Source organism: Aulonocara stuartgranti, assembly GCF_965226115.1.
Source record: "Aulonocara stuartgranti genome assembly, chromosome: 19".
In the NCBI taxonomy this organism is placed as follows: Eukaryota; Metazoa; Chordata; class Actinopteri; order Cichliformes; family Cichlidae; genus Aulonocara; species Aulonocara stuartgranti.
In genome coordinates this window covers 5,175,999-5,283,338 of record NC_138955.1, presented here as the reverse complement: position 1 = coordinate 5,283,338, position 107,340 = coordinate 5,175,999, and the positions used below count along the sequence as shown (strand labels likewise).

The 107,340-nt window shown below is 40.5% G+C and overlaps 9 protein-coding genes across 16 annotated transcripts; 4 read left to right on the top strand and 5 right to left on the bottom strand.

Moving 5' to 3' along the window:
* Window positions 1-17,645: 17,645 nt before the first annotated feature.
* Window positions 17,646-21,695, bottom strand: LOC309694849 (uncharacterized protein). Its single transcript, XM_082515092.1, has 4 exons — window positions 21,539-21,695; window positions 20,689-20,845; window positions 20,451-20,527; window positions 17,646-19,973 (listed from the first exon to the last, which is right to left on the bottom strand). Exons 2-4 carry the CDS (start codon window positions 20,822-20,824, stop codon window positions 19,677-19,679), a joined length of 510 nt encoding a protein of 169 aa, XP_082371218.1. The 5' UTR covers window positions 20,825-20,845; window positions 21,539-21,695; the 3' UTR covers window positions 17,646-19,676.
* Window positions 21,696-23,181: 1,486 nt separating this feature from the next.
* On the top strand, window positions 23,182-26,400 carry LOC309696241 (cannabinoid receptor type 1B-like). The gene is made up of 2 exons (XM_082517391.1): window positions 23,182-23,479; window positions 24,008-26,400. Exon 2 carries the CDS (start codon window positions 24,076-24,078, stop codon window positions 25,504-25,506), a length of 1,431 nt encoding a protein of 476 aa, XP_082373517.1. The 5' UTR covers window positions 23,182-23,479; window positions 24,008-24,075; the 3' UTR covers window positions 25,507-26,400.
* A 2,340-nt stretch (window positions 26,401-28,740) lies between these two features.
* On the top strand, window positions 28,741-31,199 carry LOC309695124 (akirin-2-like). The gene is made up of 6 exons (XM_082515589.1): window positions 28,741-28,943; window positions 29,278-29,451; window positions 29,865-30,008; window positions 30,098-30,247; window positions 30,371-30,442; window positions 30,590-31,199. The coding sequence occupies exons 2-6, from the start codon at window positions 29,280-29,282 to the stop codon at window positions 30,598-30,600; spliced, it is 549 nt and encodes a 182-aa protein (XP_082371715.1). The 5' UTR covers window positions 28,741-28,943; window positions 29,278-29,279; the 3' UTR covers window positions 30,601-31,199.
* A 786-nt stretch (window positions 31,200-31,985) lies between these two features.
* Window positions 31,986-38,335, bottom strand: orc3 (origin recognition complex, subunit 3). Its single transcript, XM_082515588.1, has 20 exons — window positions 37,963-38,335; window positions 37,802-37,856; window positions 37,612-37,709; window positions 37,089-37,227; window positions 36,832-36,936; window positions 36,579-36,742; window positions 36,344-36,483; window positions 36,056-36,215; window positions 35,484-35,597; window positions 35,241-35,374; window positions 34,989-35,052; window positions 34,778-34,894; window positions 34,562-34,641; window positions 34,080-34,213; window positions 33,485-33,576; window positions 33,279-33,376; window positions 33,053-33,194; window positions 32,809-32,925; window positions 32,488-32,567; window positions 31,986-32,184 (listed from the first exon to the last, which is right to left on the bottom strand). The coding sequence occupies exons 1-20, from the start codon at window positions 37,984-37,986 to the stop codon at window positions 32,079-32,081; spliced, it is 2,163 nt and encodes a 720-aa protein (XP_082371714.1). The 5' UTR covers window positions 37,987-38,335; the 3' UTR covers window positions 31,986-32,078.
* Window positions 38,336-39,326: 991 nt separating this feature from the next.
* Window positions 39,327-53,103, bottom strand: znf292a (zinc finger protein 292a). Its single transcript, XM_082515431.1, has 8 exons — window positions 52,883-53,103; window positions 50,995-51,149; window positions 47,739-47,817; window positions 47,278-47,413; window positions 46,915-47,117; window positions 46,462-46,598; window positions 46,027-46,168; window positions 39,327-45,921 (listed from the first exon to the last, which is right to left on the bottom strand). The coding sequence occupies exons 1-8, from the start codon at window positions 53,030-53,032 to the stop codon at window positions 39,769-39,771; spliced, it is 7,155 nt and encodes a 2,384-aa protein (XP_082371557.1). The 5' UTR covers window positions 53,033-53,103; the 3' UTR covers window positions 39,327-39,768.
* A 2,343-nt stretch (window positions 53,104-55,446) lies between these two features.
* Window positions 55,447-56,571, bottom strand: cga (glycoprotein hormones, alpha polypeptide; the record flags this gene model as incomplete). Its single annotated transcript, XM_082516995.1, has 4 exons — window positions 56,568-56,571; window positions 56,367-56,478; window positions 55,948-56,132; window positions 55,447-55,521 (listed from the first exon to the last, which is right to left on the bottom strand). The coding sequence occupies exons 1-4, from the start codon at window positions 56,568-56,570 to the stop codon at window positions 55,447-55,449; spliced, it is 375 nt and encodes a 124-aa protein (XP_082373121.1). The 5' UTR covers window position 56,571.
* Window positions 56,572-67,293: 10,722 nt separating this feature from the next.
* LOC309695437 (heterogeneous nuclear ribonucleoprotein Q) lies at window positions 67,294-76,294 on the top strand. 3 transcript variants are annotated; one of them, XM_082516088.1, is made up of 12 exons: window positions 67,294-67,435; window positions 69,218-69,374; window positions 70,324-70,442; window positions 70,709-70,816; window positions 70,977-71,090; window positions 71,372-71,548; window positions 71,800-71,935; window positions 72,321-72,526; window positions 72,666-72,815; window positions 72,918-73,039; window positions 73,181-73,503; window positions 73,968-76,294. In XM_082516088.1, the coding sequence occupies exons 2-12, from the start codon at window positions 69,230-69,232 to the stop codon at window positions 73,991-73,993; spliced, it is 1,626 nt and encodes a 541-aa protein (XP_082372214.1). In that variant the 5' UTR covers window positions 67,294-67,435; window positions 69,218-69,229; the 3' UTR covers window positions 73,994-76,294. The 3 variants fall into 3 exon arrangements, with proteins under 3 accessions (XP_082372214.1, XP_082372213.1, XP_082372215.1); XM_082516087.1 differs by having other exon boundaries at window positions 67,295-67,435; window positions 73,965-76,294; XM_082516089.1 differs by lacking the exon at window positions 69,218-69,374 and having other exon boundaries at window positions 67,295-67,435; window positions 73,965-76,294.
* A 631-nt stretch (window positions 76,295-76,925) lies between these two features.
* Window positions 76,926-95,431, top strand: LOC309695921 (sorting nexin-14-like). 6 transcript variants are annotated; one of them, XM_082516930.1, is made up of 30 exons: window positions 76,926-77,481; window positions 77,664-77,834; window positions 77,940-78,060; window positions 78,256-78,329; window positions 78,699-78,777; window positions 78,876-78,919; window positions 79,005-79,092; window positions 79,175-79,259; window positions 79,338-79,494; window positions 79,634-79,709; window positions 79,928-79,972; window positions 80,825-80,905; window positions 81,131-81,245; window positions 81,436-81,591; window positions 81,711-81,835; window positions 82,446-82,504; window positions 83,723-83,869; window positions 84,539-84,671; window positions 85,616-85,802; window positions 85,936-86,019; window positions 86,299-86,399; window positions 88,018-88,129; window positions 88,343-88,383; window positions 88,535-88,654; window positions 90,687-90,810; window positions 92,443-92,607; window positions 93,335-93,430; window positions 93,559-93,650; window positions 93,976-94,032; window positions 95,167-95,431. In XM_082516930.1, the coding sequence occupies exons 2-30, from the start codon at window positions 77,698-77,700 to the stop codon at window positions 95,203-95,205; spliced, it is 2,940 nt and encodes a 979-aa protein (XP_082373056.1). In that variant the 5' UTR covers window positions 76,926-77,481; window positions 77,664-77,697; the 3' UTR covers window positions 95,206-95,431. The 6 variants fall into 6 exon arrangements, with proteins under 6 accessions (XP_082373056.1, XP_082373055.1, XP_082373060.1 ...); XM_082516929.1 differs by having other exon boundaries at window positions 95,164-95,431; XM_082516934.1 differs by lacking the exon at window positions 83,723-83,869 and adding an exon at window positions 82,931-82,957.
* Window positions 95,432-95,544: 113 nt separating this feature from the next.
* On the bottom strand, window positions 95,545-105,548 carry LOC309695922 (snake venom 5'-nucleotidase-like). The gene is made up of 9 exons (XM_082516935.1): window positions 105,110-105,548; window positions 104,706-104,925; window positions 104,236-104,424; window positions 103,858-104,055; window positions 102,079-102,233; window positions 101,779-101,887; window positions 101,522-101,677; window positions 100,647-100,847; window positions 95,545-97,005 (listed from the first exon to the last, which is right to left on the bottom strand). Exons 1-9 carry the CDS (start codon window positions 105,485-105,487, stop codon window positions 96,848-96,850), a joined length of 1,764 nt encoding a protein of 587 aa, XP_082373061.1. The 5' UTR covers window positions 105,488-105,548; the 3' UTR covers window positions 95,545-96,847.
* Window positions 105,549-107,340: the final 1,792 nt, after the last annotated feature.

Sequence of the window (107,340 nt, the reverse complement as noted above, 5' to 3'; positions counted from 1 at the left end):
AATATTCATATTTTACGTGATACAAGTGAACTGTAATTCCACAATGTTAAAAAATTCTCACAATATAATGTCAATAAACCAAACTGCCTTTTTTGCTTGTAATGGAAATTGCGATTACTCAGCGATACCAATCAGTTACGAGGTCTCAGTTCGGTTTGAACTGATTAGATGAGAGAAGACACTCCACAGGCTTTTCTACTCACTCTGTTGCCACACTAGAGGGACCCAGAGCGACGTTTGGTAGGAGACTCCTTTTGCTTCCGCTTAGTGAAAGTAAAAAATGAAATAAATCAATGTTCTGCTCTTCGTGGGTTAACTTGAATAATTTAGTGAACTGAACATTTATCGAAAAAGCAAACACGGCTGAGCCTCAGGGGGTCGATTTATTTGTTTGTTCATTTATTGCCCTGCAGTAATTTAGATGACTGTGCAGCAAGAAAACACTGCTTTTGTTTGCAGAGGATGAGCTGCGTATCTGCCCCTGAAAACAAGGTCAATTAGTGCCGTATGAATAAAGACGAAGCTCCACAGCTGACACACGCCTAGAGACTGCGCGCTACGTCGGTGTGTGTATGGATATGTGTGAGGCAGCGAGTGAATGAGAAGGAGAGCAGGTGTACATATATGTGGTTTCTGTCTGTATTTGAGTTGGAGGTTAATTGGGGGCAGTTGTCAGTCACAGGAGGAGACATGTTGAACAGCGCTCAGCGAGCTGACACCACGACTGCCTCCTGATGTGACCTGTCTGTCAGCTTACTTTACGCCCCGCCGGTGATGCTGACACTCTCCATTGTGCATCAGTTAAGTGAGGGACGGACCCATGTGTCAGTCCGCTGTCTTATTTAGGGATTTGCCCTACGAGCATGTGTTTGATTTCACATGATTACACATGTGTTTGGCCTCAAATCTTGCCCTGTGCATCCAGGAATTAAACATTTGGTTAAGATTTGCTTTTGGACTTATACCACCGATGATCCTCATCAGTTCAAACAAAGGAGCGCAGGCTGTAGATGACATAATCTGGCCTCAGATGAACAGAGGATGTGTTGCTTGAATCAAATTTCAAGCATGTTTCAGGTTGAGCTACCAAAACTGAAGCGATGCATGAGTTATGATATATCCATGCAGGCATCGCAACAGCGGGATGCCCCAAAGGAAGGCTGGCTACAGCTACAATTGAATGGATGTGCTCCTGATGACAGCATGCCTCTGAAACGAGACATGAAATAAACAATACTTGGGTGGGTCTTTGTTTTTACAGTCCACTGCATGAGTGCGGCACACATTAATATGGCAGTGCCTTCATTAGAAAACTCATATCTGCCAGTATAAAAAGTCATAATAAAGGAAAAATGTTTCACTTGATAGCACCTTCTTAGATTATTTCAGGTTCATGAAGTTCCTACAGTGAAGGTGCTTCATATTTTAATGGGATCCTACTGATGAGCAATAAACTTGCGACTAAAAAGGTCAGAAATTCTGTTGCTCCCTGTGTTTGCCCGTCATTTTAAATCCATGGTCTCTTCAGACTGGAATAAATGTGCACTCTCCCCAGATTGATCTGAACATTGATAAACACAAATCAATATCCGAGTGAGCTCTGGCCTGGCTCTGTTTGATACAAAGTAGCATTTTCTTCAAAATGTCTCATTTTTAGATGCTAGTATTTTAACTAATGAACTAACAGCAGACCAAAATATGTAAAGTTAATCAATAGATCATTATTTACATTACATATTAACAAAAAAAAGATACCCGGTTTTGCCAACAGTAAATCAGTACCATGTCTAAAACAAAACCTCAGCAGCTTGTCTTCTTTGTGCTTTTAGCAGACATCATTACCTCACCCATGTGCAAGTTTCTTTCCACTGGCGTCCTGAACTTTTTAGAATTGAAGATTTTAATCTCTTTTAAAGCTCGCCTGGGTCTGGCCCTAAGCTACATAACAGAACTATTGTCCCCATGTGAGTCTGCTCGCAGCCTTTAAAGTGGGGCCCTTTTGGCTGTTTCAAAGTTGAGATTTAAATAGAAAGGTGACCGTGCTTTTGCCACCAGGGCCCCTCAGCTTTGAAATGACCCGCCTGAGTAGTTCGGGCTTGCAGAGTCAGTGACATCCTCTAAATCACTTTTAAAAAGCTAACTCCTGTAGACTTGCTTTTGAATGTATTATGAGGCTTTTACCTTCTGGTTACCATCCCTTTGTTGCCCTGCTAGCTGCCCGCCCCAATCTTTGACTGATTTTATTTGTATTCCTTTTGCTTTTTATGTATCTGCATATTTGTGTCACTTTAATGTCTTTAACGTTTTTTTAGTTTTAAAATGACTTTTCTGTTTCAAAACCTATTTACTGTGGCATTTTGAATATTTTTAAAACTGACGTTATTTTCTCTCTTTTTTAAAATTGACATATAAACCCATTAACTTCATTTTGTCCCTCCAGTTTTCCAAGCACAAATCCTCACAAGCTGTTGATGCGTCTGATTATAAACATGAGGTTCCATCTGACTGAAGGAAACTGACAATATGTCAGTCGTGCTCGCTCTGCCCTGTCAGCATCACTTTCTAAACAAAATGAGCCCTTTGAGGGGTCCCTTGGAAATCCAGCCTGCAGCACTTTACTCACCACAGCAAGACACTCGGTAGTTACAAAATATCCCAGAGGGCCTCAGAAATGCGTGTGTGGGTGCAACTCGACAGTTCTGTTTCCGTCATTAATGTCACATCAGCGCACACAATGTGCCTGTGCGTGCTTCAAACTGGAATACATTAGCACCTCGGCTTGTCGAGTCGTCCTGGATCTTCAGAAGGTGGAGTGGGGGTGGGATTACACTGTGCGAACATTTGTTCGTGTTTTTGTTATGATGCTTGATAGTTTACGACTGAGCGACAACTTCATCCTGGTCTCCAAGGCATGCAAAGCAACAAAAACAATTAACTATGACTATTTTTCACTCCGTTTTGGATCCATGCGTGTAAATTCTATTAAACAGCGACTTCTTCAAAGGCGTAATCCACATTTTCATATAAATGAATGTTTGCTCTGTTATTCTGGATCACTGATTGAAATTACACAGTTATTTACCGTCTCAGCTCATTTCTAGTCGATAAACGCTTTAACATATAACGCGCTGGGAAAACTAATCAGTAGAGTTCCACATTTCTGACATCTCAAATTTCAGCAGACAAATAATTTGTTTGTAGGCAACAGACTAATTATTATAAGCAGTTTTTGATGTGCAAATCTTCAGAAAGACTGGAAAATTTATCTACCTGGAGCAGTGTATATATATTGCAAACAACTGCAAGCAAAGGAAAGCTACACTGCTATGTGAGCAAGTCTTTTATCTGTTGCTTGTCTTTGTCTTGGGGTGCAGTTTTATTTTGTAGTCTGCTTTTCCCCAGAAGTCCACGCAGCTGCCCTCGCTGCTTCAGAGGCAACCCCACAGTAGCGGTGCCCTTTCTTTGTTTGACAGCGCTGAAAAGGCTGCTGTCTGCTCCAATAACGTCACCCATTGTGAGCAGAGTGTTGAACAGTGGGAGTACAAGTAGTCCCTCAAACCACTGAGGAGCCACAATCACCAAGGTGAGTGACAAGTGGAGCTCAAGTGCAAAATCTTACTCAGTTGTTGTGCTGGGGGATCTTTTCTAGCAACAGCAAATAATCTTGTGTGTGATCGTAGAAATGCTTTGGAACAGTAATGAACCAGTTCTTTAATTCTCATATTTAATCTGATTGTTTAATAAACAGGGTTTCTTCAGTGAATAAAAAAAGCTGTATAAAATAGACCACGTCGCAGAGTTTCATGCAGCCCATGTCTATTACATTTGAAAGACTGATACTCTCCTCGGTACACAGCAAGCTTAATTTGCAGTCCTCCTAATTCAGTAAGTAAGCTCCTGAGGGGCAGGATTAATTTCAGTTTTCTGCTCCAAGGAGGGAACAAACACCTCTTCCCCTTTAGAGGAGCCTTCGCTGCTTAAATAAAATATAGACCACAGACATGCTAAGGAAGTCTAAATGTCTGCGGGGACAACAGAGAGATCAAGCTGGGATCAGTTTTCCTCTGTTATAATAAAAGGAGAAAAAACCCCGCCTGAGATAACACAAAAGAAATGCCAGCCTCCTGAACATTTCAAGGAGGCTGGAGGGAAACTGCTGCATCAGACTGGATCTGCCTATAGTTAGGTTTGACAGTCTTTGTGAAGCAAAACAGAAGCAGAGCTGCTGTTGACGAGATACAGGCAAATGAAGAAAAGACAATGGGCTGCTTTTCACTAGACAAACAAGACTAAACACTTTGATCAGCCCCTCTTTTTTCCTTATCAAACACATCAGTCGATGTTGCATACCAAATAATCAGCATTACTAGTAAAATAAAGATTTTTAGCTTTTGAATAGACTTGAATAGAATACTCTAATCTAAAATAATGTTGCAGTAATTGCGTGCATTTGCAGTTGTGACAGAGTAACAGATAGTGATGTATCACCTCCTCCACTTCTGGCTCGTTGCTTTAACACTCACAAGCTACAACTAATTAGATTTACTCATGTTCAGTATGAAAAACCTGCTTCTGGATGTCTTCAGCATACATTAGCCACACTATAACAAACCCGCATGTAGGTCCAGCATTGCTACAATGTTGATATTTGATTGGTAGGTACAACTATTGCGTTTAGCATTCTAGTTATGCTGACACTCACTGAGTTGTTGATGAGAGATTTCACTGGTGGCACAAAAGAGATGATCGCTGCGTCATCTGGGGACCGTGCATGTCTTCATCGATACCTGGATAGAAAATTGCACAGTGGACAGACCTCCACATTACTGAAGCAGCATGTGAACATCTTAAAAGGGAACAAAAGAAAAAGCAGCAAAAATCCAAAGTAGAGCTTCAAATGTCCTTCAAGAAGCCTGGAGAACTATTCCTGAAGACTATAAGAAATCCCAACAAAGCTTGCCTAAGAGAGTTCAGGCTGTATTGAAGAATAAAGATGGTCATATGAAATACTGGCTTTCAAACTCTTTAGAATTGTATAAACTTTGTGCCTTATATACTGTATTTCAATTTATACACAGCACATAAATTAGTGAAAAAGCAGCCAATGTCCCAAGAAAAAGTTTGCTCATGACTATTTTTTTTTAAATAATTACTTAATTAAGCCTGGCTCCTTAGAAGTAAAATATTAAAATGGAAGCTGACTGAAGACTTTTGCAGTACTGTTACAGTCTACGGTGCCCAACAAAGTTATTGTTATTCTAAAGAAAAGCCTCCATTCAGTGTCCTTGCTGCATTAATTTCCCTATTAGAAAATAATGCACATCCTTCTTGGATACATTTGAGTACACTCTCTCTCTCTTTCCCCGTCTTTCCATCGCTTCACATACTTGAACCAGCCGACACGTCGGGGAGAAAGCTCGCGTGTTAATTGGGAGCTCTCCCACGGGAACTTGTAGGCGTCTTTCTTGTCTTCAGTGTTTATGAACTAATGTGATTGCCACGGTTCTCCCAGATTCATAGCTACTCGCGATTAATGAAGATGCTTAATATTCCTTTCAGAGACGTGTGATCTGTTGTGCATAAATAACACTTAAGACTTCAAAAAAGAAACCCCAGCTGACACAGCTGGATTTATTGTACTATAAAAGATACGGTGGTATGTTTTTTTGTAATTGTTGCTGTGTTGCGGGACATGAAACCGCCTTTGTAATAAATTCCTCTGACACTTGCAGAGTGTTAATGATGTCAGGAAATCCTCAGGGATAATTTATGAGGCTAGCTAGCCTAGCCTAACACTTTGAGACATGCTGGCTAGCTGATAGCCCTCTTTGTCTCTCTAAGTCTGGTAAATTAAGCAGAGAGGCAGTCTCTTCATGTAGCTCTTGACAAGAAAGCCAATCTGGGTATCTCCCAAAATGTCAAACTACAGCTCCAAATTAGCTCATCACGGTGATCGTCTTAATAATGACAATGTAAAGGTCGGGATTGATGAGAATGAATCCATTGTAGCAGCAGACTTTCATCTAATGCTAATAAAGGCTGAAAAATTTGGCACATTTCACCCAGCAAAGGTTTTAGCTGAACTCATAACACAGTGTAACCTTCCCTGCTTCTACAGTGTTGCCTACAGGCTTCTTATTTTGAAAGTGAAATATGAAATCTCTGCATGCATAAATAACATAGCTGAAGTGAGTTAATGAGAGATATTATCATGTTTGGGGGAGATTATACACACCCTAGTGTGTCATGGTTTTTCAGCTGAGAAATTAATTGAATAATTATTTCTGGGAGCTTGTTATTCAGACTATTTAGATGATATGAGTCAAACATGTTTATTAGACTGATGGATGTCAGCTTAAATGCCTGCCGGCAGAATACAAAAGGTTAACAAAATATAATGATTTAAAATCCTGTAGCTACTGGGACAGCATGATTGTGTAAGTATAGGTTGTTAGATATGTTTAATTCAGTCAATTAATAAGAGATAAATAATAAAGAGGAATCAAATAACTAAATAACTACAAGTTTACAGTTTCCCAGAGGCTCACTCAATCATTTGAGTCTAAAGAGCCAGACAATCATCCTACAGGATGTGAAGAGATGATTATACACCACAGGACGTTGTTTACAGCCTTATTCAAATGGGAAGCAGCAGTTGTGGAGCCAATTGTAAAACATGTTTCCTGCCTTTTGGGTAATCATTGATTAGCCCTCTGGAAAAAAAAAAAAGCTAAATAATAGCTCGGTGCAAAGAGAAGAAGTGGAAGAAACGCCAGTATACAAAATGGGCCAAAATGTTTCTGCTTTGTTTCTGTTTTTCACCAACAGATGTGTGGCCATCTCTTTTTCACAAAACAGTATTTAAATTTTACCTCCTTTCCATCTGCATTTATAGCTACTTTGTTGTTATTACAGTGAGTATTTTTACTCTGGTAAGGATGAAAGTGTGTAACATTGGCAATAAATAAATATACACCTTTTTATATGATGCATGTGTTTGCGTGTGTGTGTGTGTGTGTAAAAAATTGGTATATAAACCATCATCATTTTTTGTTTAAAAATAATCGTTTTCTATTTGCAATCGAAGTGCATTTCATTCTATGTATTGCAAAGATGCACTGTTACATTTGGTAGTGTTTTCAACAGCTCATGTTCACATGAATCATGTTTGAGTCATGTGAATTAGACAACATGATTCATGTGAATTTGACATCATGTGAACATGATGTGTAGCGTTCAAAGAAAATCAAACAAGATATTTGACTAATTTCTCAAACTTACATGTCAGATTTCTCCTTAAACAAAGGTGGTTTGCTGTTGCTTGCATCTCTAAACATTTTTGGTTAGGCTTACATTTCCCACAAGAATTGTATGCACATTGTCAAATCCATTATGTTATCAACAACATTAAAATGTAATCTAGACAGTATTGAGTTTCCTTCCAAATGGTTGTCTAATGCAGACAGGTTGCATACAGATCAACAGGCCACTTGCTGAAAAAATGTACTGAATTTATTCAGTGGTTATCCAAGGCTGGCTTCAAAATAAAACCAGTCACTATAGGCCAGCGGCCCCCAGCCCCCGGGCCACGGACTGTGAGTCGTTTGAGTTGAGACTTGGGTGTGAAATTTGTGGTTTTCAGGTTTTTTATTGGGGTTTTTTTAATCGTTTTTATCATTAACTCAGTTTCCCCTTGTCTTTTCCCGTTTGTTATGAATACATCTTCTTTTTTTTTGTGCCAGTACTGTTTTCCTTTTGTTGTAATTATCAAAGGTAGGTCTGTGAAAATATTGTCGGACATAAAGCGGTCCATGTTGCAAAAAAGGTTGGGGACCGCTGCTATAGGAGCTCATGTTAAAAAGCCTCAGCTTTAAATCAGAGATAAACCTTATACTCATCCTGTATCTGCATCCACAACCTAGTAATCTCCCCCTAAGCAGTTGGGTCTTAAATTTTCTAGTACATGTTGTTGTAGGTTTGGGTTTTTGCTAGTGAATGTTAAAATATAGATGTGCATTGCTAAATGAGCTAGCTCGCTAGGACTAGCATTAGCTGACTACTCCCCCAGGTCCTCGGCAAATATAGTTGAGGCTTCAAAATGTAACTTTGAGTCATAATTTTGGTTATAAAACTTCTATTCTAGTGCAGTCATCAGGGAAAATGTTTCCATTTTTACCACAAAGGACATACCACATACACACTTTATTTGGTATATCCTTTCCAGCTGCTTGTTAATGCAAAAAAAAAATCTAATCAGCCAGGTACATGGCAGAAACTCAATCAGAATGAGGAAGAAAGCTGATTTAAATGGTATGGGTCTGAGTATTTCAGAAGCTGTTGATCGCGACCAAGATATGCAGAAGAGCATCTCTGAATGCCTAGTACTAAGAACCTTGAAAACAGATTGGCCACAGCAGCAGAAGACCACACAGAGTGCCACTCATCCTAAAAACAGGAACATGAGCACGTTGATGAATCTGTGAAGAATTCAGGCATTCTTAACAAAGTGAATGGTAAGTGTAGAATAAGAAGATTCCCATTTATCAAACACCTTCCACTGAATCAACATTTCTTTTTTAATTATTACATGTGCTATTTGCTTTACATTAACCTCAACCTCACAAAGGAGGAGAGTAATTCTTTTGATCTTAATGATGCAGTGATAAGCACCGTTGCCTCACATCTTCTCCCTCGCCCTGCATGTGTTTCCTCCAGGTGGTGTAGTTTCCTCCCACAGTGCAAAGACATGCTTGTTAGGTTAATTGGTGATTCAAAATAGGCTGTAGGTGTCACTGTGAGAGTGTGTGACTGTCTGTCTCTCTGTGTTAGCCCTGTGATGGACATGCAACCTGTCCAGAGTGCACCCTGTATTTATGTCAGCTGCCAAGTTAGATAAGCAGTTAAAAAAATGAATGGCTAGATGATGCAACAGTCTAGCCTCATTTGTTACAGCCTGCAGTCCTCCTTTATTTCTTCAACCTCAAGGTAAAATAATTAAAAAAATAAAAGAGACAAGAAAAAGAAAAATGTGAAGCTTTCAAATTCTGCCTTTCATCCAGCCCATACTCCCGCATATTTATCTTTTTTCAACACTGTGCCTGATTGGGTTGTATCTGTGTGCGTGCGTGTGTGGTTTCAGCACATACACATTTATTTATTACAAAGAAATATATCATTCTTGTTTGATCACGGCTGTGATCGTGTGGCTGACTGCACAGTCCTATCTCAGTCCAACCCCACGCACCAGAAAGCAGATGTATACCTCAGTGGCAGTATCCTTAAAAAAACAATAAAAAATTATTTCCATTGGCTCCAGCTGAAAATGAAGCCTATTTTACAGATTAAAGGATCATGCCTTTGATATTTTACGCAAATAAAAGAAGCAGATGGCTCAGAAGATGAAATGGAAAACAAATCGTTGCTAATATGTTTAAAGCACACGTACGATTTCACATAAATTCCATTTTCTAATGGCTGTGGTCAAGAACTGGCTTTGATAATGTAATATCAGGCTGTCTGCCTCAAGCTCCCAGAGCTCATACATCAAAGAAATAATTTCGACACCTTCTCTGATGCCAGAGACCTTCACACGCTGACTCTCTTACGCATTAACACATTAACAAACACTCTCACTCTTGGCAAAGCAAACTGAGATTTTCGTGGTGTAGTCAGGGGTAATGGTGACACCTCGTACTCAGCGTATCTGAAATGAAAATGATCAGGGAACGGAGCAGATAATATGTTGATTTCATTGTGGAAACAGGTGCCGCTGCGTGACACATCATCAATCAATCAGAACTTAACAATGATCTCCCAGCACTGCTGGTCATGACCTTTGACCTCAGCCACGAACCTGTATTTTTAGAATGATTTATGAGGGTCGAACCTGCGTTTAGCCAAAAATGGGTTAAACCAATGAGCCAAAACTGATATGATGTTTCTCCAATGAGACACATTGCTCAAATGACGAAAGGGCAAGCAAATGGGCGACGCTTTACATGTTTTTTATTATATTTATGCGACAAATTCAGTTAAAACCAGCATGAAAACAATAAATCCAACTAACTAGTGTCTGTTCATCCACAGTCTGATCCATATTCTGCTCCCTCATTGATTTATTCCTTTGTCATAATGAACATGGCTCTGTTATTTCATATTCAGTCCCAGATACACCAGTCAGCTTCCTTAAATCTCCAGCCCGGCTAATTGGACTGTTTACTCCAGCATCTGTCACCAGAAGCCACAGGGCTTATTTTTAGAAAATTATTTATCCTTCTTCAAACCTACATTGACAGATTTATCGGCGTGCTGAGTCCAAAGAAATAAGATACAAATAAAAAACACTGGCATATCATCGTTATATGTGTGCAAGCTTTACATGGTGAACGTGTGGTGTAAGCAGTGCGTATTTATGTCTAATATTAAGATTATTGGCAAAAAATAAAAGCTTGGGGATGAGTTTGCACATCCAAGCCAATAAATGCAATAATCACAGCATGTGGGCAATTAATTTGCTTTTTTTTCCAGCTCTCAGTGCATAACACTCACAGAAACAAAGAATTTGCAGTATTTGAACATTTTTTTTGTGAATTATTAAAGCAACGAGTCGCTGTGACCTTGGGTAAAGACCTTTTGAAGAACCCATAGTGTCTCATGAAATGACAAGCATGAATATGCCACTTTTATGTATCTTTCAGAATCTCCTGGAGATGGTTTAAAGCCACAAGAGCTCCAAAGATGAGCCGCTGACTGAAATACTACAACATATTACACACGAGTGATACAATGAAAAGTGTGAGCTTGTCAAAATTCACAGAAAAATGTAAAGCCAGGCATGTAAGGTAATTTCATTAGTAATGCTGCAAATCAGTGTTGGGTGGAGATATGAACATTACTTTATATAGCACAAACTGTGTCCAGGACAGGACAGGAATTATTGCACTACACTGCTAACATCTCCTCTTTGCAAGCATCTGCACAGACCTTGTGCTAATACACACAGCTTTAACAATAGCGATGCTAAAGCTGTGTGTATCCCAACCCCTGCACAGCAGCCACAGCCTGACCTTCAGCATGTAACAAAGGCAGCGATGGGCAGCCAGGCTTGCAGCACTGCGGCTTGCATTTCTACCTGTACATGTGACTTCTTTGAATTCTCCTTTGGTTGAGTTTTCATACTTAAATACCAAAAGAAAGATGTATTTGTGTCTTCATCAGGTTAGGGACATGTTTCAGTGTGTGAGAGTGTATCCTAAGGTTTACGTAGCTAACTGGTAAGCATGTGACAGTGCATTACAAAAGGAATACAACAAATCACTTGAAAACAAATCCCAAAATCTGGATCTGATTAAAGTCCCCAAGTAATAATGGAGCAAAACTTGGTTATCTGCAGTTTTTTTTTTTAAAATGAATCGCTCTGGTTGCATCACTGCAGAGATACAAACGTTCATACCAAAGAATCGCCCTTGCACAGACAGCACAAAAACACACACACACACAATACAACATTGCTGCAGGCCAGGTGACCTTGAGCGGTTGTGGTGAAGCAGAGTCTCCATGGTGATGCACCTGAAAATCTCACAAAGGTACAGTGCAGCTTTTAAAATCTTTTCTGTCAGATAATTGTCTTTGACTAAACACAAAACAAATTTCCTGTGGTCCTCGGCTGGTATTACTCCTGAATTTAATAAGAAATGAATAGCTGCGGCAATGAATGAGGAAAAACAGGTATAAACGGAGAGCAAACCGAGCTGAATATTCATTATCAGAACTATAAACATGAAAAAGCCAAAAGGTGCTAAAATAGGAAAACTCATCAGTGATCATTTCCTTTCCTTCATGTACTGCTACTGACTCTATAATACACTGCTGTCGCAGTGTGATAACTCACAGATGATTCAAAGTTTGGTCCACATACGTGTAAGCCTGAAGTCAATTAGGCCACAAGCTGTGAAGTGTTATAAAAGTAGTCGGGGGTGGATGGGTGGGGGGGCTCGGGTGATGTGAAGGAATCATCTGTGTTTGGCTGGTGGCTGTCTGCCAGCACGGTTGTTTATTCTCTGTAGCGGTCGATCTATTTTACAGCCCAGATGGCTGTGATTGCTTTAGGAGAGAGAGATATGAGCTACCTGACAAGGATTACAATGAAATCTGTCTTTATGCGCCATCGTTTTTCATAACGTGCTCCTCCACTTACATTTTGCTCATGCATTATTTGGTCAATATAATCTGTCAGATTTAATACATTTCCTTTTAGTGTTATAATAAATAAAACAGTTATAATAAACAGCAACCCAGCCGGGGATGACTGCATTTTCAAGTCCACACAGTCATCATTTATAAAGTGCTTAACAAACCTGAACATCACAGCTAACAGGTGGGTTTTCTCATTTCAGTGCAGCTAGCCAAACAATGAAGAACCACTTACTGCTTAAGAGACACAGAGTGGAAGTGGACAGCATATCCTTGGTTTCTCATTATTGCAGGCAGGGGCTGTACAAAAGTGACCCCCTTAGACTTGTGTATAGTTTTAGTCCCCCTGTTTTCCAGTGAGTTATCAGTGTTGCTAGTCTGTTAGCCTTATCAGCCAACCAACCAACCTGGTGACATCACATTCTGTACTGGCACAAGATGGCGCTGAACATGTTCTAACTTTAGCTTTAAGAGCTTATTTCTTATATTTAGCGTCACAGAGAGTGTTAAATCTATGTCTGTTTCTAAGAGCAGGGTAGTGAGGTAGTGTTTCATGTCCACTTTAAGTCTGGTATCAGCGGATCAGCAGCCGCAGACATACGTTTTCATGACATTGAGGCTACAGCTGTTGCGTTCTTACTATCAAGCCCTCCTGAACCTGAGAAATCATCAGGAGCATCTTACCTAGGATAAGGAGAAGAAGTAGTGGTCCAACGTAGTCTTTTTAAATGAAAGTAAGTTTTGCATTTTATTTGAAAATCAGGGTCCTGGACTCTGGAGGAAGGGCGGAGAGGCAGTAAATCCAAGGTGTTTGAAATCCAGTCTGAATTTTCCTCAGTCTGTGATGATTTGGGGTGCCATGTCATCTGCGGGTGTTGGTGGCAGTTGAGCCACTGTGTTTTTATCAAGTCCAAAGTCAACACAGTCGTCTAGAGGAGATTTTAGAGCACTTCATTCTTCCATCTGCTGACAAGCTCATATTGCCAGAATTGCTATCAAATGGTTTGCTGACCATGTTATTATTGTGCTTGACTGGTCAGCCCACTCTCCTGGTCTAATCTATGGAGTAAGAAACACTCCACTGAAGAATACAGACAAACTGTGACTAAGGTCACAATAAAAAAAACTCTGAGCTTCAATAACATCACAGCAGTGCCACAAACTCTCCTGTGGCTTGCTATACTGCCTATAGGACTGTGCTCGAGTGAAATATATTTATTGTCTCACAAATGATTGTACGTAAGAATCTCAAATTGCTTTCCAGACTCAGGTTCAAGGATACAAATGGAAACAAAGTAATAGAAAGTCAGTGTGAAGCTGAGGCTTGAATTCTCCTTTCGTTGAACATTTTGTTTTGATTTCACATGAAAATTACTTTTCACCAACTGTCAGTACTAATGCTTCATGTACAACTGATGTCACATGACTTTTTACTGCTTACTGCAAATGCATTTGTATTGATGGTGTGGTTTAGACTTGAAGGTTTCCATTTTTCCATACATATTCAAGCAGATGCACGAGCATGTTTTAATCCACATTTTAACCCTTTGTGCTGTAAACCAGCCTTGATGTCAAGACTGCAGTGTGGAATTTCAAAAAAGTTAAATAATCTCTTATATGGACTTGTTCCAGAAGTCCTGCCTCTCCCACAGCGCTGTCCAGGAACCAAATAAAAACAGATCCTGAACCAAATTTAAACTGCTTGTCCTTTAATGTCAGCTTATTCACTTGTGCTGTTGTCTTGTCTTTTGTGATGACGCTAAAAGCCATTACACAAAGTCTGTGTGTGATGAAAGAGCTCTTCCGGGATGTGAGAGCACTCTGAAATTGCTCGCTGGATGCGTTTGCCAGTAATGGGTGAATAAACAAGATGGAGTGAGCAGAATGAGAATAGATAAGTAGTGCGGTGGGTTAGAAATGTTTTCATGGAACAGCTGGAATCGAGCTCGCAGTGCGATTCCTTTAAGGACAACATATATTCCCTGAAGTGCTGCACTTAGTGCTAATTTATTGTTTATGTCTATACGCCTTATCATAATATTGCATTTTTCCAGCATTGGCAATACACGAAGTGCTTAAATCAGCTATACAGAATTCAGGTAGTTAACGTGGTATAAATTTAAAATAACATAAACATGTTATTTTATTTAGCAGCTTAAGGAACCATAAATTAGATCTAAAAATAAAGTGAAAATTGGACTCCATCCCACAAGCATGATGATTTCTAAAGCTGCTCTTTATCTGCTCAGTGACAAAAACGCAACTGCTTCCTAAACTTAACTTGTATTTGTGACTTGTGTTCGAAGCCCCCACACATCCACAAAATGAGCTTTAAATATCTTTTTTTTTCTCCCTGCACAAAATGACTCAAAAATCTGGATCAGAAATGGGGACTGGTGACGAGTTAAAAATAAAAATCCAATTTCACAACTCCTCTTCTTCTTGACAGAAAAGGGTCGTGTGATTGTAGGTAAACTGACTGCTGGTGTCATGGCAGTCAGGCCCATTTGTGTGGGGGTGTTTTTCGTCTTTGGGTGAAGCTCTGCAGCTGGGCCCATGGAAAATAAATGATTATCTGGCTGCGAATCACCCAGTTGCACTATGAGGATGCTCCAGATTAGGTTCTGTTATAGAGTTCAAAAGATTGTTGGGTGAGCGAGTCTCGCTCCAAAAACCTCTTTTGTTGCAGAAGAAGGACAATCTTGTATCGCTGTTGTTTTTCAAATCCATGAAGGATAACACCAAGAGCTTGACTGGGCTGTGAGTTGGAGCTTCGCACTGCTGACTGTGTAATTCATCTGTGCCTGTAGCATTCATTTGCATAGTGTTTGCGCAAGTGAGCATTCACTGAACCACCTGCTAAGTCTTCTGATTACCACTCTGCTCTGCAGAGATTAGAAAAAAAAGGTCTTTACATGACTAAATGGTGCATGAAGGAGATTCTACCCACTGACCATACGCTGCTTGCCTCTCCACTGCACCAAAAAAACCCTCCCATCTCTGCAGTGGTATGTGATGCAGTGTTAACAGTGACTGACTTAAACTTCTTCAGATAAATGAAAGAAAATAATATCTCTAATTTTATGTATTTATTCTTTATTAAACACATGCATCACACGTCCTCTTATTTTTGTGTCCTGGTCTCTATCCAAGAAGAGGAAACTGACTCACAGAAGGCATAAACTCACAACTTTTGGAGACTTTCTGTTGTGCTGTGTTGTTCCCTGCGAGAGTGAGCTCGCAGACTTTGATCCTGCCTGTTTATTTCTCTGATATTACTTTCAGAGTGTGGAGCTGGCTGTTCAATCACAAGTCTTTGGGAAACTGATCAACAAGCACCTTTGATTTGCCTAATGAAGTCAGGTTGCTACGTGTAATTGCTTGATGAAGTGAATAATGAGGATGCGCCTGACGCTGAGCTGGAAAAACAAGTAAAGAACTCCTCGAGTCGATTTAGTAAACATTAAATTTGGGATTTTTTTTTTTACTTCTTCTGCCAGTTGAACTAATTTGATGTAAATTCAATTTATTTTGCAGCGCTGCGTCGACTATGGCATGAAGTGTCTCCAGCTGGGGAGGAACAGAGTATAGAAGTGGCAGATTAGGAAACAGTTAAGAACCGTTAGTGCTGAGCGGGTCTCTATTTATGCATCTTTTCCTGCTCCCCCGCCCTTCCTCCCTGCTTTCTCGTGCCTCCTCGCACGCTCCCATCGAAACAAACACATCAGAGACAGACAGCCTGCTTTGGAGACTCGTCTGCTAACATGCTGTGTGTGTAATCACTATATTTTCAGTCTCCAAATCCGTCTTGCGCTCTCTGATTTCACAAAAATGGGAACGAGTCTCTTGATGTGCAATAAATGAAACAAATCTTACTTCGCATGTTATTCTGCGTCTGTTTTGAGAGACTTTTGCTCGGCGTGGACTGAAAACAATGACTCCAAAATGTAGGCAACTGCTCAGATGACAATTGGCTGTAACTGGAGAAGGATCAATATTGGCTGAGGGGGGGGTGCATTATGATGCTTTAACGCGGACTCCTTATAAAATCAATCGCTCTAAATCACTTTGCAATGTTCATCCACGAAGCCAGATGGATGTGACAATGGCAGCAGCCTTCCAGTGCAGAGGATTTAGAAAAAAATGAGCTTCTACAAGTTGATGATAGAGTCATAAAGAGGCCTTTTGTCTTCACAGACAAGTCTGTCTTTAAAATCCCGCCCTCGGTGACTGAAATAACCATGATAATTATTATGATTGATGTGTGTCGCAAGTGTCTGCCCACTGCTTTGGGAGTGGATTGACGCCACGTTAAAACTTTGTTCCAAACATGAACGAACAAGCAGTCTGAATGGAAGTCACAACTACAGATGAATTCCACAAACGCCATTTATTACTCGTTGATGTTTCGCTTACACTGTCTGTCTTGGATATACTGTCCCGCCGCGAGTGATCAGCGGCTGCTAGAATCTGAATCAATCTCAGCTTAGCAAGCGTTGAGCAATTACTTGGATGACTCCTCAGCCTCTTTTGTTCTGCCAAATCTGGAGGCACTGGCATCGCGCGCAGTGTCTTTTATTGTTCTCCCATAATGTTGAATCGCCAAATGTCATGTATTTTCCACAACAAGATACATGTAATTTGGGAGATGGCTCTACTGGGAGTGCATAGTGGAAATAATTGCGCAGCTGTGCAGGACAGGAAAAGGACTCCTAATGGTGTGAATGTGACTCCCGTCTACAGTAAATAAATAGATGAATAGTGTTCAGAATAGATTTAGTAGCTTGAACACTGCACTAAAAATACACATCATGGTCCATTTTTTAAAATTAGCTTGAGATGATTGTAATCACAAGCCACCACAAAGAAAAAAATGTTCACATGAAAGTGAACGTCAGCATAAAAACTTCAGCTAAAACACAACAATGAGAAGGTCGTGAAACTACATTTCACACATATCAGCAACAAGTACATAAAGAAAAGCATTAAAGTTTAAAAAGAACCACAAATACTTCTACTGCAGGCCATAAATCCCATAAATGCCCTCACTTACACACCATTAAAATCACATGCAACACTGTAATTGATTTCCAATTGTAAGATGAGAAGAAGTGTTGTCTTCACAGCTTTCCTTTTCATAAGAAAAGGAGAGGGGAAATGCTCATGCTCATGGAGAAGAGAACTTCCTAGAATGTCCTCCGGACTTCTCTCTTGATGTATTTGACACATTTGCTTGGCTAAGAGACGTCAGAAAGCAACATATTGCGTCATGATCTAAAGAAACAGCCGAGAGATCCTCTGAAAAGGGTTGCAAAAAATGTATTTTATGAGCTTTTGGGACACATACTGGGAAAGCAGCGGTGAACCTTCCCAGGAGCAGTCTATCAAAAATACTCCAAAAGCGCATGAATGGCTCATCCAGGGGGTCACAAAAGAACCCAGAACAACATCTAAAGAACTGCAGTCCTCACTTGTCTCATGATTAAAGAGGCATCCATGAGGAAAAATCACTGCTGACCTAAAAGAACACAGAGGCCCATCTCACATTTTAGATTCTGGTTCAGGTTACTTTATTAATCCCCCAAAATGGCAAACTGTTTGCTGCTTAACCACACATGCTACTCACAAACTGACACAACCTACAGCTTTTAAACAAGAATCACAATCAGTGTTGCATGTCAAGGCACAGAATAACAAGAAATAAGTTCAAGGAAGAAAACAGTGAATACAGCCAAAGTAATGATGGTATGAAGTATCTGTTTGTTCTACACTGCACTCTCAGAAATAGGGGTACCAAAGTGTACCAAAAAGGGTACAAATGCTTGTCGCTGGGGGTGTTCCTTTTTGAAGGACATTTCTGTACCCTTTAGGCTTGGTACATTTTTGTACCTTATGAAGTTGTACCATCTGAAGTACAATCATGTACTTTCCTAAGACATAAATGTACCTTGAAACTATAGTACAGAAATGTTCCCTTGAAAAGGGTACAATAGGGTACCTATGAGGGTACCCCCCCAGCGACAACCTATTTCGTACCTAAAGAGACAAAAATGTACCCCCAATAGTCCAAAATATTTGGTTATTTAACCATTTATTTTCGATAATAGAATCACATCAAAGCACTTAAACAACCACAGGAATACATCCTTGATTACATTCGTATATTGCCATAGGACATAGGTGTCAAACTCTGGCCCGCAGCCTAATTACATTTGGCCCGCGAAGCCATACCAGATTACCATTACAGCTGGCCTACTGGTATTATACAGCTAATATATACATTGTTTAGTATTAAGCTTTGCTTGTTCCACATTCAGTTTTTCACCAAAACTTGTTTGAGTCCATAAGAAGAGATTCATTCTTATATCTGGAGGAAGATATTTTTCAATAAATATTAATGTTAGCCCGCGACCTTGTTCTAGATTTGAATTTTGGCCCACTGTGTATTTGAGTTTGACACCCCTGCCATAGGACATGTCAAGAAAAATACATTCATTTAAAAAAAAAAAAAAAAAAAGAAGAAGAAGAAGAAGAAGAAGAAGAAGAAGAAGAAGAAGAAGAAGAAGAAGAAGAAGAAGAAGAAGAAGAAGAAGAAGAAGAAGAAGAAGAAGAAGAAGAAGAAGAAGAAGAAGAAGAAGAAGAAGAAAAAAAGTAAACAATCACATAAAGACATTAAACACCTGAACACAATGTTTTGACGGATCACAGAGATGGCATGTATTTAAAAAACTGTCCACACAAATGTTTTGCTCTACTTCAACAAGCACGCACATACATACGCACGCACGCACGCATACATACATACATAAAAATGTTCTTGCAATCACGTCACACAGAATACCTCAAGGACACAAACCGCCTATCATCAACTTAATAGGTGTCTAGAGCTTGAAAGTCTAATTCATTTCCTGGATTGAACAGGATCCAGTCATTGTCAACTGCCACTTGGTAAGCATGGAAATGACATTCACAAGTGCAAGGAAGTAACAGTTTCCCACACAATACCCAACAAGTATCAACATTCAAAATATACTTGATTTTAAAGAATTGAGGTATGGCTTCAGTGTGTACATGGCCAACTACAAAAACATCCTCAAGTTCATATTTGACACTGCTGACAGATATAGCAGACACACGCTGAAGCACTTTATCCTGAAAATGCACATCTGTAAAACTTTTGTTCATTTCCAGAGCATTCTGTAAGTCACCTGGCAGAGATGAAAATGGCACACTGACACTTGTGCTGAGTGAATGTTCAAAGTCAACAAGCAACTTATCTGAAGAAAACTCCCAGCACTGTTTCATTTGATGACGATTGCTAAGAGTTGCAGTGATGTTTACAAAGTTTTTGCATTTACTCGCTAGATTTTTGAAATATTGATGCTTGCTTTCATATCTCATACACCACAAAGGGCGAAGAGGACCATACATCAAAATCAGCATTGGGTAGTCAATAAGGTAGTGACACTTGGGTGGGGGCATATTTAATAGAGTTGGTTAAGTACCCTGGCGACACTTACTGGCAGGGGTTTGTCTCCCTGGTCTCCTATGTTGACAATGCAGTTCTGAAGAAAGACAAGCGTTTTCTTGAAGTATGCAGGGTAGGTCATGTTGAACACGAAGAAGGTGGAGAATGCTGAGATGTAGGCCTCATCCAGCGAGCGGCACGAGCAAACATCCACTCCTTCAACTGTCACAACACGGCGACACTGTCTTAAGAGGGCAGTTGTCCAACTCTTATCCTTCATTCGAATGGTTGGGTATGGACTCGTGGGAGTATTCTGCAGAAGAGGAAGAAAAACATTAGTATACAGTATGTTTAAGCAATATGTGCCAAGTGGATTTTCAACAGATTCCTCAAATTACCTTCTTTATTTGCTAGAAAACAAAACTGTCTATTCTGATAACCTGTAAACATGGCCCATACTCCAAACAAAAAGCTTCTTGACCAATGACTGTTGTGGTAGTGTTTGATAAGCTGCTAAAGTTTGACATAATATTCAAGGGCAAAAGCAATCACCCCTGACAGTGACAGTACCTGTGAAGAAGAATTTCCCTAAGGGGACAATAAAGGTCTATCTATCTATATAAACACCAGACAAAACCCAAGAGCACAGCAGCACTGTGGATTAACAGCAGTGTTTCCCCTACATTAGCTTAGCTGTGATGCTGAACCGCAGCTGAATTCAGCTCCATGCCAACAAAACACCAAGAATGAAACTTGTGGCCAAAGGCTATGCATTGCATCATGCATTTACCTCTCCAAGGATGATGAAATCTTCTATCTTCTCCTTGAAGATGGATGGCAAGAGAAGTGCCCCCTTGAAGTCAATTCCTAGGTCATACAGATGCAAATGCACTTCATTAGATTTTGATAGCATGCAAATTCCCATTAACATGCTCTTCACATGACACTATGGTACATCAATTATCTTTGGAAGAGAGAGCAAATGAATTGTCACAAAATTTACTATTTGTATGAGGTCAAATTAGCACCTGTAATGTCTTCAGCCAGTGCATTCTCTCTTGCCTCCATGTAGACCTTCTTCAGTGGCAAATCCTTGGTCATTTGAAGAACAGCAGTGAAGTTTTTGCTAAAGCGGCGACAGATGTTGTCTTGGCAGGGATGCATTAAATCAACCTCATCACACAACTGGAAATGAAAAGAGCAGAATAGACAAAAGAATGACATTTTACATTGAGGATTTAAACTTTTGACATGTTTAAAGACACAGACTGGAGATAAATGTAAAGTGCTTTAACCCTTGAACAAAAATTCTAAAGCTAATAAACAGATTGATTAATCAGTTAGTACAGAAAATAATAATAATCAGATTTAGAGACAAAAAAAATCATTAGCTGTTTCCCCAATCATCTTAACAATTCTTGGGTTGCAGACAGTGTCCCTGCGCAGAGCTTACAGTTTTCATATTCGAAAATCCCAAATCCCACTAAGTAGGTGGAATGGTACAAATGTGTACCTTCCATTGTTTAAAATCCCTTTGAGCGGGAAACACGTTAGATGGGATGAATTTTGCTTAGAGAACGATTTTGTTAATACCTATATTTACATACTATCATGTTTTGAGAAATTATTGATTTTTTTACATTGTTGTACACGGTTAGTGACTATTTATTGATAAAACACTGGAATACGGCGGGCAGACAGACGTTGAACATTCCACCAACAGTCTAAATAGTCCACATTTGTACCTTTCTTTGTTTAAAACTTAGCTAACTGCTAGCATTCACCCGTGTTAAAGCTAGCTCTTCGGACTTTTGCTAACTCTACTGTAAAATTACACGTTGTAATTTTTATAAAAACACAAAATCACACCCGACTTACCTCTAAACCTTTGCGCCTCGTCGTCTGACATCAATGCCTTCTTCCATCAACTTTTTAAGGAGCTCCTCCGTGTCGATAACCCCCGAGAGTCATTTTCTGCGTCAACGCTAGTCAGCGCGGAGGCGGAGCACTCATCGCTGCTGGCTTTTCAGCCTTTGGGATTAATGCGCGTTGCGAACTTGATACATGGACATTGTGGTATTAATGCGTTTGGAAACCGTTATGCTGTCTTGGCGAACTATATTTGTAACTTACAAAATGTAGTCACCGTAACATAAAAATCTGCTTGACATTTTAACTTCCAAAGAACCTCGGTTTAACTTGATGTTGCAAATTCCATAAAAACCTCCCAATTAATGAACAATTCTAGGATGTAGTAAAAGCGAAAAAGTAAATGGCCAAACATAACAGTAATATGATTTCACGTTTTTGAAGGCTACAACCAAGATTTAAAACATTAAAAATTATAACTGAAACTTAATAAAATGGAAATGGACCAGTTTTTTTTAACATCATTTGGTTGTGCCTGCATGTCATTGTGTGTGTTTTTAAAATATAATTTAACATAACTTACACAAAGGTAGGTTACAGATATTCTTTGCATCATAGGATAATTTATGTACAGAGGAGAGGACCAACAGATTTGATTATAACATGTAGCTTTTATGAGCACACTCACATCTCATATGAATTTTACAATTAACCAGGCCCATCCAGATTTTCCCATGCTGACCCATTACCACATTCTGCCACTGTCACTGCAGTACAGGTCAAAATGGTACAGATTTGTACTTTATTTCAAATTGTACCTTTAAAGGGGCATTTCTGGACTTTTAAAGACCAGTATTGTACTTTTAAGGGAACATTTTTTTTTAAATGTACCTATAGGTACAAAAATGTTCTTCTCTCGTACCTCTATTTCTGAGAGTGTGGGGTACAAGGTAACAGCTTGTGATGGCTTCGGGCTGCTTTGCTGCGTCGGGACCTGGACGACTTGCTGTATCGACTGAGCAATGAATTCTGCTCTCTACCAGAAAATCCTGAAGGAGAATATCCACCCATCATGTCCTGCCCCGAAACTCAAGAACACTTGGGGTTATGCAGCAGGACAATGATCCAAAACAAACCAACAAGTCTATCAATGAATGGAAAAGAAAAAGAGTCTGCCCTCCTCAAGTCTGGACTTTGATTTTGCCATTCATGCTCAAAATCCCTCCAATGTGACTGATTTAAAACAATCCTTAAAAGAACAGTGGGCAAAAATTTCTCCAGAGATGAGAAAAAGTTTTTTAGGTTCGGCGAACCCTTTTCTTTTAATAAATGACATCATCATTTAAGAACTGCGTCTTTTTGTTTGTAATATTTTATCTAATACTAAAATTTGATCTGAAACATGAAAAAGTGACAATAAAAGAGCTAAAACTGCGCATTTTTTTTAGTTGTTTTTGGTGTGTAGTTGAAATTCCTTGCTATGTGATGAAATAACTCAACAGTAACACAGCTGGGTTCCATCGCTGTGTAAATAACCAAGGTATTGGATGATGCTGGTCGTGGATGATGCGCTTCCCACTGCGCTCCAACACCTCAGATCACGTGACTAGCAGGCGCACAAAGCGCAGCCTTTATAACCGCCTGCTCCGGCAAACCCACACACCCCACCGGCTGCCTGCTTGGCTTTACTGTATGTTTGACACTAGCAGTATCCGAGGAGTCAGCTCGTGATTATTAAACCACCAAAGCAAGAACAACAACCAACAGATTTTTATTCTCGCTTCCAGTTTTTGGGTTTTCAGTTACTTTAAATGTTGGTCAGGAGTGAAGGCAGAAACAGCAGACCGGTTTACTCCCAGTGTAACTGAATTGTTTTTATTTCTATTTTTTATTTATTTATTTTTTTCGCGTAATGGATCCGTGCTGGGTATTTGTAGCGAGAAAATCAAGGTAAGCGTTTTTCGCAGTTTTGTTTTTCTTTATTTGTTCTTGTGAGTGCTGCTGGTAGCTTCCATACTACTATCGCGCTCTCGCCTTTTGAAAAACTGTTAATAATTAATACCATCATTACCGACATTACAATGTAAATGATCCATCGGACAGATACAGTCGCTCTTCATCGTGTCCCTCCCTTGATGTCTAATTAGTCCAGTGATTGCTGCAAAATATCGTAATGCTTAATGACCTTCTTTAATTAATAAGAAATCCCTCTATGTCCTACATTCTTAATGCAGTGATTTCCCCCGAGGCTGCACAGGTTTGTCATCAACTGTTCAGTTTCCCACTATTGTCTGGGATGCATCTGTTGTGGAGTCAGCTGGTCGATACACAGAATAACTCCTAGTAACAAATTCATCTTCCACTATATTAATCTTTAAATAAGAGCTGGCACTATCTCCTGTATTGAATATGTTTTAATGTGATGTAACAAGAGGTACTTTCTTGTGTTCTAATAAATAATTGCATTTTTCTTCATAGATGTGCTCTTCTACACTCCTAATACCTCACATACCTCTCCACTGAGCATCTCTACAGCCTCAAAAACCATGAAGCTGGCTTTGCACAGGATAGCAGGCACCACGGTGAGCACCTTAACAACAGGTGTCCAGTATTTCGGCTCCAATGATGCCATCTACGACGACCCCTCAGCAGACTCGAGGCTGATCAAGAATGGATTCCACTATGAGAAAACTCACTCTGCTCCCATCAGCAGCTCCTTTCCCGGGATTGTCTCTGGAAGCAAGGAGGTCATTTTCAGCGCCCTCTCTCCCATTTTTCCCACCAATGTCTCAGACTTGCTGCTGGGTAATGCTACCGCTGTGGAGAGTGGAGGAGCGCCACAGTGCGCTGAGAACTTAGCAGACAATATGGAGTGTTTTATGATCCTCACTCCCGGCCAGCAGCTCGCGGTTGCCATCTTGGCACTCACTCTGGGTACATTTACTGTGCTGGAGAACCTCGTGGTGCTGTGCGTGATCCTGCACTCCCAGACCCTTCGATCCCGCCCTTCATACCACTTCATTGGCAGCTTGGCTGTGGCTGATCTAATAGGAAGCATCATCTTTGTTTACAGCTTCTTGGACTTCCATGTCCTCCACCGAAAGGACAGCCCTAATATTTTCCTCTTCAAGCTGGCTGGGGTTATTGCCTCCTTCACTGCCTCTGTGGGCAGCTTGTTTCTCACTGCAATAGACCGCTACGTCTCCATCCACAGGCCTATGGCGTACAAGCGAATCATCACAAAGACTAAAGCTGTCATTGCATTCAGCATGATGTGGACCATCTCCATCATCATCTCACTGCTGCCGCTGCTGGGCTGGAACTGCAAGCGTCTCGGGTCAGTCTGCTCTGACATTTTCCCTCTAATTGACCAAAAGTACCTGATGTTTTGGATTGGGATGACGAGCATTTTGCTCTTATTCATCATCTACGCCTATATGTTCATCCTCTGGAAGTCTCATCACCACGCAGTCCGCATGCTAAGCCGCACCTCTCAGAGAAGCGTGATTGTCTACACCGCAGAGGGGGCTAAAGTGCAGACGGTAAGGCCTGACCAAGCCCGTATGGACCTCCGTCTGGCTAAAACCCTGGTCTTGATCCTGGTGGCCCTCATCATCTGCTGGGGTCCACTCCTAGCCATCATGGTTTACGACCTCTTTGGGAAGGTGAACGACTTCATCAAGACCATTTTTGCCTTTTGCAGCATGCTCTGCCTGCTCAACTCCACCGTGAACCCTGTGATCTACGCCATGAGGAGCAAGGACCTGCGCAGGGCCTTCCTCAACATTTGCCATATGTGCCGGGGAGCAACGCAGACTCTGGACAGCAGCGCTGAGAGTGACTGGAACATCAAGAGCGTGAGAGCCACAGCAGGCAGGGCGGGGATAGATGGAGGAAACTGTGCAAAGACTCGAATTAAAGTAGCCCAGGTTACAGTTTCTGGAGGGACTGACACTTCTGCTGCAGAGCCGGTCTAATAAAAGACGGTCCAATCTGCTCAAGACAACTGTGAAGTCAGGATAGTGTAGAATAGCCCCCATCCTCCTAGTGCACTCTTCTGTGACTGTGAAATGTGCCAAAATGACTGACAAACAGAACTGAAAGCAAGTTTTTGTTGTTGTTTTTTAATCTGTAATGTTATAAAACTGGATCCCTGTAGAGTGGAGTGTGATTAGTCTAATGAGGGCTGTACTTATTTCATTATGTTCTCATTTTTGCGAAAAATGAGTTGTCTGACTGACAATGGCAATTTTATGAAGAATAATTCAATAAATATTATAGGTGTATAAGAAAAAAGGGCATTTCTCTCCATTGTTACAAAGAAAATGCTATGCTTTGTTATCTTTGCTGTTGTCTGATTTTTTTTTACAGATTTAGCAGTAAAGACAAACTGCATTTGAAGATTTTCACATTACATTATACGGCAACATTGTGGCAGTCATGCAAGGTGAAAATGTGTCCATCCTCATACAAAATAGCAGTTTGGAATAACAGAACATTGCTGTAAGTAAAAGCATTTCATTAATAATTTTCAAGTGACTATTGATGATTTTGTAAGTCCATGATATTGTGAAGTTTGTCAGTACCTTATTTATTTATTTTGAAAAGCAAAGTGTTGAACTATGAATGGCCTTTTGATCAGATCAAAACTATAGCCTGTGGTGTTTTGGGAGTGTTGCTTAGCTGCTTTTTTTCACACCGGCTTACAAAAAAAAGAGCATCTTTTGTACAAATCTACACTGTCATATTCCTGTGAAGCATACTTTGTGCCACTGTGTCTCATTCCTGTGTGTAAATGGAAGAATGTGCTCGAAAATGTGAAATTTGTCTATTTTTATCATAACTTTGTCAACATGCCTGGTATCTTTTTCAATAAAATGGTGAAAATCAGCTTATCGGTACCTAAACTTACTGCGCACACACGCACAATACGGTTTTTTTTCTTTCCTTTTCAAAGTCAAAAATGTATGTCACTATCTGGGGTATTGGAGTGTCACATGTTCTACAAGTAAAGGTGAGTTTTGAGTGTGATTGGCCTTAAAGTACGATATTTTACTTTTTCAGAAACAAGACAAAAGCTATTAATGTAAATATTTCAGAGTCATGAAAGTGTCATCTTTCCTTTCTTTAACCTTTCGCCTTGTGACCCCTTGGTACTTTTTAGGAGTTAGTAGAAGAATAAACTCCTATGTGTCTTTTTGTGTAACACTGCCCTCATGTGGTGATAATTATCTTCACATTTGAACTATATTTGATGCTTTTTGACTGTTCTTCCTTTTAACATTCGTATTTATTTATCACTAGTTGAAATGTCCATTGATGTCAGTAACTTAAATTACTACTTTTTCAACTTTTGCTGTTTGACACCTAGTCAAACAAAAAATACTGATAGAAAAATGTCAGTTCAACTTAGACTTTTTCTAATTCCAAGTCGCCACATTCGTGATGCAATGCTGACAAGTTCCAGTTGTAAATAATGATATTTACAGCTCAGTTCATCAGAATTTGCTGACATCAACAGTTAAATTCTCACTAGTGGCAATCCCATATTACAGATGCAATTTGTAAATTTTAAAAAGTTGAGAAACAGCAACCAACAAATTCTTAAGTGCTGACGTTGCATAGTTTGTCCACCAGATGGTACTCTGCAACTTCCCTGTTGGGAACAAGTGTTTGGAACCTCACAAACACATGGTTGGTAATTCTGATTTTGTGTGTGTTTGAAAGAGTAAAAAAATAAGCTATGGAATATCAGATTTTTAGATCATCGGATAATGGTATCTGTCGCAATTACATATGGCAATAAAAAACAAATGCACATTAGTCAGACATTGTCAATCATTTAAGCAACACATATACACGTAATCACGTAATCTAAAAATTAGCTAATTAGGCAAACATGTCCCAAAATGATTTGCTGAGAAGTGTGAAATGCATTAGTTGATAGCTGAATTGGGAAATGACATTTCCACTACTGATAATCCCAAGTCAACATGCTGAAATCCAATTATAGATATCTGTATCAGCATTTTAAGAATGGAATTACTAATATCTGTTGCCTTTAGAGGCATGCTTAGAGCTGTACACATCAGCTGAGTGAAGCCATCTCTACACGCTGAAGAAGAAAGCTTTATGCGGAGCGCCACAAGGGCCAAAATGAATTGAAAAAAATTCAATAATAAGATCATTAAATAATCGTTTAGATGTGATTTTAATTGAAATTTCAAATAAATAATTGATTAAATAATTTAATGAAATGAACTTGTGTAATTAATTATTTATATGTTTGATTATTAATTCTTTCTCATTTTAATTTATTAATGACAAATGTAATTAATTATTTAATTATGTATTTCTTTAATTCATTTAGGCACTCATGTCCCCCTGTAATATCCTTCATGTTTTTATCCCATTTTTTTTAAAAAGGGCCTTTTATTGCTTTGTAATAATACCTGCTGTATTTTATTCCTTTTTTAAGCTAAAAAAAAATGTTCCATCCATTCTCTTCTGCTTGCGGGGGGCTGAAGCCTGTCCCACCTACCTCCGGGCAAGAGACAGGGTGCATACTGAACAGATCACCAGTCTGTCGCAGGGCTAACACAGAGAGAATCAGACAGACACAGAGAGACTCATTCGTATTCACATTCACACTGATGGCCAATTTAGAATCACCAGCTAACCTAACCCCACTAACAGCAAGTCTTCGGACTGTGGGAGAAAGCCGGTGAGAACGCACGCAGACACGAGGAGAACATGAAAAACTCCACACGGAAATTAGTAATATGATGTTAGAAGGAATGTCCATCATCCTCGGGCAAAGCACAGAGGCTCTGTATGTAATGGTTTGACATTTTGCCTTCAGCGTTGTCACTAAAACAGCTGCAGGTTTCATAATAGGCTATAATAGCTGAGCCTCTGCATTGTTTTCATCAGTTACTCCAATATTTACTCCAATATTAAAACAAACGAGTGTATTAAGAGTAGAAATACAGGATGCGGAGAGAAAAGAATCACAACAAACTGTCAAATGTGAAGTTTATTCCTCAAAGCTAAAATTAAACCAATTATCAATTAAATTAAACGGGGTTTATGACCCATACTTTTTGACTTTTGATGCGCTGTCATGTTTTGTCATTGGTTTACGCTTCATGGTTCACTACATAATCCAGAATTCAACGCGTTTTGAGATTGTTGGGGGGTTTTTTTTTAGACGTGACGTCACTAACCAGAGAAGCCGACAGCGACAACATCGCATCAAAAACAGGCAGCTAAGTTGTGCTAGCTAGCCCCCCTATCTAACAGCAGACAGTTGGCCTGCAGCTGGCTGATCGTCACTTCAACTTTTGAGAAACAACTTTAACAACACGAGCTGGTGAGCGCGGTGCTGCAGGCCAACTTCCCCCCTCCCCAGAAGGTAACATAAAAACAGCTTTATACAAACGTTAACCAGGACACACGCTCACGCCAGCGGCAGCCACAGCTAACGTTAGCTTTGTTTTTTTATTTTTATTATTGGCTAGCAGGAGTAGCTAACGCTAGTTCGCTAGCAGACATTTAAAGCCGGAGCTGCGCAGTATGCTCGTAGTTTTATCCATCGACAAAGGAAACGGATTTGAACCTAACAATTAGCTAGTTGTGTAAAAAATTAGGCTCGGTTAGCAGCTGTCCAAAATAGTTGATGTCATCTCCTCGTTATTGCCTTGTTTCGGTGTTTTTACGTGCAATCTCTCCCTTTTAACAAACTGAAGTCATGGCGTGTGGAGCCACTTTGAAGAGGACCATGGATTTCGATCCGCTCATGAGTCCTACATCCCCCAAAAGACGAAGATGCATCCCCGTGTCCCCGTCATCCTCATCCCCTAGGAAATATCTCAGCATGGAGCCTTCGCCATTCGGGGAGTCTTCATCAAGACTTAGTGCAGGTAATGCTGGCTAAGTTGGCCTGCTTGTTTACTATCTGGAGGGGGGCAACAACAACATGTTGAGTCACTCTGTGTCAAATAATGGATTGGATTTATATAGCGCTTTTCAAGGCACCCAAAGCGCTTTACAATGCTACTATTCATTCACTCTCACATTCACACACTGGTGGAGGCAAGCTACGGTTGTAGCCACAGCTGCCCTGGGGCAGACTGACAGAAGCGAGGCTGCCATATCGCGCCATCGGCCCCTCTGGCCAACACCAGTAGGCAAGTAGGGTAAAGTGTCTTGCCCAAGGACACAACGACCAGGACAGAGAGCCCGCTTCCCAACCCCCTGAGCCACGGTCGCCCCAAAGGTGAAAACATGACAGCTGTTACTAATGGACGCCCTGCTTGTCTGTTTACCCCACTAGAACAAATCCTCAACAGCATCAAACAGGAGTACAAACGCATTCAAAAGAGAAAGCATCTAGATGGAGGCTACCAACAGTCAGAGTGCTGCTATTCGCCAGAATCCCCATCCCAGTCGTCTACTATGAATGCTTCCAGCATGGCAGGTGGGCAAAGGCGCAAGGTTAAGCTCAAATAATCATAAAGCCCATTCTACAGTGCGGTTTTAAGGTTTGATTGTTATTTATTTATACAGGAACATCCTCTGGAGGAGTCTCTCCATCTAGAAAAGAACAGCCATTATTCACCCTCAGACAAGTTGGAATGATCTGCGAACGCCTGCTGAAAGAAAGGGAAGAGAAGGTTCGGGAGGAATACGAGGAGACCATGACTTCGAAGTTGGCCGGTTGGTACCCAATGCTAATGTGTTTAAAAAAACTGAACCAGCAAATGTTAGCCACATATTTTCCCCAACTAGCAAACAATAGTTGTGAAGTAAAATGTTTTAACTGGTTGACTTTGATTTCAGAACAATATGACACCTTTGTGAAGTTCACACATGATCAGTTAATGCGACGATTTGGGGAGCAACCTGCAAGCTGTGAGTTCCTTTTTATTTTTAATCCCACCTTATTTCCACATTCGATGTAAAGGACAAAGCCTCGGCTTTCACTTCGAACTCTACGATTTTAAATTTAAACTGGCACTTCTGGTTACTTTATTTATATTTCACCTCCCTTCTCTCCAGATGTTTCCTGAGTGTGGCACAGAATTTTTGCAAGACGGCCTTCCCACGCTGCAAGCTATCACGTGATATCTCGAGGAAGAGAAGCGAAAAAAAACTCATCATTGTAAGAGATTAAGTTTAGCTAGTTTAAAGGAAACTTTTCTTACTGTGCCATATATCTGTCTTTGGGCAAAGGTTTATATGAAGCTGTTGTCAGTTGTTACCACTCTGTTGTAAGCAACTAGGTGCTTCCTCATGTAAATGGACCCTATTTCTACCAGTGGCCTACGTTCCTCCAGCTGTACGTGCATCTACAGTTATCTCACTTTTGTATTGATTCCCAGCATTCCAGGCTTTGTCACTTGTTTCTGTTTTGTTACATGTAAATACAATAAAGCAGGCATTGAGTTTTACACAAGGTTGGCAGGTCGGTCTGAAAGAATGTGGAAGAAACGCAAGTTTAAACAGAAAGAGTATGTTTGCTGTTTGTTCACTGCTTTTTAAACTGAGCATAAAGTGGGCTAATTTGCTCCCACCACCAGTGTTTTATTTATTGAGTTTTGTTCTGCTGGTATCACTTTGAAACCAATGTACTTATTAAAAACAATAAACATCTTTTAAGAGTTGAAAACTGGTTTGATGCGTCAAACTATATCAGGAATAGCTTAATAAATACAAGTAAACTTATGTGATCGAGTGCTGTGATAAACAGCATTGGGACTGCTGTCAATTTAGTGCTTAAATTACTCTCAAACTGTAAGTGAAAGATGGAATATGGAAGTGCCTTAAACCTGCAATCTTTCTCACGTCCAGTAAGGGGTGACTGCTTTGATTACAGTAGTAAGTTGGATTATATAGAACTGCATAGGAATAGCATCCCTCAGCTCACTCTATCTGTAAAACTATAATGCTGCTTTCAAGACTTTATTTAGTACATCATTTTCATTTGAATGAAAATGGTCCAGATCAGAGTTAAACATGAAGATAAAGGATGATTTTCAGGGCTAGCCTGCCTTCTCCACCGTGAGTTTTTTTTTTTACCGCTGCTCGTTAGCAGGTGTTTGCAGACAAACAAAACCTCCACAGGCAACCGTAACTGTTTGAAAAGAAAAAAAAAATCACTTGGAGGTTTTTGGTACAACTTTACAAGACATTTCTCTCAGCGAGAGTCAGCAGCCTCCATGAACCACTGCCAACTAAATGGACAATGCATATTTTTCCCTAGCAACAAGCTGTTGTATCATGCCTGACATCATGGTCAAATTTCAAGTAATGTGTGAGAAACCTCAGTATATTATAATGTCTTAATTAGTTTGAGTTGTGCTTCAGTGTAACAGCATATTGGCCCAGGTGTACCAGTCATTGCAGAAAAGACCTACAGCACCTGACATCGGTCTATTATTTAAAGAAGCAGGTGTAATTTGCACGTCTTTTATTAGAGTGAAAAATACAAATGTGAAATTAATTTCTACAGATGTTAAAAAAAAAATGTTTCTCATCACAATTGTGGTTAGCAGCCTCCCCAGGTGAGTCGAGCCACATGGTCGGTCTTCTGCTTGGTAGACTTGATGAAGCCCAGAAATTCGAGCTCTGATACAGCGCGGATGAAACGAGCGCTAAAGGACGAGTTAAGGAACAAAAAGTCTTTACTCAAGTTAAAAGTAAATGGCATATTTCAGCAGTCGTGTTTGTGTTCTTCAGCTCTTAACTTTCATTATAACTCCCCAAGTATTTGGGTTGCTTACAAAACTAGAATTACCTCAACTGTCTTATCCAATCATGACACTCAAACAAAGACATAACTGAGGAGTAGCTGCTTTACTGTTGTCTCATTACTCATTTTCACTCACTGAGCAAAACACAAACAGCAGCAGCACAAAATGATCTGTGAGAAATACTTTTTTTTCCTGGAAGGATACTGTTTGACTTCATCCACTTTCCCAAAATGTTCAGAATCCGGATCGTTACCCTCAGCAGCCAAAACCACGGTGGAGTACGCCTGAAAATAAATGTTTTCATTCATGTCACCGTCCGAGTCATTCTGGGCCAATAATTAATCCTCAGACTGATAATGTGACACGTGGGCCCCTCGGGATCAATAAAGCCTCTCTTACACTGAGAAAAACAAAAGCTTCCAGCTAAAGAAAGTTTATGAAGCAAAGTGGGAAGCTGTGGAAGTTTAACCTTGGTCCATTACAGGTAATGAGTTCACTATTAAATGTCTTAGTTTATAAACTCACTTCCAGCCAGTCGTAGAGGTTGATCAGCCTTCCGCACTCCAAGTGGAGCTTGTAAGCGATACAGATGTCGGGAGCAGCGTTGGACACCGTCCCATCCTCGCTCTTCAGGCTGTCGTTCTAAAAGAAAGTCGAAGCTGTTTTTAGAACGTCGCTGCACATTAGTGGTTGTACACCAAAAGAAGAACTTTCTTCACTTTCACTTCCTCCTGCTTATAAGGGAGGTAACAAGCTGAAGCAGGTGTACCTGAAGATAGTGGTAAGGATTGCTGAGCGCAGCCTGAATGGAGGTACGAGGTGTGGCATTGAGGTGGCGTCTCACTGTGGCAGATGAACTGTAGTAGCAGACCTCATAAAGAGGCTGTGACTCTGGGGGGGACAGATGGCTCCTGGGTGGAATAAAATCATTAGCTGCAGAGTGTTTGCAGTGATGCGAGTTGTATTTGGGGGAACCAGAGTCTCATTTGTCTTACTTTACTAAATTGTCGATAAACTCGAGCGCTTCGTTCCTGAGGTTTTCAAATGGACTCAGTCGCTTGGCTCTCCGAGACTCGTTCATCTCCAGCAGCGTCTGTGAAAACGATAGAGTTTAAGCAACAGCAAAACAGCAGTTTTAAAGAGGCGGAGAACCCCTCTGGAGAAACAAAAGACAAAAACTACAATTTAAGTGGTCAGTTACCTTCTGCAGCTGGAACAGATCTGTTTTCTTCCGAAGATTTTTTATTGGAGAGGCGATAGAGGCTTCCACAGTTGTAGTCATTTCAGTAGCAGCTGAAATACAAGATAAAAACTTGTACATTTGGAAAGAAGGGACTGGACTCATTTTCTTGCTCCTTTTATGGGGTCACCACAGTGGATCATGAGCCTAGCATCCTCCTCTGTCACACCAGCCCTCTGCTTGTCCGCCTTCACTGCATTCACGAACCTCCTTTTCTCAATACTTTTCCATCAACACTCAATTCCATCTGTAGTGCTCTTTCTTGGCATCCAGCCACACTGCTGCTCTGCTGATCATCACCTCTAACCCTAGCCTAGTTTCAAAAACTCTTTCCTCTAGCTTCACGGAATGACTCATCAAGTTTATCCCTCTGCTCATCACCCTTGTTATTGAAAGTTGCTACCAGTACATTTCTCCTCCATTCCTGAGGCTTCCTCTCAATCGCCGAGATTATGTTAAACAGTCTGGTTTAAAACTCCACCGCCTTCTCTGTTATACCATCTGCTAGCGATCTCTTCTTGAATCGAGATCACACAAAATCATATCTTCAACTTACTGTCCAGCTGCTTGAATCTGGCAAGTAGTTCCTCCAGCTGGACGAGAGCATTCTTCATCTTCTTTGACTTGCTGAGCTGCAGTATCTCCACACACTTCTGTAGCAAAGAAACCAACTCGCCTTTTGCCAGCATCCTAAAAGGAAAACACGTTAGCACCTCAAGTGGTTATTTTAGGGTCAAAGAGAAAAAAAACAAAACAAAAAAAAAGACATCCAACAAAGGCACAGCATTCGTTTGTTGTCTATGAATAGTAATTTGGCCACCAGGAGGCACAATAACCTTCTGATCAACCATGAATATGCTGCCATCTGGTGGTGAAATATTCCAATCTCATCTGCTCAAGTAGTTTTTTTAATTATTTACTGTCGATTAGTACAAATAATCCATCTTAAAATACTAGGTGTGCCTAAAATTTAAGTCAGTTTTTAGCAGACTGTTCATGTTACCAACTTTTTACTATGTGCCAGCAAATCACGCTTACTTTACAAGCTTCATGGCTGACTGGTAGTCCTCATTCTCCCATACATTGTTCGCCAGACATATTAAATGGAGCTCCCTGATCTGTAATGCAAATTAATCCACTGTTATGTCATGGCAGATTAAACAGCAGTACTTTGGTAATAAAGAAGATATAGCTTAGACCTACAGGAGGTCAGAAATAGTGGGATGCTTAGGCATTAAAACTGTGAACTCTTGCCTGTTTTCCGAGAGGATATCGAGGTAACGATGAGGTCAGAGTGTGGAGACACCTCAGGATGGGATAATAGTTCTTGTGGTATTTGTGGAGATCCTTTATCAGTTGTTGACACACCTCCTAAAAACCGACCAAGCAGGTCTTGTTCAAAAACCTCAGACATTGCAGGATCTGAAAACGTGCGCGTTCAGCATTTCAGATGATGAGAATGTACCTTTAAGTGAGAGTCATCGGTCATCAGATTGACCTGTTCCTGTGCTTCCTGCTTCTCTACATATCTAGCGAAACACACACATTAAAACAATTCAAAGTCTTGCTTTCACATTTGAAAAAAGGTAAACACAAATACACAAATTAATAACATGCCAAGTCACCTACCATCACTTTTTGCAGCTAAATAAGTGCTGCATTTGCATTTTTGACTCACACGGGTGGGATGATTGGAGAAAGAAACAAGTTTGAGTACCTTTTGAACGACGGCAGCTGTCTTATCCTGTCCAAGTTGGGTTTGCTGAGCTGTGTGACGTTGAACAGAGCCTTCTTTTTCTTGCAACACAGAACACTGAGAGGCTGAGAGTGAAAATGCTCGAGCAGAGCCAGCTGCACAAAGACCAAACAGAAACTTTAAACTCACATATTTCTGTATTTGAATTACACAGAAAAGAGGAGGATGACAGACTTGAGGAGACTGTTAGAGGATGCTCCATACCTGCAGTCCCTTAATGAAGTTTCTCACTGAGAAATCATGGTAGAGGAAGACGCCGATGAGGACCTGCATCACTTTCCCGTTGAGTTTAAAAGCAATGTGTGATGTCAGGATCAACTGAAATAATAAAAGAAAGAACATTTAACTACTTTTATTTAATTTCTTTACATCCTCCAGGCCACTGATCATCTGCAGTTAGGGTTAGTGTGACAGCTATGGCTCGCTCAAAAACAAATGCATCCTTTTTGAGGCACTGAAATGGAAAACAGAAACTAATGTTATAAATGTAGGACAATTTATAATAAATGTACCATCTAATTCCTGGAAAACATGCCTCTAACCAGAGCCTGCTCGTCTGCAACCTGGTGGTGTCAGGAGGTTTAAAATGTAACTTACACTCAGGAAATCGCTTTCAAAAAGAAGATGTTAGATATGTTTAAGCATGCAACAGTCTTCAGATTGGAAAGCTAAATGTACACATGGACTCATAGATATCAGGAAGGTTTTCCCATCTGGAGGCTTGCACAGATCAGTGTTTTTATGTTTTTTTTATTCTTTGGTCAGGTTGAACTTACCTTGTCAATGACTGTAGCCAGGTGTTGCGTGCATGACAGCGACTGGAAGAGCTCGATACAGAGCAGGGAGGACACAGAGTGGGGAAGCATGTGCTGGATGGTACTGGGTGATGTAGCGATCCCAAAGATGAATGTCAGTGGAAGGCGGTCAATGTACTGACTGTGGAGCAGAGTTTGTTTAGCAGAGACTTGCCCAGCTTGCAAATCCAAAATGCATTAGCAATTATTTGTGTATTATGTGCAGCCGTAAAAATAAGAAAGCGATTCAACTCAAGAGTCTTCATTTACCTGCAGATGAGGATGAAGTCCTGAAGGACTCTTGGGTTAAAAGCCTCCAAATCTTTGAAAATGATTACAACAGGAGGCTGCTGCTGCTCATCTCTGACTTGGGAGCTACGTTTTTTCCCTGGAGTACCAGTGGCAGATTTCTGAAAAACACAAAAACAAAATAAAAACATATATGATACATATCACTTACAATCCAAGTCTCTGTATGCACGCCAACAGTGGTTTGTGCACCCACCTTTGTTCTTGCAGCGTACCAATCACAAAGTATCCCGAGAGAGCAGTGCACGCTCCTGTGGACCCGAGGGCTCGTCTCCACATTCTCCTCCTCATCTTCATCATCCACAACCACAACTGTATCCATCAACCGCTCGAGCACCTTCTTCATCAAATGCTTCAGTGCTGAAATCATAAACGAAACACATACCATTTAAAGCAAAGCCTATGAGGGGAACACAAAAGGATTTCTGACTGATGTCTTAACCCCTTACCTCCACACTCTTTGGCCTGCACAGAGGCCACGTGAGGGCTGACAGACTGCTTTAGCATGTCAGACAGACTCTGAAAGGTCATGTCGTGATCTGGGATGTTCACACCTAGAGTGGACATCAAAGGAAGTTGAGATTAGGTAGAGATGACAGTATGTAATGTAAATTGATTATTTCTACTAGATTATACATAGCTGTGAGAGCCACATATGTTTTTTTTAACTCAAACATCAGATATTACTGCCTTATAACCAACATACCGAGCATTAGAGCTGCTGTGGGGATTTCACTGGCCCTCATCTGTGATGCCCAGTCGCTGTTTTGACGTGTGGAGGAGCATTTCCTCGTAAAGTCCAGCAAACTGTCCAAGATTTTCCTGTTGAGTTCATCTTGTAAAACCTAAGAAGCAAAAAGTACATATGTATGTAAAATGTATTTGTATTATTGTATTGTATTATGTAGAAGAAAAAAAAAGGGGTCTGCTCAGTAAAAATCAAACTAACATGGCTAAATTAACGACTTTAAAAAAAAAATCACATTAATACAGTACTCCTGAAGCATCTCCTGTTTTTGTCACTATATATTCAAATTTAAAACACAATAAAAGCATGCTTGCATTATACAACAATAAAGCCATGTATGGTATATTTTTAATGTATGCATGTATATGTTTGCATACATTACAAATTAGAGGCAATTAACTGTTTTCTCAGTTCAATCAACTATGAGCACATATTTTCTACAGTCTACTGTCTGGTCTTCCTGCTGAACATCTGTCCTCACCTCTGTGTCTGTTTTGATTTTGTCCCACAGTTCCTGACATAACCTGAATCGTGTTTCACTGCTCTCAGCATCCTCGCAGCCCTGAACGAAGTAACTCTCTGTGGCGAAAAATGACATCAGCAACTTAATACCACTAAATCCACCGACAGCTCGGGAAGACAAATGTTGTATAAACACTCGCGTATCTCACCCAGACTGAGCGTCTTCTTCTTTTTCTTAGCGCTGGGCTTGAAAACAAAGCAGCCCTAAAAACGTTGACAAATAGTCTCATTTCACATTGTATGACGACTGCCAGTAAATTAATAAGTTTTAATCAAATATGCATGAAGCGCAACATATATAAGACTTTACCTTTGACACGGATGAAGTAGCCATCTTTCGCTACACGGGTCCGCAGTGAACAGCCCGGCCTGTACCCTGAGCTGGAGGTTCTATGTGCATTTAAAATGACGGATGCCTGTAGCCTTGCTGGGTATCTACTTCCCGCCAAAGTTACGTATACGGAAAAGGTTGTGTTCAGCTGATAAACAGCTTCAAGCGTGAGTGCGTTCATACTTTTGTCAAGTTGTTTTAAGTTATCCAACCACAACCCATTTTTCTAAACTAACATAAAATACACCAGATAAATAATTTAAAAGAAGGAACTAAAGTTTTTTTTCCCGTTAGATCACTGCTGTGAACGCTTTCTAACATTGCTGATCTTGAACGTTCCCCAACAGCATCTCCGGTGTCCCGTTAGTCCTTCAGGTCCATTTTGCGTTACAGCTGGCAACTCTTAAAATAATGACGCAATAACCATCATAAAGCTCTATAAAAGCCATTAAAGTCTCAAATCAGTGCATATATACACCTACTTCTTCATATATATATATATATATATATATATATATATATATATATATATATATATATATATATATATATATATATATATATATATATATATACATATACATATATATATATATATATATACATATACATATATATATATATATATATATATATAGTTTTTCTTTAGCCGAGTTAATTCCCATTGTGTATTGTGTGGAGGAAATATGTTGCAATAAATTAAAGTTTTACATAACCTTAAGATAAAATATGTAAAAACAAGCCAAAAATGTATGCACAAAAAAAAGTGAACAGTATGTTTAATTGTAGAAATAAGCTCAATATATATTTTTGTTGATGTTAAAAGTACTTTTCCATGAACTATGGAGGCTTATTTCTGCAATTAAAAAAGGAGAAAAAAAGCAGGCTAAGTTAATTTTCATCGTATCGTTTCAAAATTTGGAGTTTCTGAGCAAGTTGGAATTTTGAAGTCCGAATGGGGGAAACACTGAGAGAAAGAAACAAGCTTCCATAATATGTTTAATATGTAAATGTGTTTTAATGCACTGATTTATTTATACTATTGGTATTTTTCATGTCAGTATGCCCAATTTAAGGTGTTTTAAACTGACATTAGATTGCTGGCATTCCCTTCATGGAAAAAGTTTTAAAAACTGTACATTTTCCAGGCTCCTTTGGGAAGCTTTCCGTCCACAAATATGAAAAGTTTCCACATCTATTCAGTTGCTAACAACAACCTTGTCCCACCATATTCCAAGTTTCCATAGCTCATTTAAAACCAAATCATGTGCATCATTTCACAGCTGGGATTGCGCGTAAACGAAGCGACTGTAAACTATATAAGTTAGAACAATAGAAAGTGTGCAGTCAGTATGTTATAAAAAGAACCAGTAACATTTTATTGAACACTTTGTGGAAGACATGTAAATATTACAGATAGGTCTACTAGTGTTGTAAAAGGATGAAATAAATACAAACAGAACTTGAAATCCCATAGGGATATATAAAAACAGTTTTCTTTAAAAGTCTCCATTTAGCAAAAGAAAAAAAAACATCTTCAGTACTAAGCATAAATACAAACATGTTTCTAAAATCTATGCCCTATAGATTACCTGGTTATTATAACTAACATACATACTTAAAATCATCCGAGACGTTATTTCATTAGGTACAAAATAGGCCTTTTTTTTCATTAAGTGTGACCATGACTGTTAACAGTTGGAAATTTGATGCATTAACAAACCATTCTGCAGCATAACTTCTCAAATCCTGAGTAAGACTGAGCTGAAAACAAAAAATATCGGGTTATGATCCGCTATAAATCCATTTTTTTATTATGACTATGGGCCGCATGTCTTGTAGCTGCTTTAGCAAAAGATCAGCGCCATCTGATAATGTTTTATCCATGACTATCTTAACATTACTCACTGATTGGAGATTGAGGGGGTTTCTGAAGTCTACAAGACTCTCACAACCTTTCAATTCATCAGCTGCTTTACTTTTGGTTGCAGATTTCTGTTTGTTAGTGTGTTGTCTTTTGGAAGGCAGTTCAGCACTAGATTTATCATTTAATTTGCGTTTGGAAGAGTTGGTCGACTCTGAGGTTTCCAAGAACTTAAGAAAGGAGTCCTCAAGTCCTAACGGCTTGAAAGACGCTGACATAACCCCATCATCACGTTGTTCTTGGGCTGCAGGGGTACCAGGATTTGAGTTCTCTCTTGAACTGTTAACAGTTGTGCGGTTCCTAAGGGTTTGTATCCTCTCCGGACAAGCTGGTGTGGGATGTGCAGGTTTTCTGGGACGGCCTCTTTTAATTCCTCCTTCTGTCCCAGTGGAAGCTTGAGATTCTGCACTATCGTCGTTGGACAGCTTGCTGTCCTCTTGGACTATTTTTTCTACCGATTCATCCATTTTCTGGTCACTGGGCTTTTCAACTTCTTCTGGCTCCATGTCCTCAGAAGATGAAGCTGACGTGCCCTCTGCTTTGTTTGCATCTTTGCATCTGGCGCGTGAGTATTTTTTGCAGAAAATGAACTGGCTCCTCTGATCTTCAATGTATCTCTCTGTGAGGCCATGTGTGGTGTAATGCTTAAATATATTTCTTTCAGCAGACTCCACTGCATCGCAACCTATGATCATGCATGGGTACTGCAGCGAGGACTTCTTGGTGCACATGGCAGATGCTTCTTCATGAGATTTTAGTGTAGGCTTTCCAAAACTAGTCCAGTGTTCAATGGACTTTCCATCTTTCTTTTTAGTGTTTTTCTTTTTCACTCTGAATTTACTTTCTACGTTCTCTTTCCCATTGCTAACCCCTGGGAAGAGCCCTATCGATTTAGTCCTTCTTCCATCACTTATTTTGGGGTCATAAACATAGTCGTGCTTTTTGATGAGGTGACGGAGCAGGTTTGACTTTGTAGTGTACACTCGGTCACATCCATCGTACTCGCACCGGAAAGTTGGATCAACCGAGCCGCTCTCAGAAATGGCAATTTCCTTGTGGTAATTCTTAATGTGCTCAATGTACTTTTCCACAGAGCTGAAGGGGAGAGCACACTCTGGCCGGTCACAGTTAAAAGTTCCTATGCTCATACTGGCCATCATGGCGGTGGCTTTGTCACGGGTGAACTTGTGTAGTAAGAGGTAATGTTGCACCAGCCGTGTGATTCCCATGAACACCCTTGAGCAATTTTTCACTTGACACCTGACTTCATTATCTTTTTCTATGGTCTGATCGCTCTCCTGTCCGGTGTTAACACTAGTCTTTTCAGCTTCAGTTTCACCTTCAGTTTTGTTAGGGGGCAGGGATGCCTGATGCATGGCCTTGTAATGGAGTATCAAATTGTGCTGGATGGTGAATGCTGCAGTGCATCCCTCATGAACACAGCGATAAGGTCTGTACGGACTGTAGGCATTGTCTGCGTCAAACATTTTGAGGCTTAACCTCTTCTGAAGTTTCTCCTTTTTCTCCTCCTTTGTTGGTGTGCTTTTGGAGCTGCTGGGTTTTTCTGGAGACGATGAAGGAGATGAAGGCGGAGACTTTAGCTGTTTCACTTTGCTCGGGCTCACGGCTAATTTTCCTTGTGGCATTTTTGCTTTGCCAACGGGACTGAGCTTCTCTTTCAAACTGGATTTCAGTGTCATTTCTGGACTGTTGTTAATAACAGCCACTTTAGGTTCCTCTGGAGCTTTTTCAGGAGCAGGTTGTGCCACTTCCTCAAATGGCCTGTCAGTCAAGTAGTTTTGAGGTGATGGTAGTCGTGTAACAGTCAATACCTCAGAGGTCACGCTTTGCTTTGACACGTCTTCTGGAGTGACCTGAGGAACGTCTAGATTGTTGTCAGCGTCTTGTTGAGGTGCAATTGCAACATCAAGTGGTTCCTGTTTTATAGCAGGAGTTACAGGTGCAGACTTTGCTATCTGGCCGCTACTGAAATCGGTGTTTGGACGTTTAATAACTGCATCAGCTTTGTTAAGTCTAAATGCACGTCTATTTCTAGCACTAATTCTAAGCTTCTGCATTTCTGCCTTTGACAAGCGATGGACTTTTTCATAGTGAATTCTCAACCCTGTCGTTCTTGTAAATGTTTTTGGACAGATCTGACAAGGATATGGTGACAGTTTGGATGGCGTTCTTTTTAGTTCATCTATCATCTCATTAGTATAATCGTGCATTTTACTCAAGTGTTTGAATAATGCTTCCTTTGTCATGAACGAGTACTCACAATCCTCCTGGTCACATCTGAAAGGTTTAGGTATCTTTTCAGTGGGCTTGTCGTCACTTTTACTCAGTGTTTTGTTCTTTTCAATAACAGGGGCTGGATCACAATGACTAACACTTTGCTCTGTGGACATTGCACTCCGCATCTTCTGTTGAGCAGCCTCGATCAAATCCAACCTTTGAAAGGCATGTGACATTTCCATCAGGTGATCCTCCTGATAAGGTACATCAAGAGCTGGATTAGCCAAATCTACTGCCTTCTCTTGCTGGATTTCAGTGGAAACTGAGAAGGAGTTTGGATAGTCCATGATATTTGTATTCTGGGGCTCCTGTTTCAACACCACGGACGAGGTCAAAGTGGTCAAGCTACAAGATTCCTGTGAGAAGTCACCATTTGGCATGTTATATATTGCTCCATTAGTGTCAGGGACATGAGGATCATTGAGGAAATCAAGAAATGATGTTGGGAGATCAGCTGTCAGGTCGATTTCATCTAAAGGTCTGCACTGTGAGCGTTTAGACAGGTGACCACCAAGAGATTTGGTGCTTGTAAACTCTCTAAAACATCTCCTGCAGATGACCTTGCCATCCTTGATGATTGCGGGCCATTTGGTACGCTTGCTCAGCCTGCTGCGTTTTCCTTTCTGCACATCTGGGTCACTTGCCTTTTCATCTGAGGGGTTTGTCTCACAGTCGGCATTGGCACAGTCCTCATCGTAAGGGAAATCAGTGTGAATCACGTTGTGTGGGCTGAGCATGCCATCCACAGAGTTGTCTATCTGATCATAACCGTGAGGTGCCATACTCTCCGGTTCAGTTATTTCACTTGTAGATTTTATTGGCGCTGGAGCCTCTGGGGTTAAACATTTCATTGGAATATCAACTGATGAGCATTGAGTGAGACAAGAGTTTTCACTCTGAGCATATGGTGTGTGGTAGCTTCCGTCAGGGAGGCTGTCAATAGTTGAGATACTGTTTCCATTATCCAGCTGTCCTGTCATACTTGCACTGCTTTTTCTCACATCTACATTGTCTCCTGCACCCTCAGGATGCATGAGTCCATACTGATGTCCTCCGTTATGCATTTGGCCTCCATTGTCAAGCATCAGAGAACTGGACACATACTGAGACATTAAACTTGAATCTGAAGGAGCGTTTGACATAGTGGGAGCGTGCATAGCTGCTACTGAGTGATCTCTATCAGATGGGAGAGACGATGTGGCTTGATAGGGGTCTGCCTGCCAGTGAGGATAGTTGCGGGGTGGGTACTCGTTCATGTTAAAGGCATCTGGATAGCAGTTATTCATAGGAGGTGAAGACCAAGACTGAGACATGTCTGACTGCATCATTCCGCTGGAATTGTTTGGGCTTCCCCAGGATGAGTACACCGTGGGGTTTATCATTGGAGTGATAGGCACAGGCTCCATCGATCCAGGGTAACACTGGGCGGGAGAGCTTGAGCATCCCATTAGGTAATCCATCTGCTGCATCCCAGGTTTGTTGCATAGTATTCCTGGCTGGTTTGGAGGCTTGGCACCTGGGTTCTGAGGTTGACTTTGTGACGCTGGTCCACTGGGTGTCTTTTTTGCAGTAATTTTGGCCACTTTGTTATATTTTTTCGCCAATTTCCAATCTTCGAATATCTCAGGGTGTTGCTTCTTCACATGCCTAGACAAACTTTTGTTTGTACTGTATGCCCTTGTGCAATCATTAAATGGGCAGCAATGCAGGTTCTCTTCACTTCCAGCAGTAGCTGCAGGTGTGCTAGTAGGATATCCTTGAAGCGAAGAAGGAATTTCTGTCTTGATTTGAGCAGGAGAAATTATTTGTGGAGTTGCTTTCTGAAACTCATTGCCTGGTACATTATTAGTCCCACTGACAGTTACTTCCTGTTGACCTGGCAAAGGATCTGTATTACTTGGGACAGGATACACTGGAGGAACAGTACCTTGCACAGCCACATTTTGGTGGGCATGTGGAGCTTGTGGTGGTTGAGTGGCATCAACTGGTGCTGGAGTGGGATTGGTCAGTGGAGTGTAGCATTTCTCTGGTTCTTTTATCTCAGGATGTCCAATTGAATTCAGCATATTTTCGACTGAGTGTTTCACTTTCAGGGGACCGGGGGCTGGCGATGTGCATGGTGATGCACTGGCATCTGATGCTTCCTTCATATGTATATCTGTATTAATCCCTTCAAAGCATACAGCAGCAGAACATGTGTCTTGTTGGGTTGGGGTGCTCTCTTGTGGTGGTGGTGGCTGCACTTTTGCATCGGATGGGGGGAGCTGATTTGCGATGTTAAAACTGTTCGCTGCATCATTGTTGTGATTCTCTTGGTGGGACAAGAACTGAGACTGTGAGTAGAAGATTTTTCCACAGTTGTCCGTTTGGCAGGTGTAGGTAAGGTAATGCTGAGCCTCATGATCATACAGCAGGTAGGCCTCGCTGAAAACTTCGCCACAGTTAGGAAACATGCACTGGGCCTTAAATTCTGGGTGTATTTTTCTATGCATGAGGAGCTCCGAATTCGAATTAAAGCTGGCCTTGCAATTCAGCTGTATGCATATATATGGTCGGGTGCCACAGTGCATCTGCAGGTGATCATTGAGGTGTCTGACATTAACAAACTGCCTCCTGCAGTACTGGCAAACCACTTTCTGCTTTTGTATTTCTAAAAACCTCATGGCCTCTTCGTCGTTCTTGTGAGATCTGACATGAGCCATGAGGTTACGGAAAAACTTGAAAGCTTTAGTGCAGTTTTTCACAGGGCAGAAACAGTCTTGGCTTATCTGTGTGTCAGATGTAGTTTGTTCTATCTTAACAGGGGGTCCCAGCTGTTGTCCAATTTGAGATTCAATTTTAACAGGACTAGTGTTTGTCTTGGCAGCAACTTTTGAAATTTTTGATGGACTTTTAGGGGACTGAGGTGGTTTGGTTACTTTTCTTGCAGCTTTCATTGCAGCTAATCTCTCTTTGCAAGACTGCTTTACATGTGTTGCTACGTGTGGTTCTAAAATCTCCCTAGTTTCAAAACTGTCAGCGCATATTGGACAAAGATACATTCCGTCTTTGAAATGCTTCTGAGCGTGACGAACAATTCTGTGACCTAAGAACTCCTTGTCACACAAAACACAATACTGCATGTAAGCTCGCCAATTTCTGAATCGGGCAGACACAAAACCCTGCTCCCGCAGTTTTTTAGCCTCTCTATTTTTTTCTCTTTCATCTGTGATTTCATTGAGTTCATTTGTAGTGGTTAGCAGGAAATCCTCCAGGTCTTTGTATTCAGGGAGTTTGCCAAGTGCACTTTCCACCTCTTGTTCATCTGTGTCATTGAGTGTGTCAATAGAAGAGACAATAGCTGCCTCCTCGCCCATCAGTGCCAAGCAGTTGCGTTTCAATGTTTTCCAGTCCCAGAACTCCGGATCAAAAGGCCACTGTGTCTTCAAGGCCAGCAGTAACTCGCAGCGTAAAGAATTGGGCACTGGTAGACTCCCGTCCTCCTCAGGTTTTTGGTCAGGTTCATTGTACAGTGATTCCACAGCATAATATGAGTCAACCGTAGGCTGGAGTAGGAACTCTGTGAGCTGGCATGCACGCTTAACTTCTAGATCAGTTGGCAAGAGGCAGGAAATAGTCTTGCAGATGGTAGACTTGCTATCTTTATGGTCACTGGAGGTCATTTTCAGAGCTTGAATGCACATTTCTACGCACACTGGAAGCCCCACCTCCCCAACCTATGAAAATAGAAAAACATAAAGGCCAACGATTTTATTTTAAAGCCTTATATGTCTATGTCTGTTCTTGCATTAACGGTAAACGCATAAGACTATTTTCCTTACCTCGTTTTGGATTACTTTGATGAGAAACAGAATGTGACAGACACTTCTGCAGAGAAGAGCCATCTCTTTGCTGCGGCTCAGAAAGGAATCAGCAGACGACTCTAATCGCATGAGCAGTTTACTCCAGAACAAAGTCAGTTCCCTGAAAAAGTTCACAAACGGAACTGTTCAAGGTTTTGAACTGAAAGAGTGCGTAAACTTTTACACAAATTAGGCTGTGTCTGCACTGATGGAACCAATATGTTGAATTTATACTTTGTAGCATCCTTCATTTATTCACATTTGGCCAATCTATAAGCTGCATCTATAATAATGATTAACGATAAAAAGAATTGCACTTACGATATAAAGCATGCATGTTTAGCCTACTGCTGTTCCATGACTGTGCAACTCTTTTGTTCTTTGCAAATGTCTGAAACATATAGCAACTCTTACCAGGCACAGTAAACATCTCCTTGGAGAAGCTGTCTTTTGAGAAAGGAAGTACACATGCAGAGAGCGCCTTTCTCATCTCCCTCAGACTCCAGGTTGCAGATCATTTCAAGGGCATCCTTACAGTCTATTGATGCAATCTATTAGAGAAAACAGATCAAATAAAAAATCAGTTCAAATGAAATCCAGTTGCAGTATCAGTCAATTTCAGATATCAGGAAACTTCTAAACAAACAAAGGGTCAATTTGATTGATTCAACTTCAGTACAGTTTAAGAAAGGCACAGTCCGTTTGTCCGTTTCAAAAAAGCATCTAACAACAAATGTGGTTTTAATAACAATACCATATTACGAGGGCTCTAAAACATTTAAGTGGCCACAAACCCTGCTGAAATATTATTTTTAATCAAGTAAAATAGTTTATTTTAAAATAATGTTTAAAATAATGTTTTCATACCTCTTCCATTAGCTGTTCCTGACTTTTTGTCATACAAATGCAAAGCAAATAGGTCTGTTTGAAGTTCCCTTTTCCTTCATATCCCGGATACTCTGAGCACATCTTTGCAAGGACAGCTGCTTTATTAATACTGTCCACTTTGATAAGATGTTTTATCCGCATGTTGAGAAGCGTGGGACCTTCGAGCTCAAGAAATTCATGGACTGAGGAGGAGAAAGAAGAAAGTTGAGAAACTGGTCATGAGAGAGAATTCAGTCAGAAAGTTTACTATTATACACAGCGAGAGTTATTTCCTAGAATTACAGCTGTAAAAGTCAGTGCGGTGCGTTGGCAAGCCTAGACGTATAAAAAAAGAAGACTAACCTTGCTCAGTTTGAGGAATTTGATTGGACAGGATGCTGCTTAATGTGGTGTTGGCCCAGACGCCGTCCTGCTGTGCCAGTACTGAGAGCAGGCAGAGCTGTGTGCTCCCACTTTCTTGCAAAAGGCCGTGTGCCAACTGTAACAGAAGACGCACAACTATGTAATGATTACATTGCTAAAACTTCAGTCAGTCGTGCTTTGAAATTTCATTTTTCATTTCACTCATGCCTGAAATATTTGCTATGGCGATGTTACGATAGTCAATTATTGAAGTGATATATGTATTCTTTACACATAATAAATCCTCAGTGCAGTATTTTACCACATATCATTTTACATATCCTTTAAGTAAGCTAAACCAAATGTTTTCTAATAACTAAGTAACTTCTCATTGCTTATCACTGAAATGATAAGAAAAAATGATAAGAAAAGTATCTACAAGTAGCTCTGCAGATACTGACCTTCATGGAGGACTGGAACTCCTCCCATAAGGCACCAGGGACATGCTGGGGCAATAAGAGCAGCAGCTCTGCACAGCTCCTGTGAATCCAACACAGCAATTTGTTAAAGCCAGATGTAGGTCAAGGATGTGCACACAATCCGTAAAATGGGGATAACCATACAAGAATAGCTTTTTGCAGGGTGTGAGTGTAAAGTCAGTTTGGCATTTTGCAAATATAAAGCTGAGGAACATTTTTAATTTTACTGCGCAGCTGCTTGTCCAAAGAAACATATTAATACCATTCATACACTCATGTTGTTCATATTAACAAAATGTTGCAACTAAAGGAACAAAGGAATTCCTGTGGTAGTTGTATTTAAACCTTGGAGTGCAAAGACGGTGACCAGATGAGAAGTAGCTCTGGAAAGAGCATATAAGATGGGTAGACAGTGCATTGCTCTGCTTAACATCTAGAATATATATATCTGTGTGTGCACGCGTGGTGTTATTTTTGTTATTTTACTTCCCTACTGCATCATGCATGATACAAAATCAGCGACAGAATGCAAATTAATCTGGCTGATTTCTCCTCTCTCTTAACCTTTTAAAACTGGTCGGAGTAGGCACGCTCCGTTTTGCGTAACTATTTTTAAATCCCTGTAGAACTGGAACCACGTAAGCTAGCACGATAATTTTTTTTGCATATCAAACCGGAGGCGTTGTACTTACATCTTATGCCACCAGCTTGCCCTAGGTCATGGTTTCCTTCCACATATAGCTTTGCAAAAATTGCATAAAAAGCACTTGCAGCATCAAAAACATAATATTCCAGAAACACGCTTTGCCGATCCGATTACCTGTTCAAAACACTTCCTACATTGGAATAGACTCTCAGCACGAACTATCGCATGTCCACCATTACTTGCCCGAAACTGTAAGTGACGTCATTTTCATGGAAAATGTAGGGGTTTTTTTGTTTTTTGTTTTTTTTACCTTCGGGGCTGTATAAGCCTATACTGGTGTTTTTAAAAGTTATGTTTGACTTTATGCTTTTCTGAATAGTTTCTGAGATGCTTAGAACTCAAATTGCACTGCTGGAAATAGGTTTTTTTTGATGCACATGCTGGTTTGTTTTTGCAAATTTGGATTATAATATTTATTTTTGCTGCAGTATATAGAAATTGGTGTATCTCAAAAATAAAACTATGAAGACACTCAAAATAAATTTCCTGTTGTTGGAAACTATTTTCTGGAACTTTTTTGTATTTACAGTTTTGAGGGATAAACCTCTGAAATTTCTCTAACTAGAAATATATGTAAAAAAAACCAAACATTTTTGTTGTAGTTTATTGCACTTTTTTGAAATTTATGTAGTTACTATGCACTTAATGCATACATATTATTACAATTTGGGCTATAATGGTTGTATTGATGTATAGCAAGTTGAAATGCTCCCAAAAATGGCACTACAACATGTAAACGTGTAAAGATAAGCTCTGGCGGACTTGGTTCTATGGTAGGTCTTAAAGAGTTAAATTGCGGTACAATTTATATAAACTCATTTGACTCACGGGTGTATATATTGAGTTTTAAAACATTTGCTGCAGTTCATTTTTTTGTTTAGCTCCATATCATCAACTCAAACTATTTCTTTCATTATTAGAGACAGTAGTGAATTGCATTTTTGTAATGTCCTTTATGGGCATAATATATGGTCCAATTTTGATATATTTCCATTCTGATACCAGTGTTTGTTTTTATTTGCTAACATTTCAGTTATCTAGATGTTTCCTGCTGTCATACAGTATTATCCCATCTTATTTGAGATGCCACTTGTAAACACTGGTGTCTAGTCACTTTTGGGTTTGTTGGAAGGGTAATTGTGAAATCATTGTTGTTTAGAGAAACCAAAATGTATTATCTCTTATTGTGAGAGTAGTTGGAGATCACTTTAGGGTGAATTATATACTAATTCACCTAAAATAAGGTAGGACCAAGACAGATTCAGTGAATGCATGATAAAACATCAGTATATCCAACCATCCTGTGAATGGAATACTTTTTCTGCACCTTTCCACACAGGTAAAATGCATATCCCACAACTGCCTATTACCAATAATTAGGCACTGATCATTACTTGAGAAACATGACTAATCGGGTCACTGTCAAGTGAGTTAGTGGCCGCCCACTTTGTGGTCAAAAAGCATTTACAATTACAATAAAGGTGGTAATAGGCCTTTATAGTATACTGCTGAATGTCCTGATCCCTGTGCAAATTCATCAGTGCAGTTGAGTTTAGCTGTGAGCAAAATCGAGGTCTAAGTCACGATATGTCCTAACCTCAACCCTTTGCTGCTTGCCTGCAACAGCCATTGCAGGCCTATATCCCAAATAGCTATTGAGATGATGAAAATATAACACTAAATGTGATTCAGAATATCTTTTCTTTTATATTTATTATTTTACGTACTTTAATGGTATCATTACCACATCATAGAATATCTAAAAAGCTTCTGTGCTACTCATAGTAAGATGTGTTCACAACATAGACGACATAGGCATGGTTATTTTGCTGGCTTCAATCTATTTTTATGGTGTGGGACTTATATGCATCAGACTGTCAATAAAATCCTGTAAAGCTGTACTGTTAGGATTAAAAACTGGTGTATAGTTTGAAATCCAAACTTTAGACACAAGTTGAAAGGGAGGCTTTGTCTTGCTGCTTGATCATCATAAATCGGTAGCGTGATTTCGACACATCGGTACGTCTGTTCACTCCAGAGGCATAATGATGTGTTCTGGATTATTCAAATACATCTTATGACTAAGAACTAATGTACATTCTTGGTGTTGATAACTATTGTCTCTGACTTCATTTTGCGTACACGTTGCATCCTCCTCTGTAAATCATCCCAAATCTGTGGCTCCCTGAGAGATCCCCTCCACTTCCACTCTGCATTACAGCCTCAAGGACTTTGTTTTCATAAGAGCACACCCTGCAAATAGCTAAGTGGCTCCTGTAGACTGTTTATAGAGTATTTGAAAACTTTTCATGTAAGTTTCCTCTGAGATTTGGGTGTGTTTTGTTTATTTTTACTGTCACATATTATTCCTCTTTCCAAATGCCCAAAGGGATTAAATTCTCTCTTAAAACAAACCAGTAGAACTAGAACTACTCATCACCACTTTAATCTTTGGACTTAATGCACTCTTGTGTTTATGTTATTAATATCTATCACACATTTGCACTGACACTGAATTCATTTTCTACTCACAGTGACAACTTTTCAAGTAGGAGTGGCACATTTTCACATTCGGAGGAGAGACAGGAGGCAGCCTTAGCAAAGCAGAGGATGGCCACGGTGTAAACCTCCAGCAAGGGCAGTGGATCTTCATCCGTTTTCCAACGACTGGCATGTTCCACCAAGACCTTAGAAAAGAAAACAAAGACTTCAGTTAAAATAGGGCACTGAATGACAACTTACAAGCTTCTGTGCACAAATAGTCAAAAAGTTGTGCGGAATATGATCTGTTTTAGGCTTCTCGACTTTCAAGATTTTCTGCTTTTCTACATTTTTATGTCAATCTGAAACTCTCGGGGTGATGGATATAATAACCACAGTAACAATTTTTAACTTCCTGCTTTTGTGACTCCTCTTCACTGAAAGACTATCTAATAAAGATGAAAAAGCCAGAGAAATGTGGCTTTACTGGTAAAGAAATATGTTGGGAACCCAGTAAGAACGTTGAGACAAAATTTGCTCATTCCTCTTTATGGGAACCGCTTTCAATGATGTAAAACTTGCTGCTATCAGTGTAAATTAAGCTACAGATTTCTGATTATCGCTTACATTTAAGAGACAGCTACCTTTAATAAGCCAAAAAGCCATGCCATCAGGACAATCAATATTAAATGTTATGTTTAATACCATGACATACTTATTACACATTTAAGTTAAGGAGTAGTATCCTAAGCCATTAAAAATAATCTAGTATGTGCAAAAAAAAGTATTTTTTTTTTATCCTTTTTTATACAAATTCAGCAAATCTAAAACCTAAATTTAATCCATAAAACTTTATTTCTTTAACACACTGCTCGCATAAAAACGCTTATCATGCTCAGTGAGTGTATTATCCCTGCAGCTACACGCTTTTAAATACATTCCTGCCCCGACTAAAAGTGCATTCAGTCCCAGACTCTCCCTTTTTTTCCCTCTCACATAACTTTTAAGTTGAATGAATTCTTCAGAGCCGGTTAGAGGTGCACTGGGTCAAATTTAAAATCTCACACCAATTTGGTGCCATGAAAATAATCTACGTTGTGTCGCAGGAAAATGGAGAAATCGCATAATGTGCATCTATGTGGTCATGGCTAATTAATGAGACGGATACTGGAGTCGGTGACCACTAGAACACTTTCTCCTTCAAATCACTGCTCAGCCAGCTGCAGGCTAATCGGTTGCTTTTACAATGACATCAGTTGAACATCTCGTGCTGGCATAGATAAAAGCGTTGTAATAAACATATGCGCTGATGTGGTTAGCTGGATTAATTAGTGCAAAAGGCCCGGGCTAGCACACTGGGGGAAAAATCACTGCCCTTTCCGTACAAAAAAAAAAAAAAAAAAAAACAGCTTCACAAAAAGTAACCTAAATACACACCAAGCTAAAATCCCCACAAGCATGGGTGCAGTCTTGCAGCGCTTACACTGTGTTTTTTTATTACCTTTAACAAGTATAAATAGCGGTGCACATGAATGCAACCGCTCAGGAAAATCTCGCTAACACAGCTATCCGTTTTTGCACAGCATGACCACTGCACAGACAGGGGGACCCTGCATACCAGCTAGCAACATTCATTTGCTATTAGCTATCTGGCCTGGAAAATACGTGTAATTAATGCAGCGCGGGCACGCGATGGCGTGGCTTCTCGCCGCGTGGATGGTCAGACTTTGCAAATAAGTGCATGCCGCATACGAACATCACTGGTAAACCTGGGGGAAAACACCGAGGAGGTTTTTTCCCCATCTTGAAATGCCAGGGAGCTAGCTAGGCTGCTAACCCCTTAGCTACATTGTTATAGCAAACGTAGACGCGCATCCTCGGCCAAGAAACCAGAGGGGCTGCAGGCAGCCCGGGATGAGCAGCAGGATAACGAGCTAACCTGGCAAAACTCCTGGCAGAAATGCAAGGAGGCTTCCAACGGGGGCTGAGAACTTTCTTTCAAAGCTGTGGTCAACGCTTGGAACCGCTCTCGGAGCTCCTCGATAGCTTTCCGTGTATCATATTCCTTCTCTGTCTCCCCCTCCGCCATCTTCACAACAATCACGACCGCGTACGCACAGATGTTACGCTGACAGACTTGCACACGCACGCGCACGCAGGGGGAGGGGAGCGTGTACTGTTATAAGCTCAACATAACCCCGATGTCAACAAAGCATCCACAACCTTACGCATAAAATCACACTGTGCACACGAGCTGTGGGTCACATATATGCTGACGCGGTAACCTCAGAGTGATTGATGTGGGTTACCATCAACACTGCATAGTAGGGTACAAGACATAAAAAGATACCGCAGGCAGGCTGTGACATCGAGGCGTGAACCAGCCATCTCCTAAAATAACACAAATCTGTGTGCAAAATGATTTTAGTCTACTCCCAGTGTCCCCACGCAAACCTTATGTATCTTCCAGGTATGAATCCTGAGAATGTGCCCCTGGGTCTGCTGCAGAAAAAGGCCTGATTCAGTGTCGCATGCTAAGAGTCACTCCAGCAGGCCAGATGTTAGAGGTAAATCAGATTAATACTCGAGGTACATCTGTGCAGCCCGAGGGAAAAAAGGATACCAGGGTATATTTCATAAATCTACAATTCATGTTACACCAAATGAGCATTTGAATTCAAATTGAACTCTTCTACCTGCACCCGTGCTCAGAGCAGCACATCAGAATAAACCTTTCTAACATTAACGAACAGACTCGGTGCTCTAGTTTGTTACCTGGACCAGCAGGAAACATGTTACTCAGTGGTTATCAAGCTGGAGCCAGTTCAGCCAACTAGGAGAGCAAGATGAAGAGAAGCTAAAGTGGATGCGTATGTTTTTTTTTCTTTTATAATAAATAAAGAAGAATGAGATTTCTGATGCTACTGAGCAGATGATACACACCTTTATTTCTGGGAAATTCAGCATGAATTCTTTTTTTATTGGTGAAAAGGTGTTGGGTGTGGGATGAGGGGCTTTGAATGAGGGGCAAGCCAGAAAAGAAAAATACAAAAACCACTGATGTAACTGTAACATGTTACCCTAAGCAAAGAATGAAGTGTTTTTATTATGTTTGTGTTTTATCATAATGCCATAAAACATTTGAAAAAATATATCAGATAGGTTGATATGTTAGAAAACCCTTCACATTAAAGGTTTTTCATTTCTCTCAAACTGTTAGGTGTGGCTGTGTGCAGGCAGGAATAGGACCCAAGGTGCAGACTCCGGAGACAGACGTGAACTCAAAAAAGGCTTTAATTTAATACTCAAAATATAACAAAACTAAAAAAAACTCAACACAAACTTAAACTAGAGAAATGACAGAACACACAGCTAAGAAAACGGTAGATCGCGACACAGACACAGAGAAACACTGGGCTTAAATACACAGAGGGAGCAATCAGGGAATGGGTAACAGGAGGGAAACACAGCTGGGGCAAATCAGGCCTAACGAGACAAGAGGACGCAAAACCAGACACATTGAAAGTCCATGTCTGATGTTAAAGTAAAACAGGAAACACATAACACAGACTGAACAAAGACACAGACTCATATGCAGGCACTACAAAGGGAACAGAGACGTGGGAACAGGGCAGACACAAACACTGACTGAACACGGGGATATAGGAACTTAGGATACACATAGACGCGAACTAGACAAGGGGATGCAGGTGATAGGGAGACAGAGCAACTAAAGAAGACAGAGACATAAGCCATAAGACAGAACTCAAAGAAACCAAAAACTAGGAAGTATAAATAATATCAAAAACTCAAAAACCCTGGGTCGACGACCCAGGCATCCTAACACAAACGTTAAAGTCGAAGTTACGGTACATCACCACCCATCCTAATAGCTCTCTTTAAATGAACGTTTAGTATTAAAAATGACATCTTTATTAGGTGTCTGAGCTCATCCAAGTGTCATCAAACTGAAGTGGTTAAATCATCACTCTAATGACTTCTATCTTTCCTACGCTGACTTAAAATTCAGCTATATTTCTATAATTTATTTGCCATTAAAGCACATTTTGGCTGTTAGTTCCTGAAAATGTTCTATTCTGTCGCCTTACTGACATTAGAGTGTCTCAGCCAGAAAGTCAGTTCTCACTTTTTAGTGAGGTGCAGTTTGTGTAAGAATGCACCTTTCTCCAAAGAAACACTCATGAAAACCTCCTTGTAACAAATCATTCTGCATGGATTTAAAAATAAGACTCATTCCTTAATCCAAGCTCTTGTTGCACATTTTAATCGTTTTTCAAATCCACAATTTTTCAAATACAAATAAGGCAAAAAAAAAAAAAAAAAGTAGGTTAAAGAAACATCACAGCCACAGAATTACTGTGAAATATATTCTGGAAACACAAACACATGCATTTTAAAACAGAGTAAAGCGTGTGCATATTAAAAGAAACACAACATGTTTGCCAAGCCGAAGGATGCAGAGTGGTCCCCAGTCCCCATCTGTCATATCTTATGAAAGTAACAGGTGCTGCAATGGCAGTCTGTGTGGTTTCTCACCGAAATGCCAGCTATCAGGATCTGCAAAAGGAACAGATGATTAAGGAGGGGGGAAAAGGGTGAACATTAACACAAAAATGGCATAACACTAAACCGTTCTGTCATGGTATTTTGCTCTATAGTCTGTAGTAGTGTTTTAAACTGAAATAAAAACCATATGAGAAGCTTATGTGCATTTTTTTCCAATAATAATAATAATAATAATAATAATAATAACCCTTTAAAAGTTATATAAGATCCCCTAAAATAAAAAGAAATGAATAACACAATCATTCACTCAGAAAAAGTGCTTACATGTAATACACATCCTAACTATTCGATAGCATCCAACTCCAAGATTTGTTTTGCTAAAATCTTACTGACACCAACATAAATTAGGCTAAAAAGTCACAAATTCATAGAAAAGTTAAATAGCTGCCTGACATTGTCATGTGTTTGTGCCTCTACCTCGTGGCTGTGCCTTGCGACGCAGCACGTCGCCTCTGAGGTGATGTTTTTTGGGATATTCATTGTCTTCATGGCTCTGAGAGGTGTCGGGTACGCTCTGGAGAAGCAGCAGCCCATGCACTGGTAAACCGGACGTTCCCTTGAGAAAAGATTGTTCTTTCTCAACGTGCATTCTTCACAGCCCACTAGAGAGGGTGGTTTAGAAAAGGGAACCATTGCTAAAAAACCCAAACTGCACGGTTTGCAATATTGTGCCAGCATTTGAACACTGAGATTAAAAACACAATCTCTGTGATAAGAAATTTAGAACAGAACATTGTGACTTTCATAAGACTCAGATCATTTACATTTAATTTCAAGTCCAATTATAAAACACTGGATGAACTTAAAATAGTATTTACATCATAAACAATTCTTACTGTTTGATAAGTCAATGTTGGGATAGGAATCAGCTATGTAAAGAAGAAAAGACAACAGCAGAAGGGACAGTCCAGGTGACTTCAGTGAGCCCATGGCGGTTGTAGCAATTATCTAAAAATATAGAAACAAATACAGAGAAAGTGGTAAATGCAAATAAAGAACTATAAAGTTAAAGCATAAGTATAGAGACAGAGTATTACCATGTTGAGAGAAAGTGTCCCCTTCACTGTGCCTCTGTACAGAACTTACTTGTAGTGAGAACTTCTAGTCTAATCCATCCCATTATATAGCCCACACATTTTCCTAGCAATTTCCTGGATTAAGTGAAGCTTACCAACCTTATCAATGATCTCTGTGACCCAGTGGAAACTCAAAACATACTTCATTATCATCCTTCCATTCTGACGACGGTGGTTACATTTAATCCCCGGATTTATGTTACTAGGTAACTGAGGGGTGAGCAAAAAGGGGGGAATTAATTAGAGATTTATCTTAGGCATTTCGGTTTAGTGGACAAAGGTCATTTTTAAGGCTAATGTGCATAAAACTGTTTTCGTGACTTTTTAGAATTCTGAGGTGTGTAAAAAGGGCCGATGCTGAAATACACAATTTATTAAAGTGATGTCATCAAACTAAATGTTGCTGCCTTTTCTTAACCGCTCTCGGTTCCACGGGGACTAACACGAATAGATGCAAACGTCTAAGAACAGCAGCTGAGAACAACAAAAGACCTGCTCCGGTGGTCTCTGATTTACCTTTCTTTGAGCCACGATTTTGCTTTTACATTGAACGAGTCAATGGTTTTGTTTGCGGTGATAAAAAAAATCCACATGTGTGGATGTTTAACTGTAAAACAGGATGTTTTTCATTTTGCATCAAGTGCTCTCATTATGGGTACTTGTTTACTGCTAGAGTTTAAAGTCATTTGACTCACTAAATGTAACTCCAAAATACTAAGTCAAAAATGGTTGCACAAACAGTCATCACTAAGACCCGCGTCAGATGTTATCAGTCCATACAGTGGGTGTTATTAGCAGAAATCAGTCCTATTTTATGCCATTAATTTAATACTTTGGCACTAGTTAGAACTTATTCCATCTCTTCAAGTATGATCTCACATGAAAAATTCATACTGGATTCTGTATTACTGACAAGAAAGCATCTGGTTAGCTTATAACATTACATCAATACTGTATATACATTTTTTTAGAGCATGTATAGAGCTGTTAAAAACTCGTTGTCCCCTCACACTCACAAGATCATCAAAGAAATGTTGACATTAGACAAAGACCATTCATTTACCCTAATACACGATATTATGTTTTAAAGACTGCATTTTGTATTTAGGTTATCTTTGACTAATATTCAGATTTGTAAAAATGTATCCGATGTTCAGAAACATGTAAGCGTGAGAAATATACAAAGAAAAAAAAAGAAAGCAGGAAATACTTTTTTCACAGCACTTTGACTCATTTTAACACTGTGGCTTTCTGTAAAAACTGAGATGTAAGATGTGAAATAGTTCAGTCGAGCATTTTTGTCTTCCTCTTTTCACCTTATGCTGTGTTAAACTAACTCCAATACATCTTATTTCACGGGCAGACATCAATTTTCATGTACATTTTCAGCACTTCTAAAAATAATGCATGTCTTCCTCTGTAAAACTCACTCACTTCCTATTGTGAACTTTTAAACAGGCATTACAGAAATAAACCTAAAAAGATTTCATCTGTTTCTCAGTAGAGAAACATTTTTTTTTAAAGAAAGGATTAGAATTAATTTAGATAAAAGAAGCTATGAATTAATGAGCTGGTGTTTGATGGTTGTTAGGGGGGATCCATGTCTCCACCTCTAACATCTAAAATGTCAAGGATGAATATGAATGTATTTTGGATTTTGGTTGTGTGTTTACATAAGAACCCATCCCTCGTGTCCTTGGTTGTGCTGGTGATAAATCCTTGGCTTAAGTGTAGAAGACAAGATGTTCAGTGGCCCGAAATGTTAAGAGATTATTTTTTTTGCCATATGCCAGATCAGTCGTTGTAGCATGAAATGTAACTGCGTTATAAATCTAACATTCATAATAAAGTAATTATGCTAAAAAGTATTTGACTGTATGCTGTTGCTTTGCATAGCTGGAAGGCAAATCCAATTTCAATCAAATCAAAATATAATGGCCACATTAGCGCTGCTATCTGAGAAGGCCTTTCATTGAAACTGTTAATTTTAACCATAAAAAAAGAATAATACTACATCTCTTTGACTGCTTTTATTCATTTATTTATTTATTTTTTACCCTTTCATGCTTTTTTCTGGGTTACTTACGTAACACCATATTTGGCTATTTGCAGCAGTGTCTAAAATAACTGCTTCAAATCATCACTGATGAGTGAGTTCGTGTAATGAAGCCGAGCTGAATAAGTATGTCAAAGGAAGTGGAGATGTTATGAGATGTTTACAGTAACTGACAGTTCAGAGGAGGGGTGCTGCATATTAAAGGGATTTAACTGAAAGTTCACTGAAAACAACAGTCAGTGATAGAAACACTCATCTTTCTCACTAATCTGTTTCACAGTCTTCTGCTTTTTATACTCAAGTATTATGTTACATTTCTGCAGATTCACTTGAAAGCCTCAAACTACTACCTTGTCCACAATCATCTCATTCCACTGTCAAAATGAGGACAAGGATCAAAAGTTGTAGTATACATAGTTACGTGCCATGAGAATACTCTTTAGTTGGTTAGATGTTGATGATGTAGAAGAAGCGGCTTTTCTCAACCATTGAAATAACTGTCATCATCACTTGTGTTTTTCAGGACATATGGTTTTTCAGGACTTTGTTGTTGTGAAACTGGCCAGTGCATTTCTTCTATGTAAATCATTTTTTCTTCTTCTTTTTTTTTTATCTCACATGTAAGCTATAAAGTACAAATTCAACACTTTGAATAAACTACAGTTATTATGTCTGCTTTGTTTGTCATGAAATAATAGGGGAATCGATTTGCCTATGAAACAACTTGTCAGTTAATTTAAAAAAAAATTGAAGAAGATGGATAAAAATGGCTGCCATTTCTATATATTTAATGCTAAATTTAACAAACAAAAACCCCTTGTTCATAAGTCTGCTATAACATTGTTGTTTGATTTAAAATCTGCTGTGGTAGTGAAGAGAGGCAAAAGAACAACTGTTGATAAGGATGTAGAAGAGATACGATGTATTCTTAGTTACCAAGGTAACTGCAATATTTAGTGATAACAAATTTCTATTAAATCTTGAACTAACCAAGCAGACTGGAAAATGTGTTGTATAACATGAAGTAAAGCTGATTGGACACAGTGGTCGTAGCACAATCTTACATTTTCAATTCATTGGGTTAAGACTATTTACATCATTTAGCTTTTTCGAACGGGGATATTGACATCCTGGAAAAGATTACTCTGATTAGAATTGGAATGCTTTGTAACAGGATAGAAGTGATCACTCAAATCAAGTTTGGAATCATTTCTAGGGAACCTTTCCACTGTGGGGACAAGTGGATACAAACCATTACAGCAAAAATTTCCACCACAGCATAACAGAGCCACTAGATCCACTCAATAGTTCAAGTTTTTCCTGGACAATTTTGGCACCAGTATTCCACAGCATGTTGCAGGAAATCGAGGAAAAGGGCAGACTACCACCAAATATGAATTCTGCCAACATTAGTCTCCTGCTAAAACCAGGCAAAGACCCTTTATTTCCCTCAAGCTATCGTCCAATTTCTCTTTTAAATGTAGACCTTAAAATAATCTGCAAAGCTCTCTCAAAGAGATTAGAGAAAATGACCCCCCTCTTAATTCATCCTGACCAAACTGGTTTCATAAAAGGTCGGCACTCCTCAACAAACACTCGTAGATTACTTAATTTAATAGACTACTCATACGATAAAAACATCGAAACCATAATATTATCTCTAGATGCAGAAAAAGCATTTGACAGAGTTAATTGGAAATTTTTATTCGCAACTTTACACAAATTTGGTTTTGGAAACTCTTTCATAAACTGGATAAGAATATTATACAATTCCCCAACGGCTCGTATCAGAACAAATGACCAGACATCCTCCAGCTTCTGTCTCCTGAGGGGCACCAGACAGGGATGCCCACTCTCCCCTTCACTTTTTGCAATTTTTATCGAACCTCTAGCAGCAGCATTTAGACAGGCTACAACAATTAAGGGCATAAAATGTAAGAACATAGAACATAAAATCAGTCTCTATGCGGATGATGTGTTGCTTTTTCTGCAAAACACACAAACCAACCTCTCTGAGGTAATTACTTTAATAAACTGGTTTTCAAGAGTTTCAGATTATTCAATTAACTGGCCAAAATCTACAGTTCTCCCCATTAACTGCTCCTTCCATAATTCTTCCTCTGCCCCACTGCAATCCGGAAATATTAAATATTTAGGTATTAATGTCTCTCCTAAGCTTTCAGACTTAACTAAACTAAACCACATCCCACTTCTAAAGAAAGTAGAAGGCGATCTGACTAGATGGAAATCTTTACCCATATCACTCATGGGAAGGGTCGCCACTATAAAAATGATGATCTTGCCAAAAATAAATTACTTATTTTTGATGATCCCTAACAAACCATCACAAGATTGGTTCAGATCTCTGGATTCATATATTTCCAAATTCCTTTGGAAAGATAAATCCCCGCGTATCAGCTTAAAAACGCTACAAAGAACCAAGGATAGAGGAGGATTAGATCTGCCTAATTTTCACCAATACTTCTTAGCCAACAGGCTTCAGTTCATCTCAGAATGGTTAAAACATACTTTCTTAGTTGAGCCCTGGCTAGATGTTGAACAGGCACTATGCAAGGATCTAGAGATTTCAGACCTACCATTTATTAGCTCAAACATCAAAAGACATGAATGCTTTAAAAGTATCAACATCAGCTTTTCTCTAACAGCATGGTGGGAGTTTCTAAAAATAACGGAGTCTTCATTAATCCCATGCAAACGTACACCTATCTGGAATAACCCTGACATATTACAAAACAATAATATGATTAATTTCCCAGAATGGAGTTGTAAAGGAATTAAATACTTAGAACATATATTAGAGGGAACAGAATTTATTCCATTTGACAGACTAGTTGAACAATATGGGATCAACAAGACAAGGTTTTTAGAATATCAACAAATTAAATCCATAGTAAAAAAGAAATTTAACCTCAGTCAAGTTGAATTACAAACACCACTAAGTGCGGCACATTTTCTTACTCTTAAATCCCCCAAATTATTATCTAAAATATACAGAACACTTTCTAAATTAGATGAATCAATATCCCTTCCTACTGCAAAGTGGGAAGCAGATTTATCAGTCAACCTAGACCAAAACTTCTGGTCTCAGATTTGCTTAAAAACTTTTAAATTAATTAAAAATCCCAGTCTGCAATTAATACAATACAAAATACTTCATAGAGTGCACTATACAGGTCATCGGATGTTCAAGATGGGCTTTACATCTTCCAACAACTGCTCACACTGTCAAGGCAATACACCAGACAATTACATCCACGCTCTTTGGTTCTGTCCACCAGTGCAAAAGTTTTGGCGCGAGATATGTGAAGACTTATCAAAATGTCTGAAATGTAACATTCCAACTTCCCCCTTAGTGTGTCTACTGGGCAGCTTAGATAATGTCACTTCAGAAAAGAATATAGCCCATATGATCTTCACTGCCCTATGCATAGCCAAGAAAACAGTCCTCATGAACTGGAAAAATAAAAATAATCTTAATTCTAACCAATATAGAAATTATCTATTAGATTACATTAGTCTTGATACAGCCTCTGCCACCACATTAGATCAATTGCTCTGGGCCCCTTTTATCAGCTCCATCACCTAGTGGGGGTGGGGGGTCATAGTTTGGTCCCGCCTTCACTGTTGTGATTGGTGAGGGGGTAGGGACAGGCTTAGGGCGTCGGGGGGTTCCCCGGAGGCATCTTCCTTGGGGGGCTCAACCCGGGGTAGCGGTCACGTCCGGTTGGGGGCTCTGTTGGCTCTCAGGTGACTGTTTCCTCGCGGCTGCGTGCAGCGGGGCTAGGGGAGGGTCTGTGCTGACGGACGTGGGTTACTGACCTGGCAACCTGGCTGCCCCTGGGTGGGTCCGGGATGGGCGTGAGGTTCTGGGGGCGCTCCGTCTCTGGGCTGGGGCCCGGGCCGGGCCTCGGGGGCTTGGGTCCTGGTTGGTGTGTTGCCGGGGTTGTGGGCGGGTGGGTGCATGGGGGCCCGGCCCTGGAGCAGGGTGCCTCCGGTGCGTCGAGCCGCCTGGGGGGCTCTTCAACTGGTGGGGGGGATGGTCACATCTTGCAGGAGCTTTCTTCTCTTCAGGAACTCTCTGCAGGAGGGGGAGATACAGGAGAGGTGGAGGAAGATCTCAGCCTGGGCGTTTACCGTCTTATGTAGTCTGGAAGATGTGTGGATGGTGGGGTGGGTGCAGTTTTCTCTGTGGTGGGGTTGGGTGGACTGTCCAGGGCTCTGTGGAGCCGGGGGGCGCTACTGCACTGGGCCCCGGTCTGATGGGCCTGGGCCCCCCTTCCCTGGCGGGTCGCGGAGGGTGGGAGTGCCTACTGGGGTCAGCGGGGGAGCTGGCCCCAGGGAGGGGTTACCTGCCCCTCCCTTCCTTCCCTCCCCATCTCCAGCTGCCTCCCTCTTCCCGCTCCTCCACAACCACCCACACATGCAGGGCCTTGGAGTAGGGGTATGTCACCAGGGTGCAGAGGAGGCTACCCCCCCCCCCCCCCCCCCCCCTGTCCCCTTCTGGCTGCCTCTGCCTCAATTTTATCCCACAACTTAGACATTCACATTATTCACACTCTCATTACACATACATATAGGATCTTGGGGGTGGGCACAATCACGGAGTCCAAATTACCATCAGGGTGTATACCTCACCCCTGACGTCGTTGCCCACCTCTCAATTTTAAATACACTTAGTCATTGAGGGCTAGCAGGAGGGACTATGCACTTACCTGCTGCTCCTTGGCAGGTAGCTCCATGCCCTCCTGGGTTTTAATTGCACCTTAGAACACATATGCATCAACACTACAATGAGCGGGTGGAGGGAGGTTTGGAGTCTTCTCCCACCCCCATTCTCTGCGGCCTGCTGGAGCGGGAGGGCTAGTAGGAGGAGTTGGCCGTCCGACTGCGGTCTGGGGTGTGGGGCCTCCCTGCTGCTGCGGAGTCGGGGTGGTCTGCCTCTCCCCACCGCAGGGAAAAGGGTAACACCACCTGGGTCTGGGTGCAATTCCCCCCTCCAGGGGCAAGGGTACCTAGACCCGGTTTGTAGAGTACGCTTGGGGAGTGTGATTGTGTGTACAGCGTCTCTTTATGTCTGTCTCCACGTTGGTTGAGTGTGGAGTGAGTGCATATGAGAGCATGAGGGTGGGAATGGATGTTTGTGTCTGTGTGTGCCTGTATGTCTGTGTCTATATGTCAGGTTGGGTATCAGACGCCACCTCTCTGGGGACACCTCAGGCCCTCCAAGGTTTGGAGGCCTATCTCCACCCACCACCACTTCCCCTGCCGGTGGCGGACTCCCTCAGGTGTCGGTGTGTTGGTGGTTCTTTGTGTCTGGGGGTGGGCGTCCGGGTACACACCGGCTCACTCCTTGGCGGCCGCTTGTCGGGGCCTGGGGCTCGCTCGGGCCCCTTTGGAGGTGGGGTGCCCCCGGCCTCTCGGCCTGGGGCTCGGTCACTCAGGCACAGCTGGGGGCCGACGGAGCTCACGGGCGCGTCACTGCAACTCCCCCTGACTTCTGCTCCGCGGCTGCTGGGCGAGCCCTCATCTGGGACTCTCCTCAGCTCTTACTGGAACAGTGGCGCGGCTGCCCCTCTGTTGGTCTTCCATGGTCTCTTGTGTTCTGGGGGCCTCTGGATGTCTGGAGTTTTGATCTCCTCCATACCCGCTTCACACCCTGGAGGACGGGGCTGTGGCCCCCCCACACTCCCTAGCAGATCATTACATGGAGAAACCTTTGGAATGCAAGCATGCTGATCCACACAGGTATGCACACATGGGTATTCACAGACGTGGACTAAAGCTTTCTTGGCTGCTGCCTCAAAGCACACTGTGCGCTGTCTATCTTGCGTGCTGCACAATATCGTTTATTATTTAGTAAATATTGATATCTATGACTAGCTAGTTTATTGTGATGGTGCTTTGTTTTCTCTATTATTATGTTGCTCTTTGTTGTTTGCTGTCTCCTCTGTTTGTTTTTTTTTTTGTTTGTTTGTTTGTTTGTTTTTTTTTTCTCCATACAGGTGACCCAGGAGTTCTTTTTTTTTTCTCTCTCTTCCCCCCTTCTCACCGTCTCTTCTCCCCTTTGGTTTTCTTTCTTTCTCTCCCCCTCTTTCTCTCATTCATTCCCCCTGTCCTATTTATTTAAAAAAAAAAAAAAAAAAAAAGACAAAGGATGAACTGAAGCTCTGCCATCACGTAATGTCGCATACTGCTGTTTCTGATGTCATTTAAAAAGAAAAAAAAAAAAAAAAAAAAAAAAGTTTTTCCTTTATTTTATATATGAGAACATGAAAATGAGCTCCAGCATGCAAGAAATATCAGATCAAATATTATTTCTCATTCCTCGGACTCCAGAATCAACTTTCTGGGATTTCCTTACCTGGATGATTGAGCATCCATCAATAGCATCCAACACAGAAATGTGTTTCTGATCCCCTGTGAGTGAGAATGATGGGGGGCCAAAAAATTACATTCCTCTTTCTGTGTGCTGTTAATTGATGTTCGTAGGGGACTTTCAGTTACACTTTTAGGTACAAAGATCCCTTTTGATGCTACTGTGCATCTACTCAAGTCAGTCGGTTAGGGATGTGTTAGAACAGGAGATTCACAAAACTGCAAGGAACAGAAATTTTGCTGAGTTCCTCAGAAGGGAGATTAAAAGAGACACATGGCAGCATGAGAAATATCCCTAGTGCCTGTGTCTATTTGAATATGCCTGAGCATGTGTATTACTAAAAAAATATTAACAAATATAAACCACAACAATAACATAAAAACTATCACTACATCAATTACATATTAATTACTACTGATCAGAGTGCTTGGAGTCATTAAGATATTTATCTTTATAGAGAAATGCTATGTTGCTGTTATAGTTCGGCCTGTGGATCTGTGACCTATTCTGGTTGTACTCCACCTTTAAACTTTTGTCATAGGCAATAGTCTCCAGTTCTCCCATGACTGGTTTTTGGGTGGATGTTACAGCTCTGTGGTGCTGGCTTTAGACATCTACACATTTTTTAATGCCAAAATAAAAAAAATTTATAGCTCAAGGAGAAATTCAAGAGAAAAAGTTTTGTTTGTCTAACTTATTAATGAGCTCTTTGTGTGTGTAGCTCTTGAAACAACAGTTTTTGAATTATGCTTTAAACTACATTTGTGACCTGTTTTGGGCATTAGTAGTGAGCTTTTTACTATTCCACAAATTCAAAGTGGACATAAACCTAACCTGTTGACTTCTCTGGGGTACATCGATTGCAGTATGCGAAATAAAAACTGCGCATATTGCAAAAATGCTAAGGTAGCCTATCTATAGGTTTTTAGGACTGTATCCCCTCTCTTGTCCCTGCGGGCGGTCTGTATCCTTCAACCTCGGGTCCTACCGGAGGCCTGGGAGCTTGAGGGTCTTGCGCAGTATCTTTGCCGTTCCTGAGACTGCGCTTTTCTGAACAGAGATGTGCTTAGTAATTATCGGCGGTATGGTTTTTTTTTGTGTGTCTTGCTTTGTCTTAATTGCCTACAACTGTGTCTGATTCCCTGAGGTGTTTCCCCAAGGTGTACTGAACAGATAGTCCAAGACTTTGTTATATTATCCGTGTAAGTTCTCGTGGATTTTGAGTTCTGCGCTTTTTTCCAATGTGGACTTTGCCTTGACTTACAATCCAATAAACACATTTTTGGGCTTAATTTCTGTATTTGGGTCCTTCACTTCACAACCCATGACAGAAAATGCTTTTTTTTTGTGCAGCCACAAACTTTTATTTCTTCAACCTTGAAGTGTTCCAGCCTCATAAACGCTCTGTGCGTCAGCAATTACTTAAGTTATATTAAAGCTCAACACTGAAATAAATGCCTTTCGGATCATAATGGTAAATTGTTAGCAGAATCCCAAATTTATAAGTAAAACAGTGCCGAACTTGATTTTTCTGCAACACCAATGCACGCAAGAGTAGTGCTTTATTAGTAAAGGCTTTAGTACGAGTTTATATAGGCTATCAACTTTGATCTGTGACTTTTCCTCTTTTTACATATGTCGTTTGTCACTTTTATGCGCATTACTGCTCAGTAAATATTACGATGCAACTTTGCATGGATAAAGAAGAGTGCAGCCTCATAACTCACAGTTTTGTTTTGTTTTTTTGCAACATATAGTCATATTGTTTCGGTATATATACGTTGGATCTCAACTAGCCTACACAGTCTCTTTATTGTGTTTACGAAATGGGCAAGTGCTATATCTACGAGAAGACTGACACAGTGTGGTGAAAAGTGGGACATACTTACCAGATTTCACCGTCATTTTACACTCATTATTAATGCTATTATCACTGGGTTGACAGTACATTATTAGTTAAGTAGTCTAAAAACAACACATATGTTTAATTTGTGTAATTCCTTGTTTCGTGATTTACTTTCGTGTTTAAATTTGATGTCTGTTTGTGCCACCCTTTTGTTTTTTTGTTCACTTGCACCATCAATAAACGATTCCGACGCGGTGAAACGACTGCTCTTTTGGAGTTATGACGGATGCTGCAGATGACCTGCTGCTCTACTGTAAAATGCATACAAGGCAAGCCCGTGCAGGGATGTCCAAGAAACCCCATCGACGAGACAAAACTCGAGGCGTGAACGTGGCAGCCATTTTACATCATCAAGAGTGAATGACTGAAGCCGGACCAGTGCCGGGAGTTTTACACTTTTCTCTCTTTTTCAGTATCACATTTATCTTCCTAAATAATCAGCACCATACACGTTGGTGTGCCAGCGGCAGGTAGGGCGAATGCTTGTAATTGATAACGTTATTGTTGCTTAATTGAGTGCTAAAAAAGTGTGAATCGCGCGGTGCTGTTTCAAACAATGTGGAAACTGGTGGTGGTTGGGAACGAGTTCTCCAGACCGGCTTTTTGAAAATGGACTCTTCCTATGTGGCGGCACGTTGACAGACCACGCATTTAGCAGGCTAATCCTCTAGCTTCCAAGGCCACGTTGGATCTAATTGTATTTAAAAAGCTATGCTTTGTCAATTGGCTAAGTCCTCATCGACAAATGACGTTGTAACAATGGCCTCACTGAAATTCCGTTCGAATTAGCATGCTAGCATAGGCTAACCCATTTTGACAGATCACGAAAATGACATGCTCATTGTCATTGTATGCTAACAGCACTTAGCTGGCAAAGGCCGGTTATATTGGTAAGAAGTGGCGATCATCCCTTAGTACTTTACTAACACATGTGTGTATTGCATACTTAAAGAATAACTATAGCTGTGTTCATAGTAAATGCACACAAGCGCCTCATGTTATTGTCCCGATTAATGCCCCTAGCTTGATTGCTGAAACATTAGCCATGCAAACTAGCCCGCTCGCTAGTTAGCTTCAACGTGTGCGAGTCGGTCCCTCCCCGCTAAACCTAACCCAAACCTAACATTATGGTAGAAGTTTGAGGGGAGACTGCGGGGGTAATTCATTTCCATAAAACCGATAACGTGAATAGGTTAAAAATTTAAGATCCATTTGTAAATGGGTTTCACTCGTGCATTTGGCGTAGTAGAAAGGTTTTTGCCACGGAGAAAGCACGTGCCTACCGATACGAGATTGATTAGCAGTCAGTATAGCACATCGACTGGACAATATGAGCTTCTGTTAATGTTAGGCCAAAACATAAGATTGCCGTCCACGTTTTCGCTGAGTCTGCCGTTGCCGGATAGACATTGTGACCAGTGAGCAGGTAGATTGCTGCTGTTAGTACCCCAAAATCTATCCACACAAAGGAATGAGAGGCAGTGTTTGGGTTGGTCATTAACACGATTATTGGAGTGTTTGTGTTCAGTGTAACAATAGTTGAAGGTATAAACAAAATGCTAAAGTATGCATAGTTGTTCATTGGTCAGTCACCGGAAACCGGGGTTCACTCTCTCTGATGGAACACGTGTATCAGCTATCTGTCCTGTGCTGAAGTCAGTAGTGAGAAGGTAAGCTAACATGTAATTTAGAGACCGTAGCAGGCAGGAGAAGACTGAGATTCGGGCGTTAGCGCGTAAACTTGGCTCCGTTTGCTCAACTTTTTTTTTTTTTTTTAGCTCAGAACAAACCAGAATGAAAATACTGCCACATGGCCACGAACCTTGTAGTTAAACCTTTTCCCCCTTCTTTTTTTTATTATACATATGTAATATGCAGCTGAGGTGAATTCTTTGGTGAAGTCTTTGGTATGTGCTTGTCCTGAACCCAATGTATTGCACACAGTGTCACACTGCCTAGATCAGGCTTTTGAGCTTCTAGTTCAAGCTGAGTGCTAAGTCAAGATAGTGAAAAGTCTCCAGACTGGGAAGGAGCACATGACCATGATAATTGGTTCGGCACATGTCAGCATCTCCTTTGTTAAAATTGGGTTTTATTAGTATGAAAGTTGCACTCCAGCAAACATTACAATTGGTGAAGTGATTTTTCCCCCAAATGATTTTCCTGACAAGTCTGAGACTTCACACTCTTTTGAGCACATCACAATTGTTGCCCTTGACCCAGGATTAATTTGGCTCATTGCATTTACACAGATTTCTGGAGACATGGCCACAGAACATATTAATGGAAATGGTCCAGAAGAACCAATGGACACCTCTGCAGTTACCCATTCTGAGCACTTCCAGACTTTATTAGAAGCTGGTTTACCACAGAAAGTTGCTGAAAAACTAGATGAAATTTACCTAGCAGGTAAGGCACCATGAATACTCTTGCATATTCAGTATGCAAATTTTTATGTTTAGCAATTTCTTGCATGTATTGTCATTTTATCACATTTTTGAATGGGGGAATTGGGATCCCGAAGCAACTTTTTGTGGTTTCCTACCAAAATGGGTACTGCAGTGCTACAGAATTTTAAATTACACATTACCAGAGTGTGTAAATGATTGCAGCATTTGCATTCCCAACATGGTTGCATGAACACTGGTGTCAGGGCGAATGAATTCTCTCCCTCTCTCTCTCTGGGAGTCTTTTGATGAGCCTATTCAGTATTGCTATTAATTTCTGTGAGGTTTCTCTGCATCCCATAAAATTATAGCAGAGCAGTGACTAAATGGGACACTAGCTACAGCTTAAATAACTGTTGATTTTTAGTAGAAGATCAAATGGGGATGAACTGTAATGACAAATTTTGGGGGGGGGGGTCATTTTAGGACTTGTTTGGTTGGCCACATCTAGAAAAAGTACTGGTCTGGCCTTTTCAGCCAGATGGAACTGAGGCAGAAACAATGGCAGCAGCTGTCTGGTATATGGCTGCCTGGGACAGGTGACGGCCTCTCCATAAAGGAGAATGTAGACTGGCTCATTAGAAATTCCCAGCCACAGTATAGAGGGGCATGAGCATATCGAGTTGCACTGTCACATCTGTTGTGATTAGTTCTGCAAAAATTTGCTGGTTGAGGAGTAAAGTACAGCCCGACTACTGAATACGGCTCTATTAGATTATGCTCGTCCCACTCCTCACTCCTAATTGTACAAGTCATTATTCATTCATTATATTGGTTTCACAAAATAATCCCCGTTTAAATACTTCATTTAGGTCCTTGCACTTTTGTCAATTATGTATCATTTTTGTAATTTTTTTCCCCCCTTATTAGTAGCTCACTATTTGTGTGTGTGTGTGTCGTTCAACCTGCAGGTTTGGTGTCACACAGTGATTTAGATGATCGAGCGATTGAGGCTCTGAAAGAATTCAACGAGGAAGGTGCTCTCCAAGTCCTTTTGCAATTCAAGGACAGCGACCTCTCACATGTTCAGGTATGCATGCGGTGCTGCTGCTGGTGCTATTTACATAATTTTGAATACCTCAATGCAAAGCCACAATCAGAGTGCTAGTGTAATGAAATAACAGTATTATGTTGAAATGTGCAACTACACTATAGGTCTTAATTGTCATTAAGCTTCCTGTTCCTTCTGCCTGCTCATATATATTGAAGGGTAAATTTCATATATTAATATTTGACAGTGAAATTGATAATTTTTTTAGTTACTGTTTGATCCCATTTAAATTGTTTGTCTTTCAGAACAAAAGTGCCTTTCTTTGTGGCGTGATGAAGACGTACAGACAGAGAGAGAAACAAGGGACCAAAGTGTCAGACACCAACAAAGGACCAGATGAAGCCAAAATCAAAGTGAGAACTGATGGTTCATTTAAAAATCACTCTAAAACTGATTTCATGCTTCGTTCGACACTATTGAATAATGAATGTTTTTTGGGCCCAAAAAAATGCAATAATTCTGTCTCTGCTCCACCTCTTTTTCTTTTTTCCCTTATTTTTTTTTAATTGTTAGGCTTTGCTGGAGAGGACTGGCTACACACTTGATGTGACAACAGGACAGAGGAAGTACGGTGGTCCCCCACCAGAGTCTGCCCATTCAGGGGCACAACCCACCATTGGTACCGAGGTATGAAACAATCACTTATCCCTTTATTTAGCCATTTAATATGCTGCACCTTTATATATTAGTGTGTTCTGAGATTAATTGTATGAGGTGCAGTAATTTATTTTATGGTGTCCAAATGATGAAACTATTCACTGCTGTAGTAACTTTGGTTACACTGATAGTTTACCGCTAAGACCTGACTGGATACCATTTACCACAATGTTAGTACCCTTTGTACCACGCATCTTAAATGAGTACTTTGATCTCACGCGCTACACCTCCTTTTCCTGTCAACCTGGCAGATTTTTGTAGGAAAAATCCCCAGAGATCTTTTTGAGGATGAACTGGTTCCACTGTTTGAGAAAGCTGGGCCCATATGGGACTTGCGCCTGATGATGGATCCCCTAAGTGGCCTGAACAGAGGCTATGCCTTTGTCACTTTCTGCACTAAAGAAGCTGCACAGCAGGCTGTCAAATTGGTAGGTCTACTGTAATACTCTAATTATGACCAGAAAACGAGTTATTCTATGGCTTTGTTTTAACAAAGGGGACTTTTCAAATGAAGAATAAAGGAATATATTTATGCAGCATGCATGTGCCTCATGTTTGTCAATGGCGACTAATTATCTTAAAGCATCACCACCAGTTGCAATAAGCTCTCCTAACTAGACTTGACTGTCTCATTTTATTTATATATTTTTTCCTCTTATACTCCTGCGTCTTTTTGCAGTGCAACAACAATGAAATTCGACCAGGAAAACACATTGGAGTGTGCATCTCTGTGGCCAATAATAGACTGTTTGTTGGCTCCATCCCCAAGAGTAAAACGAAAGAGCAGATTGTTGAAGAATTTGCGAAAGTAACAGGTGAGTCAAACTGTTTTTTAACCTTTCCCATCCATTAACCATCTTGGAATGGGTTTCGCTTTGCTTGTATATTTGATTGGATACACCTTGCACATTTGCAGGTGTAGCTTGTCCAGTAGGTATTTTTAAAACTTTTTTTTTTTTGGTCCAAATGATGATCTTATGACTGTACTTGAGTGATTCACATTACTCTGATGGTTTACCGCTAAGATCTGACTGGACACAAACTGCAGAAAACGTCGTTTTTCAAATTTTATTTCTCTAATTTTGATCATTTCATGTTTTGAATCAAGCATTTATGGCTTTAGGTTTATGCTTTCCATAGAACATTTGACTTAACTGCTTCTTTGTCTACACTTCTCTCTCCTGTTTCTTCTCTCTACAGAGGGTCTAAATGATGTCATATTGTACCACCAGCCAGATGACAAGAAAAAGAATCGAGGTTTTTGCTTCCTTGAGTATGAAGATCACAAGACGGCAGCTCAGGCCCGGCGCCGACTAATGAGTGGCAAGGTCAAAGTTTGGGGAAATTTGGTCACAGTGGAGTGGGCTGATCCCATTGAGGACCCAGACCCAGAGGTCATGGCCAAGGTAAGGCACAGGACGAAAAGTCCTCAGCAATGTAACCTTGAGTGTATTTGCACGCACAACCTCTTTCGACTTGTGCATTTGTTTGGATTTGCACTGCATTTCTGCATGGGGAATAAACAAAACATGCTTCTCTACCCAGGTCAAGGTGCTGTTTGTGAGAAACTTGGCGAGCACTGTTACAGAGGAGATACTTGAAAAGACCTTTAGCCAACACGGCAAGCTGGAGCGAGTGAAGAAGTTGAAAGACTACGCCTTCATACACTTTGAGGAACGAGAAAGTGCTGTGAAGGTATGAGGGGAAACTGTCTCAGAATCAGACTGTTTGTACTTAACCCGTTGGGATTTTTGTGTATGAATGGTATTTCACTATTGTCTCGATTTCACGTCATAGGCTTTGACTGATCTTAATGGCAAAGACCTCGAAGGAGAGCACATTGAAATTGTCTTTGCCAAGCCACCTGACCAGAAGAGGAAAGAGCGTAAAGCCCAGAGACAAGCCGCTAAAACACAAATGTAAGCAAGAACTTTGTAATTGCAACTAGGTTTGTGTTGTGTGTAATTAATCCAACAACCTTTTTAGCCAAAACTGTCAAATTTAAAATTATGTTATATGGCATGATGGCTTCCTGATGAGAACTCTGTATCCCCTCTCAGGTATGATGATTACTATTATTACGGTCCCCCCCACATGCCACCACCAACAAGAGGCAGAGGACGAGGCGGTAGAGGAGGTTATTCTTATCCGCCTGATTATTATGGATATGAAGACTATTACGATTACTATGGATATAATTACCACAACTACCGGGGCGGCTACGATGACCCGTACTATGGCTATGAGGACTTCCAAGCATCTGGGAGAGGAAGAGGAGCAAGAGGAGTCCGTGGTGGTGCCAATCAGACCAGGGGCCGTGGTGCTATCACCCCAAGGGGTCGAGTGGGCTTCTCCCAACGAGGAGGCCTTGGAACAATCAGAGGTTAATGACTTTTTCCTGTGTGACCACCCACCCCACCTCCACATTTTTACTTTGTGCTTTTTATTTTCAAATTTAAAAATACATTTAAGCTCGGTTTGCTGTAAGCAAGTATTCTGACATTGGGTCAGAAATTAAAGCACAAAGTTAAGAGCAGTGGCGTGAATGAAACGACTGATGGATAGAAAATGAAAGCAGCTATAGTTGTGAAAAGTTAAGGGCGATTATCTTCAAATGAACTTGGCCATATTCTAAGGCTCCAGTTTTCTGGTGGGATCTTTGAGTCAGCTTGTTTGCCAGCAGAGAGGGTCATTCATAGCATTTTTAAGGCCAGCTGATGCCCACATAAGTGGCAAGACCACTGGTGTGAATGTCGGATGTCTGCTCTAATTGTCTGATTTATGGCAAATGTGTGCAACATTGGTTTCCTGTGCTAATTTCATCTTTCTTTCTTATTGGTCCAGCAGGGAAACGGGGCCGAGGGCGGTCCTGACCTGTCACAGTGGATACTGACTTGATATGTGGGGTTACACCGTAAGCTGCAATGGATGTCGAAACAACAAGCATGAGAAAAAGGTCCAATGATATTCCAGCCTTACAGAAGAAGCATCTCCCCTCCTCTATATTTTAACTCACTTTAGCCCTTTTCAGACATGGGTTAATGCATAACTATAATCTCTTTAGTGGTGTCATTCTGCCAATCAGACATGGGTCACTTTTACATTAATATTCATCATGGCATCATTCAGATATGCCTACGATAATGCATGCAAAAGAATTGTTACTTTATGGCAACAAATTCTGTCAGCATCAACTCAAAATGTAACCACGTTTTTGAACGCTTGCGCTCTCTGCGCTGTTAAGGTTTTCCATGCAGAGTAGGAGATGCATCTCTTATGGATCGTGAAGAAATGTCTTAATATTTGGAAACCAAACAGATAAGAGGGCATAGGGCAAGTTTTGCTCTTGAACACTTTCTTTTGTGAGCCGAGCAGTTTAGAGCAGGGGTGCCCAATCCCGGTCCTCGAGAGCTACCGTCATGCAGCTTTTAGATGCATCCTTGTTCCCACACACCCGAATCAAATGAATGGCTTGTTATCAGGACTTTGCCAAACACGATGGCATGCTGAAGAGGTAATCAAACTATTTGATTCAGCTGTGTTGGAGTAGGGATGCATCTAAAAGCTGCAGGATAGTAGCTCTCGAGGACTGGGATTGGGCAGCCCTGGTTTAGAGCGTCAACATGAACTGTCTATCTTGGGTGTGCCCATCCGTTAATGTTACTGTGTACAGTTCAACCTTATGCTGTGTTTAAAGACTTGTTACTAGGTCCAACCTAGTAAGCTTACCAATGCAACTTTCATGGAAAAGTGACCTGGGTGCTCATGCAAATGAAGCCACCATGTTCAGATTATTGGAGAGTAGTGCATGTCTGAAAAGGGCTCATTTTTTGTTTTTGTTTTGAAGCTGCCACCTTATAAAATGACTGGAGGAGTCTGAATACTTGCCACAGCCTCTTTGCTGAGTCCCTGTTCCTAGACGGGGACCTATGAATTGCCCTTACAATCTACCCCTTCCCTGTCCCTGAACATGCCATTTTAATTTTTTTTTTAAATTAATGACGAAATTGCACTTTTTAAGTTCTTAGGTTTGAAGTGGCTCAAAGGAGCTTGATGCTATTGTATATTTTTGTGCTAATCGGAATTTTTATTGTCGGAATATCCATGTTAATCTTAATTGTTTGATCTGGATGTTTGAAAGAGAACATTTGCAGGGTTTTAGGGTGTACCCACCTGGCATGGATAAGTCAGGCATTCCAGGAAAGTGGTTCTTTTCAGAACTTGTCTTTAAAGGGTTGGTTGACTACCTCAGTACAGAGGACTAAACTACCCGGCCTGTACTGTAAATAGGGAAACTATATCGATGAAAGCAGGGCTTGTTTTCATACAAAATATGCACAAGAGCTGCAGCGCAAAAACGATGTACTTAATGTAATATAGTCATTTTAGCTGCAGCTCTGCAGACTGCAAACAGTCACACCGGGCATGCAAAACAATCTCATATGATGAGTCTGAACAAGCCCTGCTTTTATCTTATTTTGAACTGAATTAGCTGCCTTGCTTATTCAGAGTATGTAGTTACTGGTTGTATAGTTTTTCGGAAAATGTTACTTTTGTAAAGGCTTCAAGATCACGGGCATCCAACTGCCTTTGATTAAAAAAACAATAAAAAAAACAAAACAAAAATAAAGCCCTGCAGTGTCCCTTTTGTGCCACTGTATTCTTCCAGTGGGTTTGTTTTTATATCAATACAACACATTTTCAGACAGCATCGGAATAATGTAAGAGCCTAATCCAATCCTTCCTCTTATAAGATCGTGTTAATCTCGAATGATCCCTCCCCAGTACAGCAACTATGTAGAAGATCTCTGGAGTTAATCTTATTGGATGACTGACTTGCCATATTGCCCAGCCAGTGAGCATGTGTGCCTAACATTAGCTGCTATGATTTGGTGAGGGATCATGGTCTCACAGTGGTAGAAGGGATACTGCAGTGAACGATTTCTACTTCCAGGTATAGCATAAAGGAAACTGCTCTTCAATCCCAGTTTTCTATACAGTTAACTCCCTCAGTAAAATCATAACAACCACCTTTTGAGAAAAAAAAAATGTTAGCAGTTTTAAACTATTGTTGGTGGCCAACAACGTTTTTTGCATTCCTGCAAATAAATTGTTTTATACTGTAAAATGGAGGTGAGTGTAACTTATTTTTGTAATAAAGTTTTTGATTTTTATCTGTGTCTTACTCTTTTGATTAAAACAAAAGCCTTCATGAGGTGCAAGGACTTTATTAACTGGAGGCAGTCGATCATTTTGGATTTTGGTATTTTAAATTTCATGTAAAAAGATTTGCATTAAAGTTTCATGTTAAAATGCAAGATTTTGAATAAATATTTTCCTAAACGGGTTGACGAGCGCAGTGGGGGTGTGTAATAGACAAGATCTAATATGCTACAGTTTATGTATCTTTTTCATCTTTATATATATATATATATATATATGTATGTTTTGTGTGTGTATAATAGTGTATATGATTTATAAGGCTTATATTATTAGATTCATAGGACAGGCATACATGCACAGTATTGGTGCCTTTGAATAAATTAAACAGTATTTATTGCATTGAGTCGTCAAATGTAACAATACTGCGTTAGTATAGTTACTATTACAGTAATCTACAGCCTGATGTTAAAAGCTCTAAACGCCTTTGTGTCAGTTAACTGAAAGTAGGTCATCGCGAGTGATGGAGCTACTGTAGGAGGGCTATTTGCCGGTTAACCCAATTTAAGTCCACGTTAAAAAACGCAATTTCCCATGTTCCCTTGTGCAGTTTCTTCGATCAAAGTACGACTGTAAGCTGTTTACCACGCACACAAATCAATGGTGCTTCGCTTCGAGTCCGTTAAATGTGACAATAATATAAATAATGGCCGCTCCAGTGAGCACTACTCCGCTCCGGGACTCGTCTCCTTGATCCGGGCACCTTGGCGTGGGTTTCATTTCAAGGGGAATATGTGGGGGACACGTCCGTTACCTCAGAGCTAAACTACAGGAGCCAGTAGCAGCTACTGCTGCTGGGAGCGCAGCGGAGGTGACATCACACGTCTCCAGCGCTGACAACCGAGGCACCAACCACCGCCGCTGCTGCTGCTCCTCAATGGACAGCTATGCCCGTGACAGGACCGCGGCCATTAACCAAAACGGCAACCTATCAGAGTTTTAGGACGGTCCACGCACGAATGATGCTGTGTAACTGCCACTAATCCTGCTGTGGCTCACAGCTGTGCGCGGCTCTGCTCTCTGCGCTCATCCTGCACACAGGCAACCTGCTTATGTATTTATTTTGTTTTTGCAAATTCATTATGGTGTCGCGCCTGAACTACAGTGAAAAATGGCCCATATCGTCCGCCGTACACTTACAGTAAGTGCTTGAGTCGATATGTTAAAATCAGTGCAACCTGATACGTATGTTAAGCGGAATAGATAGATTTAAAAAAAATAAAATACTGTGACTTTGAGTAAGGAGCTCTTGCTTCCTGCTACACGCCCTTATTTATTTGTAGCCTGCAGCCACTTCGTAATGTGACCTTTATTTATTTACAGTAATATGCAGTAGGCTGGATGCTGACAGACAAAGATGGGATGCATCCGGGCTTATCTGCAGAAATTAAGACGCAGGGTAAAGGTGGACCGGCTCAGAGAGCTTGGTCGACAATATCCAGTGTTCTGCTTCCTTCTGCTGGTCCTGCTTCTCTCCACTGTGCTTTTGAACAGGTAACTAGTTCACTCTACATAGGCAAACCTGCAGCCCACTCAATTTCACTTCATAGCTTACCATGTTTTTATTCATTTATACCTCACACCTCCTTTTTACTACAGATATATTCACATTATAATGGTGTTTTGGTCGTTCCTGGCTGGAGTCGTCACTTTCTACTGCTCCCTGGGGCCTGAGTCTCTGCTGCCTAACATCTTAGTCTCCATTAAACCAAGAATCAAGGTCTGTTAGAATTTAACTGAACAAATTAGGAGGATACAGCCTCCACACTCTGAGTGCCACAACTGATAGAAATATATGTAATGTCTATCACTTGTTGGAAGCATGCCATTGCTTACTTATACATTGATGATGATGAATAAAAAGGCACAAAAGCAGCAGCAGTTCATAATCTTTGCTGTTGACTTTATCTTGTAGTCGTACCAGCAGGAGCTGTTTCCGCTGGGCCACAGCTGTGCTGTTTGTGGAAAAATCAAGTGCAAAAGGCACAGGTGAGTGACGTGGTTATGCTGTTGTGCAACGGTCGTAGACTGGACAGAAGCTGACTTGTGTTTTATTGAAACCTTATAACTATTTCAGCAGCAGTTATATATTTAGCATAATAAATGCTTAATGCCTGATGTTGTTTACAGATTATCTGTGACCAAGTCCATATCACTGTGTTACTACGTATGCTATACATATATATATATAACCTCATTACTGGGTTGACAACAATAAGTTACCTACTTATTAGGTCATGGGAGATTTAGCAATGCCATCTAGTGGCCAGACTGGATTCTTCTGTCTTCCTCTGCTGATGATACTCAATTTTTTCCATTTCATTCTTTTTTAAAAAAAAATTTCGTTCATATTTATAGACCGACTCTGTTACTGGAAAACTATCAGCCATGGCTTGACCTGAAAATTCCTTCTAAAGTGGATGCCTCACTCTCAGAGGTAATAGACATATTTGTTACACACGTCATTATTCTTAAATAAACATTAAATTAATCTATCAAATTATGGCACAATAAAATCTATTGTTTTTATTTTAGATTCTAGAGCTTGTTCTGGAAAATTTTGTATATCCTTGGTATAGGTAAGAGTTTCTTGTATCCTTCCTCCGAAGTTCAAACTGTGTTGTGTCCTGTGAAGTGAGGGGACAGATTTCTTTTTCCTTTCAGAGACATCACAGACGACGAGGCGTTTGTCGACGAGCTGAGAGTGACCTTGCGTTTCTTTGCAGCCGTGCTGGTTCGTCGGACTCAGAAGGTGAAACTTAGACTCTATAAAGACAAAAAACTTTTTAAACTGGTCTTCATCATTTTTAAATAAACTTGTCTCTCTCTCTTAGGTGGATGTGGCATCTCTCATCACAAAAAAGCTCCTTAAAGTTTCCATGAAGCACATTGAAATTATTAGCAAAGCAAGGCAGAAGGGTATGGCAGATATAATCACACAGAGCAGTTTGTTTTTTATTTCTTTTATCATAAAAATGTTTTTTGGTTTCTTTTCAGTAAAAAATATTGAGTATCTTCAACAAGCTGCCCTGGAGGAATATGGTCCTGATCTCCACGTGGCTCTTCGCAGTCGCAGAGATGAACTTCTCTACCTCAGGAAGCTGACTGAGATACTGTTCCCTTACATCCTGCCGCCCAAGGCCACAGACTGCAGGTAACTGACTGCTCTGGAAGTAAAGCCCATGCACTGCAACCATAAATTTATCCAATTAAGTCACAACAGGAATGCACAGCATGATTCTTTATTGCTTCATTCTCTTACTTCCTGCTTCTGTATCTCGTCATTCTCTCAGATCTCTTACACTCCTGATAAGAGAGGTTTTGGCTGGTTCTGTCTTCCTTCCTTCGATGGACTACTTGGCTGATCCTGTGAGTGTAGAATAGAAATCCAAAGCTGTTTTTTCCCTTGAACGTGTCTTTGTCTTTGCCAGTCTAACAGGATATTTCTTTTATAGTCCTTTAACCAGTGCTAATGTGCAGTATTATGAGAATGCAAATAAAAGACAAATCAAAACATTACTTACAGCGCTACACTTGAGTTTGAAACTTACTGACTGCTTTTTTGTGTGGTTTTTTTTTTAATTCAGGACACAGCGAATCATTTAATTTTGATATTCATTGACAACTCACCTGTAAGTATATACTGGACTGTAACTGGCTGTCATTTACACTCACCAGTCACTCTGTTTGGTTCACCTTTCTAGTAACAAGTCAGGTCGATCTTTTGCTTTCTGAACTCAAATTTTTGTGGCATAAAGCAGGTTTGTTGGCTGGGTTATTAAAGATGGACATGGTCAGCAGCAGTACTCAGTGTGTGTCAAGAAAATATCCCCACACCATTACACCAGCACCACCTGTCTGAGTTATTGGTATAAGGCAGGATGCATCCATGCTTTCATGCTCTTTACATTAAATTCTGACCCTTCCCTTTAAGTGTCGCAGCAGAAATTCAGACTCAGACCAGATAATGTCTTTTGTATCTCCTGTTGTCCAATTTTGGTGAATCTTTGTGTGGTCCTCTGTTGCTGTAGCCCATCTGATTCAGTGTTCAACATGTTGTGCATTCAGAGATGCTGTTTTGGATACCCTGGTTATAATGAGTGGTTATTTGAGTTACTGTCGCCCTCCTATCCTGTCTGCTCAAAGCAGCCAGAAGTCTGGCCACTGTCTTCTGACCTGTGACGTCCACAAGGCATTTTCATGTAGAGAACTGCTGCTCATGGGATATTTTCTCTTTTTCAGACCATTTTCTTGAGATGGATGTGTGGAGTAAATCCCAGTAGATCAGCAGTTTCTGAAATACTCAGCCCAGCCTGTATTAGCACTAGCAACCATGCCACATAGAAATCCACTTAAATCTCCTTTCTTCTCCGTTCTGATTCTTCTTCCGAACTGGCATAGGCATACCTAACAGAATGAAGGGTGAGTGTATCTTCTGTGAATTTTAAACGTGTATTTAATTTTTCCCGACTTGTTCACTCCAGCCTGAAGAAGCCACAGAGCCCACTTCAACACTGGTTCCTTTCCTACAAAAGTACTCTGATACTCGCAGCAAAAAGCCCTCAGTAAGTGTTTGCTTTCATCTAGGAGAGTGAAGTAATTCATTAAAAACCTACAAAAATTCAACTGCAAGCCGTCTTTGAAACAAAAGCCATCTGGCATTAAGCAAAAACCTAGTGACAATGTGTAGCTGGTATATGGGACAGCGTAAGCCTAATAGAAGCAGGAGGAATATAGCAGGCAATGCTTTATAGAGTATATTAATCCATTTTTTCCTGCCTTTGTATCAGGTGCTAAAGCTGGAGTTGAAGGAAATTCGAGAACAGCAAGACCTTCTCTTTCGCTTTATGAACTTCCTAAAGCAAGAAGGCGCTGTCCATGTCCTCCAATTCTGTCTCGCAGTTGGCAAGTATTCAGTTTTTTCTCTAAATTGTTAGTAGTTGTTAATCGTTGTTGTTACCTTAATTACTCAGTTCTGTCAGTCAACAGCTTTTCATCACCCCATCTGAAATTATCAGGAAAAATTACCACTCATGGGTGGCAGAGTTAACCTATCACTGTGACGTATTGATGTCTGACTCTCTTAACTTCTCAGAGGAGTTCAACGACAGGATTCTGTGCCCTGAGCTGTTGGATTCAGAGAAGATGATGCTCCATAAGGAAGTGAAGAAGATCTACGAGACCTATTGCTTGGACGAGAGTGTTGACAAAATCCGCTTTGACCCCTTTATAGTGGAAGAAATACGCAACAGTATGTGACAGGAGTCATTATCGAAGTTAAAGTGTCTTAAACATCCTAGGTGTGCCTTAATGAGTATGCATGCTGTGTAGTATGCTAACTCGCTTGTGTGTTTTTGTTGAACGTCCTAGTTGCTGAGGGTCCTTATGGGGAGGTGGTGAAACTGCAGACCATGAGGTGCTTGTTTGAAGCCTACGAGCACGTCCTCTCTCTTCTGGAGAATGTTTTCACCCCCATGTTCTGCCACAGTGATGAGGTTAGCACCCACACCTCAATAGAAACCACTAAGCCTATTGTCACCCAGCTTGATTTCCAGATTTAAGCATTTTCCTGTCTAAATTATGGGTCTTTAAGTTGAGACTGAATGATCATTCCTTAAATTTAGTATTTTTATTGTCTCAGATGTACCAAAACTATATCTGTAAAATGCTTAAACTCAAACTCAACTGGAATTTGTTGACTCAGACCCATTTTTCCATCCCCCCAGCTACCAACCGCTATCGGCCCTGTCATCAATATCAGACGCGCAACCGGCCAATGAGCCGGCGCTGGCATTATGCCAAACTGCCAAGCTGAATTTCACCCCTCAGAAGCAATTTCATTGAATTCAGCTGGGTGGACCAGAGCTCAGCCATTGTTCAGAGCAGGCCATAGCCCTGTGTGAATAGTGTCTGGATAACAATGCGAGGTTATTTTCTACTTAGTTGCCACCCCTGTTCTTGCTCCCAAATAAACTGGGCATCAGTGGTTATTATTGTTTAGGCATTAAGATGTCAATAGATATGGCATGTTCCTTGAGTTTAGCTTGCATACTGTACCAGATTTTCCATATGTGTTGTTTGATTCCCGTGACCTTTTTTCCACAGTACTTTCGGCAGCTTCTCAGAGGGGCCGAGTCCCCTGCCAGAAATTCCAAAATGAGCAGGTAGGTTTCACTTTATGTTTGTGTGTAACAGCATAAAAGTTTAGCATAATGATGCACAGGTGGACTTTCAGAAAATATAGAAACAGAAAACAGCGCAAACACAAATTCACTGTTAACTAAGATTTTAGACACACAGTAAATTTCTGTGTTTTCTTCCACGTCCAGTTTTCCTGGTTTCCCTATTAAACGTACATAAATCCCTGTCCCTGGATATGCTATGAGCCAGCTGTGTCACACATAAACATAACTGTAACCAAGCTGTATATAAGCAACCCATTTTCTTGTAATGCAAGTTATATTAGACCACTGCAGTATAGCTGTAACTGAGCTGAAGCCATGGATCGACTGTCATGTTTTCTATCGCGGGGTGTGGTGTGTACGTGGCCACGCGGCCCAGCCACTAACTCCTTGTGCATATTGTTCCAGAAATAGCGTCAGTTTGGATGACATTCGGTGAGTACAAGTCGTCAGTGTGCTGATCAGAACAGTGGCTGGCTGAGTAGTGCTGCACGCAAGGTTCCAAAAGACACTTCATACTTAAGATTAAAGATGTGCTGCCTTTTTTTTTTTAACAGAATCACTGTGCCCTGCCTGGGCCCGAGCCGTCAAGGAGGGCTTCAGTTTCATAAGCACTAGCTGATACTGCGATAATGATATATAATCTTTTAGCACTCATCTCATTTCACCCCTAAATACATGTTTTATTTGGTGAGTGTGCTGTAGCTGCAAAAAGAGAGAACACTGAGTAAACTGACCTTTATGAGCTAATCATAGCATGTGTCACCAGTAAGCCTATGAGCAGATAAAGCTAATAAAAGCATTATATCCAAAATGAGAGAATTAAAATGAAGGAAAACTCATTTTCTGTTTCATTTCCAACACCTGAAAGCAAACTTGTTATAAAGGCAGTTTCCAAAGCAGCATAAATTACGCCACTCAAAATGATAGCTGGGATAGCATATAATTGCTTTCGCAGCCCACAATCACATGTGACCAGTTTCGAGGCTAACCTTCCTCCATACCTGCGATTAAGAAACCTTCTCCACCTCTGCCCGTTTGTCTGCCCATTACGCCCATCTGTGTATTTCCACCATCGTGCCTGTGTCTGTGACCGTATGTCCACTCTGATTCTGTGACCACCATACTGCCTGCCCTGGTATGATCCACGATCCGCTCCCTCCTCTTGCCCGTGGGGATGTGACCCTGTTCTGCTTATAGCTCCTGGGACTGGAGCCCCGAGTCCCCGTCCTCACTGTTCACCGCCTCTGGCAGCTCTTCACCTGCATCTTGTAACTCCCTCCATGCCCAGTCCACGTTCACAAACTTCCCATATGGCTCGCTATCCCACCGCCACTCATCACCCAAGTAAGTCAGGGTCCATCTGTCTGTCACAGGTCGCTCAGTGTGATGTCATGCTATCCAGTTTCACACCCATGTGACCCCAGTCCCAGCCGGACGCCTGCATGGTGGGGTCTATGCACGGGATCCTGTTTTAATTTGTCGTTTTGTTTCCTCCAGTCTTGTTTTTGACACCGCAGCCACTTTTTCTGTGCTCGGCTTCTTGTGTAGTAGGCGTATCTCTGTGCGTCATGTGGTGATTTTTATTTTACGTGAGCAAACCGGCACTCACACAGAGCAACTGTGATGTTGTGTGCTTTTTATCGGTTGTCAGGTAACTGATCATCATCAGCATTTTTTACACCCTGAAAATATCCCCTCCAAGCTTCACATCTGTTCATCACTGCTCAGTGCTTTGTTGTGTGTGTGTGTGTGTGTGTGTTTTTTGTGGCTCTGCAGCGCTTTACCAATAACGCAGGCATTTTATTGTGTTGATTATTGTTGACTGTGAAGTTAAACGTTCTCATTGGTTTGGCTAGATTAGCTTTTACCTCCCATGATACAGATACAGTAAGCTGCTTCTTCTTCCCTACAGTCCCTGCTCTGTCACCTCTCTGAAGCTGCATGCGCTTTGCTGAAGCCAAGCGCATCTCCTCCTTTGCTCCGTGTTTAATAGCCTCCTTGTTTGAACTGCAGGAGTACGTCTAAGAGGGGCGAGTCCTTTGGGATTAGCCGCATTGGCAGTAAGATCAAAGGAGTGTTCAAGAGCACAACGATGGAAGGAGCCATGCTGCCATCCTATGGGCTGGTAGAGGGGGAGGATGATATGGTAAGGCACATCTAAAAGTGTCCTAAACATTCATTATAAGATGATGATAGTGTATAAAATAATGCTCACGTGGTGATAGTTGCTTTTTAGGGTTAAACTGCATGTCAAATTTAAAGCAGCGTGTCAAATTTATTAGAAGTAACTGCAAACAGAGTCTTCAAGTCATATTGAGGGTCTCCTGAAGTGATTCCCACATGGGGGCGCTGGTGAGTAAAGAAAACAAAGCCACAGAGTCTATTAATTCTACCTTATGGGCAAATCTTCAAGGTTTTCAGTGCAATTTGCAGACTCTGCCGAGTTTGACAAAGCTTGTTTTTTGCTGATCTCTTCAGGCATAATAAAATATCTGTCTATTTTTCCAATATTTAAATCCAACGTTTGGGTTCTGGCGTTTTCTGAGGTGGAGACCATGAATTTGCCTGTTTTACAGTAGATAGTGTTGATTTTAAAGAGCAAGAGTTTCCCTGTGAAACCACAAAGATGACCTGCGAAAATGACTAAATATCCACCTTAAATGAAAGAAATTTAAAAAAAAAAGAGTGTCAGATGAATGAAAATCCGCTAGTTTAAGAGCTTTTGTAAATTTATATTGATGTGACTTCAAACACAGTCTGTTACAGCACTTTACTGTCTTCACTCTGTTAATTCCTTGTTCGGCATTTATTGTAAAGGGATATCCTGTGTATACGTTGCACTTCCCTTACTTGTGGTCAGGTCTCAGTCACCTTTTTTTTGTTTAGTTGTCCCTGATCTTCGCATTTGCTGTTCAATTTAATAGTAATTTTGATAGGAGTAGATTATATGGTTAAGGTAAAAAAAAAAACATACACAAAGTCAGGCCTCTACCTTTGTGTGTTTTGCAGCATAAAAGTGGTCGTGTTGTTCATCTATCGTGTACTCTGCAAAGCCTTGACCTCAACCACTCTCACTTCCTTCTATTCAAGGTGGAGGAAGCCATGATGGTGCTGGAAGATGACCCCCCTATGGAGGCGGCCTCCACCCCGAGCACCCCGCGAAACCTCTCAGCCTGGAACATCACAATCCCGTACATTGATTTCTACGATGACGACGTAAAGAGGGAGCGCATTCCAGTGTTTTGTATTGATGTAGAGCGCAATGACCGGAAGGCAGGTGAGGCTGTGCGGACCTTCATTAAAGCGTACTTGTAAATAATCTGTAATACTATTAGGTAACCATTAACTAGTGTGACGAGCTGTTTTGGTTTGGGGTCATTAATTAAACCTTGTTGTTTTACTCTCTGCAGTCGGACATGAGACTGAGCACTGGTCTGTGTACAGGAGATATTTGGAGTTCTATGTCCTAGAGTCAAAGCTCACCGAGTTTCATGGTAGGTTTTCTACATAATGCTAATTTAGAGCAGCTGTGCACTGCTCTGTTTTTCATTCAAGGCCATCAGGAAGGAATTTTCCCATGAAAATGACGTCGTCGACTCCACAGAAAAATCCCAGATTATTACTTCCAAGTAAACTTACATTTTAGAAGCGAAGAACATTGAATGGGCCTGTTGCCTTATTTGGGGACTTGGAAACTACACGGCTGTTATGTTCCAGTTAAAGAGAGACACATTTTTAACACTTGTCTTTGTGAAATCTTACACCATTTGCAGGCTCATTTCCAGATGCGCAGCTGCCCTCAAAGAGAATAATTGGTCCCAAGAATTACGAATTTCTGACATCGAAGAGGGAGGAATTTCAGGAATATCTTCAGGTAGATATCTGCGCTTCTCTTGGCCTTTTCTTCTGAATTGCACTAGGCACGATACTCAGTCATGTGAAAAAGAAAGTTTTCAAAGGACTCCATGAAGTGCTGTGAAACATTGAGTACAGCCTTACTGCTTCCATAGAAATTATGATGCTAATAATAGTCCAATCAAATGCACTTGATGAAAGGATCATGCAAGTGTGACCATCTCTGATGTTGAAATGCAAATGCTTTTTTAATGAGGTAGCATTTAGATAGGTGTAATATATACTGTACCTAGGCAATATAACAGGTTTTGATCAGCTACAATAATCACTTTTAAAAGTTTCATGCTTTAAGTAATTACTGTGTAGCTACACTTTTAACATTTTGCTATATAATTTCTTTATATAATCGTACTATGATGATTGTAGTGTATGTATATATTTATGTCTACATGTACCCAACCCTAATAATCATAAACATAATATACAAAAATGTGCATCCTATTGTTAATTTTAATAGCAAAACCTGACATTTAGCACTATGCATTTAGTTTATGCATTTTCTGCAAAATATATATTGGAACCTGATGACTTTCTAGTATTAATTAAAAGAATATTCTCCTAATATAAGATGTTTGGAGTAAATATAGTAAAATTGATGAATATAACCTGGGGGCATCAAGTGTAATTTTAAAACGAACCTCAAATAAATAAAAAAAAAATACAGAAAATGTTTACTTCAACTTATTGCTGCTAGAGGTGATTCTAAAAGTTGCTGAATCATGGTTTGTACTGTGAAAACGTCTTCAAATAACTAAATAATAAAAACTAAGAAAATGACTTTGAGGGGAGGCGGTTGGTGAGAAGGTTACGAACAAATTAGCTTGAAATACGTACGCACACACACACACATTGTTGAAAGGTTTTTGGGTGTAGTTTTCTGTGTGTATGCGTTTATCAAGAATACTTCAAATTAGGTTTCAGAAAAAAAGAAACATTTAAAGTCATCTTAATCAGTCTTAGTCAGTGGTTGAGTCACTTCTTGTAAAGAGAGAAAAATATCTTTGTCGTTGCTTCATTTGGTGATTCTAAGAGCAGCTTTTCAAAAACACAGAGGAAAAAACTGAATAAAACACAATTCAGTCTCTGCAGTTGCTGCCAAGGTCCTTAAACACTTCAAGGAATAAAATTTGAGTCTTAACTGTTGAACATTTATAGAGAAAAATGACAAAACTCGGCAAGGAAAGATTTTTAAATGGTCCCCACCTGGAGGACCATCAGTACAGAATCACAAGAGACAACACAAAAAGCAGTAAAAGTGTTCACTGTGATGGATTAATTACCTTGAAATAAGTTTTTTCAAGGCACACCAAGAGGCTGCTTTGAAAGCTTGGGAATTAATTTAAAAAGTTGCAATGTTCTGTGGAAAGTAGTAAGCACTAATCCAAACTTGGTTGGGAGGCTTTATAAGAAGAAAAACCCACATAAAGCCCTTGAAAATCCACAGTCTGCTTTGTTCTAAAAACGAGTAAAGCACTTGTATCTGCTTACATTTGATCATACACAATAAATCTGCAGTCCTGTGATTGATTTTCAGCTACAGAACAAATCTGTGTTTTCATTATCTGTTTACTTTGCAGAAACTCCTGCAGCACCCAGAGCTGAGCAACAGCCAGCTACTGGCCGACTTCCTGTCTCCTCATAGCATGGAGTCTCAGTTCCTGGACAAGATGTTACCTGACGTGAACCTCGGTACAGTATGAGGCACATTCTCTCTGACCTGGCTGCAGAGAATGTGACAGACGCTTTGTTTAAACAAATGTGCAAAATAGATGATGTTTAAACAGCCTGTGGAAATGTTTGATCAGGCTGACCTTGGGTTGGATGAGAAGAGATGTGTCTGGAAAAGAGGCACAACGTGACAGAAGCATACATCACTGAGATAAGGTTTTTTATTTTTCACAGGTAAAATCATTAAGTCGGTCCCCAGCAAACTGATAAAAGAGGTGAGAAATGCATTTATTCTGGGACACAATATGTAGGATGTGCTTTGTGTCTCATCTTTCACAATACAGATGTTTTTAAATGTCAGCTTTGTGTTTTTGAAACCATAACTACCCAATATACATTTTGCACGTGTGCTTTTTTTTATGGCAGAAAGGGCAGCACCTGGAACCTTTCATCCAGTCCTTCTTCAATTCCTGTGAATCTCCCAAACCCAAACCCAGCCGACCTGAGCTCACTATCCTGAGTCCCACCTCAGAGAATGACAAAAAGGTTGGCAAGTGAGGCTTTATAGCTTTTTGACTGTCTGCATTGTTTAAAAGAGTAGCCTGAGGAGAATCCTGAGTACTGGTAGAGTCCTCCCTAAGGCTCAGTTGCAATTAATTGTTCCTGTTACAACTGTCTGATCAAAAGTCCACAAGGCAGCTGAGCTTTACAGATATACAGTGGGGAAATAATTAGATTATTAGAGCCTCTGCTGAATTGGTGAGTTTGCTCACTTACAAAGAAACAAATCAGTCTCTAATTATTATGGTAATTTCTTTTTAATGGAGCGAGACAGAAAATTGATCAAAAATCCAGAAAAAAACATAGTGCATAACAGTTATGAACTGATTTGCATGTCGTTGAGTGGAGAAAGTATTTGATCCCCTACAACCTAAACAGAATTTTGCCTCCCAGAGATTGGCTGCCTGCTCTTGTGGCACACAGATTAAAATCAATTGTCGAGACTTCTGATCTCAACTTATGTATATAAAGCACAAATGCCAACCGAATGGATTTCCATCACAATGGGCAAGACATAAAAAGGCTGTCAAAGGATGTCAAGGACAAGATTGTCAACTTGCATAAGGCTGAAATGAGCTACAAGACCATCAGCAGGAAGCTTGGTGGAAGGAAGTGGCAACTGCCAGTGCGATTGTTCAGAATAAAAATAAAAAGACCATCAATCACCCTCGGTCTGGAGCTCCATGAAAGATCTTGCCTCATTATGTGAGGATCATGAGAGTGGTGGTAGATCAGTCCCAACCTACATGGGAGGAGCTTGTTAATGAAGGCAGTAGGGACCACAGTCAACAAAAACAACATTGGTAGCACACTACGCCGTAATGGATTGAAATCTTGTAGTTCTTGCAAGGTCCCCCCACTCAAGAAGTTACAAGCCTGTCTTAAGTTTCCAGTGAACATTAAAATGATTCAGAAGAGTGTCGGGAGAAAGTGCTGTTGGAAGATAAAACCAAAATCAAGCTCTTTGGCATCAACTGTGTTTGGAGGAAGAGAAATGCTGAGTATGACCTAAAGCCTCCACCATATTCCCCACAGTCAAGCATGGAGTGTAAACATTATACTTTGGGGCTGTTTTCCTGCTAAGGGTACAGGATGTCTTCACCGCACTGAGAGTCCAATGAACATGGCCACGCTTGGACAAGAACCTGCTTCCCGCAACCTGAACACTGAAGATGGGTCGTCGTCATCTTCTAGCAACACAGTGACCCAAGACATACCAGCAAGGCGCCAAAAGAGCAGCTAAAGAAGAAGCACATTAGGGTCATGGAGTGGCTTAGCTGGTCTGTAGACTTTAGTCTTATAGAAAATCCATAGAGGGAGCTGAAGCTTTGAGTTGCCAAGCAGCAGCCAATAAAAGTGAAGGATTTAGAATTTCTGTAAAGATGAGTGGGCCAAAGTCCCTCCTGAGATGTGTGCAAACCTGGTGCCAACTACAAGCAACTTCTTACCCCTGTAGCAAACTTACAAATTGAGCAGGGGATTAAATAATCCCCTAAATAAAGTTTTTAAAGCAAAGACAGTGATTTTTATCGACTATTGATGGAACTGTTTATGCTGATATTTTGTTTCCTCTAGTGTTTATTAGATTCCTCTGTCTTGAATTAAAAGGAAGTTTAATGGGATTAAAATCAGCCAATGGTGATTCTAGTATTACAGACACAATAGAATAAAACATCAGCACATGCGCTATTTTTGCAACAAATTTTGTGAAGTAGCACTTCACAAAATTTAAATGAGGTCTGACATTGCCAAGAAAGGCCTCGGGCATTTAATCTGAGAACTTGCCAGTGGCTGAACTGATGAGATCATAACAGCTTTTTGCAAGTGGTGCTTAAACAAACACGTCCACTTAACTTAACATAAAATCTGAATATATTCCTAAAAGAATAGGGACGTTACATATTTACTTTGCCAGAGTTTTGTGAGTCACTCATAACTGGAAATGCTCTCAGATAGAGACAGTGGGTGTTTGAAAGAGCTTCAGTCTTAAAATCTGACGCAAGTGTCTCACCCCCAGCTCTTCAATGACCTCTTCAAAAACAATGCCAACCGATCAGAGATGACAGAGAAGAGACACAATCAGAACTACTTCATGGAAATGATCACCATTGAAGGGGTCTATGACTACTTGATGTATGTTGGTAAGTAGAGGTTTGGGGGTTTTTTTGCAGTCTGTTCTGCAGACACAATTTATGATGTTTCCTTTCCATGCTTAAACATAGGATGTGGATAGATTTGTACCGGGTTGAAATGTTATTGGAAAGTGTTTCAGAAAGGACTTGTTTTGCGAGGTAAAATACTAAAGTGAAATACTCCACATGTGCCATTTGTGGATCTGCTGTGAAACCACTTCTGGGTTGTGCCACAGCAGAGATACCCTCTCTCGGCGTCTCCCTGAAGGCACAGGGACATTTCCAAACCAGCTGAGAGACACAATATCCACCTCAACTACTTCCATTTGATGCAGAGAAGCAGCGTCTCTACTCTGACTCCCTCTTGAATGACTGAGCTCCTCTTCTTATCTCTCCTCGCTTCCTTCAGAGGAAGCCCATTTCCACTGCTTGTCTTATTCTTTCATCCGTCTTGGTCTGTGTAGCTGACAGACGCTAGAACCATGAAACATATGGCTGAAAGTGCATGCTGCTAAAAAAGAAATATTAGGTCAAATAATTGAAAAATGTCCACAGTGTTAAGTTTACACCAAATGAGAAACCATAAGGTCGGCAAATAGGGGATGAGGAAAGAGAGATTGTAAAACACACAGTTTACACTGATAGGGCATAACGATGACCACTGACAGGTGACGTCAATTACAGTGAGTGAACATTTTGTCCTGGAAGTCGATGTGTTAGAAGCAGGAAAAATGGGCAAGCGTAAGGATTTGAGAAAGTTTGACAAGGGCCAGAATGTGATGGCTAGACAGCTGGGTCGGAGCATCTCCAAAACTGCAGCTCGTGGTGTGTTCCTGGTCTGAATCGCTCAATACTCATCAAAAGCAGTGAAGGAAGGAACAGTAGTGAGTCAGCAACAGGGTCATGGCTCATTGGCTCATTGATGGGGAGCAAAGATGAACTACTGTAGCTGGAATTGCAGAAACAGTTACTGCTGGTTGTGATAGAAATGTGTAAGAACACGCAGAGTATTGCAGTTTGTTGTGTATGCATCTGCATAGCTGCAGACCAGTCAGGGAGCCCATGCTGACCCCTGTACAGTGCTGAAAGTGCCAACAATGGGCATGTGAGGATCAGAACTGGACCATGGAGTAAGAAGAAGACGGCGTGGTCTGACGAATTACATTTTCTGTCACATCACGTGTATGTGTGAAGCTTCTCTGGGGAACACCGGACACCAGGATGCACTATGGCAAGAAGGCAAGTATAAACTCGCAGAAGCAGTGTGGTGCTTTGGGCAGTGTTCTGCTGAGAGACCTTGGGTCCTGCCATTGCTGTGGATATTACTTTGACATGTGTGGAAACTGTATTCCCTGACGGCTGTGAAAAATGTATAGTATAGAAGTTTGAGGTGATGAATTGGCCTCTAAATTCCCCAGATGTAAGTCCAGTTGAGCATCTGTGGGATGTGCTCCAGTCCATGGAGGCTTCACCTCGCAGCTTATAGGACTTGTTGGTACGAGCGTCTATGCTTTGATTGTTTAAGTGCTGCGAGCAACACAATATCAGACAGATGGTCATAATGCTGTACCTGACTGGTGTATATTAAAAAGATAGGTCATGTAGGTGATCAGTGCTCTCTCTCTTCTTCTTGATTTTTAGGCAGAGTCGTCTTTCGTGTCCCTGATTGGTTGCACCACCTGCTAATGGGTGGCAGGATCCTGTTCAAGAACACACTGGAGGCCTACACAGATTATTATCTTCAGTACAAACTCAACCAAGTGGTCCAGGAGCACCGGCTAGTCTCGCTCATCACCCTGCTTAGAGGTACACGGCCAAGGAACCGAAGAGAGTCTGCGTGTTTGTGAGAATCTCGAACTTTAAACAAACAAACTAAGTGAGGTTGATAGGTTTGTAGCTTAAACCTATTCGCTGGAACGTTGAAGACAATGTAATTACACAGCAAAGCAAGACACGAGTAGGCAAAGTTCTTCATGTTTCTCGTGCACGGGAGAGAACCGGACAAACGCCGTTCCTTCGCTTGACCCCAGTTGCTCTCGTCCGCTCTCCCGTAACACTGCTCTTTTATTGAGGTTACATGAATATACATAGGTTCATTAACATATGACGTCTACATACAAAGAGTACCTTGCCTGTGCGTTGTGTGTGTGTGTGTGTGTGTGTGTGGGGGGGGGGGGGGGGGTCAGAGTGTGACCCCATAAATGACTTCCCTAAACCGGCTGGTCTGGAAGTCCAGCAGTTCATCTAAACAAAAGGCACGTAGACTAAAACAGATATAGATACGTTTATCCTGCCATAAAACAATAAGAGAAGGTATGCCCTCTCCCATGCTCCCAGAATGTGGGTGTGAATGCCAGAACACTCTGGAATGCACAAAAAGCCTTTGCAGACTATTAAGGATCACACATCCTATCACTACACAATCGATTATACACCTCTAAGCATATATGGTTAAATGTTTCTAAGCATAAATGACAATAAACAATACAATCTAACAGAGGTGAAATCATGCAGTGAATCTTTACCCTCATAGACTCAGTTTTCTGTGAAAGCAGCCCGCCTCGCCCCGCCCAAGACAAGCAGAGGAGAGCAAAGAAGACGTTCGAGGAGATGATGAGCTATATTCCAGGTATTTATTTAGTTCTTCCAAGTCGCCTTTTGTAATTTATGGACCACTTGTAGTCGGCATCTAAACCTACAAGACAAGTGGTGAGTTTTAAATTGCCGCCTGGGGGCTTGTCCTTGATTTATCTTCAGACTTTCTGGGGAAATGTATCGGAGAAGAGGCCAAGTATGAAGGAGTGCGTCTCCTCTTTGATGGACTACAGCAGCCAGTGCTCAACAAACAGGTACAAGGACAGACACGCGCAAACAGCGAGGACACACTCGCTGCTTTCTCAGAATGTTTGCACTTCGCTGATAGGAAACGTGATAGGACATGAAAAAAAAGCTGTGCTAGTATATGACAGATGGGTATATGAATGAAATTGACTTGGGGTACCTCTGAATGTAACATTCGCACCTTATAATAGGTACGCAATGTAACATGCAGTTTGCTGAAACACAGTTTCCTCTGCCGTTCTGCATATTGGTTGTGTTTCCATCTTTATTTAAACACGACTGACCTTAATGCTTCTCATCTTGTTCCTACCTTTTTTGCTTTGCCTTCCTCAGCTGACATATGTGCTGCTGGACATCGTCATTCAGGAACTTTTTCCAGAGCTAAACAAGGTAAACACATATAAATTTTTGTTCACCCACCCATCTATAGGCTCTTATCCTCCGCAGAATGGAGAGTGAATATATCCTGACACCCAAAAAACCCCAAATACCAAAAGATGAACAGAAAAATGAAAAAACATGCAGTCAATAACTATCAGCAATATCATTGTTAATCGTTGCATAAGTGAATGAATGAGACTGCATGATGATGTTCAATGTTAAATGAATACAAGATTAAATAACTGCATTTTTAGTGGAGAAATACACACATATCACTCGTTAATAAGTATGCCAAAGTCCTTTACCTGGATAGTCGTACAGTAATGCTTCTGCAATTGGAGTGAAGATTCGCACCAAAATCTCAAAAATTATGAGCATAATTCTGATGTTGAATTTGTTTTACCCCTATCCCCATATCTGGATTTATTTCTGTTCTTCTGCTTTTGAATATATATATATATAAAATGGTTTAATTGGATGCATTTAGGTTAGAGCAGAGGTTAGAGGGCAACAAAAGGCTTGAAACGTAAGAGGTACTAGAAAGGAACAGCTGGAGGAAAATTTAGCAACTAATGAGGTTATTTGGCAAGACCATTGGGCATAAAAAGAGCATTTAGAAGACGGAATTTCACCAGTCTGCAAAACATTGCCCCTACAAATTGTTGAATAATATCAGAATCATGTTCCTCAATATAAAACTTTGAAGGGTTTAAATATCTCATCATCTACAGTACATAATATCATCAACAGATCAGGGAATTGGGAAAAATCTCTGTGTGCAAGGGACAATGCTGAAAATCAATATAGCATCTTTGGACCCTCAGGTGGCAATGCTTTAAAAACAGGAAAGAATCTGTCATGCAAATCACAGCATGTGCTCAGGAACACTTCCAGAAATCACATGTTATCAGGCAAAGAAGAAGCCATAATAAACACTTTATGTTTTTTAAATTGTTCTTCTATATTTAATTAGGTGTGCTTTATGTGACTGCATTCCATTTTTATTCTTCCCAGTGTCCCAACTTTATGGAAATGTGATTGTACACAATCAAAGCTTTTTCACATTTTCTTTAAATCAAACACCAAACCACAGCAACACACATCTGCTTCTGAGTTAACCCTGCATTCTTGTGTTCTCAGCAGGTGCAGAAGGAGACGTCTGTGATGGCTCCATGGATGTAAAATAAACATGAGCCAACATGCTTGGCATGCCCGAGCTCATCTGACACTAGACTAAATCCAACGCATAGACCTTCATAACTGACATGTACAGTAACTGTATCTGGATACCTGCTCCCACAACAGGAGGAAAGGCAGATGGTTTCCCCTGGTGCATCTGTCATTAATTTGTAAAATAAATACATACATGAAGTATATACTAAATAAAAAGTCAGAATTTAACTGACAATTTCTTCTTTGTATTATTATTAGCAGTAGAAGCTAACAGTAAAAGACAGTGATTTAACAGTTTTGTCAGGTGTGGTGGAGGTGGAGAGGACACAAATGACCAAGGCAGGGAAATAAACAGCAAAAGGAAAGCCTTTATTGGGCTAAGGAAAAATCCATAGTACACAAAATCCAAAACCTACACTTGAGGGAAACCAGAAGTATGAATAATGAGCAGCAGACCAACAGATAGGGGATAAGCAGGCACCAGGGTGGGTAGATAATCACAAAGGACAGACAGGAGGAATAGGGAGACAAGACTTGTGGAAAGGAATATAAGGAGGGAAGGCAAAGGCACTGTCAGCTGCATTTTCCAAGTGGTCCAAACAGTGGATTTAAATTGGCACAGTTTTTAGATGGGATACCCATCCTGATGTAACCCAACTCATTTATCTGGGCTTAAGAAGAACACTAGGAATGCACTAACCTGAGGCTGGGTTTATGTCTAATCAGTCAGTTTGAAGATGGCATTTGATTGAGAGAAATGTAAAATATTACAAGCTTAATAGCTGACTGCTAATAAAGGAGTTATCATAGCAAGCAAATACATATCACTATACTAATATTTCATTAAAGAGCACAATCATTTGCCCACTAAAGTTAAGTTTATGTTGGAATGACTACAAGATGAACAGAATGCACAACGAATAATAGATTTTCTTTTGGTATTTTCAATGTGTAAAAATAAAAGTAGGAAAAAAATCCTTAGAATTTTAAAAGCACTTTTGTAAATATGAATTTTAGATGTACTGACAAATTCATGAACTCAGTGCAGATGAATCTTTCAGCTTTGCATATATGCAGATAAAACAGGTCCTCATGACAACAAATCACTGGCTTGTTTACAAGTCCTCACAGTTTCTACACAGTAATGCATTCATGTTTGTAACCCGATGAAAACATCATTCTTTTTAAAGATGACGTGCATTCTGCCTGACCACAGTTTTTCAGGCATTTGAATAATGGTAATTAAAGAAAATCATTTGGAATAGTTGTTGCTTTGTGTGCTTTTTACTATCCACTGTTATTTTGTAAAATAATCTCATTCAGAAAATTGACCAAGCTTCATACACTCCCTCGTCTTTCAATCAGTAAGCTCTATCATTCAATATAACTTTGCTTTTTATATTTAGGTTGTTTCTTTTGGTACATTTGTGTGTCGGTTTGAGTAAACAAGACTGTCGCTCATGCTTTTTTGGGGGGTTGCTGAATCGTTGTGGGTTATAATAAGTTTCAACCTGGATGCTGGCTACCCCGAGGCTGAACCTGTAATCCTGTTGTCTTCTAGTTAGCTTTGAGGGCAGCGAGCTGAAAAGACAGTTAACCAAGTCCTGGAGCTTTTCAATTTATCACAGTTTACCAGAGTGTAAAAAGCCAATCAAAGTGTCACAGACAGACACAGACTCAGCAGCAACAAGCCAATACTGTATGAAGCAATGACAGCAGAGTTCCTGAAAGTGATGCGGCCTTCTACTGCAGGGAACACGCGCTTCATGTCAGAGATGTACTTGGAAAAAACGGTAATGTCCAAGTCACCTGCAAGAAAAGGCAAATTTTTTTTTTAAAAAATCTCAAAGTGGCATTAAATGAATCAATATTACATCATTAAAATACATAAATAACATCTTCATGATGCTCGATTCTCGATTTCAAGAGTGATTTTTGTAAAATTTAAAGAAAACTGCAGAAACATATTTAAACGATTTAAACATCCCTGCTGGAGAGAATCCCAAGAGTAAAGATCGAGAACTAAAGAGTTTACAGGTACAGCAGGCTTTGATTTGTTGTTCATTTCTGTCTCTGAATAATGGGTGGGAAAAAAAGTTAAAAAACAAAACAAAACAAATCCAACCTCTGTGTGAAAGTTTGCCACAGTTAATATGAGTTCTTCAACCATCCTCAAAAACAATGGATTTCTATGTCCCTCAGCAGATCATCAGCTTTTCAGGCTTAGAATCATAAGTGTTAATACAAAGCGCTACGGCAAAACTGTCCAATGGTTGTTTCAGCATTTCGATAAACTGTGCCAGAGTGCCAAAAACCCTTAAAGCAATGCTGGAAATGAAAATGTCACAAGCCACATCCTGCTATTCTTTTCTTCTTTAGTGCGGCCTTGAGGATAACAAAAACTTTTCCACTATACCACTACAGAGATATTTTACTGCAACGTGTGTTGTCAAGTTTAAAAACAACTGCAGGACTTTGAGTCACAGAATAAACTCTTGAGAGCAGATGTTATATGGCTGTGTTTCCATGTGTGGTCCATATGTTGTTTTTCCCCATTTCCATGCGTTTCACAGACAAGTGCGCCACAGTTAATTCTCAGTGTCCGCTCGTAAAATGTTTCTCACTTTAGGCATTATCAGATGAATTCATCCATTTTAACATGGACAGGATGTTAGAATTTCACTTTAGACAATCCAGTTAATTCATGAAAAGCACTGTCTAGCTCCTTCCTGTGATGTTTTATTTAAAAAAACATTAATGGTCATGACTCAGGTTGCATTCCACCAGGGAGAAAAAAAGCAAGGGACAAATGACTATGAAACATTAAAGTTTGCAAACCTTTATAACAGTCTGCCAAATCTTGGAGTGATTGCTAAATGAGCTCTTTTGTTCTATTTATATATTTAGATTATATGTATTTCTAAAGGGAGTGTGAGTATGGAGTGGACCACAGCAGCAGAAACACCTTCAAAGAAGAAGTCTAAACTTGGATGCTTCAAACACACAAGTATTCAGTCTGGCAGCGAAGAGGATATAAAAAATCAGTACCCAAATTTAGTATCACAAGTGATAGTCTCAAAACAAATGTGATGCACAAATAATCATTATTCGTGCATCAGTTTTAAACTCAATTGCAATCTTTGCTTCCCACAGTTACACAAAAGTGATATTTAAAATGCACGCTCCTCCAATGCAATGCAAAGAAACAACAACTATGTTAAAATAAAGATATGCAGATATCCTTTGATTGTGTTTTTTTTCCAAAATACTTTGGCTTCACGATAAGAACAAAATGTATGCAAAGAGTGCGGTTATGTCAATTGCGTGGAAATACCATTATCTGCAGTTTGATGGATGCACAAAGGCGAGGGAAAAACAACAGAACAGTTGCTAACGTGACTTTTCCAACATCGAACATTAAAGCGAGCCCATAGGGCGTGTAAGCGTATCCATCCAGCTCACAAAGGTGCACTGAAACTTACAGTGGGGCAAAAAAGTATTTAGTCAGCCACCGATTGTGCAAGTTCCCCCACCTAAAATGATGACAGAGGTCAGTAATTTGCACCAGAGGTACACTTCAACTGTGAGAGACAGAATGTGAAAAAAAAAATCCATGAATCCACATGGTAGGATTTGTAAAGAATTTATTGGTAAATCAGGGTGGAAAATAAGTATTTGGTCAATAACAAAAATACAACTCAGTACTTTGTAACATAACCTTTGTTGGCAATAACAGAGGTCAAACGTTTACTATAGGTCTTTACCAGGTTTGCACACACAGCAGCTGGTATTTTGGCCCATTCCTCCATGCAGATCTTCTCGAGAGCAGTGATGTTTTGGGGCTGTCGCCGAGCAACACGGACTTTCAACTCCCGCCACAGATTTTCTATGGGGTTGAGGTCTGGAGACTGGCTAGGCCACTCCAGGACTTTCAAATGCTTCTTACGGAGCCACTCCTTTGTTGCCCGGGCGCTGTGTTTTGGATCATTGTCATGTTGGAAGACCCAGCCTCGTTTCATCTTCAAAGTTCTCACTGATGGAAGGAGGTTTTGGCTCAAAATCTCACGATACATGGCCCCATTCATTCTGTCCTTAACACGGATCAGTCGTCCTGTCCCCTTGGCAGAAAAACAGCCCCATAGCATGATGTTTCCACCCCCATGCTTCACAGTAGGTATGGTGTTCTTGGGATGCAACTCAGTATTCTTCTTCCTCCAAACACGACGAATTGAGTTTATACCAAAAAGTTCTACTTTGGTTTCATCTGACCACATGACATTCTCCCAATCCTCTGCTGTATCATCCATGTGCTCTCTGGCAAACTTCAGACGGGCCTGGACATGCACTGGCTTCAGCAGCGGAACACGTCTGGCACTGCGGGATTTGATTCCCTGCCGTTGTAGTGTGTTACTGATGGTGACCTTTGTTACTTTGGTCCCAGCTCTCTGCAGGTCATTCACCAGGTCCCCCCGTGTGGTTCTGGGATCTTTGCTCACCGTTCTCATGATCATTTTGACCCCACGGGATGAGATCTTGCGTGGAGCCCCAGATCGAGGGAGATTATCAGTGGTCTTGTATGTCTTCCATTTTCTGATGATTGCTCCCACAGTTGATTTTTTCACACCAAGCTGCTTGCCTATTGTAGATTCACTCTTCCCAGTCTGGTGCAGGTCTACAATACTTTTCCTGGTGTCCTTCGAAAGCTCTTTGGTCTTGGGCATGGCGGAGTTTGGAGTCTGACTGTTTGAGGCTGTGGACAGGTGTCTTTTATACAGATGATGAGTTCAAACAGGTGCCATTCATACAGGTAACGAGTGGGGGACAGAAAAGCTTCTTACAGAAGACGTTACAGGTCTGTGAGAGCCAGAGATTTTCCTTGTTTGAGGTGACCAAATACTTATTTTCCACCCTAATTTACGAATAAATTCTTTACAAATCCTACCATGTGAATTCATGGATTTTTTTTTTCACATTCTGTCTCTCACAGTTGAAGTGTACCTCTGGTGCAAATTACTGACCTCTGTCATCATTTTAAGTGGGGGAACTTGCACAATCGGTGGCTGACTAAATACTTTTTTGCCCCACTGTAACACGTTTGCATTCGATTTGCCAAAGACGTGTATCCGGTAACCAAGATGAGTAATGAAGGTTTCGTGACAAAAAGATGTAATTCATTTTCCAAAATAGAAAAACTTGTGCTTTATGCAAAACAAGGAAAGGGGAACTGTAGAGGGATCTCACAGCTGCCAGGTACTTTGCTACGAGTTGATTATGATGTTAGGGATGTTAGTGTGAGGTTGACCTTTGACCTTTTGAATTGAAAATGTCATTTTTTAATGAGGTCAGTGTGATTTTTGACTAAGAGGATGCTGGTGCTGGATGCAGTAAAGGTCCTTTTAAGTGCCTGAGGTAAACTGCTTATAAATTTAGAACAAGAGTCTGCCACCCACCTGAATTATGTTTCAGTAACTCCCTCTTAATCATTGTAAAGTTATCGCCTCCACCCACCATGTATGAAGGCATGACCACGGTGTATGTCTTCTGTGGGTCTAATGGTTCATACTTGGGCACGCGGCACTCTGTGCAGAGCAATGACAGCGATGCTACACGCTGGTTCACTGGCTTGGAGAGGTCGTACTTCACATGAATGCCTGGAAATTTAAGGGAAAAATGGCATAGTGTTTACATTTATATAAAGAGACTAGTGTGTCCTTGTGGCATGCGATGCAATGACAAACTCGACCGCATTCTTCACACGTTTCACTCTCTTTTTTACCACTTGTTGTTCTCTACAACTCTTGGCTGCAGCTTTCCAGCCACACGTACAAAACAACAACAACAACAACAACAACGTCAGGACCCAGTTCATTCTTCTTTCATGCAGGGGAGGCGTGATGAGCTGACTGAGCTCAGCCTCACCCCGCAGCCGCACCACGAACCACGCCCCACCACAGTCCTGTTTACTTAGAATTAGTAAAACACAAATTAAAATACTTTTGGGAGAACATCAACAGCATTTTATGTTTAGTGTAAGGCTGGAGACAGTGGGTTGTCTACTAAGATGAGACAACAAACACTACCTCAACTACCTCATAAAGCCACTGATTATTGTTTTCACACTGCACTAAATACACATGTGCATTACGGTTACTTTAGGAACTGATTCATATAACATGCTATTTAATGTCCTGTTACAAAACTAGGCACACCTGCAGCTGAGCAATGCTTTCAGTGCAACTTTTGTAAGCACATGTTAGATATGTATTTCTAACCCTTTGTTATAAAAGATTATTAAACTATTCTGTGTTAGCAGAGGAGCACAGACCTGAGACCTGAAGAAATTCTCCAGTCTTTCTTCCACTTCCATATCTGTGAACAGAGTGTTCAAATGCCTTTTTTATTGTTGAGCCTTTTATTTGGACCAAGTCACAGGTTCCTCCAAATGGTAACACGGTGAGGATCTCCTCCATTGTTATGGAGCCTAAAAGGACAACATATAAAGGTAAATAACAGCAGATTACAAAACACTTCAAGGTGAATTAAGAACTCGGCAATTCTGCACAAAGGAAAAAAAAAATCTACCATTTCTGTAGCGTTCGTCTATCGCTGTCCGTATGCCCCCACTATTCAGCATACACAAGCTTACATGATTCCACTGCTCCCCAGTTGAATGCCTCATATTGTGATACACCTGTAAATGCAAAAGAGACGTATTATATGACAGAGAAATTCTCTTTGCTTCTGGCTGTTTGTCGTCACCTTTTATCATCATAAATATCTGTTATGATCAATCACCTTCCTTAAAAATCACGCAGTCCTTTTATAACCACTAATTCACACTTAACTCATGTTAACTAAGTGAAAAATGCCTGTAACTTTTACCATGGCATCACAGATTAGGTTTCCCAGGTTACACTCCCGAAATCGGCACTCTTCAAATGACCCGTTGAGGTAGACTAAGGTTTGGCCCACATACTTAGTCGAGTATTGAGCCAAGTCTGTTTTCCACTTATTAACATCAGCAAGGATCTCCGCATCTGAAACAAAACAAAACAAAACAAAGAAGAAGAAAAAAAACACAGATCGTGACTGTTGGAGAAAAAAAATCTAGATTATTGGATTTTGAGTAAATCCCTGAGAGCAAATAGATAATCCTGGAGCTCTAATGAAGAATTTACACAAATATGGTAACATTGCATTTGTAAAGCAAGGAACAACTCCACTTTTTCAATATGAGATTGCAAATCATAGTTACAATGTCATATTGAATGACATATTGCTGCTGTAGCCATCTGCTTCAAGGTTCAACATGTCCTGCAGATCTTGGTTGTAACAAGTGGTGATTGTTACTGTTTCTGTCTCTGTAAGCCTGGCTGTACGGGAAAGGAAGCTTAGGTGGGAAAATCCCAATACATCAGCATTTTCTATAATAGTCAGCCGAGTCCATGTGCCAACCAACCCACATTCAACGTCACTTAAATCACATTTCTTTTTCACTCTGGTGCTCACTTAGAACTTCAGCAGGTCATCTTAACCATGTCTACATGTCAAAATGCACAGATTTGCATTTCTTTTTAAGTGACCTTTCTCACTGTCTCTCTTCCCCTGTTTTTCTTCTCCTTCATCTTTCTTTCTCCCTTTCCTATCCCCTAGGTATGTCTGTCCTGTTTGTAACAGCTGAAAATAAAATAAAATAAATAATAACAACAAAAGTCGATCAAATGGACCAATACGGCAAGTCATGATCCACTTGGTAAAGTAAATCCATTGGGTATCTTTGTTGGCCTTCAGACATCAATTCTGACGGCTGAAGAACCAAACAGGACAGACAAAAAAACAAAACAAAAGCAAAACAAGTCATTGGATGATTAGATATTTGTGTTAGTGAGCAGTTGTACCCAAGAAAGTGGCTGCAACATATATTCATAGATTATATAAGATATAAGGTGCTAACTAGTTTAATTTAATGAGTATAATACACTTCATTAAACAACAAGAAGTATCTTTCAAAAAGGTAAGTAATGTTAAAGTTCTTATTTGTGTGAGCACATGTAAACTTTTACTAGAAAATGGATGTGATGGGAGAGCCTGAGTCCTGTGTTGTGTTTTTGTTATTCTTTTCATACTGAGACAAATGAGCTAAAGCAGTTTTTACCTCTATGTACCACTGGATGTTCAACTGTCAGCAAAGGAATTTAACACTGAAGATTTGTTGATATTGTGATGAGTCTTGGACAATGCAATTTTGCCCCACTTTGCTGTAAGTATGTGCAAACATTTTCCACCACTCAAGGATGGGTGTGTGCATCAAAATCCAGTAATAACAAGTTACCTGGTAATGTAAACAAATATGAGATAAGAAATGATCACTAAAGTTCATGTTCTGCGTCAGGAGCAGGAATGCTTACTAAAGAGCTTACCCAGCTTTTAAAAAAGTTTTCTCTCTCTTTCAGAGTAATTTAGTCTCATTGCCGCTTCTGATTATATCCAATTTCTTTTGTGTTCACAGAGATAAAACTTTTGCCTCATTTCCCAAATCCTTAATACACTTCCAGGAACACTGAGAAATTTTAACATGATAAAATCTTATTTGGTTCAGTGAATGGTTTCGACTTTTCAAACAGTAACATGTGTACAGTGTAATCTGATATTTTAGTCTACCTTGAGGTATGCTGCTGTCCATTAGGATGGGATTTCCAACGGCTTTGATGACATTGCCAGCATCATCAAAAGTCACTTTTAAGTGTCCAAGATATTTCCCAAAGGCGTAAGCCTGGACCACTGGCACGTCTCTTCCATGGTTGGATTTTACTATAAAAGGATATGGGCCAGCTGGCACTTCGGAAGATGGGGGCGTTCCTGCAGAGAAAGAAAATGTTGTGGTTTGTAGCCTAAGTGGTTCTTTCTTTCTGTTATAGTGAGGTTAGAAGCATGCCATTCCTTTAAATTGGTTTGTTGCATGTGTGAAATGCAGTTTTTGTGTCTGGAGACAGCTGGATAAACACTATAATAAATAACAATAGAACAGGATAGAGATACCTGTGTAGAGGAACGTGTTGGTATGCCCTCCAACAACAACATCCACCCCTCTCACGCGTCTCGCTATGTCTTGATCCACAACAAAACCAGAGTGTCCCAGGGCAATGATTTTATTATAGCCCAGACTTTCCAGCTTATTTACTTGAGCTTGAAGTGACTCCACCTCATCTTTGAACTTGAGATGTTTGCCTAACACGCACAGGAAATAGGGGACGGATGGGTGCAAGCAAGCAGTGCACATTTCAAAACACTGGTGAATAAAACGTCTAAATACTGGATAACAATTTGAAAGTTGTTATTACAAGGCAAGACATCTGGTAATGTAGCTGAAAACACCAACAATCAGCGACGCTTTATAAAGAAAGAGAGTTTTATTTGAGTGATATTATCCTGATTGTGATCCAGCTTCATCCACGAACTGGAAAAACAAAGCATGGGCATTGGGCGGGACATCATTGGAACAGATTTACCTGGCCTGGATAAGAATGGCGTCTCTGCTGAGGTATAGCCAACCACAGCTACTTTCTCTGAGCCCACACTGATAACTTTGTAGGGACTGTAGTATTTATGAAGCTCTGCCAGGGTTTGGTCGGGTTTAATATTTGCACTGACCACAGAGAAATTTATATTCTGGAGAAAGGGTTGAATGAGACCCTCCACTCCATTGTCAAACTCGTGATTTCCAAAAGCCTATGTGACAAAAAAAAAGAACTTCAACTACTTTATTAACTCATTAAATATAATGATTTACTAAAATTTAAAAATGAACACATAATTGACTTTTTAAAGAAACTTATCTTCGAAAAATACAAACTTGAACCACTTTAACACACAAAAAGTTTCCAAACAACATAGAAATTAAAAGAATACTTGCCATAACATCATAACCAAGTTTGTTCATAAAGTGTGCGGCTTCAGCGCCATTATAGTTGTTGAACCAGACAGTCCCTTGGAATTGGTCTCCAGCATCCAGAAACACCACGTTCGTCTCTTTTTTTCTGATCTCGGTCACTTTCGTGAACCTCCTGGCCACACCAGCGAAGCAGGGACGCTCTGCTCGACACTTTCCCGAGTCCTTGCCGGTCTCCTCGATTCGTGCATGGTTGTCATTGGTGTGGAGTATTGTCAGCTCGAAGGTCGACGCTCCGCTCCAGCAGTTTAAAACGAGGCAGAGCGAGGTCAAGAGAGCGCGCAAACCCATGATGTCTCCGTGCGTAAAAACCGCATTTGTGACCAAGAATGTATAGCACATTGAAGGAGGCGTCGGCTTAGTACAGAGGGAGGAAAAAGTCCAGGAAATTCCGACATAGAAAATTAGTGAGAGAAAGCGTTCTGTAAGTTTTATAAACTGTCGTTTTGTCTTTTGTCGTTTTATTAGACTTGAGTACTGATTAGCAGAACACAACAGCTTAGAAAGTTTGCAGTGTGTGTGTGTCTGTCCAGGTGAAACAATGTCAAGTTATCAACTTTTAAATCTATATTATCTTGTTTTTTTAACAGTATCCTTGACTGGGTCAGGCTGTCACATACAGCATCTATGCAAAGACACAAGCTGCATGCTGTCATTCCAGTACACACAAGAGTAATGTTGTACATGTACAACATTACTCTTGTGTTCTGTAGTACTGACTTCAGTATGTTTTTTATCCTGTACTTTTGTACATCACATAACACAACATGACATAACTAACCACACTCTATTGTTTAAAGTGTTTTCCAGCAGTGAATGACTTCTTACATTATGCAAACTGCAAACTGTATATTCTGACCATTGAATGTCGCTCAACATGTGTCCTATATTTAAGTTTCTCATTGTACTCCAGTCCAGCCTTCAGATCATACAAAGCAGTGAAAGAAATCAGATTTCTTACATGCCCTTCACCCACCAGCTCCCCTTAGTGGACAAATAAGGACAAAAACATTTAAAAGTGATGAGTTAGAACGAACGAGCACCGTGACTCTCTCTCTATCTATCTATCTATCTATCTATCTATCTATCTATCTATCTATCTATCTATCTATCTATCTATCTATCTATCTATCTATCTATCTATCGCTGATAACATTTTTTTGTAATTATCATTTATTTTTTAATGACGAGCAAACTTTCAGGATCTGGAGCTCAGAGTGGGCAAATACTCTTTGATGAAAGTGAGTCTTCACTGGAAATGAGCAGAGAAGTGTTTTGTTCATGCAGTCTCATGCACATTGTTCCTGAAATGTGTAGCTCCAGTTCACATATCCTGCATTTCTAGCACGTTTCTCCAAGCCTTGATTTTTAGATACTGCTGATAAGCTGATGCAATTTTAGCCATGCTTGTTCCAAACATGAACCCTGTGTCTGTCCTGCTCAATAACCTCTCGTTTTAACACTCCCCGAGGCTTCACCCGCACCAGCACTGATGTGTGCTATTAGCACTTGTCTGCCCACAGAGGATTAGGCTGCTCGCCTCTTCATGCTGTCACCCCACGTCTCTTTCACCACACAAGCCTCACACATAGAGCGTGTAAGCAAACATACACACTCAAAATCAGACAGCCTATACCTCCAGGAGGCAGTAAATCCAGTAAATCTCACCTCACATACTTACATTATAAGGTCTTATTCTTCTCCACATATCTCTGAGCGGCATGCCCTTAAAAATGTTTGCAGTCTGTCTCCCAAGCTAGCCCTCCTTTCATTTTAAAATGAGGCCATCTGTGACACTGTAGTGGCATGAAAGAGAACGATGTGCATTGTGCATACTATTCTGCATCTTACTGCAGAATCTTTACCACTTCTAAATGCATCTTACCTTTCCTGCTAAAAGTATGGACTGGTTCCAGCTTTTAAAAGGGCTGATAAAACCAGTTACTGGTCAAAGTGAATTCCCTATCTAGACATTCAGTTTTTAAATGGATTTGTCTGCTTCCACTTCAGCTAAAATGAGTCTGACCACAGTAACACCAGCCTTAGCAGTCAACAGTTATCATCACCACTTAGCTCTTTTCCTGTCATATTTTCCTCCAAGGGAATAAAAAAAGTGATTTACACAGTGTATTTAGAGCTGACGTTCTTTCCTCTTTTGCCTCAGTCGCATGCTGAAATGCTTCACTTCAGCGACC

Excerpts from the sequence above, each read along its gene's own strand:
- LOC309694849 (XM_082515092.1), bottom strand. The coding sequence starts at position 20,824 with ATGCATCCCTGCCAAGACAACATCTGTCGCCGCTTTAGCAAAAACTTC. Across the intron at positions 20,528-20,688 it reads ACTGGCTGAAGACATTACAG|GAATTGACTTCAAGGGGGCA; the intron begins GTGCTAATTTGA and ends TGTATGACCTAG. Across the intron at positions 19,974-20,450 it reads ATTTCATCATCCTTGGAGAG|AATACTCCCACGAGTCCATA; the intron begins GTAAATGCATGA and ends CCTCTTCTGCAG.
- LOC309696241 (XM_082517391.1), top strand. The coding sequence starts at position 24,076 with ATGAAGCTGGCTTTGCACAGGATAGCAGGCACCACGGTGAGCACCTTA.
- LOC309695124 (XM_082515589.1), top strand. The coding sequence starts at position 29,280 with ATGGCGTGTGGAGCCACTTTGAAGAGGACCATGGATTTCGATCCGCTC. Across the intron at positions 29,452-29,864 it reads TTCATCAAGACTTAGTGCAG|AACAAATCCTCAACAGCATC; the intron begins GTAATGCTGGCT and ends TTACCCCACTAG. Across the intron at positions 30,248-30,370 it reads CATGACTTCGAAGTTGGCCG|AACAATATGACACCTTTGTG; the intron begins GTTGGTACCCAA and ends CTTTGATTTCAG.
- orc3 (XM_082515588.1), bottom strand. The coding sequence starts at position 37,986 with ATGGCTACTTCATCCGTGTCAAAG. Across the intron at positions 37,710-37,801 it reads GAAGAAGACGCTCAGTCTGG|AGAGTTACTTCGTTCAGGGC; the intron begins GTGAGATACGCG and ends TTTTCGCCACAG. Across the intron at positions 36,937-37,088 it reads CACAGCAGCTCTAATGCTCG|GTGTGAACATCCCAGATCAC; the intron begins GTATGTTGGTTA and ends TGTCCACTCTAG.
- znf292a (XM_082515431.1), bottom strand. The coding sequence starts at position 53,032 with ATGGCGGAGGGGGAGACAGAGAAGGAATATGATACACGGAAAGCTATC. Across the intron at positions 47,818-50,994 it reads CTACTTGAAAAGTTGTCACT|GAGCTGTGCAGAGCTGCTGC; the intron begins GTGAGTAGAAAA and ends TTGGATTCACAG. Across the intron at positions 45,922-46,026 it reads TCAAAGTAATCCAAAACGAG|GTTGGGGAGGTGGGGCTTCC; the intron begins GTAAGGAAAATA and ends CTATTTTCATAG.
- LOC309695437 (XM_082516087.1), top strand. The coding sequence starts at position 69,230 with ATGGCCACAGAACATATTAATGGAAATGGTCCAGAAGAACCAATGGAC. Across the intron at positions 72,527-72,665 it reads ACCCAGAGGTCATGGCCAAG|GTCAAGGTGCTGTTTGTGAG; the intron begins GTAAGGCACAGG and ends TTCTCTACCCAG. Across the intron at positions 73,504-73,964 it reads AGGCCTTGGAACAATCAGAG|CAGGGAAACGGGGCCGAGGG; the intron begins GTTAATGACTTT and ends TTATTGGTCCAG.
- LOC309695921 (XM_082516929.1), top strand. The coding sequence starts at position 77,698 with ATGGGATGCATCCGGGCTTATCTGCAGAAATTAAGACGCAGGGTAAAG. Across the intron at positions 79,710-79,927 it reads TGGACTACTTGGCTGATCCT|GACACAGCGAATCATTTAAT; the intron begins GTGAGTGTAGAA and ends TTTTTAATTCAG. Across the intron at positions 80,906-81,130 it reads CTCGCAGCAAAAAGCCCTCA|GTGCTAAAGCTGGAGTTGAA; the intron begins GTAAGTGTTTGC and ends CCTTTGTATCAG.
- LOC309695922 (XM_082516935.1), bottom strand. The coding sequence starts at position 105,487 with ATGTGCTATACATTCTTGGTCACAAATGCGGTTTTTACGCACGGAGAC. Across the intron at positions 104,926-105,109 it reads AACTTGGTTATGATGTTATG|GCTTTTGGAAATCACGAGTT; the intron begins GCAAGTATTCTT and ends TTTGTCACATAG. Across the intron at positions 104,425-104,705 it reads GCCATTCTTATCCAGGCCAG|GCAAACATCTCAAGTTCAAA; the intron begins GTAAATCTGTTC and ends TGTGCGTGTTAG.